Here is a 144,179-nt window from a genome sequence, read left to right as displayed (position 1 = left end):
GTGGAAAAGTGACTCAGCTTTTGGAAACAGTTTATGCAAAGTCTGTAGGAAAGCAAGGACACAGTGCGTTTATAAAGTAAGAATGGGACGAGGAAAGAGATGAGGGAAAAGGTAGGCAAAAAACAGACAAGGGAGCTTTGTAATCATGAATAAGGATTCAGGTCTTACCCTACAGGCAATGAGAACACAATAAAGGGTCTTAAGCAAGGAAATGACATCATCAGATTTACTTTTTTTTTTTTTTTTTTTGGCTACATCGCGCAGCTTGTGGGATCTTAGTTAAACCCAGGCCATGGCAGTGAAAGTGCCTAGGCCTAACCACTGGACAACCAGGGAACTCCCCAGATTTACATTTTAGAAAGTAAAAATCACTATGGCTTCTGAATTGAGAACACATTGGAGGGAATGACTAGAGCAGGGATTCTCGGTACTGTTGACATTCTGGTCTGGAGAATTCTTTGTTGGGGAGGGGGGCTGTGCATTGTAAGATTTTATCACCATCCCTGACCTGTACCCATTAGATATCAGTAGCATCCTCGTGATTATGACAAAAAAAAAAATCCCCTGGGAAGCAAAATCACCCCAGTTGAAAACCACTGGGGGGAAGGAGACCAGGTTGGGAAGCCATAAGCAGGAGAGAGGAAGGCAGTCTGGACTGTAGGAATGGGGAAAGGAGATGGATTTAAGAGAAATGTAGACACACGCTTTAAATTTCCCATCATCAGTTTATACATCCCTGAGAAGGGTCTGCTTCAGTGACCCACTCCTCCACTTGTGTAAGGAAGTGAATTTTACTACTTGCTTCTGCCTCTTATTCTAAGCAAAACCTACTGTTGTGTGTGTCTGTCTCATCCCTGCTAAGTTGTATACTTTCATACATATGTATGCATGTTAAGTTTTTGCAAGCATAATTTAGACTTTTCCAAACAGTGACACAGTAACAAAGAAAAATTGAGACATGCATGCATTTTGAATATTGATTCCAGTTTCTCACATACTACCCCTGACATTTTCCATGCTGCTTTGTTTTTATGCGTTTGTTTTCTCTGCTTTCCCACGTCTTGCCCAACTTTAAAGGAATCTGCAGCTAACAGGCAATTAGGCCCACCATTAACTATAGAATGTAAACACTATTCCAGGCCAACCCACCAGAAAAATCTGCTGGTTACTAAACAGGGTTTTCATAGGCTAAGGGACAACTTAAATAACAATATTTTCATAAAGTTTACTTTGGTAGAAATGGAAATTATGTTTACAGGAAGTGAACTGTGTGCTAGGAGCTTTGCAAATATTACCTCAAATGTTAAATCTTCACAAGTACTATAAGGGAGCAATTATTTATCCCATTTTATATTTACAAAATCTGAGATGAGACTCAGAGAAGTAAAGGAACTTACCTAAGGCCACCCAACTAATAAGCTACAAAGCTAGAATAGAAAGGCCATAGAGCAGGGCTGAGCAAACTTGTTGCATAAAGGTTTGTAAATATTTTTAGCTTTGCAAGCTATTCAGTCTCTGTCACAACTACTCAACTCTGCCCCTGTAGCTGGAAAGCATACGCAGGTGATATGTAAATGAATGAGCACGGCTGTGTGCCAATAAAACTTTATTTATAGACAGTGACATTTCAACTTCATATTTTCACATGTCAAAAAATGTAATTTTTCATTATTATTTTTTGACTATTATAAAAGATAAAAATAATCATAGCCCATGGCCAGACAGAAAAAGGCAGTGAGCCAGATTTGGCCCACAGGCCAGAGTTCACCAAGCTGTTGGCAGAGTGTGGGAAAGAACACAGACCCTAGAGGCTGGCTCCCTTGGTGTGAATTCCTACTCTCCCACATCATCTTAAATATAGAAACTTAATGAGTTACTTAACCAATATCTCTGTACAACAGTATCTCAGGTTGGGTTCCCCCAAAACAGACCCTGAGACAGGTTTTGAGGACTAGTAGTTTATTTGGGAGGTGATTCCCCAGAAGCACTGGTGGGGATGTAGGAAGCAAGACAGGGAAGGGAGGGAGCCCAATATGGAAAGTTACTGCTCATCAAGGAGCAGGTTACTGCTGGGGACAACTGGACACAATCCTGCCAGGCCCTCCAGGAGACAAGCCTCAGTACTGCCCCGCCTAGCAAGGAAGGGGGATGGGGGGATATTCATCCTCTGCCGGCAGTGGTGGAGGGCTGCTCTCAGGGGTAATGACAGGGCAGTACCTCTACACCCGTGTAGATAAGACCATTCACTGGGGACCAGAGAAGGCCCTGGGGCAGAGCCACAGAATGCCTAGGGAATGGGGCGGTGGGGGGGCGGGGGGCACTGAAAGGTCCCCTGCCACTCAGCTTCCTCATCTGCAAGTAGGCATAATAATAAGGCCTACCTTGTGGGTGTATTGAAAGATTAAATGAATAATATATAAAGTGCTTTAAGTCTGAGACTAGGAAAGGTGGATGAAGCACTTGCCTCAGGCATAGAACTTAAGGGGATGCCAAAAAACTCAGTAATCAAGATCAATCATATTTTGGGACTTCCCTGGAGGTCCAGTGGTTAAGACTCCGTGCTTCGACTTCTGGGGGCGCAGGTTCGATCCCTGGTCAGAGAACTAAGATCCTGCGTGCCACACGGTGCGGCCAAAAAACCAAAACAAAACCAAAAGAGTGTTAACTTTATTTTTTTTTTTAAAAAAGATCAATCGTATTTTGATGCAACATTTTTTTAAAAAAACAAAGTTATTGGAAAAAATCCATGATGAGCAAAATATCAAAATGTTACGTAAAAGTAGGATCAGTAACAACTCTGTGTGAATGCATACTGGATTCTTAGTCAAAACAAAAAAATATACATTACCATAAACATGCTTTTATATATTTTTAGTGGTTAATTTTTTTCTGAATTAGATTTTGAAAATGTTGATGATGGTTTTACTTCCATTCAAGGAGAAAAGTGAAATTATCATCAATTCTGTTTGGGGTACAAATAAAATGTTTAAACTTAATGTTATGCATTTTAATACAACTGCTTGTCAGTTTTCCAGTATTTTTTTCCAACTTCTTTAATGTTCTGGAAAAAAAACTAACAATTAAAAAAATACATATGAGCATCATACGGGAAATGCAAATTTTCCTTTTTTGCCTTAGGTTTCGATATGGCTCCACACAGCACTGTCTTTATTTAAATTTTTGATATTTTGTTCATTTTGGATTTTATTTTAATTTTGATTTTTTTAAATATTGCACAAAATATGAGTTATCTTGATAACTGAATTTTCTGATGTGCCCTCCCTCCTAAATTTTGTACCCACAGTGAGTGCCTCACTTTCCTTACCCTAGTCCTGGCCCTGGTTAGTATATACCTGGCAAATAAGTGCTTAATAAATATTACAGCTCATCTTCAAACCCGGTTTATGCAGCACTACTATCAGTGTTCCTTTTTACAGCCCCCATGCTGCTTCCTTGGTCTATCAGGATAACCACATATTCACATCATTATATCTTTTTTTTCTATCATGGCATGTGGGAAAAAAATGCAGCCTTTTATTGAATATTTCTGAAGCATATGTGTTGATAACTACTCACATAACCTGTTATGGAGGGGGGGGGGAAATTAGCAAAGCCAAGGCAATTATGGCTGGATAATTTGAAGGACCCACTTTTTCTTGACAGCAAATTAATTGATGTTATAATGGGTATGTCACCCTGTCATCCCTCAACATTTAGTGAGTTCTGACAATGTGCTAGGTTACACGTGAAACAGAACACACACACACACCAAAATCCCCAGCTTATTCCTTGCCAAGTGTGATCCATTGATGATATGGTTTGTAATGTATATTTTTTTAAGTAAAAGGGAAATAATATTGCCTGTACTCCCTGTTTCATCTTAGCCTGCCTCTCACCTCCTCCCTCTCTGTGCCCTCCCACCGCCTCTTTCTTTCCCTCTTCCTTCCACCCTCCCACGCCAAATTTATCTTAGCACAATGGTTCTGGTTCGTTTTGAACACGAGTTGTAATCAACTTCTGAAGTGGAATAAAGAGAATTCTTATTTGTAGGAGGAAGTAAATTTGTCTGATAGATGCATTTTAATGACTTCTGCTTATTAATGACCCAGGCTTTCCAGAAACACATTCAAGAATTGAAGCTGTAATCGGCTCTGCTGATTTGACCTCACAACGTATCACTGTAGAAGCAATGAAAAGAATCAGCAGCAGCTGCCTAACCGACTAACCCCCTGTGCCCTCTTCTCTGGGCCTGTTAACAGAGAGATGCTGGGGTCTGGAGAAGTAAATAAACAATAGCTTTGTTGAAAGTGCTCCTGGAAGAAAAAAAAAAGCCTATGACTCAAAAGAAACAAAAAAAACCACCAAGTAATTACAAAAGAAACTTCATTTCCAGTTGCTGAATAAGACATTAAAGAATTGTAGGAAGCAAAACCCAGTACAAAAACAGCTATTTAATTTTTAGAGTTGTGGTTAGAAATCAAAATGAAAGGATGCTCTGGAGTGGATTTATAACTTTGTCCATAATTCCACATTCCCATTTTTTTTATTTGCGTATGTACATTTGTTTTGGGCAACACATTCCAGTATCAGATTGAGACCTACAATAGTGAAATTTCATCCTTAACCCCACATTTCCTTTATTCCAGCAGCTCTAGTTACAACCTAATGTTATTTTAACAGTTTTTCTTTAATTTAACAATATTTAATTTGCATTCGCTCAAGTGACATACAATAGATCATGCTATTACCATGATTTATATCAGATGAACTGGCATAAATTCAACATTATAAATTGCGCCTGTAAATGAAACTATTATTTTACAGGAATTACTGAGCAGAAAGGGTAAGAACCCTCCAGTCAACCTTAGTCAAACCCACTCTTTAGAGTTTTATATTTTATGCCTGCAATAAATGCTTTCGTGAAAGCCCATAACCCACAAAAAAGTCATCCGAAGTACATTAATTACGATAATACTATCCAAAAAGCTGCAAGGGCCTATTTTTGTGACATCATTCTTTGATTTCTTGCTGCCTTAAATTATCCCTTTGATGGCTGTGGAGATTAACAGTCATACTTTTGTCATTAAATATAAGGCATTTTAAAGCTTAATCCACCTAAGTCCTAATTGATATTGCTTTCAGTTGGCAGATAGCAACCTGATTTATAATTTAAATATGCCGCATTATATGCATCTCTTCAGTATAATGAAAAAGCAAAGTTCCTCTCATCTTTCTCAGCAATGTTAAACATCAAGGAAAAGTCGCTTTCTTTTTTCCTTTTATATCCTGAGCCTAATTGAAAACTGTTCATTGAATTTCAACATGATAGAAAAGTCTTTTTATCTCTCAATTTGTCCATTAGCGATTATAATTGAAGTATCTGCTACACAGCTGAATTGATATTGTTCTTGTTTAAATTCTGCATTACTCTAAATCTTTCAGAAGACATCAAAAAATATATATGTATATGTATGCGCGCGCGCGCACGCGCGCGCACACACACACACACACACACACACACACTTGCATATGTATGTGGCTGAGGAGATATCAGCTAACGACTTTGCTTAAATGGAACATTAGACTAGCTCACTCTCCACGTGGATAAAGCCACACAAAGAAGGAAATCATCTAATTTTGCTGGAGAATGTGTTGCATAATAATCTTACCAGCATGACCATAAGGTTTGCTAATTGCCACATCTGTTTAACATCTGTCAGAGGCTTCCCACATGTTGCCAGCAATATTACAACACAGTACATTACCACGAATTTTATTGTTTTCAAATGTTATTTATTTGTCATAGACATTACTACAGCTAATGATGTCTATTTATGTTATACCACTAATTATTTTCTGTTTTTTTAGAAATCTCTATTTAATCTACTTTCTCAGTTTGGATTATGCCTTTCTTTCCTGCCCCCCGTCCCATGACCCCTGGCTTCCTGTAACCTCCCTGACAACCCCTTCATGTTAATGATAATAATTCTTCTTCATCCAGAGTCATAAATATCCTAATGGGTTTGTAGAATTGAAAAAAAAAAGTTTGCAAAATGTCTTCATTTCTTAATGGCACTGCTGAATTCTTTCACTAAATCTCTAGGCTGAGCCCATGTTAGTGATGATAAATGTACAAATATATCACTGTTTAGGCTGCCTTTACGGAGGCAGAGTGAGTCTTGCTGATTTTTTAAATTATTTTTGTATCTCACCTGGTTCCTCACTACAGTGCCTTTTTTTTTTTTTAAGCACAGCAAACCACGACGTCTATTAAGCAGAAAGTAGAGATTGACAAACTGCAGACTGAGCGAAGTACGCATGACCTGATTTAAAATGAATTGATAGGTGTCACTGATCTCTGTTACACATAGCATATGTGAATGCCACATGATGTATTATTTATCCATAGTAGATGCCTTTTCGTTTCATTAATAAACCTGTATATCAGAGATACACAGTACCAGTGATTAGTGTGAGGCAGTACAAAACGACATGGTGTTTGCCCGCCGTTGCTCAGTTATTTTCCTCATTTTTTCCCTGTGTCTTTGCATGAATTATTAAGACCTTGGCTGTTTATTTAAGAATCTAATTTTAGTGCATGTGTCCAACTGAATTCTGTTTTCTCCTCTAATGAAGGAAAATAGTGTGAGAATTTCCAGTCTTGGTCTCTGATTTTAGATATGCAATGCACAATGCAAGTCGTAAAGGTCACTCTGCTTTTGAACCATATAGTATAGACATTTGATGGGCCTAAAAATCCATTTTGGTTACGCATCACATCTTGCCAGCAAATTAAAGCAGAGCTGCTTGGTTAAGTCAAGCACAATTTGCATTCGCTTAGAGAGAAAGAAATTAAAGGAGCAAGGATCTGATTTGAGCAACCCTGCAGAAAAGCTCTTCTGTGAAAGGAAGGTAGGTGATTGGAGATAACTTCTTGAAGTTGCTGTGAGTGACCGTTGTTCATATTGTGATGTCTAACGTTGCCCATCCTAGTCACCACGTTTGGATGACTCTGGTTTTCACGTCTAGTAATGCACATTCATTTACAACCAAATCATGCCACAACCTGCATAGAGATCTTTGAGATTGTTTATTGAGAGAGTAGATAGAGATGACCTTACACATAAAATTTGCTTTGCTTTTCTAAATATGAACTGAAGGATAACATTTTGTTATGGATTAAAAGTGATTGAAGATTGTATATAGATGTATAGTTGGGGGGTTTTCTTAGATTTTTTTTTTCATTAAATGACTTTTTCAAAGATGAGTCTGAGACCAAGTTTCTTTAGCTTGTTTGTTCAAGATCTAGTGGAAGGAAAATGATAAGTTTTCAATGTCCACATTGCTTTGAGAGAGTCTGTTAAGAAATCTCACATGGTGTAAGTCAAGCAGTGTCTGGAAGCATACAGTCCTGCCACAGTCAAATTTAAATTAACTAGGGAAATGCAACGTGGCAAAATGAAAAAACTCACCATGCATATCGAAAACACCTTTTTCAGAACCAGGCACACTCCTTCATAGCTAGTGGGAGTTTAAATAAATTCAAACTTTTTTAGGGCAGTTTGGCAATAGCTTTCAAAATGTATAATGCAGTTCCATTTGACCCCAATGTTCTTCTGATAGGAACACATGCACTATAGATATTCTTGCACAGGAGTACAAAGTTAAATGTACAAAATCAATTTTGCAAAGTTGTTTGTAAAATTAAAGATTTTTAAATAGAAAACTGGAAACACTTCAAGGTTGATCAGTAGGGGAATATTTGCACAAATCATGCTTGATCCATTGTTTGTAACAGAAGAATATTGGAAGTAATCTAAATGATTATTATTAGGAGAGTAGACAAATGATGGGTTCATATAATGAGACACCGCACAACCATTAAAAATAATAAAGAAGATCTGTGGTACTAATATGGAAAGATGTACTAGATGATAAGTAAAAAACAAGCTATGCATAATATGGCCAGTGAGTGTGTGTATTTGTGGATGTAAGGTGTGTTGGATATTTAAAGCTTTTACACATTCACTAGAACGTACATCCCCAGAACGGAAGGGATTTGGCCTGTCTTGTTCACCAACATATTGCTTACATCGCTGTATCAGTGCCTGGCACAAAATAGAGACTCAATAATTGCTTGTTAAATGAATAAATGAACTCTCATATGCTAGTACAAGCATAAAGGTCTGCATTAAAGATATGGAAGGATACAAACCAAATGTATAAAAGATAAGGCACAGGATTAAAGGAGACAAGCTAGGGAAGCTTGTGTTGATTCTCTACACTGTTGGAGTATTTTTAGAATTGAGTGTTTTTCAAAAGGCTTTATCAGAAAAAGAAAATTAAAAGGCTTTCAAAATATAATAAAACCGAAAAATGGACAGCCATGTTGTGGCTCCCATTTGCATTTTTGTATGACTGTAGGATCTGTCACAAAGATCACAGTCTCTTCTGTCATGCCCCATTTCCCCCTTCCAGTTAGAAAAGAGGGCGGGTGAGGACATGATGGGCAGCATTTACAAGGAATAAGATGCTCTTCTAAAGTTCCTGTGATTGCACATTTGGGAGGCTGACCTCAGCTCTGTGGATGCTGACCTTGTGAAATACTCAACAGGAAAAGACTTGAACAAAGCCATCAAGGACAGCTCAATCAAGGTGTCCGACTGTCTGGAGCAGCAGTGAAGAGAGAGGGGGATGGATGGACATGTTAAAAATTAATAGAAAGTATATTAAAGGACCTCGGGTTTAAAATGGTGGGTTGAATTCACCGGTTTATCTTCTCTTCTTCTCAAAACCATGCTAAAATGATGGTAAAGGGATTAAAGAGTTACAAACTCCACAAGGACAAAGAGAGTGGGAGAACAGACAATGACAGGAGAGAAATATCAGCCACATTTTTAAAGATGGAAAATGAATGAACAAGTGGTAAGTGGCTAGGTCCCAGTACTTTCCCATTAGCCCAGGACTGGATGGTGGGAAGGCATCGTGAAGCCAGTTCAGCTCCAGCACCTGGAGAACTTTGAGACTGGGAGGCACCAGTTACTTCTGAAGGCAGAAGTGCAGGCTTGGAGTGAAATCAGGAAAACTCTAAGGATTTCCTCCCCCACCTTCCTCCTACAGAAATGAAAGTTACTAAGGGCATGAGTTTAAAGACTCTGGAGGGAAGGACACCCAGCACAAAGGAGGCTGAGAGTGACAGCCCTTTATGATACAAGCAGGCATACTGACAAAGACCCTCACCATCCTGTCTCTGCTCAGCTCCCAGTCTGGGCTATCAGGTCAGCACTCACCTCCCTCCCAAGTGAGAGGCTCACTGTTTCCTCTCTGAAAAAAACTCACCTAAGAGAAAGGAAAACTACAGATACTGACATCCTGGGGGATTTCCATGAAACAGGCAAGTCACAGCCCATTGCTCCCACTCAGAGGCCCACCTGTCAGCAGTCATCCCAGACGTAAAGCGTTGAGTGTGCTTTTAGTGCCTCACTTCAAAATACAGATGGACATCCAAGCATCACATGTATTTGAGAAAAACCTCTAAGATAAAATTCAGAGATGAAGGCATGGGGAAAAGGAGGAACGCTAAGGAAATAGAGCTGTGTAATGTGCAAGAAAAAAATGTCAGAAATACTGAAATATCTTCAGAGTGTTAAAGCATTCATAAATAAAATGCATACAACGATAAATAGCTTTTGGAAATTAAAAGATAGAGTGTAACATTTAAAAATTCAAACGATAGTTTGGAAGACGATGGTGAGAATTCTCCCAGAAAGTAGAACTAAGGAAAAAGAGGTAGACAATAGAGAGAAAATATTAAGAAGAAAATTAAAGATACAATATCCAAATAATAGAAGTTTTATAAAACAACAATACTAAAAATTAGGAGTGAAAAGGGGGAAATAACAAGAAAGTTTGGAACCCATTAGTTACTCAGCTCAGTAAGTGAGAAAAGTCCACACCAAGTTATATCATCATAAAATTTCAAATCCTGAAAACTTCCCAGAGAGACAGAGATTAGAAAAGCATCATCACACATCACAACAGCCATGCTGAAAACTGGAAGACAATACATTTCTTCAAAATGCTAATGCAAAAAAGTATTTCTTACCAAGAATTCCGTAACCAGCCAAATTGTTACTCAAGAATAAAAATATTTTCAAACTTGCAATCTCTCAAAAATTGAAATCTCAGATCCCCTTTCTTTAGAAAAAGGGGGACTTTTTTTCTTTTTCTCCAGATAAAGGGGGTACGTCTGTCTGAGAATGAAGGCAACCCAGAGGAAAAGAGAAAGGGCAGTGGGGAGGGAAGATGGAATCTCATCATCATCATTTGAGCCCTGAACCCAAAAATGACGAGGAGTGTGGGTGTGTCACCTGCACCGCAGTTTTTGGTTCATTCTGACTAATGCAATCCCTGCTAGTTAGAGCCCATCCCTTTCTACCTCATCCATGAGTTTTTCTGAATTGTGCCAACCAATATGGATCTCTCTTCTTCCTGATCATGAATCATTTTAGCTTATGATATTAAACCAGTAAGACACTTTATTTCTAAGGCATTACTTCCTTAGCATGTAGGTATTATGTTTCTCTCCTACATATAAGCCTGTCTTTCCAAATGGGTTAAAGCTACTCTTAGACTGAAATGGTGAGTTCCTGGTTCCACCTCCCCCTCACACCCAATGGGCCACCAAGTTGATTCCACTTCACCTCCTTGCTCCTCCCACCTTCTTTCACCTAAATTCCTACTGATCTCCTTGCTTTCAATTTCCCTCCTCTAGAATCAGTCCTCCACACAGCTGCCCAGCCATTCTAAAATGCCAGTTGGATCATGACCCTTCTTCCTTAATTGCTCTCAATGGCAGCAGAATAAAATCCAACATCCTTAACACATCATGCAAGATCTAGCCCCCAACTATCCGCCTCCCCCTCCCACGTGAGTCATCTGAAACCACTTAGAGCTACTTCATACCCTTATGACTTTGCAAACCCTGTACCCTCAGCCTGGCATGTCCACCCCTTTAGTCTGACAAGTTCTCTCACATCCTGCGAGAAACAGCACAGATAAGTCCTGCTCTCTGGAATGTCCCCTAGTCCTTCCCTCCCTGTTTAGATTGCCTGCTCCCTCCACTAACACCTGTCCTCTATTAGAGCACTTACCATATCTTTTACCTCTTGTGACATGTTGGCTTCCCACACTCGGTGATGAGTTCATTTCTGTGCCCCAAAATTGAGACAGGCTCTGTCCTTGGTAGATAATAAATACTTCGTGACGGATCAATGAACTCTCCTCTAGAACCCACTTCCTAGCACTTTTGTGGAAATACACCTCAATAGATATCTAGTAAAATAAATGGAAGTTTCTTTACTCTCTGTAGGGTGCTTTTGTTGGCTTTGTCTGGCCCACCGTATTCCCCATCATCCCGGTGCTGGTGCTAGAATGATGATTTTTTTTTTTTTAAGGAAACTATCTCTTGGCCTCTGCCACCTCTCCCTTGTCTTACCAGCTCATGAAAGCTGACTGTTAAATTTTTAGCAACCTTCTAAGCCATTTGAGACTGTGCAGGTAGTCTGAAATCAGGCATGGTGGGAGTATTTGCACATAGAAATGTCCCCTGCCCATCCCCAGAGCCGGTTACTAAATATTTACCAGATTTCAGCCCATGTGGTTTGACGGGAGTTGACCCCACCCACAGCCCACCCAAGGTGGATACTTGGCCAAAGCCTGGCCACTCAGTGTGGGCCAAGCCTCCCAGGGCCACAGTGATTGGTTCACAGAGGGACAGGTTATTTTTGCCTGACGGATGAGAATCTCTCCTGAGATGTTGCTCAGACTACTCAAGAGAGGTGGTCCAGGCACTGAGATGGGCATCTCTACAGAGGACAAATAATCCCCGAACTTCTGGGCTGCCAGGAAGGGAAAACCTGTCCGAGAATGAAGCCAACGTGGGGCCGGGGTTGGAGGTCGGGGAGAGTGAGGGAGGTGAAACTAAGTCCTGACATAACCATTTGAGACCTGGATCCAGCAATGACTCAGCCGGTTTTCGTTCCTACACATTCCAGTCTTCTGAGTCAGTAAAGCCCCTTTTTTCCTTTGGGGGGTTTGGGGGTTTTTGGTTTTTTTTGTCACTTGCCATTGAACATATCCTGCCTGACGTATAGTCTATCCCACCAGGTCGTGTGAATTCTCCTGTAATGTGGAAGGCACCTCTTCAGGCGGTTACCTTGCTCCAGTCAATGACCTTGCGCTGGGAACTGCCCCTAGACATGGACTAGGGCCCCCAGCAGCAGTCTACACACCATGGTCTGCCTCTCCTGGCCACAACTGAACCTCTTCCTCCCCTGTATTTGCAGGTTTCAGCGGGAGATGTCTTCGAGTTAAACCACATGATTGGGAGCACTTGAGAGAAAAGAGCCACAGCCTTCACTAAGTCCCAAGCTGCCCAGTGGCTGCCCTGCCCATGGCTGCTTCCTTGATTTTATGAGACAGCCCAATAAATTCCTTATTTCAGCTTAAGTTACTCAGACCTGCTTTCTATTAACTGCACTTAAAAGAATCTTAACGCAACCTTTCCCAAAAGTAGTTCATGAACAGCTGGGGTACAGGACAGTTTTAAGTAGCATAGAGATGTCTACTTCTAACATTGTGTATTTATTTTATGTATATTCAGAAAAATAAAACTAACACATCTAAAGTGATTCCATGGATACCATTACTTAGGATGAAGCTGAAACAGGTTTTTTTTTTAATTTGTCAATTTCAAGAAAACATTCAATAAATACACCCATCAGGGTTCTTGGCGACAAGTAACAGACCAAATCTGGTTAACTTAGCAGAAATTAATTTGTTGGCAGGAAATCAGGAAGTCCCCCAAAAGAGAAGAAGGCTGGAAAAATGAGCAGGAACCAAGCAAGGGAAGTTGTGTCGGAGGAACCACTTCAAGGTCACTCCAGAGGGACCTTAACTCTTGTTAATACCCAGTTACCCAAGTAGCATGGCCACTGCTGCTACTGGATATTTCTGCCATTGAGCTCACAACACTGTCCCAACGCCTTCGCTACAAATACTAAGTAAAGTACCTCTACGTCCCTCAAGGTTTAAGTGCAACGGGGTATGATGTGAGCCAAGCCAAGATGCCAGCCCTGTACCACAGTGGGGGGGAGAGGGAGTACTTGCCAGTGGGTCTCAAATGTGGCTGCTCAGTGGAACCATCTGGGGAGCTTTACAGAATGCTGTAACCTGGTCCCACCCCACAGGTTCAGACTGTATTGGTCTGGAGTACAGCCTGGGCATCAGAGCTTTTGAAGCTGTCCAGGAGGTTCTATTGGTCAGCCTAGGTTGAAAAGCACTAGGCTAGGTCGCCTAGCTTTCATAGTGGGCAGTTTTATTCACTGAAGGGAGCTCGGCCTTATCTGAACTTCTTTCCTACATTCCACAATTGATTTCCTTACTCTCCTTATATGCTCTAGTGCTAATGCTGTTTTCAGCTCTTTCAATTATGAGATTTCCTTATCTTTATACTACTGAGAATACCTTGCAAGATTTCTTAAACAGCAACTAAATTTATCTGCCTGTCATTTTGTTTTCATTATCCATGATAGCAATCTCTCGAATAGCTTATGAGATCATATCAAGTGATTGGTTTTAAACAAACAAACAAATCCGCAGAGTCAACATTTGTCCCAAGGTGTATAGGATGCTTGTTGCTTCGATGGCTTTGGAGTGATCCGCATCTGATGTGGGCATTCACCCTGGCCCACAGAGGCTTCTCTCCTGAGCCTGTGGATGTTTGTTCTTATCTACTGTTCCCCTTATCACAGACGCTGGCGTACTGTTGTCTGGAGTGTGTTGCTGTGGCCCAAGTTTTGCTCCATAATGAAAGCAATAATTCTGAAAGCATGCCGAAGGCATAAAGACACATGGTAATTGTCAGAAGTTCTTCATTTTGAACGTGAATTGCTCATCGTGGTTGACAGTTGATGGCTTTTAGCTGTAGAATGCCTGTAAAAATAAGAATTTTAACAACCTAACTTCTGGCTTGCTTTCAGGTGAGCTTATCAACAAAGGAGGTCTGGATCCATGGAACACATGAGGAGATCAAACTCAAAGCTGTGTTGAACCCCCATGATTACCCACTTGGCTACCTGGGTACAGTGTTCATGCGTTTCTACTTGCCACCATCTGCCCCAGAGTTAAACTCGTATGATGCAGCTAGCCAGGCTTCTCTGACTCCTCTAACCCAGGGTTTCTCCACCTCGGAATTCCTGATGTTTGGGGCCAGATAATTACTTGTCGTGGGGACTGCCCTGGGCGTTGCAGGTTGTTTAGCAGCATCCCTGGCCTCTCTTGGTCCACAAGATCCCAACAGCGCATACCTCTCCCCAAGCTGTGACAACCAAAAATGCCTCCCGCCATTGCCAAATGTGCCCTGGGCAGGGAGCAAAATCACTCTCATTTGAAAACCACTGTTCCAGTTCTTGCTGAATATTAGGTTTACCCTTGACGCCATCCCAATGGAATCAGAAGCTTTGGGCATGGACCCCAGGCGCCAGCACTGGAAAAGCTACCCAGGGGTTCTAAAGCACAGCCTGGGTTGAGAATGTCCATCCTAAAGCAGCTAGTCTAATATTGCTATGGAGCTTCTTAAAGTCCTGCTCAAATATTTTTATAATCGGACCCTCCACTTAGCGACACATGAGCAACTGCTACGTAGAAACAATATTAGCTATAATGTCAAGTACCGTCTCATGGAATTTGCAATTTAATGAGGTCATGAGAGTGCGAGGGAAATAAATTGTTTTTCATGTGTGAGTACATATGGAAAAATACCTAGAAAGGAAACCTAAAAGGAATGAGAGAAATGAGTGCTGATCTGTGAAAGGAGGGCAGGGGAAGTTAATAGACAGGTTGGACCCCGGGGAGCTCAGCAGGGGTGAATATGCCCAAGACCCCTGAGAGGGCAGGAGAGGCATAGGGCATTTTGATGTTTTGAAGATCCTGGTGTATTTTTAAATGTAGGGGGTTACAAAAACTATATATTCAGCATTTACCTTTTTTTAAATATCAGCTTTATTATAATTCACACACCATAAAATTCTACATTTCAGGGTACAATCCAGTGATTTTTAGTATATTCATAAAATTGTGCAGTCACCACCACCATCAAATTTCAAAATATCTTCATCACCCCAGAAAGAAACTTCATACCCATCAGTAGTCACCCTCCCTCATTCACTGCTACTCCCCAGACCCTGGCAACCAATAATCCACTTTCTGTCTCTGTAGATTTGCCTATTCTGGACATTTCATATCAACAGAATCATATAATATATGGCCACTTGTGTCTGGCTACCTAGACAACATCTAAAAACAAAACAAAGCAAAATGAAAGGGAAAACAAAACCTTCCTCCCAAGAGGCAATTTAACCTGGAGCCCAAGAGATAGATTTGGCACCAGACAAAACTCAGATTAAATCAAGTCCTAACCCTCTAGCTGTTTGATCTTGGGCAGACAGCTTTGGTCAACCACCTAAAAGCATTCCCAACACCCTTCTCAGCATGCAGAATCCTAGTTCCCCAACCAGGGATCGAACCTGGGCCCCCTGCAGTGGAAGCACGGAATCTTAACCACTGGACTGCCAGGGAAGTCCCTAAAAATCGAGTTGTTTGCTTTTTTTTTTTTTTTTCTAACACCCTTGTCAACGCCCAACTCTTACCATAGAGACTGGAAAGGCTAAATAGGCATTGTCCCAAGTCCTCCAGTTTTACCAAAAAGAGAAAATGGGAAGTCTCAGACAACTCCTAGTAAGGATATTTCCTTCTGTGATTAGAGAGAGATGTACCAGAAGAAAACACTGTGTCATTTGTCCTCCACCCCTTTCTTCCTTTGAAGGATGTGTGAAGGCAGGAAGCTTGGACAGTGGCTGCCATATTGTGACCATGAGGGAAAGACCAAGAAGATCACAGAAATGCCAGCCCAGATTCTGATGTGTTGCTACTGAACCAGTACCAGCAACTGCCTTCTCACTGATTTGTTATGCCCCAAAAATAAGCTCTTGTATGTCTAAGCTACTGTTAACTTGGGTTTTGGTTACTGGAAGCATCAACTATCCCAAACTGGAACAGAAAGTTATTTCATTTCTATGCGTAATTTCACATGTTGGTGGGCAGAGCTTCCTCACTTACGTCCCAAGAACCATTACCATTTGTTGAAAATAAGGAGTAGTTTCCTTTTGGGAGTGTCTCTTCCCTTTGGGGAAGCTCATGGGACTTCCATCCTGTTCTCCTTTTGGTAAGATATGAGCCTGTTAGCCAACATACACTCATCAGAAACCCCTCCCTGAAATTTGATTTTTGAAATGGAAAATTATTGGAGTTCATTCTTTCCAGTGGGAGCACAATGACTAATGAGTCTGTTTCCACCACAGGGCTGTTCCTGTATTTACCCATGCATGCATTCATCCATGCACTCTGAAAAAAATTTATTGAACACATAATATGTGCAGTGTGAGGACATGGAATTGAAGAAAACAGACAAATTCAAGTAGCTTATATCCTAAGAGGGAGTTAGACTATAAACACATCTGTGTCTTATATAACATCACGTGGTGATGAGGCTATGAAGAAAAATAAAGTAGGCTGAAGGGGATAGATTGTGAGAGAGATGGGGAAAACATGGCTTCTATTTTAGAGGGCAATCAGAGGAAACTATATTTGAACAGAGAAGCTCTGCAAAAGTGTTCCAGGCAGAAGGCAGAGCAAGTGCAAAGGCCCTGAGGCAGGAGCCTGCTTGGTATGTTTGAGGAACAGAGAGGAGGAAGTCAATGTGGCTGGAGCAGAGGGATGGAATGGAAGTATGGTGGATGAGAAGGCAGGAGAGGTGTCAGGAACTGGATCAAGTCAGATCAAGCCACTTACTAAGACATGAGGCAACTATTTCAACTTAATCCTTCTGGCTGCTGAGTGGAATGTAGACTGAGGGAGAAGACAGGGAGACCAGCGAGGAGGTGATGGTAGTACTTCAGGTGAGAAATGATACTGCCTAGAACCAGGGTTGTAACTGTGGGGTGAATGGGAAGTAATCACATTCCATATATATTTAGAAAGTAGAGCTAACCAGGTTTACCGAAAGACTGGATGTGAAGCGTGAGAGAAATAGGAGAGTCAAGTACAATTCCAACACGCTGGCCTGAGGAGCCATTTACTGAGATCCTTACGAGAAGGATCAGGTTTTTGGTCGACGGGGTGACGTCAGACGTTGTGATGGCCGTCATTACTGTGGGTCTGCCGCGTAGCTCTCTGGGGCTCCCTCTCGGAAAGTCTGGTCCCTCAACCTTCCCACTGATTCAGGGCTCCCGCTATCCTTCCAGTAATCTGGCTTAAATTAACCAGAGTTAGTTTCTATTATTTGCAACCAAAACCCTGTAATCGATAAAAGGGGCTCACTTGGCTCGTAAGTGTCGGCACAGGACCCTAAACACCATTCTTACTGTGGGAAAAGCGTGTTCTGAGCAACAACCAGCAAATTCACAACCGAACCTTCGGGCGCCGCCCATCTCTCCACGGGGGGCTGACCTCCCCTCTGGCGTCTCTCCTCGGAGAGACGGCTTCTGCCAGCACAAGGTGGGGAGGTGTCAAATACTATTAAAACCTGATTGCTAATTCAAATGCTATTGTGCTTGATATGCTTGTCATGTAAAAGTGCACAATGTAGCTTAATAAAATTGATAGAACTCCCTTTGAAGATATTTTTGTCACAGAGGCACTCAATAAAACTGTTTCCTTCAGGCTCTTCTGCCTCTTCGATATTTTGCTAGTGACACATTTTAGTGAACTAGTCCAGGGCCTAGCAAAGCATGTTTTGCAAAGAATGTTGGAGGGGAAGGAGTACTCAGATTTTTCTTTTTTTTTTTAATAAATTCATTTATTTATTTTTAGTTTTGGCTGTGTTGGGTCTTCGTTGCTGCACATGGGCTTTCTTTAGTTGCAGTGAGCGGGGGCTACTCTTCGTTGCAGTGCATGGCTTCTCGTTGCGGTGGGTTCTCTTGTTGTGGAGCATGGGCTCTAGGCGCGGGCTTCAGTAGTTGTGGCACGCGGGCTCAGTAGTTGTGGCACAGGGGCTTAGTTGCACCATGACATGTGAGATCTTCCCGGACCAGGGATCGAACTCGTGTCCCCTACACTGGCAGGCAGATTCTTAATCACTGCACCACCAAGGAAGCCCTCAGATTTTTCTTTTTATTTCTTGTAATTAGGAAGCCCTCTATCAACTGCCTAATAATGCAGTTCATCTGGTCACTGGGAAACCATATCAAAGCTGTTTTGCTTCAGAGTCGTGTGCAATCCAATAAATAACCCACAGAGGTTGCTGTCACTAACTCAAAAATAGCTAACTGTAAATACTAAGTCCATTAATCTGTTCAAGGAAATGTTACTTTTCTTCTTGCCTATGTCCAGCAAGTGTTTTCGGCCTGGGACCCAAGAGAATCACAGATTTGCGTTCACTAACAAGATGGTGGACCTTAACTCCCAGCTTTGGACACAGCCAGCATGGAACAGAAGTAGGTAAGTGATTTCTTAGTGGTAAACTGACCAGCCTTGGAGGGATACTGACCTGAGTTCAGAGCTGGGTGGTCTTGGACAAATTATACCATCCTGAAGCTCAAGCTTCACATCTGAAAAACGGGGACGGTATACTCTTGAGTGAGTGGCAGTACTCTTTTGAGTGTAATGGGAAATTCCATTCAAATGGGTTTAAGAAAGAAAAAGGAGATTAACTCACTTCAGTATTTGAAAATATTGAAGCTAGAGCTGGCTTCTAACCCAGCCACATTTGGAAGCTCAAAAATCTCATCAAGACCTGGTGACTCTGTTTCTTGTCTCCGTTTTCTCCTATGTCAGCTTCACACTCAGGCTGACCAGCTCCATATGGGAGCAGAATGGCGGCCAGGTGCTCCTGGCTTACATATTTTTCTAATGAAAAATAGAACACCCCTCTCCAGCCATTTGACTGTTGGCCCAGATTGTGTCATATGGCCATCCCTAAGCCTATGCCTAAATCAGCAATGCTCTGGTTATCCACATGCCCATGATGGAGCCATAATGGTGTCAACAGTACTCAAATGACATGGACAGACTGTGGGGAAGACATTGTTTCCCCAGAGGGAAATTGTGTGCTATTACCAGGACATGGAAGAAGGCATGCTGGATAGAAAATGTCTGGTACCAATACCCACTTTATTAGGACTGTTGAGCATTCAATAAGACAATATTGGTCTAACACCTGTGTCAATTAAGAATTCTTTTGGTTCGGGGGTGATAAAATGTTTTGGAACTAGATAGAGGTGGTAGTTGCACAACACTGTGAATGTGCTAAATGCCACTGCATTGAATTCACTTTAAAATGGTTAATTTTATGTTATGTGAATCCCTCAGTTTTTTAAAAGAATACTTTTGGCTGCAAATAAGAGAAAACCCTGAGCCACTGGCCTAAAAAGTAGAGATGTATTTGTCTTATACAACAGGAAGTCTGAAGGTTTATAGGCGAGGGCTGGTCAGTGAAGCCCTCAGACCTTTCCTTCTTTCTGCTCCATCACCCTCAGCATAAGGCATTTATCCCCATGGTCACAAGATGGCTGCTTCTCTTCCAGCCATCACATCTGTATTCCAGATGGGAAGAATAATAAAGGCAAAAGAACAACAGGGGGAAGGTAGGAAGGGACTGCACATGTATCAGGAAACTGAAGTTTGACAGAAAGACCAGCTCAGTCTTCCTGACTAGAACTGTGGTAGATGACTACCCCTGGTTGCCAGGGAGACGGTGGAAGAACACTTTTTTTATCTGGACACATTGCGTGCTTAAACAAAGTTGGGGTTCTGCTAACAAGGAGGAAAAGAGAACAGATATTAGATAGACAACTAGCATTGTCTTCCATGTGCCTGCAACAAAGTAGGACTTCAACAGAGGCCAGTGGAGGTAGAAGGAGCAGGTGTGGTATTGAAATTCTGAAAACAAAAGATACAGTCCTCCTTGTCATTACCTCCTAAATCTCACTGATTTTTCAGGTGTGAGTTTAAATAGGTTTATTTTTAGTCTTAAATACAAGCTGATTGAATGGGGGAAAATGAAAAGGTAAGTGAAAGAGACCAATAATCCTCTTATACCAATCACTTGCCTTTTTTCTTGTCTTTTCTTTTCTTTTTTTAGTTTTCATTTTAATGAACTGCATCTGAAACAGCGACCCTAACAAAATCTGGGACACAGGTTTACCAGATTCCAGATTTACTGCCTTCAAGTCCCCCCAAAGAATCATTATTTGTAAACACTTTATTTTTCAATGCTGATACCTCCCTGTGACTCGTGTGTTCCCACAGTAAATTAACGTACTGAGAATGACTTCTCACTCAAGGTACAATGGAAACATGAGAAATGGGTTTTAATAAAGAGGGTTTGAAGAGGGCGTCTGAGGGATAGCAGAGGAGGGACTTGGGTTACATCCAAACATTGAAAGGACAGCAGAGAACACATGAAGAATCCCAGCCGTTTCTCTCATTGTGGAACTTGTACCGCTTGATTGTCAATGTTTAGCTAACTATAAAAGACGGTTGCTGTATGACTAGATGTCATTTACATAAAGTAAGAATTACACTCAATATGAACAGAAACTTCATTTTCTAAGAGAAACATTTCAGCTTTTTCTCATGAAAAATAATTATTGTGTATTTTTGAAAGTCAAATAATAAAGAAAAACTAAAGATCCTCCTCATAGTCCCAACCCACAGGGAGAACTACTGATCGAACATCCATCTCAGGCTTATTTGTGTATCTATTTCCACAAACATACACACATTTTCAAAGCAAAAATGGAATCACACGATGATGCTGGGCAGGGAACATTTATTTTCTGTGTCTCACATTTCCCTAAAGAGGGACCACAATCACAGTGACACTCCTGCTCCCACCCCACAGAGGAGTGAGTTACTTGATAGATGGGTGATAGCCATTGGTCCGCATTGCTCAGGTGGACGGGCTAACATATTAAAAGGCTAATTGCAACTTGCTCCCTTTCCTCTCTGTCCCAGAACCATGCAATCTTTGAGGCAACAATCTTTGACAAACATAGCTTTTCCCTGGGTGGGCTGTGCCCAGGTGGACGCACTCCTAAAAACATCCTCCAAAAAAATTTTTATCAGAAATAAAGCTGACGTTTTTATCCCCATCTACCTGAATTTCCTCTGTACCCATCTAAGTATTTCCCTAGGTAAATTTCTAGAAGTGAAACTGCTGGATCAAGGCACATGGCCATATAAAGTTAGTGAATTACTTAGCTAGTTATTGCAGGTTTCCTTCCAAAACGTTTATATTGACGGAACCGCAAATGTCTATTTTTCCACATCTTTATCAGCACCGAGCATTTAAAAAATCTATTCCAGCTCTCTGAAATAAAAATAATGTTGGATTTTATTTGCAATTTTGTTATTACTGGGGCTGCACAATTTTTCATGTGCTTAATACATTCTTTTCTGAATTGTCTGAGAAATTAAATTTTATTATTATATAGCCAAGTCCTAATAGACATTTGTTCAGTGTCAAATTACGTCACAAATACCTCACGAAGCCTCGTCTCCCACCACTCTCAAACGCACTCATCCTAAAGTCAGGATTCAGAGTTGCAGTAGGAACCATCTCTGGCTGTTTTGAGTGGGAAATGGTATTTTGTGGTCAGAGAATCTTCATGAGAGACTGAGAACCAGGCTTGGAGGCAGCTCAGCCAGGAAGAATGCCCACAATGCCACTGCAGAACTGCTCCAGGGGGACACTGACGTCCCCTTGCAGACTCAGACCCTGCAGCTTGCACCACCTGCATCACCCTGTATGCTCTGGACAGCAGTCCTAACGTCCCTGCAGCTGCTGCCTCCAGAGCCTGGATGGGGCTCCCACTCCAATCACCAGAATGCATTCCACATGGTGCCTGCTTTGTCTCCCTGGCAGGACCTCAGGATCTGCAGTGGCTGTCTGACTGTGGCTGTACAAGAGGTGCCAGGGAGGCTGGGAAGGTGAGCCTTCTATGGTAGGTGACAGTTCTTACAACGTGGAGAATCTCCCGTGCCTAGGAAGGATGCAAAAAGGGTTTGAGCTGCCAGAAAAATGGAGAGTGTCTGCCACAGTTCTTGAGGACCTGATCCACATGTAACGGTACCTTTGGAACTTCAGAAGTTTCCATCTGTTCCATCTAAGTCAGGCAATTCAGAGTCACTCCCATCCCCCATTACACCTATTATCCCATTTTTATACATGCTGATACCTCTCCCTGGGATGCTGTCTCTTTTTTCTACCTGTCAAAACCCTGCTGGTCCAGGCTACACTCCATTAAAAATCACACTTAAAATGTATTGCAGGATCTGAAGTTTCAAACTGTCTCATGAGAAAAAAAATCAACTTGTCTTCTGCTTCTTTCTTGCTACATTTAGAGGAAGACATTTGGCCCGTTCTTCTGGGGAGGAAAACTTTCTCCAGGATGGAAGACAAACACCATAAAGAGAGGTACCTATCCTCCTGATGCTTATGTTATCTTTTTTAAGTTTGCTTAATGAGCAAACAGAAACTTCTTCCTTAACCTGGAAAGCCTGGAATCCTCCCAGCTATCCCTTACCACCATTCCTGCACAAGAATGATGGAGCCCTGTGGAGAAAAATCCCCTAACGGTGTGGATTGACATCTCGACAAGTGTAGAAGGATGTAACATGTTTTGATGGGTACATTCCACTTTTTGACTTTCTCTTCACTACAATGGATGGTGCCTTCTAGAATGGTGATCAGCCACTTGTATATCCCAGAGGCTGAGCCTGAGGAAGGAGTATCTAGTTTCATAGGTTCACAATTGGAGCTCCTTTTAACAGGCAATCAATCAGGCCCTTCCCAGATGCTCTCAGGGTAGCGGGGGGCGGGGGGGGGGGGCCTCTGCATCCGCTCTTGTCAGCTGAGTCAGTCTCACTAAGGACCCCGACAGCTGCGATGAGTGCCCCCCCCATTACAAAATATGCATTGGAAAAAAATACCCAAAAGAACTATGTCAAAATTATAGCAGTGTTTGCCTTTGGGAGGGCAAATGAATAGGATTTCTTAAAGTGTTTTCTGTTTTCTAAATTTTCTACTAGATGAATGCATGTCATTTTCAAACAATAGTTCATCCACTCCAACTACTCCCCACCCTGCCCTTCATCATCACGGGTGAAAGGTCTGCCCATCTCTCAAGACCCATCAGGGATGCCACCTCCTTCAGGGGCCTCCACAGCTGGGTGATTCTCTCTCTCTCTCTCTGGCCTGCTCCACTGTCTCCCACTCTTCTGGCTGGGATTAGATTTAGCTGGATTCTCAATTTACCCTGCCTGCTAGCTGCCCTCTGTGAGCACAGACTCTATTTAACTTTTTTTTTTTTTAATTTAAAGCCATGACTGGCACAGCAGCTTACACAGATCAGGTACTCAACAAGTACTCAGAGTTGAATTCTCATTTTTTCTTTAATGAAGGTTTACCTCATCAGATTAATGGTCGCAAATGCCACTTCTCTCTGAGAAACTGAATCAGCTTGGGCGCAGTCATATCCTTGAGGAACCAGAGGCTGAGATTTTTCACAAAATCCACACATGGAGGCTTAGGGCTTTCCCAAGTTCTCACAAGCTTCAGGTGATCCTGGAGGACCGCCCCCCACCAGAGATCCATTCAACAGACCCATCAACATGGGCACCAAAGATATATAAACAAAGGTGTCCCCTGCAGGGTTATGTGAAATATTTTAAAAATTAGATTCAACCTTAATCTTTGAATATAAATGAAAGAACATCCACAGAGACCATGGAATATTCTCCAGTGGTTGTAAAGACTATGTTAGGTCTACACATAGTAAAATTAAAAGGTCACCAAGACACATTGTTAACTAGAAAAAGCAATATATCAATACATAGGCTATAATTACATAAGGTAGAAGTAATAAAAACTAACAGTTTATTATTTTTTAACATCTTTATTGGAGTATAATAGCTTTACAATGGTGTGTTTCTGCTTTATAACAAAGTGAATCAGCTATACATATGCATATGTCCCCATATCCCCTCTCTCTTACGTCTCCCTCCCACCCTCCCTATCCCACCCCTCTAGGTGGACACAAAGCACCAGGCTAATCTCCCGGTGCTATGCGGCTGCTTCCCACTAGCTGTTTTACATTTGGTAATGTATATATGTCCATGCTTCCTCTCTCACTTCCTCCCAGCTTACCCTTCCCCCTCTCCGTGTCCTCAAGTCCATTCTCTACATCTGCATCTTTAAAACTGTCCTGCCCCTAGGTTCTTCAGAACCCTTTTTTTTTTAGCTTCTATATATATGTGTTAGCATACAGTATTTCTTTTTCTCTTTCTGACTTACTTCACTCTGTATGACAAATTGTAAGTCCATCTCCCTCACTACAAATAACTCAATTTCGTTTCTTTTTATGGCTGAGTAATATTCCATTGTATATATGTGCTGCATCTTCTTTATTCATTCCAACAGTTTATTTTTAAAGTACAGATACACATAGGAAATGTCTGCAGTCTGTACATGTACATGTGAACGGTGATTACTTCTGAGGAAGGATGAGGATTTTCAGGAGGGGATAAAGAGGGACTATAATGTTTACCTCTATGTTAAAAATTATGTCATGGGGCTTCCCTGGTGGCGCAGTGGTTGAGAGTCCGCCTGCCGATGCAGGGGACACGGGTTCGTGCCCCGGTCCGGGAAGATCCCACATGCCACGGAGCGGCTGGGCCCCTGAGCCATGGCCGCTGAGCTTGCGCGTCCGGAGCCTGTGCTCCGCAACGGGAGAGGCCACAACAGTGAGAGGCCCGCGTACCGCAAAAAAAAAAAAAAAAAAAAAAAAAAAAATTATGTCATGAAATGATTATTGTTTGAATTTTTATGAAAACATATGTTCCTACATTATATGTGTGATTACAAAAATTAAAAAAGAATTGTAATTTCAGGACAAAGTTAGAATTCTCAAGCATATGCAGATGAAGTCTTTTGTAGAACACCATGGAAATCAGTTTATAAAACTTTAACTAAATTTTGCATGTCTGCATTATGTCAATATCATATTAAACTATAGCCTTAAACTGTAGCAGTTTAAGAAAAATGTAAAGCACTGAAACAACTTAAATTGAGAAACTCCTATTGATTAATTTACTTTTCTGAAAATCAGGAGGGAAAGTCATAATTTTTTTTTTTTTTTTTTGGTGGTATGCGAGCCTCTCACTGTTGTGGCCTCTCCCTTTGCGGAGCACAGGCTCCGGAGGCGCAGGCTTAGCGGTCATGGGCTCACAGGCCCAGCCGCTCCGCGGCGTGTGGGGTCTTCCCGGACCGGGGCACGAGCCCGTGTCCCCTGCATCGGCAGGCGGACTCTCAACCACTGCGCCACCAGGGAAGCCCCATAATTTATTTTTAAAGGCAGCATACCTCAGTGTGGTTTCAAGAATACTAGCATCTCATACAGCATAGTCTGAGAAGCCCAAATCTAAAGAGAAAGGGAAAGAATTTAGAAGAATAGAAAAGTAAGCCATGATTATCAGAGAGGTAAGACAATACAAGCTAAACAGACTGAAATCCTGAAAAACAAATTAAAAGAATGTCCTGGAAAATTGGCTTAGATAACAAAAATCACTCTGGAAAAACCGGCAGAATCACCCACCTAGACCACACTGCCTCTCTTTGTCTTTTCACAAAGGATCTAAGCGGACGGTATTAATATTTACAATAAATTTTCTTTGTGCAGTAACATATATAGAGAAACAATAGTCAAAAGACCTATGGGATTACAGTAATTTAGACTTATGTCTTTGCTTCTATCGTACCATAATACCATGGGGATTTTTATACATATTGAAAGACTCAGGATCATGTTATACGTCTTAAAGTGGAATTTCACACATATAAGCTGAAAATAAAACAATGTCTGGGAGAAAATTTCATAACATGCTCAAGGAGAATTGTATCAGAATTCATAGCACTGTAGTCATTTTTTTTTATTATTTTTACAAAAAGGAAGAGAATGTTAAATATGCAACTAAAGAGCGCCCTCTAGTGGGAGATAATGTTTATACAAAATACTCAGAATTTGACCTATTTTCCAGAAAATGTTGCAACTCAGATTTGCTATGGATAAAACAGACTATGCTTAGAATATATTGCTTCAAATCACAGTATTCTTTGTTAAAATCATTACATTTCACAATGCTTTTTCTCTTCAACTATTAAATGCAATTGGTTAGTCTAAAATATCTTTCTTTTTCTCAAAGCACATCAAGATTGGAAACAATCACTTTTTCTTATTAAAATACCTTCTTTGTTCAGAAATCCTTGAATCTTGCAAACATGACTTCAGATGAATATAAGATGAGGACACAGTTGCCCCTCTTAAAAACTCTTCTTTGGCCTTCAGTACAAATCTGCTGATGCTGACTTGTGGCCTGATGCAGACAGTGATAACGACCAAATTAAAATCCCTCTTTAGGCAGAAATGAAAGGTGCTGAGGAAGCCTACCACAGCATATTTCAGAAAAGTAACCAAGACTGGCCATCTTTATACAACCGTTAATCGTAGTTTTTCCCTATTCGGTACACCAAAGAACTCATCACACAAGTAACGGGGAAAAGATATAAAACGCTTAAACACTGAGAAGGTTTAACATATGATCCAAAAGACCAACAATAAGAGTTTCACCAAAACAACAAGGTTCTCAAAGAACACAGAAACACTGAACTTTTGAATCAGGAGAGCATTTAGAGTTTATTTTACTCAGTATCTCACCCTCGTGATTTTTACCATATTAACATCCCATCTGTACAGTTATTAGCTTAATATTTGTCTTTAACCAGTTTGACTTTCATTTAAAGACCAAGATCACATACCATAAATAGAAACTAACCATAAAAATAAATTAAAAGAAAACAGTAGTATTACATTCTAGAAACTGGGTTTTGCATTGGGGCTTGCTCTTTTTTATGAAAAAGAAGAGGTTGCAAGAGAAAAGAAGTGTTTGGGACAAAATAGCAGCCAAGGTAGACTTTCTCATCCATATTTCTAGAAGGACTGAACGAATCAGGATTCAGCGCTATTTGAAGCTATGTCCATGTAGCACTAAAATCATCTCTCATTCTGGCAGTGGTCCATGTCCACAGTTTTAGGAAGCTTTCCTCAAACTCTAGCTTCTCACATGATTGGCGAAAATAAAACTCAAGAAGGGAAACTGCCTTGCCCAAGGCTGTTGGAGGGACCTGGCTGGTGTCTGCCCACAGCCCCTCAGGCATTTCCATTGCTGTGCTCTCTAGAGCAGCTTCCCACTGCCAGCATCCCATCTCTTTGCCTAGGGGCTCCTTCCAGTGGAGGGAGCCCACTCTGCATATGCACTCAGCGCAGGCCAGAAGTCCTGGAGAATTAACATCCCCAAGAGCAGTTCTCAACAAATGACCAACAGGAACGGGTGTATAAATACCCCAGCTCCCTCTCCATCCTGTCAGGGAGGCATGCCGTCCACTCTAGCTCCTGGGGTTCCCACAAGGGGTGTGGCCCCATTTACTCACAGAACTAACTTGCGTGATAGCACATCTTTTATTGGCTGTTCTCAATTCTAGTCTCACTGCCCCATTTCTTTATGTGTGTTTCCTGGGGTCACCTCTCAATCTACTAGCACTCGGATCTGTATCTCAGGGTCTGCTACTTAGGAAACCCAAATTAAGACAATTATGTAGTAAATGAGCAATAGAGTCTGTTTCTTAAGCCCAGTTTTCCTACCTCCACATCTAGGATGGTCTTTATTTGTCTCCTCCTTACCATTGCTTCCTTTCTCCAAGGACTTTGGACTAACTGAGCCAAATCTAAAAAGATGGTGGCTTTCAGTCATGAGTGTGCCAGTTATAAGGTGCCCAGGGCTCAGGGGCTTCCCAGGAGATGGAACTTGCAGTGAAAAGTCCTAGGCAAACCAGGACCCATTGGTCACCCTAGTCAGCTACCACCTTTGTGTGGAGGGGGCTGTGGAGACCCCAGCCTTCTATGTGTAACAAATAGATACAATCCATAAAACATGACTTCAGTAATGAAGCATCTGGAGTTCCCCAAGTTATGCTACATATTCAAGTGGCATCGTTGACGATTCTATACTCTACTAGGTATGAGTTTATTTTCCTGTGTATTAGAAAAGTATTAGGGAAAATTTAGCAGAGTAAATCTGTGGTTTTATAGACATTCATGTCAAAGAAGATGCTCAGATAGTTATTTACTTTCTTAAGTGAGTTCATTAAATAAAAATAAATGATAGTACACATTTTATGTACCCATGGCAAAAAGTCTTGTACAAGTTTGGGGAAACTGAGCTATCTAGATAATTCTAGAAATCATATATTTATAATTTTTTAGGTAAATTAAATTCAGTATTTTAATCTGTTAAGTAACTAATCAATTGTCCTTAAGTAACCATTCCTCTTAATCTATTAAAAATAAGGATTCCTAAAAAAGAAAAGAAAAAGGATCCCTATTTGTCAGAATCACAGACAAATGAATCCAACAATCTCTATCAGGCAGCATATATCAAAAAGCACATTTCAACTACCCTATTTGGGGGACCCTTACTATATGCGGACAGAAAGATTCAATTACTAAGTGAGTTTCAATTACTGAGTAACTGCTGGGTGCCAGTCATTGGACAATCAGAAAATACATACTGAGCACACACGCTTTATGGTCCTTTATGCAATAGGGAGGGAAGCAAACACAACTCCTGCCCTTGGGGAGTTAACAGTCAAGAAGGCAAGATAGACATTAATTGAATACTAGTTACACAGATAAATATGCAATTATTGTAACTGAGGTAAAAAAAATAACATTCAGCAAGCTGTGTTCAGATACGCAAGGGAAAATGTATCTTCATTTTCTATAACAGGCCCTGGTGGGCAGTGGGGTGGCCAGATGAGAGGGACATGCAGAAATAAAAATTAAAGCCTGCTCATTAAGGTATCTCTGTCTCTTCTGGTGTAAATGCAGCCTCTTTGAGTTCAAAATAGTATCTTTCAAGTAACCGTCTCTCACTTTTGGCTAAATGTTGCATTTTTCTGGGTTTCTCTCCCACCTGCTCTGTAAGATCAACTTTCCTCTATGCAAAAAAGTATAGTACTCTAAAACAATAACCCAAGAAGGGGCCGTGTCTTAGTCTCTTCAGGCTGCTACAACAAACCATAGGTTGGGTGGCTTTAACAACCAGCATTTATTGCTCATGGTTCTGGAAGCTAGAAATTCAAGATCAAGGTGCTGGCATATCTGCTGTCTGAGATCCTGCCTCCTGGCTTGCTGCCTTTTCCGTGTGCCCTCACATGGCTAAGAGAGAGGAAAACAAGCTTCCTCATGTCTCTTCTTATAAGGGCATTAATCCCTCCATGAGGAGTCCATCTTCATGACCTAATGACCTCCCAAAGACACCATCTCCAAACTTCATCACACTGGGGATTAGGGTTTCAGTATATGAATTTGACCCATAGCAGACTCTAATGATCATTTTCTATGGCTCTTCTTTCTTGCTACAGAGGGCCACCCTTCACCCTTCTCTACCCACCATTTCCATCCCAGCCTCATGGTCCATGGTCTGAATGTTTGCACTCCCCCCAGAATCTCAGAAATAAGGCCACGCCGCTTACGTCACAAGGTCACTAATTTACACTCTACCACTCAATGTAAATAGAGCATCGTTGTTTTCTATAACTGGCCTGTTCTTCCTCTAGAGCTTAGCTTTCCAATATAGTAGCCATGAGCCACATGCGACTATTTCAATTTAAATTGTACTTAATTAAATTTAAATAAAATTACAAATTCAGTTTCTCAGCCACACCAGCCACATTTGAAGCTCTCAATAGCCCATGTAGCTTGTGGCTACTAAAATTGGACATGAAGATACAGACCGTGTCCATTATCACGGTCTGTATTAAACAACCCAGGTCTGGCGCACACAAGAGGGAAAAGCAAACAAACTTGCCCATCACTGTATCTTAGCCTCTTTTAGTTTTAAGACAATCTCTTCCCATTTAAAGGAAGTTCTTGAGTAAACTTTGTTTTTCAAGGTTTCTCCTCTCTCATTTTCCAGCAGATGGTGTCTGGATCAAAGTCTCAGGGATTCAGCAAAGTATTGAAGGTAAAGCTGGACATCCGTAAACACTGGAACCTGAGGAACAGAGGTGAAAGTTTCTCCAGATGTGGGATAATGAAGCCCACAGATGACAGCTGAGTTATGCCCATTTTATAGGTAAGAAATTGTTGCTCAGAAGTGTAAGCTATTTGCCCAAGGTCACAAAACCAGTGAGAGGTAGAGTCAGAATTCAAACTCTGAGATCTCAGCTCTGTCCACTCCATCGCATTGCCTTTTATATTCTTTACAGTGCATTCAATCTCCTTGCTAAGGGCACGACCCAACAAAGTCTTGGTTGATCAATCCTCAAGAGAAAAAATCTGTGCCAGTTTTCCCGTGGTCCCCATAGTCCAGGACGGGGAGATGCATATACCTGGTGACTCCTGAAGAGCGCGGAGGACAGGCAGCTGGTGTAGGAGTAGCCCAGCCACCTGATCACGCAATCTGGTTAAACCCAGTTAGGCCTGTTGTTCTGAGGGTGCTTCTCCATCTCACCACCTCTTCTACTGCTAAGGAGCTTTAATTGTATTAGACCTGCCCATATAACATCTAGAGATCCTGAATCTTACGTTGTCAACTCCTCATTTTGGAATCGTATTAACTGAGCACAATTGCATGCCAAGCACTGTGATAAGTACTTTCCAAGATCATTATCTTATATGGTCCTCACAATAGTCCTTTGGAGTTTATATTGTTATTCTCATTTATAGTTGAGGGAATGAAGCTTAGTTTCAGCCACTGACCAAGATGCAAACACAAAGCTGTTTGGTATTTAAGCCATGCTTCGCCACAGAAGGAAATCAAAATTACCTTTGAAGACATACCTCTGAAGTAGAGATCAAAACTGTGGGAACAGATTATAGCTCTGTCAGGCTCTCACTGTGAGATTTGGTGCCAGTCATTTCGCCTCTCTGAACCCACAGTTCCCAATCTATAAAATGGGGGTGCGGATGCCTGCTCCCCACTCCAGTGTGGTTAATGAGAAATGTAGATGCTCTTTCCGTTAGAATTATTGGTGGCAAGCAACAGAAACTGTTGGACCACTGTTATTTGGCCAGCAAAAGCAAAAAGGGCATTCACTGGAAGGAGGTTTGGGAGCCTCCAGAATCTATGGGAAGGCTTCAGAATGGGGCGTGAACAAAGGTCAGGAACAAAGGCAGGAGCTAGTGCAGAACAAGAGTCAGGGGTCATTACTCTTGGACTATCTTTCCACCTCTGAGTCACTTCACTCACAATTCAAAGTCCTGGGTTAAGAGAATCTGATTTACTGACCTTAGGTCACTTGTCCACCCTTGGCTGCACTGGAATAATTAGAAGTTTCTGGAAGAGACCTCTTTGGCCTCCACAGTGGGAAGTGAGAACCCTTTGATTAACCATGCTCATGAGGGAAAGATAATATCTGAAAATGAAAACAGGATACTGTTGGAAGAGAGGGAAAATCCTGGGGTTGACTGTAAGATAAACGGTCACAGAAATGTAAAGTAGTGGTAATATTACCATTTTTCTTATCCTTACCTGGAAGCCCTGCTCTACACATTTGGGGTAGAGGGGTATTGGGGAGGGGCAGTATTTGCTCCCCTAAAGGACTTCTTCACACTCTTTTTGTTTCCAGCATTATTGCAAAAATTTATATACTTAATTGCAAACATAGGCTCTAAGTTTTGATTTATACAAATACAAATTCTTCTCCCAAAAGTATCAACCATAAATAGCAAAAAGATAAGTAAATAAGAGCATGTTAAGCATGAGGAAATCCATGGGCTTCATGACTCATGTATGAAATTCCTGATGATAAAAACATGATCATATGATCATGCATTTTTAAGGCAAAAGTAGTAGATCATGTGGCTAGAATAAACGTGAGGCATGACCATTCAGTTGGGAAAGAAATGTTCTTTTTTAGGTTCAAAAGAGAATGAATCATGGCCTGAAAGTCCAAGAACATAAATTTTACCATCATCGTTTACAAAATATTACTATTGAAACCTAGGCCATTATGCAAAAAATGCAGGTAGTTCCTCAAGGGGAAGTACTTCAAGCATTAATGTAAATAATAATGTTTTAAAGTTAAAAATGTTACCAAGAATGCAAGACTTATATACATAATACTTGACTTTCTTTTTTTTTAAATGCCATTCCAGGAAAAAATGTCTTCTCTTGGGCACATATATAAAGGTTAAGAAATATTAGCAGATCATATATATTACTAGTTTTGTTTTTCTACCATAAAACAAGAAAAAATGTAGAACAATTAAAAATTTTGTCATGCTTCATCCAAATGATATGTCGAAATATGCCCAAAAGAAAATTTTTCAAATAAACAATAAAGTTAATACAGAAGGCCTCCTACTTCTGTGAATTTGTTGAAGAAGGAAGAAGAGTGGTGGGGGAAAAGAAGAAAGAAAATGAAAAAGAATAAAAAGAACCCGAAGTTGTAATGCTAAAAGAACACCTTTACAACTCAAAAATTCATATTTGGTTACACTGTAAATATTAGAGCCAAACTGAAGTAAGTTACCTCTGAGAATTTTTTTTAATGTTTGATTGACGGTATTTGAATAATCCATTTAAACAAACGCCATTTGAATTTCAAAATGATTCAGCATTGTGTGAGGCAAAACTGTAAGAGGGACTTACTATTTTAAATTATATGATATGTTACTGTCAATAGAAGTATATCCAACACGTGTCTAAATTTTGCCTACACAGCTAGAAAATAATAGATAACAAAAGCTTTTAAGAAGTACATATTCGTATACATATATCCCCATATCCCCTCCCTCTTGCGTCTCGCTCCCACCCTCCCTATCCCACCCCTCTAGGTGGTCACAAAGCACTGAGCTGATCTCCCTGTGCTATGCAGCTGCTTCCCACTAGCTATCTATTTTACATTTGGTAGTATGTATACATAGAGCTGATTCACTTTGTTATACAGCAGAAACTAACACAACAATGTAAAGCAATTATACTCCAATAAAGTTGTTAAAAAAAAAAGTACACATTCGTATAAGTTCCATTTTCTATTATCTATTGATACTGTATCTCATGTTCTAATACAGTGGTTGTTCTGATGACACAAATTACACAGAAACTCACTATTTTCCCCCAATTTTACCCATCATTCAAATTCCAAGTCAAAGAAAAAGTTCCTCTAAATGAATTTTAGGACCTCCTTCCCCTTCTGTTAATTTTTTTTCAAGGCATTAGACACCTAACGAGAAAAATACATTCGATACATTTCACAGTTATTTGAAAATATTATGCTAGTGGAAAAAGCTGTAGAGTACTGTTTTTCAAGTCTATATCAATAAACATCACCCAGTGTAAAAACCACAGTGCTTTATCTATAATGCTTGGACTGGAGGAACTAGCAGAAGATTTGTAGAGTAAAATCTCCACCAAGAATATTACACTGGGTAAGATTTTGGTGTGTATGAGCTAATAAATTTCTTGTCAGTCTGGCCCTTAGGATTACTCTTCTGTCTGAATTTTGGTTTTGTTTTCTCTCTGTGCCTCCCTCATGGAGTTGAACCTGGAAATAGCATCACTCTTGAGCTCATTAGTTTGATAAACTGGCCTAAGTGTGCAGCGGTAGTGGGTACCTCCAGTACAGAAGCATTTATGGGTCTCCAGGGAATTCTGAAAAACACCAGGAAGTGTTTAGGTACTGAATCACAGCCAAGTGTTCTGAATCTTTAATTTTTTTTTCCTTTGAGGATGTCAGCACTAAAACATAGAACATGCTTTTCCCACTTGGTTTCTATTACTTGTAAAGCATTCAAGAGTTTATAGTCTAGAATTACCTCCTTCCCAGGCAAGAGAACGGGCAAAAATTCTAAGATGCATTAACAGTCCCTCTGCTGGTCTTCTTTTATATTTTTTACCCAACAATATAATAAAAATGACTAAATACTAAACCTGACCATTGTGCTTCTGAATCCATCATATTTTTTATCATATTTATCCATGCAGTGTTCTCATCGTTGGTGGTTTAGATAACGCATGTTGAAATAAATTTCACACGATAACTAGTTTGTTTTCAGATATGACACGTCCATCATCCAAATAACCAGGCAATTATGACATTGCAAACCTTTGGAATAAATGATTTGTTTGAAAGATGGTTTAGGTTACAGTTAAAAATTAAACTTCACAGCAAAGGCTGGAAAAAACAAGACAAAATTAATGTTTGTAAATAAGAATATAAAACAAATTTGGGTGGAAATGACTTGTTTTGTTTTGTTTTGTTTTAATTAAGCACATGTATTATTTATGTTGGAATACCTCAGACAACCGCTGGTGGGGGAAAGAGGGATTACAACTGTATTTTCTCAGATCTTAGCTTATCTATCTTTGCTTGCTGACTGCATTAGCATTTTTAAAAAATCACCGCAACAATTGAACATTGAGATATTTATCCGTAATCAAATAAGCAAAAATATAGGTACAAAGACGTTGAATGAACCAAAATATAATTTTTTTAACATCTTTATTGGGGTATAATTGCTTTACAATGGTGTGTTAGTTTCTGCTTTATAACAAAGTGAATCAGTTATACATATACATATGTTCCCATATCTCTTCCCTCTTGTGTCTCCCTCCCTCCCACCCTCCCTATCCCACCCCTCCAGGCGGTCATAAAGCACCGAGCCAATATCCCTGTGCCATGCAGCTGCTTCCCACTAGCTATCTACCTTACGTTTGTTAGTGTATATATGTCCATGCCTCTCTCTCGCCCTGTCACAGCTCACCAAAATATAATATTAACAAATTGGAGACAACTGTCCATCAATAGGGAATGACTAATAAATTTTAATTAGAGTCATATAATCGAGATATAGAATGCTTTGCAGACGCTTTGAAAAATTGAGCAGATCTGCTTATACCAGTGTGGAAGTTTATCCGTGACACAGAGTTGAAGACACAAAGCATTCTGCATTCAGTAAGAATAGTAAGATGTCATTCTAAAATAAGCATTCATAGATATATTTGAACATTGCTTGCATTATTATAACAAAAATATATTATTTGCTCACTATTATTTTTCAAATGATTATTTAAAGGGTCCAGAGGATACCAAAAAACCTGTTAAGAGTTATTGTAGTGAGCAGGATGTGAGGGAAACACATTCACTCTTTACATGTGTCCGTGTAACTCTTTTTAAACAAAAGACCCCAAATTGCTTTAAACAATACTAATTTTGTCTATACCCTGGTTCAGCAAAGAATGAAAAAAATGTCATTTATGTGAGGTATAAGGGGATAATATTAAAATAAGTGTGAGTAACAGGGACTAGGGAAGGAAAAAGCATGAATATCTAATGAAAGAAATGTAAACTAATATAATAACAATATCTAACTTGGCAAAAAGGGTATTTAAAGTATTTCAGTGGACGGTAGAAACAGAAGTTGGCACAAGGGCTTCCCTGGTGGCGCAGTGGTTGAGAGTCCGCCTGCCAATGCAGGGGACACGGGTTCGTGCCCCGGTCCGGGAAGATCCCACATGCCGCAGAGCGGCTGGGCCCGTGAGCCACGGCTGCTGAGCCTGCGCGTCCGGAGCCTGTGCTCCGCAATGGGGGAGGCCACAACAGTGAGAGGCTCATGTACCGCAAAAAAAAAAAAAAAAAAGTCACTCAGCTTGTAGTTATAAGAGAAATGCAAATCAGAACTACAATGAGGTACCACCTTGCACTGGTCAGAATGGCCATCATAAAAAAGTCTACAAATAACAAATGCTGGAGAGGGTGTAGAGAAAAGGGAACCCTCCTACACTGTTGGTGGGAATGTAAATTGGTGCAGCCACTATCGAGAACAGTATGGAGGTTCCTCAAAAAAAAAAAAGAAGTTGGCACAAATTTACAGAAGGCACCTCAGCATTATATAGCATGAACTTCACAAACATTTGTGCTCTTGAATCCAGTGTTTTAACGTCTAAAAATTTAGCCTAAGAAAAGGGTTGATGCTAACAGCACTACTTTAAAAAGCAAAGAGCAGGAAACAACCTATATATCTGGTCAGAGAGGATTAGATGATTTTATTATTATTAGTGTTATCATTGTTGTTATTATCTTACCTTTATTGATTATAATATACTAGGCATTGAAATATGCTAGGCATTGTTCCAAGGGTTTAATGGACCTTCTGCCATGTACTCTTGTAACAATCATATGAGATATACACTGTTTCTTTCTATTTTTATAGGGGAAAAAAAACAGACATGAGCTGTTCCATAACTTGCCCAAGATCCGCAGCTAGTGAGGAGTAGAGGAGGGATCAGAACAGATGGACAAGATGCCAAAACCTGTGTTCTTAACCAACACATTCATCTATATTCGTCTGATGGAATACAAGGTAGCCATTAAATATCATGGAATATTACTGACCTGGAAAAATATTCATGATTTCTTGTTCCATAAAAAGATATAATTCAGGCTTCCCTGGTGGCACGGTGGTTGAGAGTCCGCCTGCCGATGCAGGGGACACGAGTTCGTGTCCCGGTCTGGGAAAATCCCACATGCCGCGGAGCGGCTGGGCCCGTGAGCCATGGCCGCTGAGCCTGCGCGTCTGGAGCCTGTGCTCCGCAACGGGAGAGGCTACAACAGAGGCCAGCCTACCGCAAAAAAAAAAAAAATATATATATATATATATATATAATTCAACAATGTGTATAGTCTGATGATACTTTGGAAGTGCACATTCACATACAAACATAGAGTTTTCTAAAATTAACATATATCCCTTTTATGATCAGAATTAGACATAAAAGAAGTTATTTTTAGTCATTTTATGAATATTTAATGACATACTAAGCAAAAATAGAAAGTGCCAATTGCATATATTATAAAATATGATCCCAAATGTTGAAGCCCCAAATCCCCATGCCAATGGGCCTTTCTAATTGATGTCTTCATCTGCCTCTGGTTGATATCTTATACATATACACAAACACACCCACGCATGCATACACACACACACACACACACACACACAAAGGCAAAAGATAGGAGAGCAATACATAAAAACATTATCAGTGGTCCTCTGAGAGGTGGGATTTAATCTTTTTCATTATACTTGCAAAATATTTTCCAAATTTTACAATACAAGTGTAGAACTTTTAATTATAATTAATACTTATATTTATATATATAATATATATGTAAAGCAATACAACGAAGCTTTCTCTATTACACATCTATTTGTATTATATTCGTAAAGTTGTATTTTGTATTGAAAAAATTCAAACATACACAGTAGTATGACGCCCCATATACTCATTATCCAAATTCAAGGATTATCAAGAATTGTTAAGACTCTGCTGCCTTTACTTCAGTTTATCGGGGAAGAGCTCAGGAGCAGGGCCAAGCTTAGAGTGAGGCAAGTGAGGCACTCACCTCAGGTAAAAAATTTAAGGAGGCCCCAAAAAGCTCAGTAATCAAGATAAATAACATTTTAATGCAATATTTTTTTTAAATTAATCCAAAAAATCCATGATGAACAAATATTTAAAAATTAAATAAGGACAGAATGTATCCCTCCACTTGCAAGACTCACTGACCCTAGTCCCAGCCCCGGCTGTTAGAAAGGGGAATGGAGTGGAGGAGGGGGAAAAGGAGGATGGAGACAGTGAGGAAAAGAGAAAGGGCTCAGCACTCAGAGGCAGGTCCTGGTGTGGGAGAGAGAGGAGGGGCTTGCCCACAACACACCCAGAAGATTGGAGGTGAGCCGGCCCCCCAAAAAGGGAGGCAGGCTTCAAATCATCCAAGGATTAGGGAGGCGCCCTGAGAACAGGCCGAGGTCTCTGGGCTCTGGTAATTTCTAGTAAGAAATTTTGCAGTACTGTCGATACCGTATCACAGTAGAGAGGAGGGCGGGAGCTAAACCTCAGTCTGCCAGAGCCCCCATTTACATCCACGATGCTTTTCACCAAATCATCTCCAATTAAGGAGTACTATGTAAATACACACATGAAAAATTATAAACTAAGTATAATTACAAAAAGAGAAAGAGATTCAGTTCATCTCTTTGTATCATCTTAGATGACGGCAAAGAACACTACCAAAATTGTGAAGCCTAAATTAGGAAGGATTCTTTGAGGATATACATTTAAGGTAATATTTAAAGAATGAAAAGAAGCACATGTGCTTTCCATTTTTAGCTGCATAGATATCCTGGCAAACAAACAAAAGTAGAAGATGGTACAATCCTTATCGTGAGAGACAAAAACCCTGCCCCCTCTCCCACCAAAAAAATAAGTTTTCATGAACAGAAAGTTCTGGTGATGTGGCCATTGACACCTCCTAGCCACTGGTTTGCAATCTAAGACATAGTCTGGAATTTCCCTAAAACTTATTGACCACCAAGTAACAGATATGGACAAAAAGGAAACTTCCAAATAATACATTTCAGAAGACAAAGTAAACATCACTTCAGAGGTTGAACCTCAGCTCTGACAATATCCTTAATATTTTCCACACCCTTCCTCCAAATTAATAATTATACATATTAGGAAGGAAGCAGACAAATTACTGTTTTAACATAATTAATTTGACATTTATTCATTGTTGTAAAATTATTGTTGTCACATAATCATACTTTAATGTGCACATGTCAATAAGGCAGACCAAGGATGAGGATTTTAAATAGTTTTGAGAAGGAAGACAATTAACTTTTATGATAGTTGCATAAACATTGCATTAAGTGTCAAAGTAACACATTGGAGGAATTCAAATGGCTTCATAAAATCGAAAAGTAGGAAAGTCATAATTACACATATCAGAGAATGATTGACTATTCTTTCTACAGAATTCCTTTGCTGAAGATTAAAAAACTTGGTTTTTGCCAGAATGTTCCAAAATTTGCACCATCAGTGGGACAGGAGATAAATATGATTCTATTTTAATTGTTCTGTGTTTATTTTACTTTATCTTAGAAATATGACTAGTGTGTCAAGCCTGAGACGCCACAGTAGTATTGCTTATGATGAACTTTTGTTTTAAAAGAAGTTCTTATAAAAAAAAAGTTCTTATAAATGAAAATAAAACTAAGTCATTGTATAAGTACTACACAGACTATAACAGTTGATGTGAGTATATAGTGTCTCTGAGCACCCCTTTCCCACTTTCCTGCACACGGACTCTCAACTTGTACCTGCTTCCCATAGCCCTGCACTTGGGTTTTTTGTCCACTTCAAGCTGCCAAAGGCAGTTCTGCCTGGGATCAGGCAGAGCTAGAAATGCCTTAACCAAGCCTTTAACTGATGACCAATAGGTGCAAGGGTATAAACCAGCTTCATCCAATACATAATGCCATCCACCTGTGTCATTCAAAATTTTCTAGAAGCTACTTTTCACAAAAGCACAAATAAACAGGTAGAAATAATTTTTATCTACTTATTTGTTTGTTTGATTTTGGCTGCCTTGGGTCTTTGCTGCCGCGCACGGTCTTTCTCTAGTTGCGGCGAGCAGGAGCTATTCTTTGTTGCGGTGTGCGGGCTTCTCATTGCGGTGGCTTCTCTTGTTGTGGAGCACGGGCTCTAGGCACACAGGCTTCAGTAGTTGTGGCTCGCGGGCTCTAGAGCACAGGCTCAGTAGCTGTGGCACAAGAGCTGAATTGCTCTGCTGCATGTGGGATCTTCCCAGGCCAGGGCTCGAACTCGTGTCCCCTGCATTGGCAGGCGGATTCTTAACCACTGCGCCACCAGGGAAGTCCCAAGGTAGAAATAATTTTAATTATGCATTTCATTTAACCCATTACAGTAAAAATATATCATTTCAACATGTAATCAATATTAAAAATTACTAATAAGGTATTTCACATTCTTTTTTTGGTACTGAGTGTTCAAAATCTAGTGTGTATTTCACACTTACAGTACATTTCAGTTTGGACTAGCCATACTTCTAGGGCTCAGCGGCCGCATGTGGCTAGGGGTCTGCCATATTGAACAGAACAGATCTAGACAGGTGCTATGGACTGAATGTTTGTGTCTTCCCGTTCCTCTCTCTTTCTCTGCCTCTCTCTCTGCCATGTGAGAATACAGTAAGAAGGCAGCTATTCGCAAACCAGGAAGAGAGCTCCCACCAGAAACTGAATTGGCCGGCATCTTGATCTTGAACTTCCCAAACTCTAAAAGTGTAAGAGACAAATTTATGTTGCTGAAGCCCCCCAGTCTATGGCATTTTTGTTATAGCAGCCCAAGCTGACCAAGACAACAGCTGAGTATGTGCAACACTGCCCCCAGAGCTCCCTGGGGGATTCAACCAACATAAATTTTGGAGGGTACACAATTCAACCCACAACAGAAGCTGGGCCCTAAACTAAGTTATTTGTGTGTCTCTTTAAGCATTTCCCAGATGGGAAGCCTTGAAGGAAAAAAAAAAAAAGTGCAATTTGTGCCAGAAATGAGCTGTTATGAGACCTTATTGAAATCTTCTTGATCAATTCTGCTCACTTTTCTTTCTCATTTTTAGTCTAGGCCTGGTCAGGCAAGTGTACACACCAAAGTCATCCTTTTCTTTTTTTAACTTGAGCCAAATATGCTAGGACACAAGACTAAAGGGTAATGACACCTTGAAGTGCTGAATAAGTTTTTTGGAAAAAAATGTCACATCCCTGCCAACAAAAAAACAAAGCAGACAATGAAATCTCTGGTAAAAATCAAAAAGGAAGTCAGTTGTGATGTTTCAACCATTGAGTCCTCTTTGCAATGTGGTAAAAGAGATTAAAGTCGGTAACCATCACTGTATAACTTTCTTCTGTCTCTGACACCTCTTGGACATGGCCTTATTAACACCAGCGTTATTTCCTACAACTACAGGAGGTCTCAAGAACCTTTTATGTACTATGGTCAAACAGAAATGCTGACCCAACACTATCTTTGTTTCTCATACTTTTAGTTGAATTTCTGATACATTAATAGGAACTTGGGGATTTGAATGCATTTTGAAAACCACATAAGTGATCCTGATATAATAAAAGCTTACTTTAATTCAGGCTGCAGGCTTCATTTTGAGTTATTATGTTAGTGAGTTTTTCAAGCACTTCTCCACACCAACCTTTTCATCTGAGGCACAGGCACTAAAATTCCCTTTGTGTCCCAAAGCAGAGAGAAGTTTCCTCTTGCTGCTGTACCAAATTACCACAAACTTAGTGGCTTGAACCAACACAAATGTACTGTCTTACAGTCATGGAGGTCAGAAGTCCACACTCAGTCTCCCTGGGCTAGATTCAAGGTGTTAGCAGGTCTGGTTCCTTGTGGAGGTGTTAGAACCAGTTCAAAGGAGGGTCCAAAGAACAAACACATTCACAGACCAGGGATATTGAATGAACGTGTGAAAAGAGGTGTATTGGTTTCCTAATGCTGCTGTAACACATCACCACAATTAGTGACTTTAAAACACTAAGTGGCTTATCAGCTTACAGTTCTGGAAGTCAGAAGTCCTAGAACCAAGGTGTCGGCAGGGCTGCATTCCTTCTGAAGGCTCAATGGGAGAATCCGTTTCCTGGTCTTTTCCGGCTTCTAGAGGCTGCCTGCTTTCCTGGGCTCATGGCGCCTGTCTCCATCTTCAAATCCAGCAGTGTAGCATCTCCAAATCTCTCTCTTTCTCTGACCTCTTCTTCTATTACCACATCTCTTCCTGCCTCCTTTTTATACAGACCCTTGTGGTTACACTGGACCCACCCAGACAATCCAGGGTCATCTCCCCAACTCAAGATCCTTCATTGAATCATGTCTGCAAAGTCCTTTTTGCCAAGTAAGGTAACCAGTTCATGGTTTCCAGGAATAAGGACTTGAACATCTCGGGAAGGGGAGAGCATTACACTGACTACACAGGAGGAGAGACAGGAAATTTGAAACCAACTTGCCCCTAATATGGTGGAGGAGCGTGTAGAACTCCATCAACACACACACTCCCTCCCTGAACCTCAAATCTCACCTCCACAGAGCCCAGTTCTGGGGGTTCAGATTATGTACCTTTCCAAGGGTAAAGCCTTTCCTTAAATTTTTCATTAATTAATACATTTGAAATTTGTTTTAGCTTACAATACAGATAACTTGATCTTTTTCCTTTAAATGTACAGATCTATATATTTTAACCCATGTATAGATTTGTGTAAGCACCACCACAATCAGGATACAGAACAGTTCCATCACTGTCCAGAAAAGACCCTCATGCTGCCCCTTGGTAGTCGCACTTTCCCCCCACCCTTTAAAATCTTAAAATCTGTGTTCACTTTTCTACCAGTATGAGAGTCATGATTTTAGCTTTTCTGAGAATTCTCTTGCAACACTGAGAATGCAGCGAACAAGTGGTAACTGAATCAGCAGATCCAGGAAAGGCAAATCCTGAGCCGGCAGTGGGAGAGGCCAGAAAGGAGCCCTGGAGATGCTCAGGAATTAGCGGCACCAGATACCTCTGCAAGCTGGAGGTGAAAGTGTGACCCAAAATAGTAAGAGTGCGCGAAAATCTAAGACAGAGTCAGATCCCCATTCTCCCCTCCCCCATGCCACATGCTGGGCACCCGACGCCCTTCAAACCTGGTTAAATGACTGGGCTTTGTGCTTTTGAGAGGATGAAAGAGAAAGAAGGTCTGTGGACAGGGACTAAACTGAAGATAGAGGGGACGGGGGAAAGGTGACATTCTGATTGCTGAGACCCCGGCCTTCCTCCCCACCCTTTCCAAGACCAGGCAAGAAGGCTGAACTCCTCCAGGCAGGTGAGTGGACAAGAATTCTCTGGAAATTTTGCCCATAAAGAAGAAAACCTAAAGATACTGATATGTGAGTGTAGGGAGGTGGGTGATCGGCAATGACACAGCCCAGCCAGGTCACTCCACAGCGATGCTCAGGCTGCCTCTTTCTAGAAGACAATTGGACACCCAAGGAGTACGAGACCTTTGAGGAAAACTGAAAGACACAGGCTAAAAGAACCAAACCGCTGAAGGCAGCCCGCAGGGAGGAAACCAAAACTCTCTCTCCCTAAAACATTAACATCGTCGATAAGAGAAAATACTGCAGCCACATAATAAGAATCAGAGTTCATTTTTTTTTAATTCAGGTAACAAGGAAGAGTTCTGGGAAATTAAAAATATGAGCACAGAAATGAAAAACTAAGTTGAAAGCTTGGATGACACAGTTGAGGAAATATTCCAGAAAGTAGAGCAAAAAGAATAAATAAATAACAAGACGTGGAACTTGGAGAGAAATGATAATTAAGAAAAGGAGAGGACCAGTGCAGGAGTTCCAATGCCGAATACTGGGAGTTCTAGGAAGAGAACAGAGGAAACAGAGGGAATGAAAAGAAAAAAAAATCCAATAAAATTCCCAGAACCGGAGGACATGAGTTGTTAGACAGCAGGGATCCTTGCAATGGGTGGAAATAGACCCAACCAATAAATATCATCATTAAAATTCAGATTACAAAGGGACAAGGAAAGGTAGAAGCTAGTGGGAAAAAATACGAAGTTTGCATCTAAAAGTACAACAGTCAGAATGGCATGAGACATACCATCAACAACATGGTAAACTCAAGGACAGTGGAGCAAGGCCTTCACATTTCCGAGGGACAATTATATAGTTGGTCCTCATTATTAGCGGATTCAGTATTTGGAATTTATCAACTCGTTACAATTTATTTTTATCACCAAAATCAATACTCGAGAAGCTTTTGGGGTCATTCAAAGACGTGCAGAGCAGCAAAAAAAATTGAATCACATGAAGCGTGCATTTCCAGCTGAGGCCAACCAAGGCAATGCTCTGCCTTCTTGTTTCAGATCTCATACCTAAGCAAGTGGCCTCTTCACAGTCTATTTAGGGCCACATTTTGTGTGTGTGCTTTTTGTTAGTGATTTCAGACTGTTTAAAATAGCCCCCAAACCTAGTGCTGAATTGCTATCTAGTGCTCTAAGTACAAGAAGCCTGCCATGAGCCTTGTGGAGAACATCGGTGTGGTAGGTAAGCTTTGCTCAGGCATGACCATGAGCTCTGTTGGCAGAGAGTTCAACGCTAATGAATGAACAATATATATTAAATAAGCTGTCTTTCAACAGAAACACACATAAAATAAAGTTATGTATTGATGTGTTGATGAAAATGTCATGACCAGGGTCTCAAAGCAACCCAACTCTGTATCTCCTCTAGAAGCAGTCGTTTGGTTTTCGCTAATTTGGTAGTCATGGTGACTGCAGGACACAACTAACTCAAACACCAAGAATCAATTAGAATTATAACCTAGGATGTTTCTTTCGTTTTTGTTTTATAATACAGGTAATGACTTTTTTCTGTCAGTGTACAGTTCTATGAATTTTAACACATGTATAGATTTGGGGGACCACCACCACGATCGGGATGCTGAATATCTCCATCACCCCCAAAATTTCCCTGGTGTGGCCCATTTGTACTCAGAGCTTCCCCTCACCCTTAAACCCTGGCAATGATTGACCTGTTCTCCATCACTCTATCATTTTGTCTTTTACAGAGTGTCATATAAATGAAATACTACAGTAAGGAACCTTTTGAGACTGGCTTCCCTCATTCAACCTAATGTTTTGGGATTCACCCAAGGTTTTACAAGTAGCTACCATTTGCTCCTTTTCACTGCTGAGTAATAGTCTACATAGCCTAGAATTTTAAACTCAAATCCATAAAGTGTGAAGATACACAGATCTTAAACTGTACCTTCCTTATACTTTGTCACAGGAATCTACTACACACACACACACACATACACACACAAAGAACTTAGGGAATAAACCAAGAGGTGAAGACATAAGGGGATCTGCCATAAGGAAGAAACATAAGAAATCCCCAGGATGATGGTGAAGACAACATCTTAAGACAATAGCTCTTCAGCTGCTCCAATCCACATTGAAGAAACTTCTTCAGAAGATGACATCGATAGAAGTTGTAAAGTGTTTGATTACATTGAGAAGAAATTTACACAACTGGTGGTGACTAATTCAGATGAATTAATACACAGAAAAGTAAGCAGACAAGCAGAAAAGGAAAATTATTAACTCTAATGAAAACAAAAAGGTGTGCAGAACAGGAAAAGGAATCAGAATACCCTATGGTGCAACTATGACCACTGAATATTTGTCTAAACATAATTACACTGTAATTCCTTTGGGGCCTGGGAAATAGGGGTGGGGAGATCACTCTCGTTCATAACAAGCCTTGCAGAATTATTTAACTTTAAAATACGTGCCTTTATAACATAGATAAAAATTAAAACTAAACTTAAAAATTTAACTTGATGAAATATATTCTTTTTCTATGTAAGGTCCGAGAGAGAGAGAGAGAGAGAGAGAGAGAGAAAGCCATTCCTGGTAATACCATCCTTGAAGGGGAAGTCATTAATTCCCTTCTTTGTCTAAAGCCAGTTCAAATTTGGATTTCATTAACAAAAGAAAACTGACAAATACTAAAACTATGCACCCTCCACGCCAGGAAGCACCAGGTCTTCATTGTGGTCCTCCATTGAGCAGCTGGGACGGTGCAGGATGTGCTGAATGTGGTACAGAAGATGCTCCACCAGCTGGACGTCCACATCAGCTGCAGAGCTCGCTGCTACGAACAGTGGCCAAGGCGTCCTGGGCTGCTGGAGGAGCTTGTGTTCCAGATGCCCAAGGAACGTGGTGCCCAAGCTGACCAGCATGGGGTTGGTTGGGCGTCTGGCCAGGTCTCCTAGCTGGTCCATTTCCAGGTATGTAGTGGTCCCGATCTCTGCCTTTATATAAGTTGGTTACTTCACTGCGTCCTCAGTTGTGCCTGTTTACTGGATGCAGGCTACCAGCAAGTGATTGCTTGAACCACACCTCTGTGCTTTGCTGGTGTTAGTTCATCATTATTGTAAAATATACAGTATTTCACCTTTAAGTCTGATTGGACTTGAAAGCCATTTGCACTATCACAAGAAATTCCAACATTTACCAGTGACAGGAAAGGATATGCTTGCTGTTTAGAGCCTTTAAATAAAACGTTAGTATTGGAAATTTCTGAAAGTTTGTTGTAAAAATAGCGTATGTTTTGGGCTTCCCTGGTGGCGCAATAGCTAAGAATCCGCCTACCAATGTAGGGGTTACGGGTCTGAGCCCTGGTCCGGGTAGATACCACATGTGGCGGAGCAACTAAGCCCGTGCGCCACAACTACTGAGCCCATGTGTCACAAGTACTGAAGCCCACGTGCCTAGAGCCCATGCTTGACAACAAGAGAAGCCACCGCAATGAGAAGCCTGTTCACAGCAACGAAGAGTAGACCCCGCTCACTGCAACTAGAGAAAGCCTGCACACAGCAACAAAGATCCAGCGCAGCCAAAAATAAATAAATAAATTTATTTAAGAAAACAATAAAACCATAGTGTATGTTTTTATATAGCTTCCTTGTGCTAACAAAGCTTTGCATTGATGGTACCTATCATATATGTAACATGATCATCATTAAAAAGACCCAAACAGGAATTGCATGGAGCCACTTTAAGCATAAAACATGATACACAAACGTTATGGATGCAAATTCAAGTTTCTCATGTAAAAATCTGATATGTTATAACAAGAAGTTTTGTAAAATTGTAATATTTAATTACTAAATTTCTAAACTTTTCTATTTGAGTTTTTATATTTTAAGGAAATAACATAACGAAATATGATTAATTTTCTTTTCCAGCCTCCACATCAATGCCTCAAAAGTCCTGCCATTTTACCCCAGTGTGATAATAATTAAATTATTAGCATTTTAATCATGATTAAATCATGATTAATGTGAAAAAAAATCTTGGAGAGAACTGGCTGAAATCATAAGGACATCTATTATTATTACAATTAATGAAAAGTCAGGAGCTAGGCAGTCTCAGAGTAGGTTCGATGGCTCAGTAATATCAGCAAGAACCCAGGTTCTTTTCAGTTTTGCTCTCCACCTGACTCAGCATCCCGGCTCCCACCCCCAAGCCTGCCACCTGGTGTCCACAAGACGGCTGCTGCAGCTCTAAAACCCAGGTCCACTCGTGACAATCCCCAGAGCAAAGAGGATCAAGTTGGGAATGAGGGAGGAAAGGGCTTTCTTCTCACATGCCTCTTTCTTTTCAGGAGGAAAATTTTTTCTCAGAAGGTTCCAGGAGATTTCCCCTACATCTTATTGAGCAGAACTTGGTCACATGTTCCAACGTGTATGTGGGCAGGTGTGTGTGTGTGTGTGTGTGTGTGTGTGTGTGTTGTGTGTGTTTCGACACCAAGTAATTCTCCAACACTAGCTGGGTGTCCTACTCAATTCTACAGGTACATAGTGTCAGATCCCACAGGCTAAGGGCTCAGTCCTGCAAGATGGCCTCCCACTCTACTTCAGAAGCCAGTCACAAGTCCACGTTGTCACCTGTGCTTCTGACGATAGCTATAGATCAGAGGTTCCCAAGACCCCCCTCCTTGAGGTCAATTAATTTGCTAGAGTGACTCACAGAACTCAAAAGAAACATTTTACTTACTTGTTACCAGTTTATTATAAAAGGACACAACTCAGGGACAGCCAGATGGAAGAGAGGCATAGGGCAAGTATGTGGGAAGTGGCCCAGAGCTTCCTTGCTCTCCCTGAATGGCCAAGTGTTCACCAACCTGGACACTATCTGAAGCCTGTTCTTTGTTGTTTTCATGGAGGCTCTGTTACACAGGCAGTGTTGATTAAATCATTGGCCACTGGTGATTAAAGGGGGAGGTGAGACTGAAAGTTCCAACCCTCTAATCACAGGGTTGGTTCCCCTGGCAACCAGCCCCCATACTTAGGTTACTTAGAGACTTTCCAAAAGTCACCTCATTAACATAACAGAAGACACTTTTGGACTTCTCTGGTGGCGCAGTGGTTAAGAATCCACCTGACAATGCAGGGGACACGGGTTAGATCCCTGGTCCGGGAAGATCCCACGTGCCACAGAGCAAATAAGCCCGTGCACCACAACAACTAAGCCTGCACTCTAGAGCCCATGAGCCACAACTACTGAGCCCGCGTGCCACAACTAATGAAGCCCGTACACCTAGAGCCCGTGCTCCACAACAAGAGAAGCCACAACGAGAAGCCCGCGCACCGCATGGAAGAGGAGCCCCCGCTCACCGGAACTAGAGAAAGCCCGTGCGCAGCAACGAAGACCCAACGCAGCCAAAAATAAATAAATAAAATTTAAAAAAAAAAAAGACACTTTCATCCACTCTCGTCTCTTAGGAAATTCCAAGGGGTTTTAGGAGCTCCATGCCAAGAAAGGTGGAAAACCAAACACATATTTCTCATTATAAATCACAACATCATACATGTCCACTGGTAGACTAATCACTAGTGAAAGGAAATGAGTATTTTCATGTACAGCTTAGAAGGAGGCTGGACACAGCCCGAGACAAAAGCTAGTCCTGACCAATGTAACCAGTCCAGCAGCTCCAGTAAACCCACTCCTGTCCATCTACTGAGAGGATTGACGTTATCTATGCCTTGAGGCATAACTGAGAAAAACTCTATGTAAGAGGTTGACAGCCAAAGGCATCCTAACTGACACAGGCCAACAAGTCAACCAGTGGTTACAAAACACTGGTAAGTGCTAGAATATGGCCACACAGAAGGATCTAGGGAGAGGCCCCTAAATCCACCTAGGAGATCCTGCAAGAGGTTCCGTAGAAGGGGACCTTGAGCTCAGATTAAATAAGGAGACATGATCCCGGTAGATAAAGTGAGAAACAGAATTTCAGTTGGGAAACAGAATAGAACGCATATGGTACAGAAACTTGGGTGAGCTTCAGATAATTCAGTATGGTAGGAGTTGCTGGCTTGGTCTGTGTCCCATGACCACCTCTGTGGCCTTTGGGCTGGGGGCTGCGATTAACATTATGTGGAGTAAGGGGAACCTTTCTCAAAGGAAGTCATGGAAAGAAGCAATCCTGTTATCAGAAGTAAGAGAGGGATACTAGGAAGACCAAACAAAAAAGTCCAATAGAGTTAGCTAAATAATAATACATTGAATTAAAACCTAAGTCTACAGATCTCCTGGGTGATACATCATCTGAGAAAAAGTAGAGAACCTTTCCTGTGACAGCTATCCATCCATCAAAACTTGCCCCACTCCCACTCTAGAAGGTCCACATCTCCTTCAAGGAGACCTCCTTCCACTGACAGCAACACCCATCTTAGAATGGAGAATGAGAAATTAGTTTCCGTGACTTTGAGCCTTTGTATTTTGGGGACTATTGATTTTGTTAGCAAGTGTGGTCTAACTAAAATACTTACTGGGACACTGTAATGAAAATCTGGATTATCAATACAATTGTGACATGACTACCTTCTGAATTGGCTGTGATCTTGGATGGGTCAAAAGCATTTAAAAGTAACGAACATTTCAAGAGTTTTTTGGCAACACAAAAAGAATATGATGTTATCACTGTGGGGGGGAAGGTAATGTGAGAACTCTGTACTGTTTTTGCAACTTCTTGTGAGTCTTAAACTATTCCAAAATAAAAAGATACGAAAAAGTATTCAAAAAGGTAAAAAAAATAAATATTTTCAAATTTCCACCAGTAGCTTTGGATTCCCACAAGGGAAGGACCTCAGTTTCCCATTCTGTAAAATGAGAATTACAGCAGTGGTTTTCAAACCATAGGGTCACTGAGGGTGTTTCAAAAGCTCAGCAAATATCTGATTTGAATTTTGTCTTTAACATATTAAAACTATTTGAAAACACACAGGCCAAAGCATTACATGCTGACTTTTAACACATTGGGGACCCCCACAAGTTCACATGAACTGTCACATTAGCTCTTTGACATTCAGACTTTGGAACAAAGTGTCTTCTTTGCCATCTATGCATTATATTTGAACCTCTTCTGAATCAATAATTACACATTTTGTAACTACATTGTTCTGTTTTGTTGGAGATAGGTGTTAGGAGTTTGTTTTGTTTTGTTGCTTAAATTCAGAACTGTATCATAATTAGAGAAATGCAAGTTAAATTTACAACATAGCATTTTTTTTTTTTACCCACCAGATTGACAAAGATCAGAAACTTGATAACACTGTGTGAGTTAGGATGTAGGAAAGAGGTGTCCTAACAAGTTATTGATGGGAATTCTAAGTGCCATTGGAAAGCATCAAAACTTTAAATGCATATACCCATTGACCTAGCAATTCTATTTTAGGAATGTATCCTACAGATATACTCTTTTCTGTACAGGCATAGATACAGATATATATTCATTGCAGCTTTGTCTGTGGTAACCAAAAAACAAATTAAATGTTCATTAACAGGGCATTTTTAAGTAAATTTTAGTATATGTAGATACACAATGGAAACCTGAAATCTTCCTAAAGCAATGAGGCAAATCTAGATCCACTTGTAAGCAATATTTTCCAAAATACATTGTTATGCAAAAAAAATAAAGCAGGCCGTAGAGTGTTGTTTGCATTATGGTATTATTTGGAAGAAAAAGAAATGGCTGAGATATACATATACCTTTCTGAAGAACACCCCAGCATCTGGTAATAGTGACTATTTCCTGAAAGGAAACTGGGGTGGGGGGGGCTGTGAGAGGTTGAAGCGGTGCCCACTTCTCACTGTATACCTTTTTATACTGTTTGAGTGTTTTCATGTTACGATATTAACTATATAAAAGAGTGAAAAAGTCAAGCATGTGTATGCTTGCTCGTATGAAATTAAGTGAATATACTATTAAAACACAGGTGTGCCACCCTCCGTTAGATGCCAGGCAAGACTCAAAGCCAGCTGTCATCAAAATAATTGGTTGTGTAATCACCACTTAATGCCCGACAGGTTGAGTCTTGATTATATCCTATTACAGTAGGTTTTAGCACTTATTTAACTTTCAAGTGTTTCTTTATTGACCTTCCTGTTTATGTGAGGACTGCACGCAGTTGTTAAATATTGTTAGTGAATCCATTTTGGAATATAAAAAATTTTCCCCTGGTCTGCTCCAAGATTTCAGATCAGGTTTCAGTGCAAAGGTCAGGAGGGGCTTGCTAGTGTCATCCACGACGTGCCTCCATGCTACGTGCCTGGAGCCCACGCCCCAAGATTCTATTCCAATGCATCTGGGTGGTGCCTGAGCATGTGTGTTCTCAGCAAGTTCCCTTGGAGACTCTAAGGCACTCTCCAGTTAAGAATCACCTGCCGCGTCCAGAAAAGCAAGAAGAAAATTAGAAGCCCCACAAACCTTAATCCAAACCTTAAACCAGAGCCCAACCAGAAAGAGAAAGCAACTCTGAGGATTTAAGTAAAGTTGATGTCAGGAGTTGATTCACAGGTGATGCAAGAGCTGAAAGGCTAAATGGGAATGGTTAGGCAACCAGAGATTAGTAACGGCTGGAAGTCACTACCCCTGCTCCCCAGGGAGAAGGAGGGGGGCCAAAGGAGGAGGACATATTTTCAGACACCAGGAACCAGTCACCTGCCAGAAGCTGAGGCCACAGTGGGCCCTTCTGGGATCCGGGGCCATAGCAGAGACACAGCCACTGCCACCCAGATAGGGAGAGGAGTGGCGGAGAAATACTCTGGTTTCTCCCTTCCATCCATTAGGCAAAGCCAACAGGAAGCTAGAAGCCCCAGGAGCCTAGAAATTACAGACAGGGGTCAGCTCCCCTGACACGCAGAGCTGAGCAGGGTGGCAAGGAACGGATCAAAGGGCAACAGACTCAGGGTCAGCTCACCAGCCTCGGTTCAATGTATAGGTGAAACTTTAGGCCAGAATTTTCTGTAGTACTTTTGAGGGAACTGAGTGGAGAGGTTGCTGACACAAGTACTTCTGAAAAGTGCAAAGCTAGCCATTCTTGTTCGCCTTTGTCTAGGAAAATAAAGGAGACTAAAAAGGTATTTGCATACCAGTTACCACACAACTTAAATGGAATCTATAATTTTTCTGGATTCTGTCATTGTACCACACTTTTGTCTGTATGTTCACTGAAAAGGGAAAAATGCTTTTCTGTAATAGTCAAAGGTTTGCTTTAATAGTTATCTTCCAAAGTAACCGTGCTACTAATCACCCATCCCTCCATCCCTTTTTAGATACCAGGCGCTGTTATAGACGCTGGTGTCCAAGGAAGAAAATAAAAGTTTCTGCCTCGAGAACTTAAATTTTAGTCAATTGTGCATGGTTGCCATAGGAAACTAAACTTGTTAAAATGTCTACTGTCAAAAAAATTTTGATCACTTGAAATTATAAATGATTTTGTTAAGAGAAGGATATCTTTGCTCACAAAACCGATGACAATTAACCCAGTGACTATGGCCTCATTATTCTTGTTATGATATTACCAGAATTTTTTAAATATTGTGTATTTTCTTAATAATTGAAGAAAGTATCTGGAAATCTCCTGCCAGGAATCATTTAATGAAGGATATAATTCTAACTGACTGACTTTGAAGCCTATGCAAATCTCTATTCTTCTACAGTTTCTGATACTTGCCCTCAAGGATTCTTAACTGAGCTGGTCCTTCATTGGCCTTTTGACTGGAGGAAATGTATTTAACCTTTAAGAGGCTGTTTCTACATCTATGAACTAGTATGATAGTGTCTATCTCTGTGTTGTTCTGAGGATTACATGACATAGCACAGGTAATACAGGTAATTCCTTGGTAGAGATTTTTAGTCAAAAGGAATATTTAAACCATGGGGGGGGGGAGTAAATCCCTTTTTCTATCAGAAACATGTTGGAAATTTTGTATAAATACATTTTATTTGAATGTAAAAATTCAAATACATGCAGCACAAGGGCAATGATCTAGGAGAACTGATACTCAGTCTTGATATCAAGAAGTATAAAGGAGGAGTGGAGACTGGGGTAAACTGGAGAAGTCAGGCTTCATCCAAAGGAGCGGCTTCTCAGACCTAGCCAAGCGCTACCATGTGATATTCCAAGTCCAGATTGGAGTGCCCACTGAGGCAAAGAGATTGTTATTTTTAATCCCACATTCACTAGGATTTATTGAATGTAAGGGGCAAGGGAAAACAGGTAATAAACAAGTAAATTGTCATCTATCTCTATAGACAGATATACAGATAGACTGATGGATTGATAGATAGATACAGATAGAGATATTCCAGATATACAATGTTAGGTGTGATAAGTTCTAAGAAGATGAAGCAGACCGGAAGGAAACAGGGAGCCATTGGGTGGTGGAGGAGGGACTGCAGGATTAGAATGGGCTAGCCAAGGAGGGTCTCTCTAAGGATGGGAATTTGAAATCAGGACCTGAAGGGGTTATGGAAGGTGGCAGGTGGATAGAGGGAACAGTAAGCACAGAAGCCTTGAGGCTGGAGAGTGCCTGGGGCTGCCGCCTGAGGGAAGGAGAGAGTAGTAAAGAGAGGAAGTCAGGCAACAGGTCAGATCAGGGAAAGCAGCGTCCACCAATAGCAGGAGCTTCACCTTATAACTTAGAAATGCTCATCCTCGGCCCTCACCCTAGACGCACTGAGTCAGAAACTCTGGGGTGGGCCCAGCAGTCTCCGTCCTAACAAGCTCTCCAGGTGACTGTGATGCACAAAAAAGTTGGCAGACCCCCGAGCAGGGAGCTTACAGCGATTGATCCCAGTTGTTACTCAGGCACGTGATCACGGTCCTCTTTATTTCATTAGCTGGGCAGGGGACCCGCCCAGCGCTCTGCTGATTTGCCGGGCGCTGACGCTCAGCCGGGGTTCACCCCAAGCCCGCGGCGCCCCGCGCACCCACCCACCTGCAGCCCGATTCGGTCTTCTCTGCAAACCACCCGGGCGACCCGGGGGCGACACGGCTGCCCGGCCACGGTGGGGACCAGACGCCCAGGGCTGCAGGTGCAAAGGCGCCAGAGCCGGGGAGGCCAAACGCGCCGGCCCAGACCGCAGGGGTGTGAGCTGGGCGCCGGCTGCCGCAGCCCGGGGTGCGCATCCCTCGCCGCCCGTGGTCGCCCAACCCGCGGAGACGCGTGTGCGCCATCCGGCTCCCGGGGGATTCCGCGGGTGCAGGGCCTCGCGGCCCGGGCATCGGGATTGGACCGCTGCTTCCCCCGGGAGCCGGTGATGCAAAGGCAGGTTGGGGCGGCCGAGGCCGGCCAGCGCCCTCTAGGCAGCGGAAGTGGAGCTTGCTTTACATCCGTCCTCCCCGCCTCGCAGAGTTGGGAGAAGGAAGGCTGGGGGGTGTGGAAAAATAAAAGGAAAAGTCCTTGCACCATGTAGACCCGCGCCCCCCTACCCTGGCACCCCGGCCGGCCGGGGACCTCCCAGTCTGCGGCCATGAACGCGAGCAGCGAGGGCGAGAGCTTCCCGGGCTCGGTGCAAAGTAAGTGCTTTTCCGGGCGCAGCGCGCGCTCCGGGGCCCAGTGCGCGCTCCGGGGCCCGGGCCCAAGCACGTCTGCGACGCAGCTAGCAGGCCCGGGGCCCCGAAATCAGGGTGACGGCCTGGAACCGGCGTCTCGGGGACCGCGGCGGGCGCGCCGTGCGGGAGGCGCCGGAGAGGGCTGGCGGGGGGGCCCCAAGCCGGCGCGGGGGCGGGGGCGTTCTCCAGCCTCCGGAGATCTCTTGGAAGGGAATCGTGGGGGAGGGCGTGCCGTTCAGACAGTCGTCACCCCCTTGGGGCATTCCCCGCCCCCCGGCGGAGTTTGGAGCTAGATTCGGGGTAACCGCGGCAACGCTGATGGGAAAACTTCTGTCTCGGCGGCCCCAAATTCTGGAAGTCTGGGGTTCGGGGACTTTCACAAGGTCTGCCGGCTTACTGCGAAGCCTTTTCCACATTAAAGGTGGAGATCTGAATGGGGAACGGGGCCGTGGTCGTTTTGAGTTTGGGGTTCATTTTAATTTTCTTGTTGAAGACAGCCTTTTTCAAGTCCATGGTTTCGCCCGGAGCATTGTTTCCCAAAGTGTGGACCAGGGACTGAGTGCAAACCAGCCACCTGGGAGCTCGAGCGCTTACTTAAAAAAAGAAAAAAGGACCAAAAAAAAAAAAAGAAAAGAAAAGCTCTTTGCGCCCCACCCATCAGGTGGCGGGGTGGGCTTGAGGGGAGGAGGGTGGCCTTATCCTGGGCGATTCTGATGCACATAAAGTTTGAGAACCGCTGGCACCTAATAAGCGTTTAGCTTGTTTGCTGTTACTGTTTACAAGTTTGGAGACATTGGTTTCCAAACGTGGCTGTGTATTCCATGCATAACTTGTGAAAAGCGCAGATTTCCCGAAACCTCAGCCCGCATTCAGCCCACCACCATTATGACTCAGTATCTCCGAAGTGGGGCTCAGACGTGGCCATATTTAAACCACCCCCCACCCCCGGCCCGCTCCCTTATTCTGATGTGGAGACAGGTTTGGAGAACTTTGCAAAGATAAAGGAATTCTTTTTGTTGGTGATACGCACAAATTGTGCCCGTTGTTTGTTACTGGGTCTCAATTAATACAGATTTTCGGAGGGGATACTTTCAAATTCAAATAGGGCACCTCGGTAATAACCTCACCAGGTGACATGCTGGGGGAGGGGATCCCTGTGCTGGCCTTTTACAAGCACCATCTCATTTAATCCTCATAACCATCATATGAAGCAGAAACTTCTCCCCATTTCTTCCTGGGTATCAGTCCTATTTGATCATTAAGGAATCCTCAGCGATGCAATCACTACATCTCTTGATTCCTTGTCTTCCTCTTAGCTTGGGCACCTTAGTAGCTACAGGAAGGCAGTGTTCCAGAGGAGAAGAAAAGTGTCCATTCCTTCCATCCATTGATTTCGGTGTTTGCAAGATGGCTTATAAAACATTACCATGCTCAGCCCAGAGGATCTCTTCATAGCAAGTCAACCAAATTGTATTTCTGCACAGAGATGTCTTGTCTTGGTTGGAAGGGGGAAATTGGACGTAAAGCAAATATTTTATAAATTTTCCAAAAAAGATTATGATGCATGGATGCCAACCATATGTGTACAAAGGTAGTTCTCGTACTGTTTAGACTGGGGAAAATTGGGAATAATATACAAATCTTATAGCTACTGAGAAATTATGAGGCTTGGAAAACATGGAATAATGTGTTGTCATTAAATAATTATTTTATAGAGATTTTAGTGATATAGCACAATGCATGTGGGAAAAAGATTAATTTACAATGCACTAGGATCTTAAATAATTTTTAACTGAAAATGAATGGAAGAAAATATTTTGTAATGTTCATGGTATGCATGGGTGGAAAGATTGTGAGTGATAGCCCTCCTTGCTTCTTCTCTTCCAAATTTTCTGTTATAAACATGAGTTTCCTTGTAATAAGGCAAAGAAATTTTTAAAAATAAAAAGGTAGTCATATTGGTTAGAGACTTATTAATTGTATTTCTTTATTTAACAAACATTTATATAGCACTTTCTAATATAGTGCCAGGACTGTGGTAAGTGCTTTGCAAATGTTAATACAGTATTAACTCTTTGTATTATTACTATTGTGAAATAACGCCTCTGTCAGTTAGGAATGAATTTTGGTTACAAGTAACAAAACTGAACTATACTGGCCTAATGAGAAGTCTAGAATTGGTTGATTCCAAGGTTGATTCAGGGGATCAGTGAAGTAAGCTTTTGTAGAGATCTTAGCATTTATCTCATGGTTACAGTGTGGCTGCAGGAGGCCCTGGCATCACATCTGCATTCAAGGCCAGAAGAAGAGGTGGACAGTGTTAACCATGTCAGATCCCTTTTTATCATGAAAGCCACACTTTTCCCAGAAGCTCCTCCAGCATTGTGCTGGAGGGGTTCCCAAGTATGTAGTGGACCAAGATTATTTAGACTAGTGGTTCTCATAATGGGATAGGGGGTTGGAATAGTGGGGGCATTAGTTTTCATAATGACTGGGAAGTACGACTACCTTTTAGTTGGGGTAGGAGATGGCTGTTGGTCCTTTGACGTGTAGGGTAGCCCTGCACAGTGGAGAACCTTCTCACATAAAATACCACTAGTGCCCCTGTAGGCAATGACCAGGAGCATCACTTGGGTCTGGGTACGTTGCTGCTAGGGCAGAACTGGGATTCTGTTTGCAAGAAGAGGGGAATGGAATAGATATTGGGCCAGCAACTAGCTATGTCTGCCACCATGCCCTTTTTTTTTTTTTTTTACCATGAATCTGGTTTGTGTTGTAATTTCAAGCTGTTTGGAATTAATCTGTGACTTCCCCTATGTCCCATGGAGTTCCAGGTGGCACAACAGTGCTGGTTGAGCTGACTCCCGACATCCACATCTGCGGCATCTGCAAGCAGCAGTTTAACAACCTGGACGCCTTTGTAGCTCACAAGCAGAGTGGCTGCCAGCTGACCGGCACATCTGGGGCAGCGCCCAGCACAGTACAGTTTGTATCAGAGGAAACGGTGCCTGCCACCCAGACTCAGACCACCACACGAACCATCACCTCTGAGACCCAGACGATCACAGGTATGGCTGGGGGATGGGGGAGTCACTTAGAGTTGGCCTGGCTATGTCCCAAACGCCTCCACAGAACTTGTTAAAAATATAGATACTCAGGGCCAACCCCCTAGGGTTGCTGATTCATTATTTTTAACAAGCTCCACTGGGAAGCCAGCTGCCCAGCCAGGTTTGGGAACCGCTAGGTTAAAACATTAAGTGGTAGCAGTTATAAATTGTTGTCATGTGGTAAACAAAACAAACAGACAGAAAACAGGTTTCTAAAACAAAAACCTATATACTATGAAAAAAATACTCGCAGGAAATGGTAAAAAGGAAAAGGTGGTAATTTGGGGTGGTGGGAGTATGTGTGTGATTCCTGAATTTGCATTATTTGTCTAAAGGGACAAAAAAAATGTTTAAATTTTTTTTTTTTAGTTTTTAAATCTATAAACAGGCATTGATGCCTCCCCTCCCTTGTGCTACCAACCAGGAAAACAGAAAAGTTCATCCTAGTTCTTGGTTGTGTCCAAAATAAATTGCAAATGAATGTAAAATTTAAATGTGCAGCATGAAACTGCAAAAGTTCTAGAGTAAAAATTATACACACACAGAGACCCAAACACACACACACACACACACACCCCTATACTTATACCTATATAATCTGCCTTACGGGACCAGACACATTACTTTAAAAATAGGAAGTAAGCCATTTTTGAGATAGTTGGTAGACACACTGCTGGATCCAGTGGGGAAATGGAAAATGTATTTGTTAGCTAAAGCCATTCCAATTTTTAAGTTAAAAATTATATTTATTAATACTGTGCCTGCCAAGGAAGACAGGTTGTGGGATCCCTCCCCCAAAAGAAAAAGAATCATGTGATGAGGTTGTAAATAAAGCTACCATTTTTCCAAAGGAAAAACAATGTATAAAAATGTCTAAAGACAACTGGGGAAAAAATAGCAGCGCGTGTGTGACTAAGGCCTAATGTCCCTCATATATAAAGAACTCCTAAAATTCAATAAAAGAACCAAGCGGAAAAGTCAGCAAAGGGCAGCAGATGATATTCAAGAGCCACTAAACATAAAAGGATGCTCCATTGCCTTAGTAGTTAAAGAAATGCAAATCAAATACTGCTTTCCTTTACTTTCTGGAGATGTAAGTTCATATAAACTGGGCAATTTTGTGATATCTTTCAATCTTTAAATCTTACATTTAAAATCTTCTAAATTTTAAAATGTACAGAAACATGTTTACCCAGTAAGTGCACTTCTAGGTATTTATCCTATAAAACTTGATAAACAAATGTACATGGGTATTTGCTTAACTTATATACTGTAAAGAAAATGGAACCTTTGTATGTATATGTCAAGAGGAAATTAGATGAATAAATACCAGAGATGAATAGTGAATAGTAATCTAGTAATTTATTAGATGAATAAATTCAGACAGTGGAATGTGACTTAGCATTGAAAAGAGAAGCTAGATCTCTGTACAGACATAGATTCTCAAGGTAAGTGTAAAAAAGCATATATATGCATACATACATAGTATTGTATTCACGGAAAGCTGCTAGAACAGGAATGAAGCGAGTAATGTTAACGAGAGAAGTAAGCTGTGCATAAGGCATTAGGGAATGGTGAGGACTGTGGTAAAGTAGAGAAAGCTGCTCTTTGGATCCAGTCATATTTGGGTTTTTCTGAGAAACTGAAAAATGTAAAACTTCCGAAATTTTAAAACTTTGTTGGCCAAACAGGATACGTCTGTGAGCCTGATTGAGCACACCAACAGCTTCTGACTTGTTCTCAATGTTTTGCAAGCAGTTAATCTGGAGCCGAGGTGTGGAGAACATCTGAAGTGGGGGTACCAACTTTTGCCCTGTCAGTTGTACATTGGTGTGGTGTCTGAATTTTTCAGCAACAAGCAAAATTTTGTGGTTGTTTCCTTAATGCCTCCAAAATAATGTTTCTGCTGAATTCCTTAAGCATTGAAATATAATTGATCACCTCACAAACTTTAGTAGGATTACCTTGAGGTCTTCCCACTTTCTCCCGAATTTATTTTAATTCTCATTTTAAAGGAAGTCACCAAGAAAATGTTAAAACTGAAAACCACCTTAGAGATGAGCCTGGTACAACCTTCTCATTTTACAGCTGGACAAAGTAATGCTGCAAGTGGGTATGAGGCATGGCCAGGGTCCCACCACAGGTTCAAGACGGTCCTGGGACTTAAGTGCTTTGGCCCTTACCCTCGTGGTCTTCTCCCTGAAGACTCCGTGTTGGGTTCCCTATCCTCAAACACAAACTCCCAGTAACCCCACACACTGGGTGTGAAGCCTGGGACACAAGGCCCCAGCGTGAGGAGACCTCAAGGCCTACACTTTATTGGTGGCCATTGCATCCTTCTGGGTTCCGAGCCTTTGCTTATGCTGTTCCCTCTGCCTAAAATACCTTTCCTGCCTGCCTGACACCAGCTCAACCTCAAAACTTTAAGGTTCATGACAGACTGCACACAGAGGATCTGGCTTATCTCAGGACATTCCCCTCCCCTCTGAATTGCAATAGCCTTGATGATGTCCTTTCTGTTTTCCAAATGTGCCACATTTCCTGAAGCCTGGGAGCCTTTGTATGTGTTGTTCCCTCTTCCTGGAACTGACTCAATTCTTATGCGTGTGTCAGAGCTGGGCTTAAAGGCATTTCCTCAAAGAGCCCCTCTTTGACAACACACATGCATGCGCACGGTTCTCCCAGGCCAGCTCAAGTCCCAGTACTTAAATGATTATTTGCAGAACAAACTTCAAGGTCTGTCCCATCGCTGAACCTTAAGCACCATGAAGTCAGGAGCTGCACCCCTCGTGTTCACCTTGGATCCCCAGCACCATATTCTTGGTGGAGTGAGCACACAGTTGCCCAAATCTCACTCCTGTCAGTGAAGCTGGCCCCGCACCAAATAACTGCCCCTTCTTTTGTCCTAGTTCTCTGCTCAGAGATGTTCGCCCTCCTCTTAGCATCTCCACTACCCGCTGCCATCCACTCTGGCCATGCCTCAGTTTTGCCAACTGCCCTGTACGCTCAGGCCAGGCCTGGAGCCCTCTTTGTGCCCAGCTCATGGTGGTACCTACTGCAGAGAGTTGATAGGAGCTCCAAGCTCCAGAGACGGACTGCTGGACATTTATCCCAGTCTGCCATCCTGGCCTATGGACAAGTCGCTTACTCTGCTTAATTTTCCTCATCTGTAGAAAGGGGTTATAATGGTTCTTAATACTATTAGGTAGTAGAATTAGGTTCCTAATTCATACCTAATATCATTGGGTTATTGTGAGGACTCTGCAGTAATCCACGTAAAGGACCTGGGACAGTATCTCAATAAACGACCGCTTTTATTCATGCAGAGATTAACGCGTGGGGTGAGATTTGCAGGATACCGAGTCTCTGCCGGATCCAGCTGCTCTCCCTGACTGCGCCTGCATTTCTGCCACAAAACAAGCAGAATCTTGCTTTTTTTCCCTTTCTTTAACACTATTTAGTTTGGTTTTCTGGGCCCAACTTCCCCCAGGTTTGGGCTTCAACGTTGCATAGCCGCAGTTTCCAGACCTACCTATGGACCAGGATCCCAGGGGAGCTTGTTAAAGATACCGGTGCCTGGGCTGCACCTCTGAACCCGAATCGCTGAGGCTTAGGCATCTGCATTTTTAACAAGCACCTGGGGGATTCTGGGCCTCGACCCAGTTGGAGGGTCACTCACTGCCCTAAGTCACAGTCTGACCCCTCACCCTGGCAGATTCCTCCAGATACCCACACCCAGTTATTGTCCTGGGCAGTTTGTCCCTCTTCAGTCCTTGATTAAACGAAACCCTCCCTCACTCAGCTCCTATGTCTTGTCTCAGCCCAGTAATAGTTGGATGTAAAGTAAAGTTTATTCTCTGCTAGCTTTGAAAGCTGCCTACAGTTTGGCAGTTAATTTAAGAACTTTTCTATAAAAGCAGTAAAATTAGATATTGATGCTGGCAAAAAAAAAAAAAAAAATTAGTATTCTATATGCATTTTCTAAGTTCACGGCTTAAAATCCTGGGGCTTTGGAGTCCGGTCCCCAAGTTTGGTCTTGGGTGCACAGGGCCCTAGGAGCTGTGTGACCGATGCAAATTATAATAGCTTCTGGTGTCTCGTTTTTAAAGTGGGGACAAGAATAAATAGAAAGGCCACAGAATTTGGTAATGAAGAGTCTAAGGTCCTGAGCCAGACTGCCTGGGTTCAAATCCCAGCTGCATCACTTGCTAACCAGGTAACCTTGGGCAGGTGACTTAGGGTTTCAGTGTCTTCGTTTCCCCAGCTGTAAAATGGAAGTAATGGTGGTTCTCAACCTCAGAGGGTCTCAGCCGGGCTGCCATGGGCACCTACATGGAAGACACTTAGAGCTGTCAGGGTTAGCTCTCATTACTTACCCAATCAGGGGCTGTGACAATTAAATGAAACAGCACACAGAAAATTTTGCACAGGGCCTGGCTCATGGCAAGCCCCCAGCCAATATGAGTTGAATTATCACTGGACCTAGAATGATCTTTCCCACCTCTTCTGCTTAATTCCCACTTTTTTAGGTGCCAGGTTAAAAGTCACCTCCACCTAGAAGCTACCTATGATTTCTCCCTCCCCCCCACCCCTAAGGTTAGGTTCGTCACTGCTTCCTCGCCTAACACATATCACAGTTGCAATTAACTTGTTATTTCGTAACAAGCAGTCTTTAGCCAGAAAAGTAAATTCAGGTGCTCCTGGGGATCAGGCAGTGGCAGCAAATGCAACAGCGGATCCACTGTGATGGAGCGTGGGCGGGCCTTTGGACAATAAGCAGAGGAGGAGGAAAGCAGCCCCTGAGAGCCAGGAGGCAGCATCAGCTGGGCCTTGGTGTTGCTGGGAGCTGGGCTGACTCTCGCTGGTGGGTCGTGCTGTTCTTCTGGTGAACGCAAACAGGTTCACGGAATGTCTGCAGGAGACAGGGCCACTCTGATTGTGGTGGGACAGGATGAAGACAGAACCCCTCTGTCATCATACCTGAGCCACGGAATACCAGACATCCCCTCCTCCCCCACTGAGCTGAGTGACAGTGCTGGTTTACCTACTACGTCTTTACCTTCTGTGCTTCTCAGTAATAGTCGCTAAGATACCAAATCATAGACTTGTCCCCACCTCCTGACAGCCTCCAACGCAGGCTTCCGTGAACTGTCCCCCCAAAATCATCTAACATGAGCCCCAGACCTCTAATACTCTTTAGGTCCTTTCTAACACCCTCTTACTGAGACCCTCCACGGCTCGCGTGGTATGAGGTTTCCTTCGTTATAATGACTAAATCAACCTATCCAACTACAGGTGTGTCCCTGGTGGTCTTTGGCCAGAGGTCTTTGGCCAGAGGTCATTGACCTAGGGAAACCCACCTAGTTGATTTTGAAAGCCTTAAAAAAAAATTCTGAAGGGGGGGGGGTAGTTTAATATCTAGTTTACTAGACTGTAAATCTCCCTGGAGCAGGAACTAATCAGTCTTGTTTTCCTGCCACCCAGCACCAGGCCTGGCACATCCTAGGCACTCAGTAAAACGTTACCAAATGAATGCAGGAAAGGGCAGCTATAAGGATTAACTTCATTAAGTGTGCATGAAGTTCATGGCGTGGCACCTGCCCCATCATCAGGGCCCCGTGAGGGCAGCTCTGGGGCTGTCGTGTGCCAGATGCTGGAGCCGAGATAATGGAGATGCTTCCCGTGGAGAATTCCAAGCTCATCAGGGAGGGGAGGAGAATTTAGTTGTAAGACATACAAACCCAGCCATCTGTGACAAGTACAGCCTTGTGCAGAGAGTTCATGGAGTAGATTGGTCCCAGCGGGGAAAGCCAAGGGAAGAAATGATGAGTGAGATCGAATGTATAATAGGCCTTGAAAACCTCACCTGCCTTGGGGAGGAAGATGGGGGGGGCACTTCCTCCTGGTGGTCTGGAGGTGGAGAAGCTGATCCTGCTTCTGAAGGCGAGATCTGATAACAGTGGCAGGAGATGGCACGGGGAGTATGGGGTAGCAGCCCTGCTTTGATCTGGCCTTTATTGTGAAGAAGCTGGGGAGCCGTTGAAGGTTGCCGAGCGTGTGAGTAATTCGTAAGGCAAACGATGTAATGATTTGCCGGGAGAATCTGGCAATAATAATAATAGCTAATTCTCATGTACTGCTCATTATGTGCCGTGTACTTTTTTTTTTAATACTTAGCCGCATTGGGTCTTCATTGCTGCACGTGGGCTTTTTCTAGTTGCAACGAACGGGGGTACCCTTCGTTGTGGTGCACGGGCTTCTCATCGTGGTGGCTTCTCTTGTTGCCGAGCACGGGCTCTAGGCACGTGGGCTTCAGTAGTTGTGGCACGGGGGCTCAGTAGTTGTGGCTCGCAGGCTCTAGAGCACAGGCTCAGTAGTTGTGGTGCACGGGCTTCGTTGCTTCGCGGCATGTGGGAACTTCCCGGACCAGGGCTTGAACCCGTGTCCCCTGCATTGGCAGGCGGATTCTTAACCACTGCACCACCAGGGAAGCCTGCCATGTACTTTTTAAGTACTCTATATAGGAAGTAGTTTTTCACGACTTAAATTGTTATGAATTTAAATTTTACATTTCATTTTAAAAATTAACTTTTCACAACATAAATTAGGTACTAAGAATTATTATCCCCATTTTACCCATAATGAACTAAAGCACAGAGGAATTAAATATCTTGACCAAGGTGACAGAGCCAGAAAGGGGCAGAACGGGGCCTGGAAGCCAGGCTACCTGGCCGAGGAGTCTGCACTTGCCTGCACCACATCACCCCTTAGGAAAGTCCTCATTGCAGTGTTTCTCAAAAGAACCACATGGAGCTTTGGTGAAAAATGCAGACACCCAGCCCCCTCCCTTAAGCGTACCATCTGGGTGGGTCTGAGCAGGGTCCTGGGAATCTGGGCCAGCCAGTGAGGGCTTGGGTCAGTTCAGATGCTTTCGGTTGCTCTTAACAGCACTAAACTACAAGAGGGCTGGATTGTAAAACATTCCTTACCTCAGGACAAGAACGGCAGGGCAGACCCGGGATCTTTGCATCTTCTTGCTGTCCTCGGCAGTAGTCCTCCTCATGGCCACAAGGGGGCTGCTGCTGCTGCTTTCAGCCTCAAGTCTTCACTCAGCCCTGCCCATGGATGGGGAAAGGGGCGGCTTCGCTTTACCAGAGAGGAAATGCTTCTCCAGAAATTCTAGATCCCATTGGCTAAGATGCCCCGTTCCACTGTCTTGGAAGAAGCCAGGCCAGCAAGGGACAAGGAGGAGGGGCTTAGCAGTGGAATCCAATCCCAAGGCCCCTCTGGACAGCCACACTCCTGCCACTACCCTGTTAGAATAGTCTAGAGCAGGAGTTCTCAAAGCTGGCATGCAGAAGAATTACATGGAAAACTTGTTAAAAATCAGCTATAAATATACCCAGACTATACCTAGATCTCGGCATCAGAATCTTTGGTACATGATCAATTTTGAGAACCACTGGACCAGGAGGAGGAAGACAAGAAAGGATGGAAATCTTTCAGTGGCAGTGTCAGGCACGTAGGTGCTTCTTTTCTCAGAATGAAAGTCCATGTCAAGCCGCGTATCTTCGCCCCAATTCCTAATTCCAGGGCAAGGGGGTCTGATTGGTCCAGCGTTTGTGCAGGTGTCTGCTTCCAAACCAATCAGCTGCGGCAGAGAGAGGGGGTGAGGGTCACCCTTGGGACGGGGGACAGATGGGCTGATGTGCTGGGGCAGGTGTGGACCACATTCAGGAAAACCCTTTGGAAGAACATGAGAAGACTTTTCCTTACAGAGAGAGGTGGATTTTTCTCCCAGCAGGTGAATTCTGAGTTTGCATTTGAATCAAGACCCCTAAGTGTGAGTCCTAATAAGCATGGCCTATACTGGAAGAAACAGGAACAAACAAACGATAGATTTGACGATATGACAATGAAGCAATTTCCTTAATCTGTAAAGATCGGCTCTTACCCGGTGACTTAGTGGATAAGAATCGACCTGCCAATGCAGGGGACACGGGTTTGATCCCTGGTCCAGGAAGATCCCACGTGCCGCAGAGCGACTAAGCCCGGGTGCCACAACTACTGAGCCTGTGCTCTAGAGCCCGCAAGCCACAACTACTGAGCCTGCACACCACAACTACTGAGCCTGCCCTCCAGAGCCCACGTATTGCAACTACTGAGCCCACGAGCTACAACTACTGAAGCCTGCATACCTAGAGCCCGTGCTCCGCAACAAGAGAAGCCACCAAAATAAGAAGCCCATGCACCACAACGAAGAGTAGCCCCCACTCACCGCAACGAGAGGAAGCCCGCGCGCAACAGTGAAGACCCAACGCAGCCATAAATAAATAAATCTGTAAAGATCATTTACAAGTCAATGAGAAAAACGTAAAAATTCAATAGAAAAAAAAAGAGCTAATAGCATGAATAGGCAGTTCATAAAGAAGGTATATGAATGAATAAAATATGGTGGAAAAGAGATTCATCTTCACCAATTATTAATGAAACGCAAATTAAACTAAAATGATCTCATTTTGTCCTGTCAAATAGTCTGTGTGATAGCCAAGGTGAAGGGGAGAATGTACATTGATTTAGATTTTCTGGAAGGATCTCATAATTATGAATCACCAAGCAATAAAATGACCATTCCATTTTGACCTGGTTCTTTAGCTTACAGGAAGGTATCGAGAGAAACTAGAGATAAGTTAAAATTTTTGGATAGGTATTATTTATAAAGGTAAACACCTAAAAACCAACTCATTGTCCAAAACGGGGGAATGGTCAATTTAACTGTGACAACCAACATGATGGCGTATTATGTATGTAGCCATAAGAAATTGTGTTTTGGGTGGATGATAACGTGGCAGAATGCTTTCACATAGCAAAATTGTTTAATAAAATTGCTTAATTGTTTAATAAAAAAGAAAAGAATACAAAACAATTTAAGCCATGACTCCAGTTTTATACTTTTAAAATCTGTATACAAAGGCTACGTTCGCCATTTGGTCCATCATTAATTCAACCAGTGTTCTCTGAGCCCCTGCACTGCCAGCGTCTGTGTGAGGTTCTGGGAAACAGTGATGGAGAGAAACAGGTGTTGTCCTCACCTGGCTCATCCAACCAAAGGAGGAGAGGATGGTCATTAAATACTTTCCCAAATAACTATTTAATTACAGTAGAGATAAGTACTTTGGGGAAAAAGTACAGTATTTAATGAGCATATCATGCAAGGGGGTATACTGCCATATGGGGACAGCACTGGGCAGGTTTTCTCCTCTACACTTTTCTGTACTCCCTAGATTTTCTACCATTGGTGTTTACTTTTGTTTTGAAAAAATAATACATTTTTAATTTTAAAAAAGAGAAAAGGTTTTTAAAAATGGAGTTTTTAAGTCAAAGAAGAGAAGCGAGAAGCAAAGTGGCTTGGGAGACGTGGAATCTTCAGCTATTTGAAGAACAGTTTTGCGGGAGGAGCTACAGTTGGCCCATGTGCGCCCAGCGGGTCTAGGACACCAGTGGGTCCCAACCACAGAGAGAGATTTTGGTTCCCTGTGAAATTCATGTGACATTCTTACTTTTTAAGCAACAACATGAGTGAATAACTGAACACCCAAGGTGCTCCTGCTACAGACCAAGACTGCATAGAACAAACCGCGTGTTTCAGATACGCACCTGGGCACACGGGCAAGCCAGGGAGAGCCCCGGGGGCAAAAACAAAACCAAAGGCCGGGGCTTCCCTGGTGGCGCAGTGGTTGAGAGTCTGCCTGCCGACGCAGGGGATGTGGGTTCGTGCCCCGGTCCGGGAGGATCCTACATGCCGCGGAGCGGCTGGGCCCGTGAGCCATGGCCGCTAAGCCTGCGCGTCCGGAGCCTGTGCTCTGCAACGGGAGAGGCCGCAGCAGTGAGAGGCCCGCGTACCGCAAAAAAAAAAAAAAAAAACCAAAGGCCGGCATGAGGCTGTGAGCTGCTGGGGGTTGTTGGGGGAGGGCTGGGGGAGCTGATCTCACTAAGCACTGGACTTGATTATAAGAGCCATTGAGAACATTCTCCCCTGGGGATAGGTCATGCCTCTGCTGGAAGCAGTTCCCTCCTCAGCAGATCTGGGTGCTTGGGGTTGACCCTGCTGCCTTCACTTCTGCTGGACACTCAGATTCCCCAAGGCCACTGCCACTATTTATGCCAAATCTGAAGACAGACAAGGGACCCCCCCCCCCACCAATTGATCCCTGCATTTGGGTGCCTGACTCCCTATGCTTCCTGCCGCCTCCCTCAAGACACCAAAAACACAGGCAACAAAGGCAGAAATGGGCACGTGGGACTGCATCGAACTTCTGTGCATCTAAGGAAACAACCAGCAGAACGTAAAGGCAACCTACTGGATGGGAGAAAATATTTGCAAACCATATATCTGAGAAGGGGTTACTATCCAGAATACTCTCGTGTTTCCACTTTGCCGTGACTCACCACGAAAGGGATGCTGAGGCTTACGGTGGAGGGGCAGGTGGACAGTTAGGGGACGAAGCCCCATCGATCTCCCTGGAGGGTGGGAATCCCAGGCTCAGGATCATTCAGGACCCAGCACTTACCTCTCCAGGAGGGTTACGGACTCCACAGCTGAGCTGAGCCGTAGGGAGGGCCTGGCCACTGTCACAACCCCTCCCCACCCCAGCGTCTTCCAGCCTTTTTTGTTCAAAAAGTGGTAGAGCAGAAAGTTGGGAAGTCATGGTAGCGTGAACAGCCATCCTAGTTTTAGCACTGAAGGTCCTGTATCCCGGGGAACCCTCAGTCCCAGGCAAACGAAGGCAGTTGGTCTCCCTGAGTCTTGATCATATTCCTGTTGAAAGTTTGATGCCCAGTTCTGCTCAAGGGTAGTAACTCACATTTATTAAGACTCAGCTGTGGACATATCCTGTGCTACTGATGCTCTCATGAAACTTTGCAATAACCTTATGAAGTGGGCACAGTGATTATCCCCACTTACAGGCAAGAAAACGGAGGCTCAAAGAAGTCACGTGACTGGCCTGAAGTCCCACACCTAGGAAGTAGCTGAACCTAGACTTTTATCAGTTCAGAGATACATTATAACATCTGAAATGGGGGTGCACCTTGGAATCAAGGAGATAGCTGCCAGCCAAGAGGCAGTCACCAAAAAATTGTCTTCACGCGCTGGTAAACCTTGATTGCATTGTCATTGATCACTTTTTTGGTCACTTTGGCAGAGTTGTGTGCATTTTTTGGCGCTACATTTGTTGGGTTTCATTGCTGTTTGAAATGTCTTCTGTGATACTGCAGGATGATTCAGATAGAAGATGAAAAGTAACTGTGCCCAGAAAGATCTGGAAACAGTAGCAGCGGGTCAGTTTGATATCAATGAAGCAAATATTTGTTGCTGGAGGAACAACTGTAGTTTTTGCAAAGCAACAACCAAGAAAGATGGAGTCCCTCAATTAGACAAAGCTGGGTTAAGGTTTGCTGCTGAGATGCCTGGAAAAGGATCCCTTACACCAGTGGTTCTCAAACTTGAGCATGTATCAGAATCACGTGGGCAGCTTGTTAGATTGCTGGGTCCACCTGAGAGTTTCTCATTCAGTAGGTGGGGGCGGGGCCCGAGAATTGCCTTTGTAGCAAGTTCCTAGGTAAGTCCAGCGCTGCTGGCTGGGGACCATGCTTTGAGAACCAAGCAGAGCAGAGGAAGCAGGAGCAATAGCTAATCCCGCAGAGCAGATGAAACATCTCAACAAGAGGCAGGTGTGGTTGGTTAATGCATCAAAGAGACTTGGTGTGAAGATGGAACATGAGTTTGTCAGACTCTTTCGGCCAGCTGTAAACAAAAGCCACTTCCCCCGACATATTTCAATTGAGGAAAATGGAAACCATGATTTTGCTCAAATACCAAATACTGATAGAACCCAGCTATTCTTTGACATGCATTGGAATGAAGTTGTCATTGCCAAAGGTACCCAAGGAGTACAGGTCAGGAACCTGAGTTTCCTATCAAGTATCCGAAGAAATCTAAAAGAATTCATTCAACGAATACTATAAAATGTCTAAGGAATATCTATACATATATAAATACCTAAGGAATATGAAAACATTGCATTATAATGTGTTGAATAGGCAACCTTTAAAAATTTATTGTGTGTAAAATAATGCTGCATCTTACAGTCTATAACATCTTAGATTCAAAGAAAGATGATGTTTGTTTCAAGAGAAACTGTAATTAACACCTCAAACCTGTGGAGGGAGTATTACTGCTTCAGGCAAAGCCAAAATAGGGAGTAATGTCAGGCCCAGGTTGATTTAAAGAAGTGTACTCTGTAAGTACAATGGCAGAAATGTCAAAGGTGGTGCCTCAGTGACTGAGGTTTGGAAACAGAAGATGACGTTGGCTCTCAAAGCCATCATTAGGGCCGCTCAGCCTGACAAGTTCATCTAATGAACAGGCCCCGTGGTTGTATTTACTCCTATTTGAAGCCACATCTCCATGTGACGATTACATGTAATAAAGGAAGAAAGAAAATACATATTCCCAAACCATAAATTTAATTAACAAAGTAGTCAAAAGAACTATGATTGAAAAAAAGAAAAAAGAAATTTGAGACTGCCTGTTTTACCTGTTATAATGACAAGGTTAAAGACAAAGATGATAAAGATGTTTGGTCTCCTTTTTATTCTTTTTTCCTCAAAATTTCAGTAAGAATACAAGGTTGGTTTGTTTGTTTTAGGAGTACTTGTGTTAAAAAGTATTTATGTTTAGAGAGTATTTGTAGTTTTGCCCAGAATTCCTTCAATCAGTTCCTTTCCAGTTGTTTGTTAGGATTTTGTGATAAAGCTTATGAAAGTAATGCTTTTGGCTGAAGTTAACAGAAAACCTACCTGGTAAATGGTAGGGGCATTTCTTTTTTATTTAGTAAGTCTAGATTTGAATGGTTTTCAGGGCTCTGGCTCAACATCTGGTTTTCTTGCTCTCCCTTTATGGTTACAGAATGGCTGCCACAGATCCAGACATCACGTCCTCACTCCAGCATGTCCAAAGACAGAAAGTGGGGCAACCAGGGCAGCAAGAATGAGCTTTCCTCAACTACCTCTCTTTCTGCCCCCACCTTTTCTTCAAGTCAGGGAGAAAATCTTTTCCAAAAGCCCTGCAGCAGATGTTCTCTAGTGTCTCATGGGCTAGAACGGGGTCACATGATCACTCCTACGCAGCAAGGGAGACTGGGAAAGCAATATTAACATGTTCATTCTCTACAAAGGAAGGTGGGCAAAGGGAATATCTATTGGGTATTCATATTATGAAAATTAATAATCATCATATCTTTTAGTTTCAGCTCCAGAATTTGTTTTTGAACATGGCTATCAAACATATCTGCCCACAGAAAGCAACGAAAACCAGACAGCCACTGTCATCTCTCTCCCTGCCAAGTCACGAGCCAAAAAGCCCACAGCCCCAACTGCTCAGAAGAGGCTTAACTGTTGCTATCCAGGTAAAGGCAGCATATTGTCCTACTTTTGTAGAGAATGTGACATTTAACAGGTCCAGGACTCGAACTCGTGAATTCCTGACAACTGGACATAGATGTGCTCCAAACTGCTTGGCTTAAAAAAATCAACCCACAGCATTTGCATCATCACATACGACCTGTCTCTCACTATCTCTGGTCACCATGCACTGGGCTCTAAGACTTTTATAGCCATGGGCCTTTCTTTGAATGGGACTAGTGAAGATTTAAGATAACTGTGAACTTTTCTTTCTGTGCTGTAACTTAGGAAGACATCCAGAAAAATTATTCCTTCCTTACTTTAAAAAAAAGAAAAAAGAAACCTTTAGGGGGCTTCCCTGGTGGCGCAGTGGTTGAGAGTCCGCCTGCCGATGCAGGGAACATGGGTTCGTGCCCCGGTCCGGGAGGATCCCACATGCCGCGGAGCGGCTGGGCCCGTGAGCCATGGCCGCTGAGCCTGCGCGTCCGGAGCCTGTGCTCCGCAATGGGAGAGGCCACAGCAGTGAGAGGCCCGCGTACCGCAAAAAAAAAAAAAAAAAAAACTTTAGGGAAGGCAAGGAAAATTTCAGACTTAAGGAAAAGTTGCAAAAATAGCACAAAAAATTTCTGTGTACCTTTCGTCTGGATTTCCCAAATATTAACATACTATGTTTGCTTTGTTATTCTTTCTATATATACATATATTTCCCCCAAAGTTGCAGACATGATGTCCCTTTACCCCTAAGTACCTCAATGTACATTTCCTAGAAACAAGAATATTCTTTTCTATAACCACAGTACAATCATCAATATCAGGAAATTAACATTTATACATACTATTATCAAACTGCTCACCTTATTAAGATTTTACCAGTTGTCTCACTAATGTCCTCTGTATCAAAAGGAAAACTGGTCCAGGATCCAGTTCATAATACACATTGCATTCAGTTTTCATGTGTCTTTAGTTTCCTTTAATCCTAAGCTTTTGTCTTTTCTGACCTTTGACAGTTTTGCAAAGCACAGGCCAGTTATTTCATATTGAATAAAATGTTCGTCACTTTGGGTTTGTCTGATGTTTCCTCATGATCAGATGTAGGTGAAGCAATTTGAGCAGGAAGTACAGACGAGATATTATGTACTTGGTACCTGGTATCAGGAGCACACTGATACCTGTTGGTCCCATTACTGTGGGATTAACTTTCATCACTTGGTTAAGGAAGTTTCTGCCAGGCTTCTCCATTCTAAAGTGACTGTGTTTCCCTCTGTCATTGATTTTTCCTTGCCTTTTCTTAAGGTTGCCAGTTCAAGACTGCCTATGGCATGAAGGACATGGAGCGTCATTTAAAAATCCACACGGGTAAGTGGTTCACACACATCCCTTCTCTGTGCTGGGAGCTGGGGATCTGGACAAGTCAGACACATGATATGATGCAGAACCTCACTGGTCATCATGGGAATACAAACACAAATGAAATAAAAACAAGATGCTGTTTCTACACGTGATTTTGGCAGAAAATGTTTAGAGCAATAAAATCCAGTGCTGGAACAGATATGAGAAAACTTAGAAGTGGAAATGTGAACTGGTACAGACACTTTGGAAATTGATCTGCCAGAATTAATTTAAATGCACATATTCTTCTCATTTGGAGGAGATGATCCTGTAAATGTGTGTGTGTGTGTGTGTGTGTGTTTGTGGTGTGTGTAATGACTGGTAAACAGAAGACGGAGGGGGAGAATAGTGACTTTTCATTTATGTATCTTTACACTGCATCATTGGATACCTGAGTGTGTTTTGCAATTTTGAAAGGGGAATTTAATAAATACTTTTTTTAAAGGAGAGAAAAAAAGGATTGCATGGAAAAAGAAAAGTGTGATTATTTCTGGTGATTTTAATTTTCTCTAATGTATTATTTTTATGTCTCCCAGACCTTCTGCATGGAGAAGGAATTGCTTTTAGACTATTTTTCCTGAAGTATTAGATGCTCATAATTCAGATGATACAGTCATATATAAATTGAGTGTCAACGTGTATAAGGGAGGGACACTGAAATTTGGCGTGGGCATCCCTAATTGCCCAAATTCTGCTACTTAGCCTCAGATAAAATATCTGGAAGATAAAATAAAGAAGATAAAATATCTAGCAGTTATCTCTGATACTCCTTGGCCACGGCCAACGATTGCCTTGTTGCACTGGGATCACCATCATATCTAATCCGCCTCACGGCGTCATGTCATTTGGATTTCTTCTAGTTATCACAATCTGAAGTTATTAAGTTTTAGGTATTGGTAAGCATTCTCAATGTAACAAGCAATGAATCTCTCCTGGTGGGTGCCCTGTGTTGAAGTTCCATCAGTCACACGTAGCATATTCATCATTGTAAGAGTAAAGTGCTGTCAATATGCATGATAACTGGGGAAGCATTATAAAAATGTAAGTGAGGACAGCACCCTGGAGTCCATCGCTGCAAATCTTCAGGAAGCATCCTCTACTCACAGTTAGCCACGCTTGGGTTTGTAGGATGATTTCTGCATAACTGCAGCATCTCCGTCAACATCTTCAAGTCAGAGAGTTGACAAGGTGTACTTATCTTAGTTACTTTCGGAGAAGAGCTCATGGCCAGGAACAGCAAGAGTGGGGCTCTTCACCAGCAGAGCTGGCCGTAAACCATCCAGCTCCACCGACATCCGGCATCTGCTCGGTGTTGCACATACACAGGATGGTGCCCACAGAAGCTGTTTAGCAGCTGTCAGTAATGAGAAATTATTGTTCCTGGATTTTTTAATTTGACTGTGAACATTTTTAATAATAAAATTACAATCTTGGGCTTCCCTGGTGGCGCGGTGGTTGGGAGTCCGCCTGCCGATGCGGGGGACAAGGGTTCGTGCCCCAGTCCGGGAAGATCCCACACGCCGCGGAGCGGCTGGGCCCGTGAGCCATGGCCGCTGAGCCTGCGTGTCCGGAGCCTGTGCTCCGCAACGGGAGAGGCCACAACAGTGAGAGGCCCGCGTACGGCAAAAAAAAAAAAAAAAAATTACAATCTTTAATATACTTCTAGATGTATTCTTAAATCCCAGATGTTTGTTCTATGAGGATAGTGACCAACTTTGGCTGACAATTGATTTTAGCACTTAGCTATTTAGGATTTGGCCAAAATACATGTTTGATATGTAAAGTAAAGAGTGAAAATCCTGACTCACAACCCACATCCTTCTTATCTGACACATGCCCAAAAGTCACCAGTCTTAATAGTCCCGTGTGTCTCATTCTTAAATTTTGGCATGTGTATACCAGGCTTAAAAACGCACAATTTACTTTTTCCATCTCTTATTAAGTTAATAATATATACACTCTCTGCAGCTTTCTGTTTCTCCTTTAATGCTGGATGTCTTTCCATGTCCGTATGCATGTATCTGCTTCATTCTTTTCGATGGCCAAGTAGGAAATTGGTTCAATAATTTATAGTACATTTACAGCATTGTACATATAATACTTCAGCCTTAAAAATCATGTTGTAGAAAGTTAATGTTGTGAAAATGATTGAAATTATTTTAAGTGCAAGAAAGTAGTCAGTGGAGAGGCAGTGTTGCATTTGGCTAAGAAAGCAAGACTGTCCTGGGTTCTAATCCCAGTTGTTGAGAGAATGAAGTAAAATCATTCAGAGGCACAGTACCTTCCAAAAAATAGGGGTTTAAATTGATGTTGGCCAAGAAGGTTTTTGCACCCCAAAATGTGCACACACACATACAAGATAATTGGAAAAGTAGATATCAAAAAATTAGCAGTGGTTCACGGGTGGCAAGTTGACAATGTGCGTTAGTGGGTACAGTTTAAGCTGCTGTAGCAAAACGGCCCAGCACCAGCTCACACAAGGTGGGGGTTTATGTCTGTCTCACGTAGCTGTCCAGAGGTAAGCAGGTGGTCTAGGCAAGTAGGCAGCTCTGTCCCCATCATCCAGGGACTTAAGTTCTCCCTCTGTATTACAGTACGTTAGGTTACGTATCCACCATCTGCAGGTATGCTGTCCTCACCTGCTTGTTCACCCTCATGTCTTGGTAACAGCTGGCAAGACAGGTGGAAAGAGAAAAAGTAAAAGGCAAGCCATTTCCTTTTACGAAAGGGACACATTTACCTTCTCTGCCATTTGGTTAATGAGGACTTCATCGCAGAATCACCCCTGGCTGCGAGTGAGGCCGAGAAATGTATTCTTTGGCTGGTCAGACGTGAGCTGTACTAAAACTTAGAGACTCTGAGTTTTAGGGTGTGTCTGTTATGAAAAAGAAAAAAGAGCTAATGGGTATGAGACAATGTTTCTTACTTTACTTAGCTGTACTTTAAAATTTTTGAGTTGCCTTCTATTTTAAATTGATAAAGAAAGAATTCATCTTCAATGTAGGAAAAATTAGAAAATACTAATAAGCAACATAGAAGAAGCAATTCCTCCTCTCCCAAGACGTTAGCTCTTTGCCCGTCATCCGTGTAGTTTTGGGGGGGAGGGGTTCTAAATATCCTTGGGTGACTGTGTCTTAAGCTTTTCATAAGGCAGTGGGAAATAAGCCTTTTTCCCTTTTCATCTTGTTTCCTGATGCCGTGTGTGCACGTTTGAAGGAGACAAACCCCACAAGTGTGAAGTCTGCAGCAAGTGCTTCAGCCGGAAGGATAAGCTGAAGACCCACATGCGGTGCCACACGGGCGTGAAGCCCTATAAGTGCAAGACGTGTGACTACGCTGCTGCGGACAGCAGCAGCCTCAACAAGCACCTGCGGATACATTCCGACGAGCGGCCCTTCAAATGCCAGATCTGCCCCTACGCCAGCCGCAACTCCAGCCAGCTCACCGTACACCTCCGGTCCCACACAGGTACGTCCTTCATGTGGTCCTTACGCTGCGCTCCCAACTGCCTGTTGCCTAAATCACCGGCACCTTCAAGCACTGAGTCACAACCTAAATAAAGGACCTGGGCACGTTAGTTCATCCCGTGGTTTGCAGTTTTGCTTTTCATCTGCTCAGAAGTCGCTTTCTCTGTAAAATAGGGGAAAACATCAAGGTTATAACTTTATACACATCTTTATGTAGCTTTAGACCCTATTCACTAGTATTTACTTGAGGAGGTGCGCTAAATGAAATATAGATATAAGCAATGCATTTTTAATCAGTGCCTGCATAACGTAGGGTTAGTCATTTCAGTCGTCTTTTGAAGATGCTCTGATCAGTTCAGCATGGGACAGCTTGATGAAAAAACTCAGCTGAGTAGGTAACTTAACAAATGATGTATGTTTTCCTTTTAGCAAGTGTGTCTCTTAGCTTTCGATACAGTGGTACTGTGTAACCACCACAAAATCTCAGCAGCATATTATAAAAGCATTTGTTGCTCACGTACTTCAGGTCAGCAGGGAGTTGGCTAGACATTCCATTGATCTTGGCTGGGCTTAATCACATGTATGGGAAAGGCTGGGTGTCCACTGACCCTGGCTGGGGATCTGCTGGCTGTCTCCTTGCCTTGGCTGGGGCAGTCTGACTCTGCCCACATGTCTCATAGCCTCCCTCTGGGACCAGTGGGCTACTCCAGGCTTGTCCTTCTCATGTCAAGGGCAGACCTCTGCGTGGAAGACAAAACAAGTATGCCCCAATGTGTAAGCTCATTTCAAGCCTCTGCTTGCATCCCATTGGCTAAAGTAAGTCAAATGGTTGGGCCTGGTGTCAACGGGTGGGGCTGAGCTCACCCACAGTGGAAGGTCATCCCAGGGTTACATGGCAAAGGCCATTTTTGCACCAACCGTCATTCACCAGTTCACCCCACCATCATTCACATCTCTCTGACATGCAGATGCATTCATGGCCTCCCAAGACCCACACAAGTCTAGCCAATCATAGGATCAGGAACTTGCAGTCTCCATCAGGTATAGATATGGCTGCTCTTGACCTAGAGCCTTCTGCAGTAAAAAGACAAAGCTGTCTGTCCCCACGCTCCCAGCGTGCAGCGGTGAAACGCAGCCAGGATACTTAGAATATCCCTCCTGTTCCAAAGGGGAAGAACAGGAGGCGCTTGGCAGTCACTGGTGCACAGATTTCTGAAATCCCTCTGGGCAGGTGTTTCCAGGTCCCCCCACTCTGGGAACAGGGAATGTTTCTTGATTAGGCGTTGACTCGACCGCGTGCTTTTTGACTCTGCTCCCTGGAGCAGCCTTTCATCACCTACCTTAACCACTTCTGAAAAGGAGTGGAAAATGTGCCTTTGAGAACCTTTCTCAGCCTGCTTCCTGCCTACCGGAAGTTGGGATCTTTTTAGGTTTTATTTTAGTCTAGACTGACAGCTTTGCTGATAGAGCTATCTTAAAAACGTTGTGAGTTTCCTGTGTATCTGTGTGCCAAAAGCCACCCCCATAATTCTTCTGGAGACTTGCCTTTCCTCTAAACTCAATTATAGGCACTTTCGGCAAATAATGTTCTGTAGGTCGAAGCCGGTGCGACTTTTAGGAAGCTGTGTCCAGCTGAGAGGACTTACTTGGCACCAACTTTATTCTTTCGGAGATTTTGACAAAGAACCTTGTGCTTACACCCTTCATTTCTCATTCGTTCTTCCCTCTGCGATCAGTTCCCTGGATATGATCTTTGTTCCCAGGCTTTTGTCGTACTTTGAAAATCTCTTGCTGGTTGAAGATGGGAAACTTCATCTAACCCAGCACATCTTTGATTTTCTGTATTCTCGCTAAATGCCATTTTGAAAATGGCCAGTTCTTTTTGGAATTTGTCTCTTTCTTGTGGGACCTTATCATATGCAGCTTGTAAGACGCTTTCACTGTTCTGCTTAGAACTAATGAAGAAGCTCTTTGCTCAAGTTCAGAATTCAGTGGGTACATTTTCTATCTTCTAAGTTACGACAGGCGACAGTTTTCCCAAATGCTTGCCGTGAAATGTGTGCACTGCCACTTCTCCAGCCTTTACCTGCCCCCCAAACCCAAAGCTACGTATTTTAGTTTTCTGTTACGGCAGCGCTCTGTTTCTTGATGCCAATATGTATATCAGTTATCTGTTGTCACAATAATGCAGTGTAACAAAAAAACCCACAGAACCTCAGTGGATACAGCAACATGCCTTCTCTGTTCATGTTTGGGGATCAGCTGGGTGTCATCTGGGCAACTCTGCTGGTCTTTGCTGGGCTCACTTACAAATCTCAGAATCTGCCGGCTGTGGGCTGGCTGTCCACTGGCCTTGGCTGCAACAATCCAGCTGTGCTCCGCGTCTGTCGTCCTCCTCCTGGGATCAGCGGGTAGGACAGGATTGACCTTCTCCTGGCGATGGATGACAGAGGTACAAGTGAGCAAACCCCGATTCACAAACCCATTCAAGCCATTACTTGTATCAAGTCTAGTTAACATACCAGCAGGCAAATCCAATGACGTGATAGAGCCTATTTTATTAGGGGTCGTGGCAAGTCATCCTGTCCCTGTCGGGAGAGCATGCCTAATCACATACATGGCAGAGGCCATGGCTACAGGGAGCGATAGGAAGTGGGGAGGTCTGGGGACATTAATCTGCTACAGCAAGTTAAGACGTTGGCATAACTGGCGCCCATCTGATTTTCTTCAGAAATCTCCTCAGCCTCAGTTAGAGGCACTGAAGGATTCATTTAGGGAAGTTGTTCAGAATCATCTTAACTTAGGAGGGTAAACTTAACCATTTCATTTATAATAGCATCTTTAAGTTGGTCTAGAAAAAGTATATTTTCTAAAAATTTAAATGTATGCCATTTATGCAGTATCTCCATGGAATGTTCATTTCCCTTTTATAAATCTGTGGCACTTGTAAAATTTTACAAATTGTAAAATTAATAGGATTTTGTCTTTACCCTTCCATCGCTTTGATCGACTATATTGTCTCGGTGGCAACCTAAACTCAAGAGATCTGTCAGCTTAAATATATCAGTTGCTTGTTCACAGAGCAACATTCATTAAGTCCTCACCAGGTACCAGACACTGCGAGGGTCAGGTAGTGGGCAGGAATGAACGTAGTCATTAGCTTTGGGGAGCTTATGGTCCAGTGGCACTGGTACTGACCAGTCTGCCTCATTTAAGAAATAAATCTGTGGTGAAAAGGAAAAAGAAGAAGATAATGATGATGAAAAGATTTAAACCCTTTGCCTTCATGTCAAAAAGTGTTGTTAAGCTCTGCGACTCAGCTGTGAGATCTGGTTATCTGGTTTTTCTGGGTTTGACCTCTGCTAAATTGCTTTTAAAAAAAAAAAAAGGCAAACAGATCGTCACTAATTTGGGCAGTGATGTAACTGAAGACCTAGCAGAACATTCTAGAGCAGTGATTCTTCCTCTGAGTCCACAGACACCTCCACCCAGGGATCCATGAGTAGAATATAGGAGGGCGCTGAACTTGGAGGAGGAAAAAAATTACATCTCCATTCTCACTCATCTTACTGAAATGTGATGTGTCCTTCAGTTATGAAAATAGGCATCCAGTCTGATTACAGTGCATGTGAACCTGTCGCCAGTAGAAATCACAGATCTTTTTATAATGTGTTTTTGATAGATCAAAACATCGTTTACACTCTTCTCTATTTAGAAATTGGTGTCGTCCCTAGACCCACCGCTAGAGCTTGTTACTTAGTGCACACACATTGCCAAATCACAATTTAATTATTTAATAATTTTCAACATAATTAGTGTGTTTTGTATTCCTTTTGATTTTTATTTTAGTTTCCTTTGTGCATTTAAACATTACCCCGAGAAAGCGTGCACGGGTTTCACTAAACCGCCAGAAAGGGGTCCGTGGCATAAAAAAGGTTGAGAGCAACATTCTAAGACAGAAGTCAGCCAACTTTTTCTCTAAAGAGCCAGACAGTAAATATGCTTTAGGCTTAGCGGGCCATACAGTGTCTACCACAGTTTACTCACCTCTGCCAGTTGTAGCATGAAAGCAACCAGAAACAACACACAACAAATGGACATGGCTGTGTTACAATAAAACTTTATTTACAAAAACAGGCTGTGGGCTGGATTTGGCTCACTGTGTGTGTAGCTTACCACTCCTTGTTCTAGGGTTTCACGTGAATGATCTCAGTGGCATTTAGTCATGCAAAGCATTGTTTAGTTTGGGGCTTCTTCCTTTTCTCGAAGCTTGTTTAATTTGCTCCATCATTAATTGCATTTATTAAACAGCTCATTGTGATGTTATAGGTCTTATACCAAAAAGCCAGAACACAATCCCACTCTTTTGAGCTTATGGTAAGAAAGCAAACATTGGTCATATGTACAGATAATCACCTGGCATCCAAGAGTACCAGCTTTGGCTACATACTCTAAGATGTTAACCAATATATGACATTCTGGAAAGGGTAGAACTATAGAGACAATTAAAAATGTCAGAGATTTCAGGGGTTCCGGGAGTGGGGTTAGCGGTGAATAGGTGTAGCACAGGGCATCTTTAGAGAAGTGACACTATCCTGTATGCTACTGTAATGGTAGATATGTAATAGTATACATTTGTTGAAACCCATAGAAATATACAAAACAGAGTAAATCCACATGTCAACTGGAGTTTAGTTAATAATAATCTATTAATATTGGTTCATCAGTTGTAACAAATGTACTGCATTAATGCAAAATGTTAATAATAGGGAAACGACGTGCAGGGGAGAGAAGGAGCGAGCATATGGGAACTCTTTACTTTCTGTATAATCTCCCCAAACCTAAAACTGCTCTAAAAAAGTAAAGTCTTTTAATTACAAGAAAAAAAAAAAAAGAATACCCGCTTTGGAATCAGCCTGGGTTGGAATCCAAGCTCTGCCATGTACTACCGAGTGACTGGAAACAAGTGATAGAGTCGCTCCAGGCCTCAGCCTCCTCATTTGTACAGTAGTGTTGGGAATAATATTGATAATAGTACCCACCTCATGGGAATGTCGGGATCATCAAGTGAGACCATTCTTGTGGAATGCTCAGCAGGGCGCCTGCCGTCCGGGAAGCCACCGAAGAACCTTAGCTGCTGTTGTTTCGCTTGCTTAAACAATATTGCCATGGGCGGGGTCACCAATTTGCTTGAATTATCAGATGATTGGGACTTAGCGTTCACTGAGGAAATAAACTTGGAATATCATGTCCTTTCAGATGTTGCAATTTCGCTTTTCCTGTTCATCTTTCACCGAACATGAATTAAAAAAAAAAAAATCAAGCAGCTGGATTTTGTAACTTCACAAGTAAAGAACGCAGCTGGCAATGTGGGATAAATAAATTGTGCGCAATAAACACGTCTTTATTAATAAAAATCTGCATGAAGTGTAAGCTGGGCGTTTCAATCATTGTAAAAAGAATATTCTGATGAGTGAGCATGGAGCTGACTGATTTGAAAATGTGCCCTTGAATCTGTTACAACATGTAACTCAACCAAAATCAACGGATTATGCAAAATTATGCAACTGTGAATGGTTCCCTAGCAGAGTGAACACAATAACCGTAGGAACGATAGCTTGATTGTTTTCAAGGATATACTAAGTGTATTCGCAAATCTTTTTTTTTTTTACTGGGGACAGTTAAATAGCTTGATTTTCAATCTCCGTTTTTCTTCTGGGTGTTATAATGGTGGTGGTGGTTTAAGTTTGGGAAAAGGAGAGAAGCCCCCGACCCCTCTTTTTTTTTCTCCCAGGGGCTGCTAGGAGCTGCAGTTAGAAGGTCTCCACCCGCCTGCCTTGGTATAAGCGATTTTCTGGTGTGTGCTTCGGGGGGATCCGCTATGGTTGTTGCCTGCCTGTTCTTATCGAAACTCACCTTGTGTTGACAGGGGACGCCCCCTTCCAGTGCTGGCTCTGTAGCGCCAAGTTCAAAATCAGCTCGGACTTGAAAAGGCACATGCGCGTGCACTCGGGGGAGAAGCCTTTCAAGTGCGAGTTCTGCAATGTCCGCTGCACCATGAAGGGGAACCTCAAGTCGCACATCCGCATCAAGCACAGCGGGAACAACTTCAAGTGTCCGCATTGCGACTTCCTGGGGGACAGCAAGGCCACGCTCCGCAAGCACAGCCGGGTGCACCAGTCCGAGCACCCCGAGAAATGTTCCGAGTGCAGCTACTCCTGTTCCAGCAAGGCCGCCCTGCGCATCCACGAGCGCATCCACTGCACCGACCGGCCCTTCAAGTGCAGCTACTGCAGCTTCGACACCAAGCAGCCCAGCAACCTGAGCAAGCACGTGAAGAAGTTCCACGGCGACGTGGTCAAGACCGAGGCCTCGGAGAGGAAAGACACGGGCCGGCAGAGCAGCCGCCAGGTGGCCAAGCTGGACGCCAAGAAGACTTTCCACTGTGATCGGTGCGATGCCTCTTTCATGCGCGAGGACTCGCTCCGCAGCCACAAGCGGCAGCACAGTGAGTACAATGAGAATAAGAGCTCGGATGTGACCGTCCTGCAGTTTCAGATCGACCCCAGCAAGCAGCCCGCCGCGCCCCTCACTGTGGGGCACCTCCAGGTGCCCCTCCAGCCCAGCCAAGTGCCCCCGTTCAGCGAGGGCAGAGTCAAAATCATCGTTGGCCATCAGGTGCCCCAGGCAAACACCATCGTCCAGGCTGCGGCGGCCGCCGTGAACATCGTACAGCCCGCCTTGGTGGCGCAGAACCCAGAGGAACTGCCCGGGAACAGCCGGCTGCAGATCTTACGCCAGGTCAATCTGATCGCCCCTCCTCACTCCTCGGGGTGTCCGAGCGAGGCGGCCGCGATGCCCCAGCCGGCTGTCCTGCTGACCGCTCACGACCAGACGGACGGAGGCACTTTGCACCAGACCCTCATCCCCACGGCCCCGGGCGGCCCCCAGGAAGGCTCTGGCAACCAGACTTTCATCACCAGTTCGGGCATTACTTGCACTGACTTCGAAGGCCTGAACGCCCTGATTCAGGAGGGGACCGCTGAAGTGACTGTGGTCAGCGACGGAGGCCAGAACATCGCCGTGGCCACCACGGCTCCGCCCATATTCTCCACCACCTCTCAGCAAGAATTACCCAAGCAGACTTACTCCATCATCCAAGGAGGCGCCCACCCAGCTTTGCTCTGTCCGGCGGATTCCATACCAGACTAGTGCTTGTAAAACAAAAGAAAGGGGGAAAAAGGAGTGACCAAAAAAGAAGTCAGAAATGGAATTCTGTGAGAGGTTTGCCCTTAATGTTTTTAAGGACTGTTGTGAAAACACCCCACCCCCATAATAAATGGTAATTTTATACTGCTTACTGAAATTTTTTTATGCTGCGATAGTTGTGAGACCTCTGGATCGCGGTGTTCTAAGTGCTGTAGAATCTTAAGTACTACCAAGATGATCCCGATTAGGGCTTGGAATGAAATGAATTGAGTAGTGAATACATTTGTTTGCTTCCAACTTGATTTGCAAACTCTAATAAAGGTTTTTTCCACGTCATTACATTTGTGTAGTAGATGGTGCTTCTAAGCCTCTCTTAAGACCCCATTCTGAAATACCCCCGATGTTTGGGGGAATAGTGTTTTAATACATGGATACAAATCTATCGGCATGAAGGACCATTTTCTACATAATGGTACATGGATTTTTGATCAAAAAGAAAAAAGTGTAGCGTAAATGAGGGGAAAAAAGGAATGGTTTCCTCATAAATTGATACATCATTAAAACATAACAAATGTTAGTGATTCTTCAGAGTCACAGTATGATTTGGGTTATTGGGGTTTGAATTATATAATTAAAGAGAACTTGAAGCAAAGCGTCTTAGTCCGCTCTCATAAATAGTATATAAATGCCTTACCTTCTTCACAGTCAAATATGTGTGGTGCCTAAAGTGACCCAACTACCATTTTTATTTTGAAACTTCAGAGTGACAAACCTGACGTTTCTGTTTAGATGCTGATATAATTAACCTTTAGGTTAGGTTAATTATAATATTAACCTTTAGGACAGTTTTCTAGGATGGCATTGTTTTAGATAGTAATATACGTGCAGTCCCAGGGATCAGATGAGAGGGACTGGAAAAGCACCTAGGTCCAAAGCATGGGCTGTACTGACGAGAGGGAAATTTCAAATTTGTCTGTTTTGAATTGAAATGCTGTGTAATCAGTAGATGGCGCCAGAGAGCGATCTCAAATTACCCGTGCTTGGATCCAAAGACCTGAATTTGGGTCTTCATCTCTGATTTCCAGCTTCTAGCATTATCTTCAACTCAGGGTGGGCTCTTAATAAACACTGCATAAATGAAACATGCTGTCACAGAGCATGAGCAAGGATTGGTGAGGAGGGGAGGTTACTCTTGTGAGAGAAGCATATTTAAAATGTGAGAACACTTTAGATACATTTTCACCAGAGTAATCAACATTTTAATTTTATTCCCTAACACACAAACTTATTAAAATTCTCATGCATCTCAATTCACTTTTACATAAAGATATTATTCCCTCCCCCCCCCCCTTTTTTTTGTAATAACAAACTAAGGAAATATGGAAAATGGTGATGCTGAAAACCTTGAGAATTGCCTGTTGGAAATAGAAAGTCAGCATCCCTTAGGATACACATACAGGGACTTCCCCAGTGATCCAGTGGTTAAGACACGGTGCTTCCAATGCAGGGGACGCGGGTTCCATCCCTGGTCGGGGAACTAAGATCCCACATGCTGCGCAGCGTGGCCAAGAAAAAAAAGAAAACACATACACACATATATATATCCTCAAGCTGGGCTTTGTCTTCTTTCTTTTTATTTTTGATCCTCCTTCGTCGCCAGAAATTATTTTTGTATCAGCAGTGATGATAATGCATCATAACTATGGTTTGGTAAGAAATCAAAAAAGCTTGCAGCTTACTCTGTTAGTATTTTATCACTTTAGAATTACTGCTTGCAGTGCTTTAGGAAACTATTCAGCCATTGGATTTTACCTGGGAAACTTCTATTGTCATGAACCTGTGTTCTACATCTTTTTTCCCAGTGTGCCCCTAGTTTCAACTTTTAAATGATTTTTTTCCTGATTATAAATGTAATGTGTATTCAAGATAAAAAATATGGGACACACGTTATAGATCTTCCTCGACGTACGAACGGGTTATGTCCTGATAAACCCATTGTAAGCTGAAAATATCATTAAGTTGAAAATGCATTTAATACAGCTAACCTACCAAGCATCATAGCTTAGCCTCACCTACCTTAAATGTGCTCAGAATATTTACATTAGCCAACAGTTGGGCAAAATCTGCCTATTTTAGAAGAGAATATTGAATAGGTCATGTAATTTAATGAATACAGAAAGTGAAAAACACAGATTGGAGGGGTACAGAATGATTGTAAGTGTATCAGTCGTTCACCTTCGTGATCCCATGGCCGACTCACTGCCACTGCCCAGCATCGGGAGAAAGAATCAGACCACATAGTGCTAGCCCAGGAAAAGATCAAAATTCGAAGTATGATTCTATTGAATGTGTATTGCTTTTGTACCATCGTAAAGTCAAAAAATTGTTGAGCCATCGTAAGTTGGGGACTATCTGTATGTATATTAAGAAAAATTTAAAAGTCACTAATAATTTTACTATCCAGGTGTAAAAATTGTGACCATTTTAATGGACTTCCTTCTAATCTTTTTTTTCTATGCTTGTGTATGTTTTCTATTTTTTAAATTTATTTTATTTATTTATGGCTGCATCAGGTCTTAGTTGCGGCATGTGGGATCTTTCATTGTGCTGCGGGCTCTTTGTTGTGGCGCGTGGGCTTCCTTCTAGTTGTGACATGCAGGCTTCTCTCTAGTTGTGGCATGCAGGTTTTCTCTCTCTAGTTGTGGCACATGGGCTCTCTCATTGAGGCGTGCGAGCTCAGTAGTCGTGGCACACAGGCTCAGTTGCCCCACGGCATGTAGGATCTTAGTTCTCCCACCAGGGATTGAACCCGCGTCCCCTGCATTGGAAGGTGAATTCTTTACCACTGGACCACCAGGGGAGTCCCGTATGTATGTTTTCTACTCCAGTTACAGAGTTGGGGTTGAATCGAGCATACTATTTTCTTTTTATATACTATATTTCTCCTTGTATCATTATATCTCCACGGAACTGCTGCCCTCCATAGATACGTATAATGCCTATACACACACATGCGTAGTTGGATTTTTTTAACAAACTACAACAGCAAAACTGGTTCCTTGTGATAACCTATATAGAGAATTGTACAAAAACCAAGCCAATAATCTCCAGCCTATTCTCATTCCACCCAAGGTAAGTAAGGTCTCTGTTCATACCAACTTAAAAATAACCTAGAAAAGGCTTTCCCTTATTTTTATAGTAATTGTATCACACTAGGTACATTTCTCTCTACCTTGCCCTTATTATTCCATTTATTAACAGTACTGTGTGTCAGTACAGCTATGCCTTTTTTTTAAGCAAACGGTAGACTATGACTTACCATGTTATAAGCACCGTGCTTTATTCACCCATCTCCATCTTCATGGGTATTTTGGTTGTTTGGGGGTGTGTTTGCCATTACAAACTGCCACAGTAAACATCCTACATAGTTCCTCTTATTCAGTTGTGCTTTCTTTTCTTTCTGTAGCTTACAGTCCCCAAAGTGCGTTTCAATGAGTTTCTGTAGTTTGTACTTGCATAGATTCAGATGAGTTTTTCAAAACGATAGTCTCATTGGTGGTGCTGGTAGTGCGGGCTCCAGCTATCACGAATCTCGTTATCCATCTTTTGAAGTTTTGTAGGTCTGATGTGTGAAAACGGTAATCTGGTCTTTGTGCGTTTCCTGAGCTGGTGTTTTGATCTGCATCTCTGTGACACCTCTGCATAGACTTGTTGATTATTTGCATTTTTCTTATCTATGAACTTTAAACTCATACTCTTATTTTTTTCCTTGGGTTGCTGGGCACCTGGGGATGTGAACCCCATGTCTGTCAAATGGTGCTGAGTTTTCTCCCCTCCTATCCTTTGTCTTTTGACTTTCCTCATGGTGCTATTTCCATATAAAAATAATCATTTTGTGTGCAGTCAGGTTCTTCTAGTGCTTTATTTGTGGCTCCTGTATTTTCTAAGAAAGTCCTCCCTTCCCCTGAGGTTTTTTTCTTTAATATTTTCATTATTTGTTTTCAGTTTCTGCAGCCAGAATTCATATTTATGTGTGTATGGTATAGGAGTTTAGCTGCCCAGTTATAACCAGGACCATGTGTTAAACAAAATATTATTTTCCTTGGAACTGAAATCTTAATTTCACCTTTAGATGAAGTTCCCAAATATACTTGGCTCTATCTCTAGAATCTCTGTTTTGTCTCACTGATCCTTATACTTCTCTGGGTTGCCAACATTACACATTTGATTATATTAGCATCAAGGTAATCCTTAGTATCTTTTAGACTTGCAAAGCCTCCCCGTAGCTATTATTTTCCAAAATTTTCTTAGCAATTCTTACATATTCATATTTCTAAACGAACTGCATTTTGTCCATTACCCCTCCCCCCATAAAAAGTAAACCTTTTGAGGATTTGTATTAGCATTGTATCTGTATGGTTACATGAACTCATGAAAAGAATGACTTTAAAAGCTGTTAAATCTGGGACTTCCCTGGCAGTCCAGTGGTTAAGACTGCACACTTCCACTGCAGCGGGCACGGGGTTGATCCCTGGCTGGGGAACTAAGATCCCACGTGCCACACAGCGCAGCCAAAAAAATAAAAAATAAATGTTCAATCTTCCACCCAAAAACTTTTATTTAAACCCTGTTGTAATATATAGTTTTCTTCATATACAGTCTATTCTTATTAAATAGGGCCTGTATTTTCTTGTTGTTTTGAATTCTATTGTAACTGTAAATAGGATATTTTATGTTAAAATAATTATTTGTTGCAAGCATAGGGAATAGCCATATTTGGTATATTTGTCTATATTGTACTACCTGAGAAAAAAATTTTTATTCATTGACAGTATTTATTAGAAACTCTTGGTCGCTGATAAATATGACATGATGGTTGTGGTATAGTCACCTCATTCCCAGGTGTTTTTTTCTCGTCCCTTGCAATACTTATACTACTTATTTTGCAGTCTTGTCCTATTGTATTAGTCAGAACCTCCAAACAATGTTGAAACAGCTGGCATCCCTGTTGCATCTCTGATTTTAACTTGAATGGCTTTAGAATTTCCCAATTTAATATAATATATGCTATTCCTTGGGTGGCAGTTTTTATAGTACTTAGTCATTTTCTTCTCCCATCTTCAGAGTTTTTATCAAGGTGGGTTGCTGATTATTGTCAAATATCTCTTAACTATCTCTTGACATAAATATTTGGGTTTTGTACTTACATATGTTGATATGTGAATTAGTGTAGGACATAGCCTGGTACTGAAGCCTTTTGCATTCCTGAAACAAACCGTCTAGGTCATGTTGGATGATTCTTCTAATACATTCCTAGATTTCATTTACTAATATTTTCCTTGAAATTTTTATAACCGTATGTGTAAGTGCAGTTGAATGCTGGTTTTCTTCTTTGTTCTCTGACTTTGCTTGTTTGTTTGTTTTAGGTTATGTTTCTCTGAAAATAAATTGAGGCTCTTTCCTCCTTTTTCAGTGACCAGCAATAGTTTGTTATTTCAGGAATTATCTGTTTATTTTCTGGGCTGATACCCTTTTTCATTGTACATTCTTAACAAACTTTCCATTTTTTTCTGTAATTAATGGTCTATTTGGACTTTATGTCTCAACCTGATAAATTTTGGTAATACATACTTTGCAAAAGAAAAAACCATTCATTTTGCTCTGTAATTCCACTTAACATTCTCCTAAAATTATTTTAGAATCTTTGGCTTTTTTTTTTTCCTTTTGATCTAAGAGTGCTCTTGTTACTTTTTTTGGGGGGTGGTGGTTTTAGGGGAGTTTGGGGTGGCTTGTGTTTTATTTGTATTTTCAGTCTTCTCCTTAGGTAGTTTGCCAGGAGTTTATCTGTTTTGTCATTTATGTAAAAGTAAAGCTTTTGCTTTTATTTATTCTCTCTCTACTCCTCCATTTTATTCGTTTCAGCATGTATCTTTATTTCAGCATTATCTTTATTAATTCTTTCCCCTGCTTTTCTTTCAGTTTATTTTGTTAGTCTAATCTCCTGTGTTAAGTTCACTTATTTTCAGCCTTTAATAATGGGGAAGCATTTAAAGCTGTGTATTTTCCAGTATGACTTCACCTATGTTAAAAGATCATTTTTTTCAAAGTTAAATCATGACTGCCATACAAATATAAAATGAGCATGTGTTAGCAATTTTATCTAATTCATTAATTAATGAGGAAATCAGTAAGTTGTTACAACAGGTTTGAAGGGGAATTCAATGAATGCTTACACAGGCAATCAGGAATGCTGAAAGCAACTTACAGACAGATGCAAAACTGGTTGGGGTCTACAGGGCAACCATCAGTTGCATTCCACCCACAAGGTGTGTTTACATTCTTATATGTTTTTTGCATTATTATATGTTTCTGTAACTCACAAAGTTGTAAAATAGCTCAAAAACGCTAAAAGGCATTGACTGCTATAGGATTAGATAACGCAGAGCTGGGATATGACAGAACAACCAGTAATCTTTTTTGCCTATTTCCAAGTCTTTCAGAAATTTTCATGACATCCAGATCCCTATAGATTTTTATATGAAGTGTTCTTCTTTCGTAAATTTCTAGATACTTCGTTATTTCAGTTTTAGGGTTGGTTGGTTTGTTCCGGAAGTCAGGGGGATAAAACCCAAGAGTTATATAAAGGTTTATGTCTTATTTTTCAAGTAGTTACAGTTTGTGAAACTATATTTTCATTTTTGGTTTCTGATATTAATGAGTTTTGATCTGAGAATATGACCTGTAAAATACGCGCTTTTTGTAATTTATTAGTTTTCTTTATAGCCATGTACATGACCAAGTTTTGTAAACGTTTGAGGAGATCTATGAATCAAGTATGTTGACCTTGTTATTCAGATTCTCTTAGTTTTCGTCTGCTTGATAAACTTTGAAAGAAGTATTTTTAAGCCTCTTACTGTGGCTGTGTTTTTTTATCGTGCTTTTCTTGTATTACTGTGTTTCATTTTATTATACTTTGTCATATGTTGTTTGATGCATGTGAGTTTGTGGCTATTATGTGTGTGTTCTTTGTCAATTTTACATTTTACCCTTTAGTTTATGCCTGATCTTTCTATTTAATAGCTTTGGGCCTTAAATTACACTTTATTTAATAACAGTATTCTAAGTCTTATTTTATATTTTATTACATTTGCTTGGTTTATCTTTCCCACTCAGTGGTTTAATATCTTCCTTTAATAGCATGTCTTTGTCTTTGGTTGGAGAAGTCAAACTGTTTGCATTTCTCGTAGTAACGTATACTTGGTATTATTCATTTCTGTCTTATTTAATATTTACTATTTATTAAACTTTGTAATTTTCTCCTTTTTCTTTTCTAACTTTTCACTATGTTCTTGAAAGTTCTTATATGTCTCCATTCTGCTAATAGTTACTTTCTAAACTCTAGCGATTATTTTTAAATCGATTCCTCTGTTGCTATATCAGATGTAAATATCAACTAGGCCCAAACCTTTCATTAAGAAGTCTCCTCCTCACAAGAGGAGGCCGCTGGGCCACATCTCTTTCTACAACCCCTCTCTCCAAATCCTGGGTGTTGCTGAGGTCGCTTGTGAGTTTACTTCCAGGCTTTTGTTAAGTTTTGCCCTACAGTATGTCTCTTATGTTCCAATTCCCAAATGACCACATCAACTGAGATTTAACCAAAGATTACAACTTTCGTTGTTCACCATAATTTCTTACACTCTTCTTCCCGTATTTCACATCTTTACTCTGAGTTTATCCTTATTCCATTAATTTCTTGAGTATATTCCTTAGAAAGGGCACATAAGCTGGTATTTCTTTTGCCCCAGCAGATGAATGATACCTTTGCACAGCGGATTCTTTTCTCTTCAGTAATCTTTAAATTCTGTTCTCGTGGAGATGAGAAGTTTGATACTGATCTGATCCATTTCTTGAATGCCCTAGATCCAGCGACCAGCAAAGTTGAGACAAAATGGTAGTGTTGCCAGGAAAAGAAGTTGGGAGGTCTCTCACCTCAGCCAAGTCAGGTTGAGAGAACCAATCTCTGAAATTGCCAGAACAGAGGGAGGGGACTGAAAATGGGAAATATTACTAATCTTGAAAAATTTTTGTTGTTCATTTCATCCCACTACTCAGCAACAAAATTATAGTTCTATAAATTGAAACACATTTTTTATTCCCTTTGACTGTAGGGCTCCAAGCTTTAAACATTTCTTTTACATCAAATTATCATTCAAAACAACTTTTTGTTGTTGTTATGTTGTAAACTACATAAATATATTACACATTTTTGATAAATAATTAAAATAAGCAAGAATATATCTTAATGAGTTTGATAGGCCTAGTTTTTAATCAGTTTATATATCTGTGATGATATTACTTAAAAAAAAATATTTTTACCAACTGCTAGAATAAGATACAGATCTCTTTCAGTTATAGTCCCAATTTTCTTTTTTTATTGAGGTAAATGCTGAGAAGTCTCATTCGCATAAATAAGGATAGAGACATAGAAAGTGTATTGTTACAGCAATGCTTCTCAATTATTTTAATTCCTTCTGAGTTAAACGCCAGAAAATCATACAATGATCAATCATAATTATTTGGGTCAATTTCGTTAAAAGCAAAGAAATGAAAACCACCTGGGATTTCTTTCCCAGTCATGGACCAATTACTTTCTCAACCTCGGCACCATGAGTCACCTTCTGGGTGTACTCTTAGATGATCAGTTTTAGGGAAAAGTACACACAAAGTTGAGGATCTGAGAATTGATTTCCTCAATCATGCCCATACACCTCTTGAGAAATCTTTGTATATTCCCCAAATACAAGAACCCCAATTGAAGGCCCTTGCCCTGGAGCAGGGTTCAGCAAACTTCTTCGGTAAAGGACCAGGTAGATGCCGCGCAGCAACTAAGCCCGTGTGCCACAACTACTGAGCCTGTGCTCTAGAGCCCACGTGCCACAATTACTGAGCCCACGTGCCACAACTACTGAAGCCCATGCACCTAGAGCCTGTGCTCCGCCACAAAAGAAGCCACTGCAATGAGAAGCCCACGCACCGCAACGAAGAGTAGCCTCCACCCGCCGCAACTAGAGAAGGCCCGTGCACAGCAATGAAGACCCAACACAGCCAAAAATAAAGAAAAAATAAATAAATAAATAATTTTATTTATTTATTTACTTTTTAAAAAAGGACCAGGTAGAAAATATTCAATATTTTTCAGCTCTGTGGGCCACATGGTCTTTATTGCAGCTCTTCACCTCTGCTATTACAGCATGAAAGTAGCCAGAGACAATAGTAAAGGAGTGGGTGTAGCTGTGTTCTGATAAAACTTTATTTATGGGGCTTCCCTGGTGGCGCAGTGGTTGAGAGTCTGCCTGCCGATGCAGGGGACACGAGTTTGTGCCCCGGTCTGGGAAGATCCCACATGCCGCGGAGCGGCTGGGCCCGTGAGCCATGGCCGCTGAGCCTGCGCGTCCGGAGCCTGTGCTCCGCAATGGGAGAGGCCACTACAGTGAGAGGCCCGTGTACTGCTTAAAAAAAAAAAAAAAAAAAAAAAAAAACTTTATTTATGGATATTGACATCTGAACTTCACAAAATTTCCAAGTGGCACAAACTATTATTTTTCTTTTGTTTTTTTCCAACCATTTTAAAAAAAAATGTGAAAACCATTCTTGGCTCGCAGACCACATAAGAACAAGTGCGTTGGACCGTAGTTTGCCAGCCCTTGCCCTGGACCCTGCACATAATAGGTACATAACAAATATTTATTAAATAAATGGTACTAATGATTTTCAGTGATAAAAAGCTAACATTTATTGACTCAGGATATGCCAACACAATGCTAAATGCTCTACCTGATAACGTAATCCTCCCAACATCCCATGAGGGAGGATTACTATTATTACCCACATTGTGCAGAAAAGATATTTCCCAACTTTCCTGGTTTAAGAATCACCTGAAAAACTTGTTAAAAATGCCCACAGCTACAGCCCAGCTTTGGAGATCCCAGTACAGCACATCTGGGTGGGACACCTGAGAATCTGTATTTTAAATCTAGGACTCTGGCTATTTTTCTGATTCAGACAATAAGGGAAATACCACAGTAAAAACCAGAGGCTCAGAAAAGGTAAGAGATCCACCCAGGGTCACACAGCGATTAGGTGATATTTAAACCAAGAGCCAACACTCAAATCACCTGCCCTCGTTCTAATCAGCATGTTTTCTCTAGTCATGACCTTCACCCAACTTGCTAAATCTGGGCTTCTTTGCCGGAATTCATTTCCCCTCTACTCCCACCCACCCCTGGATCTCCCTGGAATGTTAAGTGGGACTGGGCAGGCCTTGCTGGGGTGCCTGCCACGCCCACCCCCAGATATGAGTTACAGGCCTGTTTTGTTGCACGTCAGTTTACCACTGTAATTTGGGGAGTTCAGAGTTACTGTCTGTGCTCTGAGCTTTTTTTTTTTTTTTTTTTTTTTTTTTTTTTTTTGCGGTACGCGGGCCTCTCACTGTTGTGGCCTCTCCCGTTGCGGAGCACAGGCTCTGGACGCGCAGGCTCAGCGGCCATGGCTCACGGGCCCAGCCGCTCCGCGGCATGTGGGATCTTCCCGGACCAGGGCACGAACCCGTGTCCCCTGCGTCGGCAGGCGGACACTCAACCACTGCACCACCAGGGAAGCCCTGCTCTGAGCTTCTTATACACACCAAAATATTTCAGTTTTGTGTCCCACATTATTCTGCAGTGCTTGATCTAAGAGGTCAAAACATAAGCCTGCTAGCATCTAGTTTTACATGGGTTTTCTTGGGGAAACCAAGAGTTCAAGGGTTGTGTCCTGGAACAGGGTTTCTATATTGATACTTCTTGGGTGGGTCTTGTTTGTTTGTTTTCTTGGCTTCAGAAGGATTCTCTGAGCAATAAAAACTGAATGCTTACAACTGAAATTGATCTTCGGTTCATCAGCCAGAATTGGATCTTCTGGAAAGATTTCAGTTGACGATCTGGAATAAAAACGATGATAGCTTCTCTCCCCTGCCCTTCTGTTTCCTTTACTGCTGTGACACTGTCCTGTCTTTAAGAGGCTGTGTGAGGAACTAGATTTGACCCAGGAGACTGTCCACAGCGAGACTGCCTAATCTCAGGCAGGAACTGCAAGGCCCATGACTACAGCCTGCAGAGACGGTGAAGTCTTGCTTAAACCAACCCTTCGCGCTTTAAAATGCTCTTCCGCACTTTCAGTGACACGGGGAAACAGAGCAAGAAACAGGTCACGTGACTTGCCCAAGCTCACTCTGCTGGTCACTGGTCTTTGCTTTTGAGCCCAGGTCCCTACCTCCTTCCTTCCCTCACCCCTCCTTCCCCCAGCGCTGAGTGTCCGGCTAGTGGGTAATGAACAGAGGCAAGAGTACCCATTCCATTTCCTTTGGTTTAGTTTTCTCATTTAGCTTGGTGCTTCCGACTTCATCCTGGCATCATGAGAGCAACAGAGGGTGCCCACGAGTCCCCAAGCCAGAGAACAAACTCTGAGAAAAGGCTGTGGTTTAGTATTGAATTGTGGGGAGCCAGCAGGGTCCCACTGCCACTGTCCTGGACTAGGGGCATTCTTGCCCATTCCTAAACACACACACACACAGAAAAAAATTATATATATATATATATATATATATATATATAGAGAGAGAGAGAGAGAGAGAGAGAGAGAGAGAGAGAGAAACTTACATTTTACAACTGTGTGGGCACAAGGATTAATATAATCTAAACTGGATTATATTAAAATTTTTTTCTTCTGATTTTAAAACAAATTAAAGCTCTTCCATGGGCCCCTAATTGGAGATGTCAGCCCCTGGGGATGGGGAGATTATAACCAAGACATGAGGAATGTTAAGAGAAGTTTTCATTCTACACGGAGAAGAGACAGGTTGGGCGAAAGTTAATTACTTATCTTGGTTTTGCCTAGTTTGTTTTTTTATAACAGCTTTATATTGAATTATACTGAGATATAATTCAAATGCCATAAAAAGACTTATATTCTTCTAAAGAATATAATTTAGTAATTTTTAGTATATTCATAAAGTTGTGCAACCATTACCAGCATCTATTTTTTTTTTACCGGTACACGGGCCTCTCACCGCTGTGGCCTCTCCCGTTGCGGAGCACAGGCTCCGGACGCGCAGGCTCAGCGGCCATGGCTCACGGGCCCAGCTGCTCCGCGGCATGTGGGACCCTCCCAGACCGGGGCACGAACCCGTATACCCTGCATCGGCAGGCGAACTCCCAACCACTGCACCACCAGGGAAGCCCCATTACCAGCATCTAATTGCAGAACATTCTTATCACTCCAGAAGGAAACCCTGTACCCGTTAGCAGTCACTTTCCATCCCTGCTCTTCCCAGCCCCTGGCAACCACTAATCTACTTTCTGACTCCGTGAGTTTGCCTATTCTGGGCATTTTATCAATACATAATTGGAATCATACCATATGGGATCTTTTGTATCTGACTTCTTTTACTTAGCATAATGTTATCCAGGTACGTCCAGGTTGTAACGTGTATCACTACTGCATTCCTTTTTATGGCCAAATAATATTCCATTGTGTGGATAGACCACATTTCATTTATCGATTCATCGATTGATGGAAATTTGGGTTGGTGCCATTGTTTGTCCTAGTTTTAAAGATCCTCGTGTATTCAGGTTTTTGGAATTATTTGTGAATTTCTGTCATGATACCCACTACCTACTGAACAGTTACTTTGTGTCACTCACATTAACTCTTTGAACATCCCCATCAGCGCTATTCAGGACCTCTTATTAGCGTCATCATTTTAGGGTTGGTTAGGCTGAGCAACAGAATGGGTGAGCAGCTGGCCCTGGGTCACACAGCTAGTCTAGTTGATTTGGTTGGACTCACCCAGTGATTAAGATCCTGTTCTAGATTCTGATCCTACCAGAATCCCATACTGCAATCTAGTAATGGGCGGGGCACATTCATCCATCTTTGCACGAAGACAAAGACAAAAAGGTTGATTCTAGCCCAGGGATCAGTATGAAAATAGTCAGGCACGGCAGGGAAATGACACACTCTCCTCTCAGATAAGTAGCAAAGGTGGAGCCTGGCCAAGGAGCTACTCTGTTCTCTTAGCAAACTAACGTTTATTGAGCACTTACTACACACCAGGTATTTGCTAAGCATTTAACTGCTGTGCCTCCTATAACCAGCTCTCAAGAAACCAAGAGTGGACCAGAGGAGAACTCCGAAATTTCTTCTGACCCAGTATTGGCATCCCTTAGTTCTCAGGAAACACATCCATCCATACATATATCACATTTACCTTTTTTTTAAACACATATATATAGATATGTACTTGTATTTTTAAAACACGATTTCTTAGGATAGTCAAAATGTTTTGCAAATTATAAGTAAAATAGTACTTTTGAATATTCTTCCTTGAACCAATCTCTTTATTTTTTTCCAAAAGTGCTAGCTATAAAATTGTAAAAGAATTCCTGTAGTTAGTTGTTCAGTTTTTTTTTGTTTTGTTTTTTTTATTATTATTTATTTATTTTTGCTGTGTTGGGTCTTCGTTTCTGTGCGCGGGCTTTCTCTAGTTGCAGGGGCCACTCTTCATCACAGTGCGCGGGCCTCTCACTGTCTCGGCCTCTCTTGTTGCGGAGCACAGGCTCCAGGCGCGCAGGCTCAGTAGTTGTGGCTCACGGGCCTAGTTGCTCCGCAGCATGTGGGATCTTCCCAGACCAGGGCTCGAACCCGTGTCCCCTGCATTAGCAGGCAGATTCTCAACCACTGCGCCACCAGGGAAGCCCAGTTGTTCAGTTTTTAATGCTGATTTTGTGGTTCTTAAGCAGTGATGAGAGTCACTTATCTTGGGCTATATTCTTCTGGCATTATCTTTCCCTGAGCATTACTTCGCTGAATTTTGAGGGTGGAATTAGGTGATATTTAGTTATTAGGGAAAGGGAAACAATAGGGCGAATGTTCTGAATGCCATCAGCTGCTTTGGTTGTGTGAGTTGATTGGTAGGTTCACTCCAGGTAGGTGTAGAGAACGTTCAACAGGGCCCACGGAGCTGTGAGGACACTAGATGCTATGACTGAGCCACTGCCTTGAAGCAGCTTATGTCTAGATGCCACTGTTTCTTGTCTTGTCGTTGCCTCTACCAAAACTGTGGATCTTAAGGGCTCTGACTGGTTCTAACCATGCTAACCCCTGGAAGGAAGTGTTCAGCAAATGTTCACTGAACTCATTCATTCATTCAGTGTTTCTCGAGCACCTACTCTGTGCCAGGTGTGGTTCTATAAACTTGGGAGGTATCAAGAGCAAACAAAGAGTGATCTTTGCCCTTGTCGTCTACCTTCTAGTGTGGGGAAAGAGGCAGTACATAGAGAACAAAACACATATGTACATTTTACAGTGTCTTAGAAGGATAAGTGCTGTGGCATGGGGGGCAGGGTTTGATAGGGGAGAGGGGTTGCAGTTGTATAGAGGATGGTCAGGGAAGGCCTCCCTGAGAAGTTAAGACTGGAATGAAGGAGGGAGGGAGCCATGTGGATATCAAGAGGGAGAGAGTTCCAGGCAGAGGGAACAGCCAATGCAAAAACCCTAAAACAGAAATGTGCCTGGGGTGTTTGAGGTTAACGTGACCAGAGAAAAATGAGCAACAGAAAGAGAAACTGGTAGAAAGCGGGGTTGGGAACAGTATGATTCTGTTTTTAGTATTCTGCCATATTTTAAAATAAGTAAAACAATTAACAACAGTTGCATTCATTCAGCATATACTAATTGCATATGATGGTAGGGACACAAGGCAGGCAGGGTCCTTGCCCTCTGGGATCTCACAGACTAGTAAGGCAGATGGGCAAATAAACATTTGTCACAGTATATGAATGCTCTATCAGGGGGACATAGCAGGACGACAGGGAACCCATATAACCCAGGTTTGGAGGGCCCAGGGGAGGCTGCTCATGGAAAGTCAAAATGATCATTGAAACTGGGAACAGAGAAATGGGGGGTGAGCATTCTAAGGTGGGCTGGAACACATGAAGCCCTGGAGGAGAGAGGTCATTTGTAATCGGAGCATTTTTCTAGAAAGGAAAAGGCAAAAAAAAAAAAGGTGCTCCTTGGAGAACGTTAGCTCCTGGGAAGGTTGTTTATTTCTAGAGAAGCAACACCACATTTATACCATTTATATAAAGTGATCATATAGTCCATCATCCAGACTGGGACATCAGACTGGGACACCTTTGAGAGTGGGGTGGCAAGCACTATGGGTAATTATGCTGGGAGAGCAGGTATAAGTAGCCTCCAGTATGCCCTTACCACCCTCACCGATGGAAGGCCCAGCGCAGAAGCTGTAAAATAATGCCTAATGCTTCTCCCTAGTGGTGGAATGCAGCAACACAGCACAAGTCAAAGATCAGAGTTTCCTATCCCATGAGTCAGTTTTCCAAGAAAAATAACGAGTCACATGCCACAGAGCTGATCAGAGTTTGGGTTTTGACCTAATGCTTTAGAGATAAATTTGTTACTATAAATGTATCAAGTGTTTATCCATCTGTTTATTCTTCACTGTGTGATTGTATTCCTATTTTCAGTGTTAGTGGCTGTGGTAGATTAGATTTCTGTTTCCAGCCCAACACTCCCTCCCTGGTACAGAATCATACTTATCAACCCTTGCACATTGGTATCATGGTGGGTAGAGTGGCTTCCTGGCCCCATTGACTTTGGGTGAAGCTGTGTGATTTGCTTTGCCCAATGGAATATAGTAGACCCAATGGGAAGAGGGGTTTTAACTGTGTCTATACAGTTTGGCTCATCCTCTTGCTCTCACGTGACCTGTCATGAGAAGAACATGCTGTGTGTAGCAAAACACCCAAGGAGACACAAGCAAACACATGGAGTTGACCTCAACCCAATCCAGTAGAGCCACAATGACTCACAGACACATAAAAAATAACATAAATATTTGTTGTCGAAAGCCACTGAGATTTTGAAGTTGTTTGTCAGGCAGCAAAAACTGACTAATACAGGAGACTATTAGTAAACGTACTCAACTTACCATTGTCTACTGAATTGCCATTTCCAGTGTTTAGCATTTACTTGAATGCGTGAAATAATGTTTTCCCTGCGGTACCACTTTAAAATCACTTTCAACACAAGTATGATGAAAAAGTATTTGTCCTTGTAAAATCTGGATGCAAATCCAGCAGGTCTCTTCTTCCCATCTTGTCTTGCATCCTTTTTCTTCCTTTTTTTTTTTTAATTTTTGGTCAGTTCCCTTTCATAGGAGAGAGAAAGAAAACCTGCCCAGAGGACTCCCCACCCAATCTACCCAATACCTGTTAGTCTCCATAAGGGCATCTTTTGTTAGAAGCAACATTTTCCTCACTGGCTCTGAGACTCAGTGTCTTCCAAGAGAACATACATGGGAGGAATAAAGTGCTGGAGATGCCTCAGCTTTTAAGAGACTTTACACCTTTTCTTAAAGAGGATTCCATTCATTTTGAGCTAACTCTAAGTTACCATGTGTCTTCAGAAAGATTTGCAGAGTTCAGATTAATTTGAAAGACTGGTATGCTGAAGGCTCAATAAGAACTTAAATTTTTTTTCAGTATTAAAGTTCTTGCAAGTTAGCAAATCGGCAGTCATCTTTACAGAGCTTCTTTCCACCTAATCCAGTGTAGACAGCATAGATACACCCAGATTACCTGTAAGCAGGTGAGTAAGTACTGTCATTCGAAGACCTTGCAAGCCTGGGTTGTACAGCAGGCCCATGGAGAAGTGGAACAGTGGATGGTAGTGGTTAAGAACAAGGGCTCTGGAGTCAGAAGAAGGTGGGTTCAAATCCCAGCTCCATATTTTCCCAGAGATATGACCCAGACAAGTGACCCAACCTCTCTGAACCTCAGTTTCTTCTTCTGCATAATGGGGATAATAACAGTTCCTACCTTATAGTGTTGTAAAGAAGGATTAAATAACACATATTATATAAAATAATGCATGTTAAGATATAGAAAACAAACTTGTCATACGAAAGGGGAAAAGAAAGGGAGGAGGGACAAATTAAGGGTGTAGGATTAACAGATACAAAATAAAATAGAGAAGCAACACAGATATTCTGTATAGCACAGGGAACTGCACCCATTATATTGTAATAACCTATAATGGAATATATCTGCAAAAACACTGAATCACTATACTGTACACCTGAAACTAACACAATATTGTAAATCAACCATCCTTCAATTTAAAAAGAAAAACAAAAATAATACTACAGGTTAAGTACACAGCACGTAGTAGGCAGTCAATTAACGTAGCCATATAGGTAGCAGCGCTCATGACCTGCTTTCTCAGTTTTTCTGTATCTTTGGTTAAGCCGTCAATAGCTCACCTTTGTCATCATCAGGGCTGCTCAGGATCCACCGGCTTCCTGTGTAGAAGACATCTGTCACTGTGCTCATCCAGGTGGAAGGCAGTGTCCTACCCACCACTGTACAAGCTGGTGAGCATCAGCTACTCCCACCACTTCCTTGCAGCTTGAGGACACGCACAAGCCCTGGGCTTGGCCAGTCAGGTATTCCTGCCTGAGACCAAGCAAGCAGCACAAACCACAGGGAGGTATTAAAATTCATCCACAATAGCAGCGTTTCAGCAGAGGTTTAAACAGTGTGATGACAGCAGCGGCGGTTTCTGGGAGCAGTGGGGCCCAGCTTCGGGGTTTCCAGCATCAGCATCAGAGATGTTCCCCTGCAGCATCCCAAACAGATGTCCTTGCAGGGCACCTCGTTCTGGCCTGCCTCACTTTCTGCCCATCACCTGAGCTGGGCTCTCAGGTCCCTCACATGCTCCAATCAATCAATTCCTGTTCTGGTTCAACTGGCCAGCAGTTTCTGTTGCTTGTAATCAATGAACTCTAATTGATACACTCCCAAAGAGGGAAGCTCTGATGGGCTCTGTTGTCATTGACCAATAGTGAGGACTCCAGTTGGGCAGAATTGGGAGCCATATCAGCATAGAAGTCATTGCTTTAGACTCAGCCTTTGCACTTAGCTAAAAAGCCAGCTCAGGGGCTTCCCTGGTGGCGCAGTGGTTGAGAGTCCGCCTGCCGATGCAGGGGACACGGGTTCGTGCCCCGGTCCGGGAGGATCCCACATGCCGCGGAGCGGCTAGGTCCGTGAGCCATGGCCCGTGAGCCATGGCCACTGAGCCTGCGCGTCCGGAGCCTGTGCTCCACAACGGGAGAGGCCACAACAGTGAGAGGCCTGCATACCGCAAAAAAAAAAAAAAAAAGCCAGCTCAGATGTTTTCAGTCTAACAGTGCAACGCTTGGCACCTTTAAGCAGAAAGATGCCCCTACCACCACCATGGGAATTCTCCTTCCTTCTGAGAGCCTGATGGGTACCAATGCTTCAGGGCTGGCCTTTGACTTCATTATAGAATGGGAACTTCTTAAAGGAAAAATGTCCAACAATTTTTTTTTCCATAAAACATTACAAACATACAGCAAAGTTGAAAAAAAAAGTTTGGTGATCACCCACATTCTTTCCACAAAGATTCTGTCATTAACACGTTACTCTTTTGGCTTTATCATATATCTCATTACGATATTTTTAATTGAAAAACTAATACATGCAAAGAGTGGAAAAATTCAAACATTCCAACATGGTATATGATGAAAACTTATTCTCCTTTCCACATCAGATCCCCAACTAACTTCCCAAAAGCAATCACGTGTTTACATATGCTTATATGTATAGTTTTTGTTTCTTCTTTTTCCTGATTTCCTTTTAACAGCCCCTTACTCAACTTACCATCTTGTCGTTTGCCTTTCTTTTTTCTTGCATTTAACAATATATCTTTCATTCAGGATTCATTCATAAAAGCTTATTAAGCACCTGCTCTGCTGTACCAGGCACTTTTTCCATAAACCAGGCACCCTGAATGGGTGGAGTAGTTCTGCTCTCCTCCCTCAGGGCCAAAAATTCAGAAATCATCCCGTGTCACCTCATGTGAAACTAGTTCATTCTTTTTTTTTTTTTTTTTTTTTTTTTGGCTGCATTGGGTCTTCGTTGCTGCACAAGGGCTTTCTCTAGTTGTGGCAGGGGCTCTAGCAGGGGCTACACTTCGTTGCCGTATGCAGGCTTCTCACTGCAGCGGCTTCTCTTGTTGTGGAGCACAGGCTCTATGTGCATGGGCTTCAGTAGTTGTGGCACACAGGCTCAGTAGTTGTGGCTCGTGGGCTGTAGAGCTCAGGCTCAGTAGTTGTGGTGCACGGGCTTAGTTGCTTCACGGCATGTGGGATCTTCCCAGACCAGAGCTCGAACCTGTGTCCCTTGCATTGCCAGGCGGATTCTTAACCACTGTGCCGCACCACCAAGGAAGTCCGAAACGAGTTCTTTTTTTTTTCTTAATAAATTTATTTATTTAATTTTGGCTGCGTTGGGTCTTCGTTCCTGCACGCGGACTTTCTCTAGTTGTGGTGAGCCGGGGGCTACTCTTCCTTGCGGTGCACAGGCTTCTCATTGCGGTGGCTTCTCTTGCTGCAGAGCACAGGCTCTAGGTGCGCAGGCTTCAGTAGTTGTGGCTCACGGGCTCTAGAGTGCAGGCTCAGTAGTTGTGGCACACAGGCTTAGTTGCTCCACGGCATGTGGGATCTTCCCAGACCAGGGCTTGAACCCATATCCCTTGCATTGGCAGGTGGACTCTTAACCACTGCGCCACCAGGAAAGTCCAAAACTAGTTTATTCTTAAAGGGACTTTTAAACCAGGGCTTAAATGCCTATAAGACCCAGGTGACAACAGAAATGTACGAAGGTATCTGCAACACAAAACAATAAACATTTGGAATCCCTGGCGGTCCAGTGGTTAGGACTCTGTGCTTCTACTGCAGGGGGCATGGGTTCAATCCCTGGTCAGGGAATTAAGATCCCGCATGCTGCATGGCAAGGCCAAAAAAAAAAAAAAATTATGATGTAACAATAAACGTTTGACCACCAGGTGTGCAGGAGATCAGAAGTTGAAACTAAAATGTATTAGTTCTGGGAATTCTTGGGTATTTTCTCTGCTATAAATGAAACTTAGCTATTCCACATTTGGTTGGTTGGTTGGTTTCTTCCTTTTGCTTGGCCCCTTGCCCTCTATTCTGTATCTTTTACACACCTCATGGTTTCTACTTCCGTAGGGTTTTCGCTTCCTCCTGACTTCAGGTGAGGGGAGGTCCTCTCTGGCCTTTCTCTATAGCTTGCCCACATTTTTCCAGCACTCTGTTGGTTACAAGGAACAGAAAACACACTAAAACTAGCAGAAGTAAGAAGACTTCCTGGACAGATACTAGGTAGTTTCCAAAATCGAAGAAAGAAACACAGGGTTCAGGGCTGCTCCCCGGACCTTGAGACCTAAACCAGGGAGATGGTCGTGTGTAGCATCTTTTTTCATGATCGTGCTCTTCACTACTGGCCTTTGCTTGTTCTTATTCTTTCCTCCTAAGGTGGGTTTTGTAAACTTGCTAGAAAGTTATGGGCACAGTTGGCAACCCCAACTTAACATCAGCCCAATGCAGCAAATCCAGAGGGTAGTCCTTCTGTCTCTGCTTTTGGACATAAACACGCCAGGAATGGTGCGCCCAGCGCCAGAGCACATCTGTGGTCAGGCAGACACAGTGGGTTAGGCTGAGCCCATCCTGGTCAGTGGCCCACTCAGCTGGCTATCAGTGGCTTTCCATAAGTGGCACCCCTACCAGAACTAGTTCCCCAAAGGAAGGAGGGTAGCATGGTTACACAAAACCATGAATATTCATTGCCAAGGCCCTGAGCCTCGGACCCCTCTGCTAACTACCTCCTTCTCTGCGCATTTTCCAGACTTTCCTTGGGGATCCACTCCACCCCCTCTTTCAGCCTATATGCTTCAAATGGGGCTAACACACCCCCTTCATGAGGGGAGGGCACGTATCCCATGCTTGGCCAATCACAGTACCCTGTGACCTTGGTCAAAGTTATAAGTCCAAAAGCAAGGGTTAGCAAGTTTATTCTATAAAGCAACAGAAAGAGTTGCTGGTTTCAACAGAAATAATTGATAGTAAATATTTATCATCTCTGTTGTAGCTACTCAGTTCTGTAGTTCTAGCACAAAAGTAGCCATGGATAACATATAAATGCATGATGCTCTGTTCCAATAAAGCCTTATTTACAGAAATAGGCAAGTGGGCCAGATTTGGTCCACAGGCCATAGTTTGCCAAATCCTGGTCCAAAGGATGGGTATATCTATCACCCAAACCAGTCAGGCACAATGTAGGTATTCAATAAAATATAGAATAATGGTTATTACATTTTAATTAGTTTTTAAAGTTATTATAGTGTAAGGGTAGTAGGTAGATGGCAGCCAATAATAAATAATAATAACTAATAAACTTGATTCTTTACTATTTGTCAATCCCTTTACATATATTTCCATTTTAATACTCAGAAAAACCATTTGGGGTAGGTAGAATTATTATCCTCATCTTACAGATGAGGAAACTGAGGCTCGAGGAGGTTAAGAGACTTGTTCAAAATCACACATGTCTGAAGAGCTGGACTCTGGTGAGATAATACATGTAAAATATGTTCTAAAATGCTACTCAGCACACGGTGAGCCTCCGTGAATACTCACTCTTCTCATTGTCATCGTCATAGTCATCACTACCACCACTGTTGCTGCGTCTCAGGTTAGGAGAGGTTGAGTAACCTTCCCAAGCCAGGCCTAGGATCTGCCTCTGGATGTGTCCAAGTTTAAAAGGGAGAGAGGGGAAAGGAGAAATAGGAAATGGTTTAATTATACCCTACTTGCTATTCAAAGCCTTTGCATCTACTCCCTACCCATGTCCTGTCTCCAGCACTCTGCCCACCTCCAGCCAGACCGAGGTTCCTCAAAAGTGCCACAGCTGGTCTTTGCACAAGCTACTCCCTCTGCCTGGGACCCTTCTCACCTCATTTCTCTGTCTGCCCCAGACCTGCTCTTCCTACACCTCTGGGGTTATGAATCTGCCTCTTGCAGGAAGCTTTCCCTGACCACTGTGTGAGTCTTTTTTTTCTTTTCTTTTCTTTTTTAATACAGCATGTGTGTGTCTTTATCACACTGTATTGTAACTGTTTACTTATTTTTCCTCTTGACTACTCTGTGACTTCCTTGAAGGCTTACTGTTGCATTCCTAGAGGTTAGTATCATACCTCACACCCAGATAGAACCCAGTTAATGTTTGTAAACAACTGAATGGTTCTGGAACAAGCCCTGGTAGAATATGTCAGTCAGGGAGACTGTATGCCGTAGATATGGAACACGAAAAGAACCTGAAAATGACAGTTGGTCTGGGAGATTTCAGTGTCACCAGAAAAGGACTGGAAACTCATTTTTCTCAAGAGTAGGTAAGAAAACTGACCAGCTCAGGCCTGCCACACCCAGCCGCACGTCTAGAAGCTTAGAATTCCTATTCTTGGATAACATTCCTCTACAGTTCAGGAACTTCCAAATCTGTAGGTGTTAGCAGGTGAATTGGAGGCTGTTTTCACTATAAAGGTCCTGATCCACATTGTTGCTTATACAGTATCCTCTTCCAGTATTTCATCTCATCATTTCAAATTCTAATCCATGAAGGGAAGGGGCTGCAGTGGGGGAGGAGAAGGGAAAGAAGAGGAAGAGCTGAGGGTCTGTATCGTGGTTATTTCCATTTTCAATTAAGACTGTGCCCTAGTGACTTTTTAACTAGCTATTTTTTTTTAATTTTAAAAGTTAATATGCTGATGGGAATATAAATTAATATGGCCAAATTGGGATAGAGTTTGGCATTTCCTAGGAAATTTGAACGTAAGCATATGCTCCGATCCAGGCATTCCTCCCACACTGCATTTCTCAAACTTACCATGCGTGAGAATCACTAAGGGATCTTGTTAAAATGCAGATCCTAGGCTTAGAGAAACGTACACATGTGAATCAGGAAAGCTGTGCAAGAATGTTCATAGCTACGTTGCTCATAATTACAAATTGGAGACCACCCACTGGCAATGAAGGTGTAGATGAAGTGTGATACAGTCACAGGGTAACGATGAATGAACCACAGCTGCCTGCAGCAACGTGTTGACTCTTAGGCTTAAAGGAGCAAGTGAAGGAAAATTAGTCATACTGTTCAACAAGTGGCAACACTAAGCAACATATTTAGGTGACAAAACTATTTTTAAATAATTGTTACACAAAATTAGCAATCCTGGAAGAAGGTGGCAGAAAGAAGAAGCTGATGGATAGGAATATGTGAAGGGCTTCTTTAGTACTAAGAACGTTCTGTATCTTATGGTGCTGATGGTTACTCAGGTGTTGTTCCTTAAATTGCACGTTTATGTTTTATACATTCTTGTATGTGTGCCAAATTTTCAAACTTAAAAGACTGTAAAAAGGTATATAGCAAGATGTCCGTCACTCAGACAACTGCATCACAAATACTGCTGTCCTGTCCCCAGAGCTAACTCATGTTACCAGCAACCTGGTCTCCTCTGCATTCACAAGTTTGTGTGTGTATGTGTGTAGATGTATATAAGTTAAATTTGATATAGAGAGATACTGTTACATATATGTATTTACATACATATATACACATACACACAACAGCATTACTTGTGTTCTTTTCTGTCCTTTGAATATTTCACCCAATACATCCTGAAAATATTCCATCAGTGCACAGAGAAATACATTATTCTTTTTATAGTCATAAAGAATTTATCCTATTTTATGATAGAACCATAATTTAGTAATTTTAATTTTTAATTTTTAACCATAAAGTAGTATGTGAACACACTCCCTATTTTTAAAAAATGTTACTAAGGATAATGTTCTCTTACGCATACCTGTGGAAATTTTAGGTTCTCCAATCCTTCCCCTCTGAATCTACTCCCTGCCGCCACCTTGCTTAACTCATAGCCAGTGTGCATCCTGCCAGGACTTTTGTCCTCTGGATTTTCATTTTCACCACTGAAAACATATGTGGACTTGAATATGTGTTTATGTCTATGTAGAACTTACTTTTCCTCTTCAATGCAGTATAGCTGGAGCTCTAGCCATCCCTATAAACATAAAACTGGCTGATTACTTTTATTTGCTGCCTGGTATGGCTAAACCACAGTTGAATCTAACCATTCCCCTATTGTTGTACACTTAGGTTGTTTCTCAAATTGTTTGCAATGACAGTAGTGTTGCAACAAACATCCCTGGACTCGTCCCCTTGTGCACATGTGCAAGCATTTCTCTATAGGAGATGGAAGGCAGAACTGATAAACCATTAGGAGGGCATATCTAAAGATTGATTGCCAGATTGCCCTCCAAAGTGGCCAGAACCGTTCATACTCCCACTAGCAATGCATTAGAAGACTAATCTCCCTTCACTCTTAGTAAAAGTAGATGTTATCAGCAGTCTTAATTTTTATTGAGCTGATAGGCGAAAGAAAGGAGGACTTATGGTGAATATTCATTCACCATAGTTAGTGATGCTGAACGCCTCTTATACGTTTGTTGCCCAGAATCTGCATTTAACACGATCCCCAGGTCATTCTTCTGCACATTAAAGTTTGAGAAGCACTGGAGTCAGAATCTTAACAAGGTCCCCAGTGATGCCCATGCACAGTGTGAGGAGTGCAGTGGGGGAGGAATAGCTGGATCATAGCATACGCTCACTTTTACTAATATGTGTGGGGTTGTGTTTATCTTTTCTATTCAGACAGGATATAAAACAGTGCTTCAATGTATTTTTAACTTGCACTTCTTTAATCGTAAGTGAGCTTGGACTTTTTTTTTCAAATTCTTACAGGCATATTTTTCTTCTCTGGAAACCAGGTAGTCACTGAATCTTCTTACTTTGCTTCAAACACACGAAAGCTGATCTCCTGGGGGCTTTTGCGGTTATGGTTTTCTCTCCCTTGGAACGTTCTCTCCCTGATTCTTCCCAGGGCTGCCTATTATATTCAGGTTTTAGCTCAAAGGTCACTTCTAGCGAAACTCAGGTACCGCCCCTACTACCACTCTTCATCTCGCCACCCCGTTTCACCTTGACCGTGGCCCCCACCCCTATCTGAAATGACCTGCACACTCGTTCTTTCCTTCCTTCTCTGACTGCCCTGCTGGATCTTGTGTGTCTTGCCTATCTCTCCATACCCAGCACCTGGAACAGAGCCAGGCAACAGTCTAGACTCAAATTATCGTCAGATGAACAAATAAATGAACTCTCGGCAGATGAAGAAATGAGATTTGCTCCTGTCTAGCTTTACGCCCCACTGGGGCATCACTTTCACCTGGATAAACATTTCTTGATTCATTCCTTTATCCACAGCGGAAAATACTAGGTGGTAATGACAGAAGTCGAGTGAGGTAGCTTTAGGAGAACACGACCCAAGCAAGGTGCTCAGCCCCACGGGAAGCCCAGGACAATCAGAGAGACAATTATGTTTTTATCTATTTCTCTTAAAAAAGAAAGCAATTACTTGACCAATATTAAATAATATTATAGTGCTCATTTAGTATATATAGAGAGAAACTGGTATAAAGGCATGGAAGTCTGCAACTCAGGAGGGTTGGGTAATGTCAGTACAGGCTTGTGTGCTTCCAATTTATTCCCACATAAAACAGAATATCTGTCCCAAGTTCATTGGAACCACCAATTCTTCTGTTTTCTTTTCTTTTTTTTTTTTTTTTTGGCGGTGCCGCACAGCTTGTGGGATCTTAGTTCCCCAACCAGGGATCGAACCTGGGCCCTCAGCAGTGAAAGCGCCAAATCCTAACCACTGGCCCACCAGGGAATTCCCAGAACCACCAATTCTAGATGAGCATCAGCTGTTTTTACAGATAACTGTAACTCTTACCCTACTCTTATACATAACATTTACAGAGTGCTGCCTCTGTAGTAGACATTGTTCCATGTACTTTATATATATGTATTCATTCATCCTCACAACCACCCTGGCTGTATTAGCATCGCCATTTTATTGAAGAGAAAACTGGGGCACAAGGCAGCTTTCTCAAGGTCACATGGTAAAAGAGCCAGGATTCTCACCCAGGCTGGCCCCAGTCCATGTGCTTCGTAATGACATGATACTGCCTCTGGAATCTTTGTAATGCTTTGTAAGATGTCGAATGACCGGGAGAATCTTCTGTATAATTCAGAGGTACACTTCACCTCTTGGCAAAATACTTAAGTTATGAAAGTTACAAATATACGCCGTTTTTCTTTTACAAAGGGACAAGCGTTGAAAATTTATTGACTTTCTTTTTGAAGAAAGGGAACTACCTAACAACCATTAAAAAAAAAAAATCAGGATACAGGTGATATACATATAAAGAATGAGAAAACGCTTTCCAAGAGAAACATGCCATGGAGTGAGTATTTGAAATGCATGTTTGGCCATGATTCCCTTGTTAGGTGATTTTGTTGCTGAAAATAATGAAAAGTTGTCACCTGTAAAGACCTCTATCTGCGTGTTTAAATTTGGCAACAGAATTTCCTAATCTGTTTAAACATCTTCCAAATAAAGAGCTTCAGTGGGTTTGAAATCCAGTTGTTAAAGATATAGTTTAGGGTTTCCCTAGGGCTTCCCTGGTGGCACAGTGGTTGAGAGTCCGCTTGCCGATGCAGGGGAGACGGGTTCGTGCCCCGGTCTGGGAGGATCCCACGTGCTGCGGAGCGGCTGGGCCCGTGAGCCATGGCCTCTGAGCCTGTGCGTCCGGAGCCTGTGCTCTGCAACAGGAGAGACCACAACAGTGAGAGGCCCGCGTACCGCAAAAAAAAAAAAAAAAATAGTATAGGTTAACCTCTTCAGGTTAATTTGTAGAAGCCCCAGGTTGATTATCAGGGGAAATGAAAATTTACCAGCTGGATTTCAAAGAAAATAGTCAGTTTGTGTAACTGGCGAATGGGATTAAAAAGGGAGAACCATGATTTAAGCATAGCCAATGATACTTTGTTTTTTTCTATATATCCTGTGAGGTTTTTTTTTTTCTCTTCAGTTTTTCAGTGATAACCCTTGAAATCAAGCCATTAAAACCAAACATGGTAATAAACTTAATTTAGGACCATAACATTGAATGGATGTATTGTAAAATACTAAAACAGTGCCTTCAAAAAAGGAAGCAAGTTTTAATCTGTTGCTGTCATTATATTTGTAGAAAATATTGATAATTTACTTTGCCTTTTGTTGAAATATATTCAAGGAAAATGCAAATCAAAACCGTAGTGAAATATCATTGTATGTCAATTTGATTGGCAAAAATTAAGACATCTGACAATACGGAGTGTGGTAAAGGATTTGACTCCACGGTACCTCTTACCTTGCTGGGGGAAATGTAGACTGGTGCTTCCACTGTGGCATCATTTCTTACATAGTCATTTACAATCCAACCAATGTATACATTCATTTAAGAAACTGACACTTTTTAGAAAGATCATAGCTGCATTATTCACTTGGCAAAGACAGGGAAACAACCCAAGTGCCCATCAACAGGATGGCAGATGAACCAACTGTGATATTTTCACACCATGGAATATTACACATCAGTCAAACTGGTTGAACAACAGTGATAATTTGGATGATCTTAGCAATATAATAAATGCGGGGGAGGAGTAATTACTGGAAGATTACATACCCTTTTCATGAAGTTCTTTAAAAATTAAAAATTAAGGAATACATGTAGGTGCAAAAAAGACTTGCTAAGAAAAAAAAACAAAGGAATGAAGAATGAAGGGTTTAGGTGGATGGCTATTAAATTCGAGGAGGGGATGAAGGGGGATAGATGAGAAATGCAGGTTATGGTTAAGGTCCTAGCTTGGGTCAGTGAGTTCCCTGGTATTAATTATATCTTAATAAGCCAAGCAACAACCAACCAACCAGACAAATACAGCTCAGCGACAGATCAGGGATGACAACGGGTCTTGTACCAAAGATTGGTTAATCCAGTTGTGTGCACCTGAGCTGAAGAAATTATTTCTATCCATAGCAAATACAAACACAGGTACGCACCTCAAGTAGTAAAAAGCGGGTATCAGATGCCTCCCAACCTCCCGGCTGGGTGCTTTTCCTTCATCAACTTCCCCAGAGGCAACCATTGGCCCCTAGAGATCCTTCTGAGACATTCCAAAAGGTCACACGATAAACAGAAGCACACACGTATGTTTTGAAATGGCTTTACATATATGTGTACCTAGACACATATACACACAGACCAAAGAAAACTTCAAACGCTGCTTTTTAAAAATTTATCTCGAAAATTTAACCTTGAGTGACTTCACCTGGCTTTACACACACACTCCCTACAATCAATTCACAACTTGAAAATCAACGGGAAGTTTGAGGAAAACAGCTCCTTTTTAAAGAAATATAAAAATGCTCTTCTTGCAGACAGTCCCCTAGGGTTTGTCAAGGGTAACCTCACAGAAGGTGAATTACAGGACGCTGCGAAACCCCACAGGGCCGGAGCAAGCCACGGCAGAAAAGCTCACCGCGGCGATGTTAGAAATACGGATTCCCAGGCCCCGCCCCACGGATTCAGAGCTGAACACGGGTCTTTTTTAACCAAGGCCCCCACGTGACTCTCAGGTTCGGGCAAGCTTGGGGCACAGCCCCGCCTTAAGTAACTCCCCAATGGAAGAAAGTAAACATCTGGGGCTTGTAGGTGGCTTTCTTGCTCCCTGTTGGATGTCGTTTACCTGGTGCAAGGAGGGGTCCCCTCGGGTCTCATCAAGGGCCCAGCCAGTCTGAGCACGAACGCCAATTAGCTCAACCCCCCGAGGACCACGCCTCAGTCGCCTGCTGGGCGGGGCCCGCGCCCCTGTCGGCCCCAGGCCTCTTTCCTCCGTGTGGTCTCAGACCCCGGGCGCCAGAGTCCGGGGGCCGGGGGAGAGATGCTGCATGGAAATAGAGATGCCTGGGCTCCGCCGCCTGAAGCCAAAACTTCCGGAATCTGCATTTTTAACCAACTCTTCCAGGACCAGTAAGTTCACCCTGCCGTTGGAGACGCACTAGCCTCATTTAAATTTTAAATTCGAATATGCAGCCACGAGTGGAGGTCGTGCTTCTCAACCTTGGCTGCCCTTCAGAATAACCTGGGGAAGCTTTTTAAAATATATATACACCAATGCCCAGGTTTCAGTCCAGACCAATTAAGCCGGAATCTAAAAGCGCAGCCTCTGCGGCAGCAGCCGCAAAGGCATCACCTGGGAGCTCGTTAGAAATACAGACGCTCAGGCCCCACCCCAGACCCACTGAGTCAGAATCTGCATTTTAACGAGATCCCCAGTGATTCGCGCGCACATTAAATTGGAGGGGAGCCGTGCTTATAAAATTTTAATGGGCAAACGAATCACCTGGGGATCTCGTTAAAATGCAGATACGGTTTCTCAAACTTAAATGTGCATGCGAATCACCTGGGGAGCTTGTTAAAATGCAGATTCTGATTCAGCGAGTCTGGGGTGGAGCCCGAGAGTCTGCATTTCTAACGAGCTTCCCAGGTGGTGCGGGCTTCCCGGGTGTGGACCGCGCTTCCCCTGGAGTCCCGAGGTCTTGGCTCCGGGCCAATCAGCCGTCAGGGCTCTTGATAAATCGCTCTGTTCGGCTGAGGAGCAGAATTGCCGGGACATGCGCGCTCCGGCCCAGGGAGGGGGTGATTTCCGAACTCCGGGAATTGGTTGTGTGAGGCTGGCCGCTCGTAGGGACTCGCCAGAGCCCTGGTCCTCACGCCATGTCGCGGCGCAAGCAGGCCAGGCCCCAGCATCTCGGCTCCGAGGAGCCGCAGCCTGAGCGCCAGGAGTTCGCCGAGGCGGCCCCGGAGGTGCTGGGGGAGCCGGGTGAGTAGTGCTGCGACGTCCGGCCCGGGGGGCTGGAGGCAGTTTCTCGGACGTTCCCCAGAGCCGCGCGGGTGCGAGGTCCCGGCTACCGGGCGTGGAAGGGTGGGTGAAGCTTTCAACCCGAGTTCTGGGTCGCGGGCCTTGCTGACCCCGCCTTGGTAAGTTACACCCCCCCCACACACACACCTCGTAAATTCACTCTCCTCGGGTAAATTACGTCGCTCCCCGAGGGCATTCCTGCATCCACTCCCCCTCCCCCCAAGCGCTGTGAAATGACGGTTCATCTCCCGAACGCGTTGGAAGGATGCTCTGAGACCCCTTTGGAGGCAGTCTTCGGGGTGCGCCGGCACCCGGGTGCCCCACCTCCTTGGCGCTGGGCTGAAGCTGAGCGCCTGGAAGGTGGGCGCTCCGAGACCCGCGCCCCAGGCGTTTTCTTGAGGGATGGGGGGAGATGTCTGTAAAATGTCTGAGCTTCTGCCGGGACCTGGGGCTAGGTGCTGGAGAGACACAGCAACGAACAAGGAGGATAGAATTCCGACCCTCCTGGAGCTCATGGCCCAGTGGAGGCGAGAAAGATGGCACGTGAGATAAAGCGGCGGAGCGTGAGGTGTGTTAGCGCGGAGCGCCGGGGAAAACCTCAAGCTGGGAGGGGGTTGTCCCGGGAAGGCCTTTCTGTGGAGGGCAGCCTCGAGTAACACTCTGGAGGTTGTGAGGGAGCGAGCGGTGGAGATGGCCGAGGGAAGAGCACTCAGGCAGAGGGAACAGCAAGTGCAGAGGCCTCGGGCGTCAGCGAGGCTGGGGCTTGGAGGCGCGTCCGATTGAGGTTTTGAGAAGTGACGGGAGCCCCGGGCTCCGATAAGGACTTTGACTTCTACTGTGAGCGAAGTGGAGCCACGTTGGGGGCGGGGAGTGAGCAGGGTGCCGCGGCGGGGTTTAACAGGCTCACCCCGGCTGCCACCGGGCTAGAGGGGGTCCGGGAGAAGCCCAGGGACCCCGGACTACCCTGGGCCCCCGGGGCAGTATTTCTCACCCGGTGGGCCTTGGAGACTCTGCTTCTGAAGAGCCTGCAAGTAGGGAGCTTCGAGAACTCGCTGAATTCTCAGGCTCCCACCACCCCCTGCGCTGCTGTAATCTCAGGGGTGGGGTGGAGTCGGGGACTCTGCATTTCTGAGGCGCTTCCCCTTCTGATTATCTTGCACTCAGGTAAGACAATGTAGGTTCTTACTTGACGGTCCCTCTGCCCGCCACCTTCCCTCCCGCCCGGGGGTCGCTGCTGCCTTCTGCTTAGCAAGGGGGTAGTGAGAGGAGTTTTAGCAGAACTTTCTTCTCTTCTCTCCCTTCCGAGCATTTTCCTGGCTCGGAAAGGGAGAGGGGGATCTAGTCTCTTCTGCCAGAAGGATCAGACTTCCAGCAGCAGGTCTGTCTGGTGGGCTTTGCTACGCTCCCAAGGAGGTGGTGGAGGAAAGCAGAAGCTTAAAGTCACTCCTAAGCTAATAGTTTAGCATCACGCTTTAGTTTTAAATACAGTCCTAAAAATAAAACCAAAGAAAACCAACCCTTTAGATAAACAGCTAATTAAACAAAATGTTTCAAGAAACTCTTAACATTGCCTTTGGAGGGAACTGGGGAGCTGGGGAGCGGGGTTGGAGACTTTTCACAGTAACTTTTGGATTATACCTATTAAGGCTCTCTTACCTATTCCAATAAACAAAGTTTCTTTAAAGGAAAAAAAAACCCTAAAGCTTGGCTGGATGGAACTACTATAACCAAAATATCCTGTCTTTGTGCGCAAGGTCTAGAGTGGCGATAGGTGGGTGGAACCGGAGTGGGGTTCCACCCTAACCCTAGGGTGGGGTTCCTGCGGTGGGAGCAAGCCTTCTCCTGATCCCCTGTAAAAGAATTGGGGAGGTATTGGGGATGTTGAGTCTTTGGGGGAAGCGATTATAAAAAGACAATTCCTGAGTAAACCCGGGCTGTTCAAAGTGAGTGCCATGGGCTGCTTTTTCTTCCTGCAGACAGCGCTTGGAGGGCACCTCCTGGAGCCTTGCCCTGTGTTTGGAGGGGTTGGGGAGGGTGCTGTGTGTTGTGCAGCACTGTGGGTGCCAGGGCCCCTCAACACCAGCCGCCGCTGGGGGGAAAAGCAGCCTTGCAACTGATGTTCCCCCTCCATGCGTTTTAGGTCTGTTATGATGCTGAGTTAGAAGCCCGCCTTTTTAATTTTTTTTAAGGTTGGGCCACTCTTAATTTGCAGATGGCTTTGCAACTCACCTAGCTTTTGGAGGAGACAGAACAGAGCAGGTCAGTTGGTAGACTTCAATCATAAGAGGGGCAGGATAACAGCCTTACCAAAGGAACATCAACAAAGGGTTAAAATGGCCGCTGTGCTCAACTGAGTTCTGTCAGATGTGGCCCCAACCCCATCTTTCAGACTAGAAGGGCCTCTGCCCCAGCTGTACCTTTCTCAGTAGGCTTCTTCTGACCTTCCTTGCTTTCCTGGATGCTTAAAATTGAAGGAGGAAGGCGCCTTTAGAAGCTCTGCGTGCCTCTGCCTTAGTCTGCCATAGTGACCCTTTATAGCCTTGGGCACAGTTTCCTGATAGCTTTAACCCATCCATCTCCCTTCTACCTTCAAGCCCTCAAACTTGCATTGCTCAGTGTGTTTTCCACTCCCTGAGAATCCGGTGGCTCGTGTGTGTACACATCAGTGAGTAAAACCAGTAACATTTATATAGTGCTGCCTTATGTATAAGGTTCTTTTACGTATATACATTAAAGAACTTAATCTTCATCTAAACCTGTGAGATGGGGGCCATAATCCTCATTTTACATATGTGGAAACTGAGGAACAGGGAAGTTGAGTAACTTACTCGGTCACACAGCTAGTAAAGGATAGAATTGGAATTTGGAACTTATCACCTGGCTTCCCAGTCAGTTTGCTAAATCATTGTGCTTTACAGCCTCTCACTTGGATTTCAGCTTTTCAGTCTTCCTTGGTTTCTGAGGGATTAAAAACCCTCAATAGTTTAATGGCTTTCTTTAACATGTGAATTGCTAAACAATGCTAGGTTTTGTGTCTTCCTCTGAGGGGCAGAGCGATGGACTTCACATCTGGCGAGTGTGGGTTCTAATTGGCTGAAACCATCTAGCCCTGCGGCCTTGAGCAGCATCTCTTCCGAGCCAGTATCTCTTCTGGAAGAGCAGAAATTCTCAAAATGTGGTCCCCAGACCAACAGCATCAGCTGGGAGCTTGTTAGAAATGAAGAATTGCCAGCCCCACTCCGGACCTACTGAGTCAGGAACTGCAGAGGCGGAGCCCAAGCCACCTGTACCTTAACAAGCCCTCCAGGTGATTGTGATGCACAGGTTTTTTGAGTAGTGCTGGCTTGGAGTTACACTTCTGCCACTTTAATGAGCATAGGTATCACCTGGGGATCTCATTAAAGTGCAGATTCTGTAGGTCTGGGACCTGAGGTTCTGCATTTCTAACAAGCTCTCAGGTCACGCTGATGTTAGTGCTCTGAGGACCACCGTTTGAGTAGCAAAGGCTTAAAGAGTAGTATGAGGATATCACTTGGAGTGCTTTAAAAATGCAGGTTCCTGGGCCCACCCCCAGTTAAGTCTGGATGAGGCTTTGGAACCTTACATTTAAGTCGCAATTCAGGTGATTCTGATGTAGGTGTGGAGGCCGTCCTGTGCATCATAGGATGTTTAGCAACGTCCCTGGCCTCTGCCCACTAGGTGCCACTATCGCAAACGTGTGCACATGATCACGACAATCAAAAACGTCCCCAGGTATTGCAAAATGGCCCCCAGTTGAAAGCTATGGGACTAGGTCAGTTGTTCAGACCCTGTTAAGGGGCTTCAAGCACCACAGCTACTTGGATGTGATAGCTGCAGTCCTTTACCTGAAGCCCTGTAATAGCATTGACTCAGTGGAGGCCGGGCGCTGTACCAAGAATTTACATTGTTCATCTCTTAACTCTGAGGCAGGTCAGTGATACCTTTTTACAGATAACCTTTCTGAGCCTCAGTTTACTTAAGTTGCCCACAGTCACACAGCTAGCACGTGGCTAAGCAAACCCAATGCTTGGAACTGAAGCCCTTATCAGCGTGTTCTACAGCTTCTCACGGTAAGAAGGTTTACCTTAACAAACCTAGCAAGAAAGATGGAATCCACCTTCTATAACTGGGGCCAAAAGTCCCTGACCTTGGCCTGTAATTCATAAACTAGTTAATAGACTTTTTAAGACTTAAGATTGTGCTCCGCAACGGGAGAGGCCACAACAGTGAGAGGCCTGCGTACCGCAAAAAAAAAAAAAAACTTAAGATATTGACAGCACCTCTTTTTACCTTCGTCTTAAATCTATTTGGAGAGAAATCACTTTACAATCTTCTAGGAGGACTTAGGCTTTGTTACAGAAGTTTTTAAACCTGCATGTTAGATTGAACCCTATGAAATTATCCGATCATTTTCGCCACAGAAACAGCAGTTTCACCTAGCTTAGCCTTACTAACAGAGAGAATGATACAGTGAACTTCGTGGACCAGATGCTCAGTTTCAACAACTAGTTACAGTGGCCAGTCTTGTTTCTTCTGTGCAGCCATTCCCCTCCCTGGATTATTTTGAAGCACATCACAGTTTATAAACAGCCATTTGTAAACTATTAGAATGCTTTTTAAAACTTTAATTTCATCTTCACACCTTTATAAAAAAAAATTCCCTTATCAAACTTTCAGTTAGTGTTTGCACTTCCCATGGTCTTAAATGGCTTTTACAGTATGTTTAAATCGGGATCCAGAAAGGTCCTGATACTACAGACCATCTCAAATCTTTTAGTCTCGGATTTTCCTTTCTCCTCCTCCATCTTTCAAGTTGAAACAGTGGCATTTTGTCCTGGAAAGCAGTGGCACTTGAAGTGTGGTCTGTGACCTGTTACTGAGTTAGGTCAAAATAAATTCGGAAGTGGAGAGTAAGCACTTAAAGACAGCTCGACATCCACCTTTCTGTCATATCTAATAATGTTTGGGCTTTTATTGTCTTATTCCACTTTTCTCATAATTTGTCTTTATTTTATAAAAAAATACTGGTCTGGGCTTCCCTGGTGGCGCAGTGGTTGAGAGTCCGCCTGCCAATGCAGGGGACACGGGTTCATGCCCCGGTCCGGGAAGATCCCACGTGCCGCGGGGCGGCTGGGCCCGTGACCCATGGCCGCTGAGCCTGCGCGTCCGGAGCCTGTGCTCCGCAACGGGAGAGGCCACAGCAGTGAGGGGCCCGTGTACAGCAACAACAAAAAAAAATACTGGTCTGACGGATTGGAAATTATTCTATGTACCAGGTCTTCCCCACGTTGTTCGAGAAGCACTGCTGCAAAGTTTTGCAGTCTGGATCTTGGCAGTTGGGTCCCTGTCACGATACCGTGTTCCTTTGTCCCCGGTACTTCCTGGAAATTGGTAAAGAGGAAGAGGATTGTTAAGACCAGAGTGTGCATGGCTTCTAACTTGTGATGTTTGGGGTTTTGTTTCTGTTTTTTTTGTGGGGTGCGGGGGGTGGTAGGTGAAATAAGCCCAAACCTGCTATAACACTTACCGTGGTGCTCATATTTGAGAAATTAAGTAACACTTCTTATTGTCTCAATTTCAGCTTCAGAACTAGATAATGATGTTCCAAAACCAACTTGTCCCTCCGCTGATAGCAGTGATACCCAGAAAGCCCCTGTCACAGCTCTTCCCTCTGAGTCAAAGGAACAAACAGCAACCCTTGGGGAGAGGACCTTCAACTGCTGCTATCCAGGTAAGAGTAAACTCGAGGCGCTGAACCCTTCTCTGTACGGGGCTCAGTCACAGGAGCTTAGCATCCGTTCGCTCACTGACTCAGCACGTGACTTGCCAGAATTTCAGATTCCTGGTAGCTTTCCTCTTTGAGGTTATTTATATTAAGGGAACCTGTTTTTCTTTTCTAGGTTGCCACTTCAAAACTGTTCATGGCATGAAAGATTTGGACCGCCATCTAAGAATCCACACTGGTAGGTATCCATTCATTTGTTCAAAACTTGAGTGTTAAAAAAACCCAAGGATGTGGATATGAACGAAGTGCTGGGCGTATAGTGGCAAGCAGGACAGAAACAGTCTCTCTGCCTCATGAAACTTAGTCTAGTGGGAGGGTCTGGGACCTAAAAAGTCACGAAGGCAATAATGGTAACTAACGGGCAAGGGGAAAAGTACCAGGACTGTAGTAGGGGATTTGATCCAGGCTGGTCATGACAGGCTTTTTGGAGGAAGAGACTCTCAAGTTAAACTATGAGAGATGGCTAAGGGACTTGCCAGGCGGTCCAGTGGTTAAGACTCTGTGCTTCCACTGCAGGGGGTGCAGGTTCGATCCCTGGTCCAGGAATTAGATCCTGCGTGCTGCATGGTGAAAAGAAAAAAGAGAAAAACAAAGATGGCTGAGTAACCAGATGAGGAGAAGGAAGGGTTCCAGGCAGAGGGAACCGCGGTGCAAAGGCTTGGAGGGAACAGAAGCAGGATGGGTGTGAGGTGAAGTTGGGGAGGCGGGTAGAGGCAGGGGAGGGGGACACAGAGGCCCTGTGGCCATAGGAACCTTAGATAAGAGCAGTGAAGTTGCTTCTCGAAGGTGCCTTCAGAGCAACCAGCTGCTAAGAATACAGAGAAACCATACATGCTGGAGCAAAGGAACGCGTGATCACGAACCAGGTTCTGCACACTGCGTACGGCCTGTGATCGTGTCCATTTGTCTAACTGTTATCTATGGCTGCTTTGTTACCGATAATGTAACAGTAAGCCCATTACATATTAACAATTTTATGAAAAATAACTTTTCTGGCCCTACAGTGGGGTTATTGAGTAGTTGCTGGGGATTGCATGTTGCACAAAGCCTAAGATGTATTAGACTCTCTGGTTCTTTCCATAAACTTTGCCAACCTCTGGTCTCTAGTGTAGACTCTATAGTAGCCTGTATGAGTTGGGATACTGATGTCTTTGCTCTCAGAGAAACCAAACTAAGTGACTGAAACACAATCAGATTTATTTCTCTCAAGTACAATTTAAGAAGTAAATAGTCCACAGCTGGTGGAATAGCTGGCAGCCTAAACATACAGCTTCGTCTCCTGGTCCAAGGCAGCTGCTCTAGAACTGAGTCTCTCAACCAGTGGAAAAAAGAAGCAGGAGGAAGGGCTCACAGCATGCCTCCCCTCAGGTCATGCCCCAGAAGCAGCATCCCCTGTGACTTAGCGGTATAATGAGCAGACTCAGTCGTGGCCACATCAGGCACGAAGCGGGGCTGGAAAAGGGCTTCAAGAAGGGCAGCCATACGCCCAGCTAAAACCCTGAAGCTCCATCATTAAGAAGACAGCTTTCTGGACAACCAGTCTATACTGGAAATGGGCATCGTGCTATGGAAACTAGAGAACAAAGGGTCAGCTTTGCCTGGGAAGGGTGGATCGTGAAAGGCCTCCTAGTGAAGCCTTGAAAGGCAAGGCTGCCAGGATGATGCCGGTGAGAGCATGCAGACTGTGGGAGCCATTTGAACAAAGATGACCCCCCCTTCCTCCCCAGCAGGGTGGCCTGGCTAGGCAACTTCAAAGTGGGTGACTCTGCCCTGAGGATAACTGAGCAATCCTCCATTGGGGCGGTGCTACTGCCATCTAGTGGGTGGGGGCCAGAGGTGCTGCCGAAATCCTGCAATGCACAGGACAGGCCCTACAAAGAACTGTCAGGCCCCAATGTCAACAGCACCAGGTGGACCTAGAGAGCTAGGCAGGGGCTGGATTGATGTTTTATCGAGGTGATACAGAGCATGATGGGGATACAGAAAGCATAAGGCAAGGCCCTGTCCTTGGTGGGGTTCACTGAGTCAGGGATGCATATGTAGGGCAGACCCGTGCTTCTCTGGTAGGTATACACTTGAGCTGCTTCTCTGGATCCAAGGCAATTGCTCTACTTCTCTGAATCTCTTACCCAGTGGAAGATAGGAGTGGGGCCTGGGGGGCTCACAGCATCTTTCCCTCTGGGCATGACCCAGAAGTAGTATCCCTTGTGACTCATGGAATAGTGAGTAAGCAACTATAGGTTGCATAAAAGCAAAGTATTTCAGTCCTGTGACAGTCCAGGCATGGTAGCCGGGCCCCATGGCTTCAGGGACTCGGTCTCTTCTTTTGTTGCTTTGATATCCCAGTGATGTAGCTCTCATTGGTGTGGTCTGAGATGGCTTACTGCACCTTAAAGGCACATCCTACAAGTTACACACATCATTTGAATTGATGCCCATTTGGCCAGAACTTAGTCACATGGCCACTCTTAGCTGTGGAAGTGAGGGCCGGGAGCTTGAAATCTTCAATCTGTGTGGCAAGTGCCCAGCTACAAAGAGAAGGTTCTATTACCAAGAAAAAGAACTTATATAGACCCAATGCCATCTCTGACCCAGCTGTTAGTGGGAGGCAAGGATGGCAGTGTATGTGTGGCTGATCACTTAGGGACCTTGGCCAAATGGGTAGAACATTGATTTCCCAGCCACTGCTTGAGATCTTTTACGCTTCAAAACTGAAGATCCCCAAAGAGGTTTTTTTTAATCGACAGTTACTGCATTAAAAGTTAGAACGAAAACTTTAAAACATTATTCATTTAAAAATAACAGTAGACGACTTCCCTGATGGTCCAGTGGTTAAGACTCCATGCTTCCAGTGCAGGGAGTGCGGGTTCAATCCCTGGTCAGGGAACTAAGGTCCCACATGCTGTACCACGTGGCCAAAAAAAAGTGAATTTTTTTAAAAAACAGTAAGCTCATTATATATAAACACTTCTGTGAAAAGTAACTATTTTCCAAAACTGTGATAAGTAACATTGTATACACATTTGCACACCTGTCTTAATAGCTGGATTCTCATCCCTCTATTTGAGTATACTATTGCCATGTGTTCCTTTGGAGGATATGAAGAAAATCTGGCCTCTCATGTAATGTAATTGGAAATGGAGGAGGTTTTTTTTGTTTTGTTTTGTTTTGCGGTACGCGGGCCTCTCACTGTTGTGGCCTCTCCCGTTGCGGAGCACAGGCTCCGGGCGCGCAGGCTCAGCGGCCATGGCTCACGGGCCCAGCTGCTCCGCGGCATGTGGGATCTTCCCGGACCGGGGCACGAACCCGTGTCCCCTGCATCAGCAGGCAGACTCTCAACCACTGCGCCACCAGGGAAGCCCTGGAGGAGTATTTTGATAACCTTTTCAGATAATACTACACCAAAATACAACAAATGATAGTTCGTTAAAGACTAGTTGCTGTATAGAATTTGCAGTCATATCCATAAATTTTTCAAACTGTTAAGTTAAAATCCATTCATTACTTTGTTTTCCACTTTGAATGGCTCCTACCCAGGCTTGATTTGACAGTCATACACTGGACATCTGGGAAAATGTAGGTTTTACTAACTTTTATAATTGTTCCAAACGTTGACCCATTTCATTGTAACATAGGAGAAAATCACATTTAATATTACCAATCTCATCAGAAGTATCTAAGAACTAGGATGCTGCGGGCCCAGGGTAATGGGGATATATGTTCTGAAATCCGAACTTTTCTTTTAGAATCCAAAAGTTAACCTCACAGTATCATCAGTAACGTTCCTTGACACGACAGTCTCAGTTAGTTCATATTTTAGAAAACATCGGCCAAATACCAAATCTGAAAATAATCATGGTTCTTCAGTTCTTTCAAGTCAAAATGGTGCAGCATAAGAAAAGCACCCAGTTTTCAGTGCAGTCGTCCCACAAGCGCTTGTTCTCAAGCCAACTAGCATAGTTTGGTTTACAGCAGACTTTTTAAAAAATATAATTGACATTTTTAATAGGGAAATTTACCATTCAGATTTCAAATGTACTAAATAAGTTAAATATTAAAGTATATGACTTACTGGCAAATGTAGGAGGACAAATTTATGGGGGGAGATAGACAGGCAAAAACAATTAGCAAAGACCACAAAGAAGGCAGATTAAATATGACTAAAGTTAAAGCTTACAATAAGATACGATTAAGGAGTTATGACAAGTGTCCTACAAGAAATGTGCAACGTGGGGCAGAGTTCATCTTCAGAACACACAGGATGCCTACAAATCAAAGATCACTCCAACGGAAAAGGATTTGAACAAGCAGTCACTTAAGACGTAGAAGTGCCAATATTCACATGAAAAGCCCACAAGGAGTGGGCTTTTCGTTCGTTCCAAACGAAACGAGTGCTGTATTTTCCTCAGTCGGCTAGCTGGAAAGTTCTCAATTAAGACCGTGAGAGGGAAGAGATATGGGAACATATGTATATGTATTTAAACATAATAAAAGCACATTAAACTATATTTAAGTACAATTGCTGTCAGAGTGTTCATCGTGTGGTATTTTAATACACTAAACCCTCGCTTTTCTGAAGTGTGGTACAGACCAGAAAGGTCACCACCACCTGGGAGCTCGTTAGAAACACAGAATCTTAGTCCCCACCCAGGCCCGCTGAATCTGAAACTGCATTTTACTTTGTTTCTATGAGCTCAGCTTGAGAAGTGGGGAGATGTTGGTCAAAGGGTACAAACTTGTAGTTATTAGAGGAATGAGTCCTAGGGATCAAATGTACAGCATAGTGACTGTAGTTAACAATTCTGTATTATATACTTGCAAGTTGCTACAAATAGATCTGAAATGTTCTTACCACAAAATGGTAACTGAGGTGATGGAGGTGTTAACCTTATTGTGGTAATCATTTCTCATGATATACATGTATGAAACCATCACATCATATACCTTAAACCTACACAATTTCATATATCAATTATATCTCAAAGCTGTGAAAAAAATCTGCATTTTAATGAGACCTCCTCACCCCCAGATGATTCGTTGGCACAGGAGCACTGAAGCTCTGCAGTTAATTTTCAGATCCAGTGGCTGGTCTACTATCTTAATTGTGAAGTAGTGATGAGGATAAAAGATACTGAGAACTACAGCAAGTAGAATGTGGTCTGAACATGGCTCATGTCTATTAATGGAGGTCTCGGGTACCATTATTATGGTTTATTGACTACATCCATAATTGGAGGAAATGCTAAATTCCAGTTAGAGGTAATGGAGGTAAAAATTTAATCCTTTCTCATGCAAGGTCTTGGATCCCCTAAATTGTATCCATGAGGCCAAAATAAGAACCCCTGCTCTGGTTGAGAATCCGCCTGCCAATGGAGGGAACACAGGTTTGATCCCTGCTCCAGGAAGATCCCACATGCCGTGGAGCAACTAAGCCCATACGCCACAACTACTGAGCCTGTGCTCTAGAGCCTGTGAGCCACAACTCCTGAGCCCACATGCTGCAACTACTGAAGCCCGCACACCTAGAGCCCGTGCTCCACAACGAGAGAAGCCACCGCAATGAGAAGCCCGCACACTGCAATAAAGAGTAGCCCCCGCTCGCCGCAACTAGAGAAAGCCCGCACGCAGCAACAAAGACCCAACACAGCCAAAAATAAATAAAGTAAATTCATTAAAAAAAAAAAAAAGAAACCCTGCTCTTCACAGGGAATAAAGCAAGCCAATATTTTATAATAACTGTAAGTGGAATATAACCTTTAAAATTGTTAATCACTATGTTGTACACCTGAAATGTATAATATTGTACATCAACTATACTTAAAAAAGAAAAAACCCTGATCTGGAATGTTATAGGTCATCTTGGGCAAGAGAAGCGAGTATAGCCAACCAGACACTGGCTGTTTTTTGTTGTTTGTTTTTGTTTTGTTTTGGCCACACCGAGTGGCTTGCAGGATCTTAGTTCCTGTACCAGGGATCGAACAGGAGTCCTAACCATTGGACCACCAGGGAATTCCCAAGGCACTGGCTCTTAAAAGCATTTGCCTAACAGTGACTCATCAGTTTTGCTCCTCTTCCATTGGGCAGAGCCAGTCACATGTCCAAGCCTGCAGTGGTGGGACCATGCAGCATAATTCTCCTGGGAACGACAGTGACTATTTGAACAATAAACAATTTACCTTGGGGTACATCTCTGACATAGCAGTTTTTCTAAATATTATCGCTCCATTTTCTTTCTTGATTCAGACTGTAATTTTATATCTTCCTGGACGGTCACCATTTTATTGAGTCTTCTAAACTGATTGGGGTAAAGGCCTGCTTAATAATCATGATTGAGTTTGTCTATTTCTTGTCCACTTCTCCTTTCCAATGTCTATTAAAATGGTTCTCAGACAGGTACAATTTTGTCCCCCTCCCCCCAGGACAGTTGGTAATATCTGAAGACATTTTTGACTCTCAGAACTGGGGAGGAAGGTGCTACTGGCATCTAGTGGAAAGGGTCAGGGATGCTGCTAAACATCTTACGTGCACGGGACAGGGCACAGCAAAGAATCACCTGGCCCCAAATGGTTGTAGTGGCAGGATTGAAAACCCTGGCCTATTGGTACCTTTTCTTTGAGCAAACCTTCCCCTTTTAACAGCCATCTTTTGTTTTTATTGATCAAGTGCTGTTCATTTCTTCTAGTTTCTTGAGTTGCAGATGGTTCGCTTGCTTTCAGCCTTTTGTTTAAAATGACCTGAAGTTCACAGACATTCTTCTGAAAAGGGACTAGGCTATGGGCTTTGATACATGGACCTCCCCCTGTTCATCTCTTGGGAGTTTGTAATTGGATTTTGATTCTTGAGCAAAAGTTGTTTTAAAACATGTCCTACAATTTGCAAGCTTTTCTTTGAAAAACCTTTTGTGAAACCGTGTTAGATTCATAAGTTTGATTCACATATACTTAGTGAGTTCTACCTCCTCAGTATAAAATTTTTAGTGGCTTTAACCATGATTTGTTTTGCCTAATACTGATATTTCTGATGTCTTTTAGCATTTTCCTAGAGTATTTTTCTATCGTTTTCTACTTCTCTGCCATTTTTATTTGGGTATCTTAAGAGCATTAAGCTGATTTGTTTTAAATGTAATTGACATTTTTAATAGGAAATTTAATCCATTTGTTTCTTGTACTAAGTGATGTTTAGTTTGATTTTTACCTCATTTTGTGTTCTGTTGTATCCCTTTTTTTTTTTTTTTTCGGTACGCGGGCCTCTCACTGTTGTGGCCTCTCCCATTGCGGAGCACGGGCTCCAGACGCGCAGGCTCAGCGGCCATGGCTCACGGGCCCAGCCGCTCCGCGGCATGTGGGATCTTCCCGGACCGGGGCACGAACCCATGTCCCCTGCATCGGCAGGCAGACTCTCAACCACTGCGCCACCAGGGAAGCCCTGTATCCCATTTTTTTTTATGATTGGCTGTCTTCGGTGGTTTGGAAGCAGTACTTTCCATTTCATTACTTAAAGCCCACATCTTATCCACTTACCTTTTTGTTGTTCTGACGTACACGGTTCAAGTGTGATGGCCTGCGTCATCTGTCAACTGGCTTTATTTTTTCTTCCCATGGAATGCTAGTTCAAGTACAGGATATAATTTCTGTGGAACTTTGCAGATACTGTTCCCATCTTGCTACCATCCGGTGTTGTCTGAGGAGTTGTGTGCTCATCTGGGCATTTTTTTTTTTTTTCCTGAAAGCTTTAAGATCTCGTCATTCCTAGGCTTCTGACACTGTACCACCATGGCTCTAGGTAAGCCATCTTAAGACACATGTCTGGGGAATTCCCTGGAGGTACAGTGGTTAGGATGTGACACTTTCACTGCTGAGGGCCCAGGTTCGATCCCTGGTTGGGGAGCTAAGATCCCGCAAGCTGGGTGGTGCGGCCAAAAAAATTTTTTTAATTAAAAAAAAAAATCCATGTCTGTTTTTAGCATTGAAATAATTATTTTCTCTAACTTCAGGTTCTTGAATTAGGCATGTCTTTCTGTTCTGGCTTTCCCCAAGCATTTGGTTATTGGGTAGACTTTTATTTGGATATGATCAGTCTGGAGTGGTTATGTGGTGGCAATGTTCTGGGCTTGGGGTTCTCTGCTCTCCAGGGTACCTCTAGGTACTTGGGGCCTTTAACATTGTTTCTCCAGCCTAAGCACGCTCACTTCCTAACAGCCTGGGAGGTAGGTACCATTGCTGCTTGTGGTTTAGTACAAGTAAGGGAAGGGTCAACCTGACCACTCTCCGTGTGTTTTATCAACTAGTGAGCCAGAAAGCTGTTCTAATACCCTTCCACCTGCCCCCTCTGATCTTGACTACTTCTATGACCACTCTCGTTTTCCCAAACAAGGTTTGGCCTATGATTTTCTCTCAGTCTGATATTATCTCTGTTCCTTAGGAGCCTTCAAACGTTCTGAGCCATGAGTGAATAGCACACCTACTTGTTGCCCAATGTGCTAATCTAGACCTCAGCGTCTTCCTATCTCTGGGCATTTGGTGAGAAGGAAGAAGCAGACCCCTATGCTCAGGCTACCACCTTGGTCACATCTCTTTAAAGTCATCTTGGTAGAGAAAACCCTTAAAACCCTGACTCTTCTTATGTGTTTGAAGGAGACAAACCCCACAAGTGTGAGTTCTGTGACAAGTGCTTCAGCCGGAAGGACAACCTGACTATGCACATGCGGTGTCACACCAGCGTGAAGCCCCACAAGTGTCACCTGTGTGACTACGCCGCCGTGGACAGCAGCAGCCTCAAGAAGCACCTGCGGATACATTCCGACGAGCGGCCGTACAAGTGCCAGCTCTGCCCCTACGCCAGCCGCAACTCCAGCCAGCTCACCGTACACCTCCGGTCCCACACAGGTACGTCCCACACCTCGAAACCTCGGTGCCTCCCTTGTTCTCTAATTCCTTAGCGTTCATTTAGTTAAAGCACAAGCAACTTAAATGACTTCAGGGTGTAAGTAAAGAAGTTTGGAGCTTCTCTGTTGATGGTGAAGTTTGTGGTTTCTTCTACCGGGGCAGCAGCTTTCAGTAAAACATGAAAGTCTGACAGCTGGGTTCTCTAACTTGACTACATAGAATACCACTGGGGATGCTAATCCAATTCAGCAGTCAGGAAGCAAAGGACGTATCTCAATAAAAGTCTGATGTGTAAACTAGGTGTTTCTGTCATTTAACTGAAACTCTGATTGCGTGGCTTAATTCAGAAACGTGCAGCAAAATCACCTGAATGTAACTGCAAGTCACAAACTTCTAGATCTAGAAGTTAGACTTTGCAGAAAAGCTTTTCCTTCCCTTCTTTGTGAGACCCTGTGGAAATAACAAGATAGAACCAACCAACCCCACATGGCCCAGAAAAATGGACATTGGGAGGCTCATAAGGAGAGTCGTAAAATGAGAATTTCCAGTGAATTCATGGAAAATGGCAAGCAGACAGGCATATACTGACATCTAAAATTGAGTAAAGAACACTGTGTCCCAGCAGACAAATGGGAGGTAGCTATAGTGTTGGGAGCCAGTCTTTCCAGCCAATTTCTGTCTGCGTTGAGCGTTCTGGACTTGGAACTGGTGTGTAGGCTGCAAAGGTCAGAGTTCAGAGGAGAAGCTGAAGCCTATTAGCAAAATGGTCTAAACTATCCAGTAACAGGTAAAACCCATGACACCTATGTCTAATCCTTAAACCAGTCTACTCTTCCTAACTGTAAAAGGTCAACTGTGGATTATCTCATCATCTGCAGAAAATGAGTGGTATGAAATGTGCCAAATCTAACAAATAACAAATTCTGGCGATAACAGAGTACTTGGGTAACTTACAAGAATTTTTCAGTTTTCTTTGGTATCTACCCACCGGCAGAAATGTTGCATCCAAGAAGAGTTTTATGAGCAAAGGTAGTCAGAAAAAAGAGGTATGAATTGAAACTAGGGTTGCTGGCTATAAAGTTAAACTTCCCAGAGACCAGGAAAAGAGTTGGAGAACTAATGATAAGAAGATAGAAGTCTGGTTTCTGACTAGGTCTAGGAAGAAAAGGGAAGTGAGAAAATCAAATGGGAAAAATTTTTCAATTCTCGGGGGCCGTGAGAGATGAAAGGGCTTACAAGATGCCACACAGGACAAAGGGAATGGCTGGAGAGATCCATACCTAGAAAGACTTTTCAGTAATATTGGCTTCTCGGAGGTAGTGCAACAGCGCCCACAAAATTAAGAAATGATTTGGTATGTAGACTTCTATACCCAGCCAGGCTATCTCAAGTGTGAACGTAGACTAGACAACAATGCACAAGGACTTGAGACTTCACTCACAGCCACCAGGCTAGTGGAAGTTACTGGAAGATAAACTCTAGCAAAACAAGGGAGGAAACAAAATTTGGCATGAGATATTTGATATGTGAAGATCTGAATGAAGCTGACTGGGGTTGTAATAAAGGGAAATATCAGGATGATACTTATATGGAAAGTTAAGAGGAAATTCAGCAAATCAGAAACTCAAAATCCATAAGAGATTACATGTAAAATGTTACATAATTAAGAGACTGGATGGCTTTTGAGATGATGGTGAGATTCTTTTTTCCCTCAATGCACAAGCCAAGAAGCAGGATAAAATATGACCCCCAAGTGAACATGTAAGAAAAGAGAATCAAGGGAAGGGCAAGATAGGGGTATGGGATTAAGAGATACAGACTACTATGTATAAAATAAGCAACAAGGATGTACTGTCCAGCATGAGGAAATATAGCCATTATTTTGTAATAACTTTAAATGGAGTATAATCTATAAAAATATTGAATCACTATGCTGTATACTTGAACCTAAGATAATATTGTAAATCAGAATACTTCAATGTAAAAAGAGAATCGAGGTGAACTTGATACTAGCCACATGATCAACTGGCCCAGGTGGAAGTGGACGTTTATCCACTATAAGGAAGTGGACGTAATCCCAGTGCAGAATTTGGCTCAGATGAACGTCACATACCCAGTCATAATATACATTACTTGCGGTTTGTGTCTAAAGTTTAAAGCAACTAGTTAAAGCATGGGAATTAAGTCAGAATGCAGACCGAACTTAAATGTAAAAATAAAGCTATTTCTCAAGCAGGGAGAAGGTAGTGTGACAAAGAGAAAGGAATCCTTAAACCTCTCAAGCTGATGGACTAAAAGTTGAAGCTATTACTCATTTTAGAAAGTAAGGCTAGAAGAGTCAAAATCACAACCAGCAATGCAGGAGAAGTTTGGGGAAAGGATGGTTATGTAGGAGAAGTAAGAATCTCATCTTTTCACACAGTCAACTGACAATGATATTTAAAGTAACAACCTCCAAAAGAACTAAACCCTTAGCAGTGCCTCCAGGGAGTACCAAGGAGGCTATGGCATTTCATGCTTTGTCTTCTCCTGCTGCCATATTCATGAGTTAATTTTATAAATAAAATTCATTCTGCCATCGTGAAACTACAAAACTTTAATAGTACAAGCCAGTTAACTGATGTAAAAATACAGGTTAAACACTAAAGTGAGCACATTTGTAAGTCTTAACTTGATTTGGAACAGTTGTGTGTAACATAAGTCACACCTCTTCCTTCCATGTCCAAATTTGGGATGTCAAGTTAAGTGAGTTTAGATCTGAAACGGAAGTGTCCTGAAGAGTGTGGACTTGGATGCCATGATGCCTGGATTCAAATCCCTGCTGTTTGGCCATGGTCGAATAACTTGACCTCTCTGAGCCTCCGTTACCCCATCTATTAAAATGGGGGTAGTAGTACCCACACGTAGGATTGTCGTGAGAATTAAGCGAGTTAATATACGTGGTAAGTGGTGGTGTTACGAGGTGACAAGTCATTGGAGTTCAAAGACCCAGCTACCTCTCTGCGGCCAGGTGTTCTGAGGTGTGTTTGGGGGGAGTTCTGTGTTGCCTGCCTGCTCTAATGGAAACACACCTTCCGTTGCTAGGGGACACCCCCTTCCAGTGCTGGCTCTGTAGCGCCAAGTTCAAAATCAGCTCGGACTTGAAAAGGCACATGATCGTGCACTCGGGGGAGAAGCCTTTCAAGTGCGAGTTCTGTGACGTCCGCTGCACCATGAAGGCGAACCTCAAGTCGCACATCCGCATCAAGCACACCTTCAAGTGCCTGCACTGCGCCTTCCAGGGCCGGGACCGGGCCGACCTCCTGGAGCACAGCCGGCTCCACCAGGCCGACCACCCCGAGAAGTGCCCCGAGTGCAGCTACTCCTGTTCCAGCGCCGCCGCCCTGCGCGTGCACAGCCGGGTCCACTGCAAGGACCGCCCCTTCAAGTGCGACTTCTGCAGCTTCGACACCAAGCGGCCCAGCAGCCTGGCCAAGCACATCGACAAGGTGCACAGGGACGAGGCCAAAACAGAGAACCGGGCCCCGCCGGGCAGGGAGGGGCCCCGAGAGAGCGGTGGGCAGCACGTGGCCCAGATAGTGACCCAGCGGGCCTTCCGCTGCGAGACCTGCGGCGCCTCCTTTGTCAGGGGCGACTCTCTGCGGTGCCACAAGAAGCAGCACAGTGACCACAGTGAGAACAAGAGCTCGGGCTTGGTCACCTTCCCGCCCGAGAGCAGTGCCTCGGGGCAGCTGGGCACCCTGGTCTCCGTGGGGCAGCTCGAGACGTCCCTGGAGCCCAGCCAGTGCCTCTAGTTCCGCCGGAGAGGGTGGGCAGCCGTCCGGAATGCCAGACGCGCGCCCCTGCCCGGCCCTCTGCACTCAGGCCTTCGAGCCAGACTTGAGTCACCAGCTGAGGGGACACCTGCTCCAGCGAGGCCGTGGCCCCAGTCACCGTGGCCTGAGGGCAGGCAGGCGCCAAGGCAACGCTGTGGAGACCCTCCCCCATCCGTGTCCCTGTCTTCCCTCCAAGAATCGTCTAAGCAGGTTGTCTCGGTTCCAAGGTGGGGGGCGTCCAGCGAGCACTGCTCCCTCCAATAGGGATCGTTTCTTCGCGATGGATTCCAGTTCTAAAACCAGTCCATCTCCGATGGCATTATGAAACTAACTAGACCACATGGAAAAACTAATACTACGCTCATCTGTAGAGCGGGAAAGGTGAAGGTGATGGCGGGGTACCTGGAGGGTCTGGGGTGGCCGGAAAAGTTCTATTTCTTAACCTGGGTGGTGGTTTTATGAGTATTCGCCTTCTCCGTTTTTTGTGTGGTTCCTTTTATCTGTTGTCTTATAATAAAAAGGCAAGCTCATCTGTAGAATGGTGTAAGAGGGGCACTCCATGTTTATGGTCTTCCACAGACAGGTTATGGTGTGGGGTTCTGCGGTGCTGCCCCGGCCCCGTAGTAATTTCTCTGTAAATGCACGTAGGAGAGCTGTGTCTTAGTGCTGTAGTGACGCGAAATGCAGTTTGATCTGTAGGTGGCGCCAAAGATCAAGCTGACGCTAGCTCAGCCTGTGATTGTGTGTGTTGTGAAATTCAACCTTGGCCTACTTGGGTTCATAAAAAGAGATGAGGGGCCCAGTGGGTCCTGGGCTTGGTTCTGGGACATATGATGCGTGGGAAAGCCTGAGACTAGCGTCTTCATCACGGTAAGCCCTTGGTGTTTGCTGAACCAACAAACGAGAAACCCCAAACCTCTTGTAAATGGACATTTCACTTGACGGAAACTTAGGAGGCCATGGAATGCCACTGGATATATAATTTATCCAAAGTTGCTTTGTTCTTTTCTTCAAATACAGTCTTTGTTTAATACAAATTCTTGTGTGCTCTCATCAAGCTAAACATCTGTGCTTTTAAAACATTGAATAGATCCATTGTTTTTGATACACTAGAAACAAGGATGTGAAAACATTTTTTTATAGATTGTGTGCAGGGGACTATGTCACTTATGAAATAGAGGTACAGAACTTATTTTAGAAATTTTGTTTGAACAAATCTGATTCCGTTTAAGTCTGACTTCAGGCGACTTATAACGCACTTTTGGATCTTTTTGTGAGAAGAAAAGATGGAAATGATAGCAGAGAGAATTAATCATTTCTTTGCTCTAGAGCTATTTTTGGTTGTTCAGAAGTGTTTTGTTACTGAATGCTGGTGCATTGTACAGATTCTTTAGTCACCTTTCTGCCGTTTGTCAAAGAGTCTTATCTGTGTTTCTGTTCTAGTAACAGAAGGGCTGTTGACCTTTCAAGTGGGAACCGATAGATCGAAATCGTATAGACGTTGCTTGTACTTCTGGTGTTATAGCTCTTCAGATAAACAGGAAAAATATCAGCCTCTTTAGAAGACATTTTTTCACCGCTGTATGGGCATCAAGGGTCTTGGATCCACGCTGGTATCACCTAGCAAATTTGCTTGCCCAGTAGAGCGGAGGTCAGCAGAAAGTTTGGGATCAGATAATATTTAATATAAATAGTAAATATTTGAGGCATTATGGAGCCATTAGGTCTCCTTTGTGACTAAACTCTCTGCACAAAAGCAGACAGACTATAAGAAAAAGAACATGTCTGTGTTCCAACAAAACTTTATAAAATGAGGATGAGACTTAAAATATACAGCTAATCACCAAATAAAGCTGGGAAGCAGCCATGGTAGGTAAGAGGCCGCTGACATGGTTTCTGCACCCAGCTCTGTTTCGCAAGGTCAATATGGATCTGAAAGGGGAAATTGATTAATGAATATGTTTGCAGTTTGACATCACCTGGACCAGGGGTTGGCGAACTTTTTCAGTAAAAAATTTGGGGGGCTTTGCTGGCCTTAGTCTCTGTTGAAACTACTCAGCTCTGTTCACCTCTGTGGCACAATCACTCAACTCTGCCGTTGTCACCGAAGCAGCCGTAGATAACAGGTAAGTGAATGGGTATAGCTGTGTGCCAATAAAACTTTATTTACAAAAAGCAGGCCATGATTTGGAGGGCCATCTTTTGCTGACCCCCGAGCTGGGCTATTGAGTGCAAGCAACGGGGTAATTGATGATGGGTGAAAACACAGGAGAAATACTGAGAATGCCAAGTTTTCCTGGGATCCCTTTAAGCAAGCTACAGCTTCATGCAAGAGGTAGGCAAGTTCCCGCTTAGGCACTGGGAAGAGCTGCGTCCTTTTGATCCTGAGTCAGTGTAGCTATAAAATCTCCAGTGAAGAGTACAGAAGTCAAGATGTTACCCTCATGCTCTCCTCTGACTAAGGTTTCTTGCTGCCTTCTAAACATTGTAGAACATGAATTTTTTGTTTGTCCCTGGGTTTAATTTCTTAAAAAGTATGCGCCTCAGTTCCTCTTGCTATGTTGTTGTGAGTCCTTACTCTGAGCCAGACACTGTGCTGAGACCGTGACCCGTGTTAACTCATCTCCTCCTCCCGGGTACCATCCAGGGCTGGAACTAGGGTGAGACAAGGGAGGCGTGTGCCTGGGGCACTCAGAACTCAGTAATCACTCGTTTTAAAGCAGTATTTTTTTAATTGGCAAACTGTGGCCCACAGGTCAGCTGCTTTGTTTTTGTAAATGAAGTTTTATTAGAAGTTGGCCTGGGAATGAAGGCAGGACCATGCAGGGGCAGACTTGGACCTGTCTTTAAGAGTGTGGTGTTTTTGTTCGTTGTGGATTCTTCTGCGTTCCGTTTGGTTTTTAGGAAAATTGCGTTAAAATAGTCACCTTGATCAGTGAGATGTTGGGTGCCACTTTCTATCTGCACCAGAGGGGACTGCCTCATCCACCTCACCCTGGTCTCTGCCTCTTGTTCAGATACGAAGGTGAAGAAACTTCTGTTACTTTGTTAGAGTAGTAAGTTGATCTGAGTAAGATGATGACACAGCCATCCAAAAGCAGCCTTCTTTTGTTAAAAGGTAACAGGGTTGAGGAGGAAGGAGGTAAGAACAACCCTGCCTCTGGCACTACTGTCTGGCTGACGTCGGCTAGAGATTTTACCTCAGATTCTCAGTTTGCTCGTCTGTAAAATGGGCCATTTCAGGCACTTGGCTGAATGATAAAGTCGACTGGTTTAAAACACCAAAACAGAAATTGGCTCACGTGTGTGTCTTTTTCTCGTTTATTTTGTTTGGGGCCAGGGGATGGGGACAACCAAGGACTAGTACTGTGACCTTATGACACTGGGCATCGTGGTTTCTATCTTACTTCTCAGCCCCGCCCCGCATCTTCAACACATGGTCCAAGGTGGTGGCAACTTAAGCTCCAGCCAGGATAGGAGGGGGAGGCCATCTTCCCTCTTCTTGGCACTGCTAGAAGGTTGCACATAAACTTACGCTCGCCTCTCCTGGCTACATGGCTGGTCGTACGCCATGGCTGTGGCAAAGGGTGCTGGGAAATCGTGGCTCTGGAGTAGCCTTGCGGAGTTAAAACGCCACAAGGAGATGCTGAGTCATGAGTATTCTCTGCCCCTGAGCAATAATGCAGGCTCTTGAAGGCTGGAGATGACTTTGCTATGAAACACCTGGCACGGGTCCTGAACACCCAGAGTATTCTGTACATGAGCGTTTCTGTTTTATCAGGGCTTGTTGGGGCACCCTCTGTCTGTTCTTTGTGCATACTGGCCCATGGCATTCTTCCAAGGCTTTCTGTCCCTCTAGTCCGGTGGGTCTCAACTGTGGCTCTGGGCTGCAGTACCTGGAAAGCTCTGAGGTCTTTGGAATCCGTCTCTGTGGGGAAGGGCCTGGGCATCAGTACTTTCTAAAATTCTGCAGGTGATTCTAATGTGCAGCCAGGTGGGAAGAGCGGCTCCAGTGAAGGAGGGCTGTCTTCATGGGTGCTTGCCGTCTGTGCAGTCACGAAGGGCCTCACACTCGGGCGCGTGCTCTGCTTTTGCTGTCTTGGAATTCTTAATTTTTGAACAAGGGGTCCTGCATTTGCATTTTGCATCAAGCCCTGCAAATTACGCAGCCAGTCCTGTGAGGAAAGAAAAACATGCCTAAGAAGGGAGCCTGTGTGCATCACTGGTACAGAAAAGGTCTCAACTTTTGCAAACAAGACTCCTGGCTGGGGCTGGCCAGCCAGGGCTCTGGGTGGGAGGAAGAAGCGCCGTGAACCATGAAGTTCAAGCATTTCCCTGCCGGATTCCACTCAGACCTTACAATGAATGACATTGGTATTTGCTGTTACAAGAGAAAGCTAATCTTCAGAAAAGTTAACCTGCTCGGGGCAGCTAACACAGGAAAGTCAGACCCACGTGTGCTGGACTCCGTGCCGGTGTGTTATTTGCAGCCTGACTCTCCACTTAGACTAGGGTGTCTTCCACTGGCAGAAGTAGGGGAATCGGGGACGGAGCGATTTGAGTTCTAAGTGTCGAGGCAGGAAAAGGAGAAGATCTTTTGCACGAATGGTGAGGTCGATGTTGGATTGGAAAAAATTTTGAATATGGGTGTTGTTGGATGATCGGAAAGTGTCCCTAGGCTGTCTGCCCACATGCTGGGGGCAAGTATTGCTGGAATGACCCATGTTACATTCCCCCAACAGGCAGATTACAAAATGGTTGAGCAAATTTTGCTTCGATACTGATCGTTGGTGATAACCGCACTTGAACTCCCAAGAGTATGAGTGGCCAGCTGAGCCTGTGCTCAGCCACTCTCAGGGGCCACGTGGATAGGGTCTCGTTCATGCCCCACCTTGAGACGTTTCTGTTTTAATAGAGAAGGAAATGAAGGTAAAGAACCCAAGTCCAGCAGTTGGTCAGGATTAGAACCAGTGTCTGCGTCCTCCAAGTGGAGCTCCTTCTAATACCCAGCACCACCTGCTTGGGAGACCTGCCTTAAGGCCAGTTTTCTTCATTGCTTTTTGAGTCATGGACCCCTTTGTCAGTCCAGTGGAATCTCTGAATCCCTTCTCTGAGTGATGTTTAAAAGAATAAAACAAAATGTATAGGTTTGCCAAGGAAAACAGTTATATTGAAATAGTTATCAAAATATTTCTGGATTATGGGCATTTTTATTAGCATTATAGTAAATGAAGGCTGTAGCAGCAGACCTAGTTAGTAACCATAGTTGACCCTTGAACAATGCAAGGCTTAATCTTAGTCTAATTTATAGTCGGCCTTTGGCCTTCCATGTCCGCAGTTCCTCCATGTTTGTGGATTCAACCAGCCACGACGTGTAGTACTGTAGTATTTACTTTTGAAAAAAAAAAAAATACCTGAGTGTAAGTGGACCAGTGCAGTTCAAACCTGTGTTGTTCAAGGGTCAGCCATACTCTTAATTTTGAAGGAGAGATGCACATAAATGTTATTTCAAGATAGCTACAGCAACCAGAATGTTATATGAAAATAACTGATTTCTTTTGCTGACTGAATCACTGGTCCTGTTAATGCTTCTGTGGTTTGGTACCTGCATCCCAAACTGACAAATGCTCAATTTCAGTTAGAGGCGAGTGAAATAAGATTCATCTTCTTTCCCATCCAAATCCCTGGACCCTCTAAATTCTATCCATGGTCCCTTTGCTGCTAGGTTAAGACCTCTGATGCTAATGGAATTTCTGGGGTCTGATTTTCTTGGTAAAATTTGAACTTGCAGTTCTTTCCATCACAACTAGATCTAGTAGCACCAGGACTTAAATATTTACCCCTGCCTCCCCTCACCCACCCCCCAAAAGACCTTGCATTAGGAGGGATTCACCGAACAAGGCTCTTTGTAATGCCTGCGTGCAGCCCTTTTCTGATAAACTGTTCTTAGGATGGCTCAATTCTCACCTGTTAGTTTGAGGGACTTTGGCCTATAGAAAATAGACAGTGTATGTTTGTCAAACAATTCTGAAATTCTCGAGGCATTACACATACTCACGTGCTCTCACACTGCACCACCTATTTCTGGAAAGGTCACGACGGACTGGCTTCAGCCTAAAGCTAAGGGTAGGGTTTTTACCCAAGGCTGAGAGAGTAACACAGGAATAACAGCAGATAATTCTAGTATTCAGTGCAGGGTTATCTGCACTTGTTCATTTTAATCATCCTGGGAGGGAAATGGTTATTTCAGTTGTATTGGTGGTTACTTGTGGACTTGAAACAATCTACCTTCATTACTTTTAGTTTTGATAAATGATCCCTTTATATTTAAGAGAAATTCACGTCCTGTGTGTAATTCTTTCAAAACACATAGACATCTCTAGATTTTGAGGAAAAACTGGACATATTTGCCTCTTATTTAATTGTCCATTTGTCCCTCATTGCAACAAATTTCTAACATCGATATCTGAGGGAATCAATGGTACAGACATCGTTTAGAAATTGTCTTTAAAAGAAAAATCTTCATTCCAGATACTCATCTCTCTCCTGACCCTAGCCCAGTCTCCGGCCCAAAGGCCAGCAAACTTTTCTGTAAAGCTGGTAGGAAATATTTTAGGCTTTGCAGGTCGTACGGTCACTTGCAACTGATCAGCTCTGGCCTCACAGCACAAAAGCAGCTGGAAGTGGTACGTAAAGGAATGTGCGTGTGTTCCCGCAAATCTTTACGGACACCGAAATTGGAATCTCATGTACTTTCACATCACAAAATATTTTTAATTTTCTCAACCGTTTAAAAAATCCAAAAATCCGTAGCTCATGGATTATACAAAAACAGGTGATAGGTTAAATGAGAAACACAGGGCAAAGCATGCAAGGAATCTCTGTTACTTTTATAACTACATGTGGATCTGCAATTATCTCAGTAAACATTTCACTTAGAAAAATAAACTAACAGGTAGTTGGCTAGATTTAGCCCCCAGGCTGTAGTTCACGACCCCTGCCAGTCAGAACAGCTTATTAAAGTATGATACATAATTTTAAATTGCTCTCCTATTTCTTGATTGTTTTTGACGTGAATGGAATGTTTGAATAGGATTTTTTTCTGACGCGTGCTGTCTCCAAATATTGGTTTTATATTACAGTTCAAATACAAAAGCCTTAGCCATGTAGCTGTTGTAATTAAAGATTCTAGTGTGGCTTAAGTATCTAAGTGATACTAAGCAAATTTACATTTGTCAAATGTTCACTTAACTAAAAAGCTCAGCACATCCTCTCTCTGAAATATGAAAGTCATTTATAAGAAGTCCTCAGTCCTAAAATGTTTTCTTTTAAAATAATAATCTTGACTTTTTTTTAAAAAAAATCAAGCAATACCAGGGGATGTGCAGTGAAAAGTCTCTCTCCTTTCACAGCCCCTCATTTTCCCTTTCAACAGGCAGTCACCATTAGCGGTCGGTGTCTATATCTATAAACGTTTTGGTTTAAAATTGGTCATCATGGCTGTCTTTTGGGGTTGGCTCCCCAAAATCATAACGGTAGTAGCTGCCAGTGCCAAAGGGTGCGTGAACCTCACAAACGTCTTGGCTCCACACAGCAACTCGCCAGCGTAGGTGACGCTGGCCCCATTTTACAGATTGAGCTCTTGAAGGGCAGAGTCGTCGGACACAAGTGGGTCATGGTGTTTGCATGGTTTTGTGGTTTGATGAAACAAAACCCTCCTGATGCTGAGTGGCTGTTGGTATGGAGGTTGGATGAGGCATTGGAAAGATAAGCTACCTTCCGGTATTGAAAGCGTTCAGTTCTTAAGAACTGTCACTATTGTAAAGTGACTTTGTCTTCTATTACAAAAGCAACATGTGGTCACTGGAGGAAATGTAGAAAAGCAAAATAAAAATTAACCTGTAGGGGCTTTCCTGGTGGCGCAGTGGTTAAGAATCCACCTGCCAATGCAGGGAACACGGGTTCAAGCCTTGGTCCGGAAAGATCCCACATGCCATGGAGCAACTAAGCTTGTGCTCCACAACTACTGAGCCTGTGCTCTAGAGCCCGCGAGCCACAACTACTGAGCCCGCGTGCCACAACTACTGAAGCCCATGCACCTAGAGCCCATGCTCCACAACGAGAGAAGCCACTGCAGTGAGAAGCCGGCGCACTGAAAATGAAGAGTAGCCCCTGCTCTCCGCAACTAGAGGAAGCCTGCACACAGCAACGAAGACCCAACACAGACAAAAATAAATAAATAAATAATTTATTTTAAAAAACAATTAACCTGTACTTTAGCCATCACAGCATCTTGCCGTTGGGGACACCTCCAACCCAAGGCAGGTAAGGAAGTTTTCCATCGTCAGTGCTATGATGAAAAGCTTTGTGGAGAACTGTTGAATGCATCCTTATTTCCTGAAGATGAGCTTTGAATGTAGCATGGTAGTTAAGAGCCCAGAGGCTGCATTCGGAGTACCTGGCTGGAATTCTGGCTCTGTCATTAAGTTAGTTGCATGACCTTGGTCATATTAAGACCCTCTGTGCCTCATTTTTTTAAATCTATAAAATAATCGTAGTACCTACCTCATAGAGTTGTCATGAAGGTTAAATAAGTTAATCTATGTAAAGAGCTAGAACAGAGCCTGGCACATGCTAAGCACCAGATTGGACTAGCTAATCATAATTTGTATTTTTTAATGAGTAGTTAATACTGCCAACAATTCTCAGTTACCCAGGAGTTTCCTTAATCCTCAAATTGGTCTGTGTGACTTTGGAATTAATTACATATTTTATGAATTGGATTTACTTTCTTAGTAATTTCTGATGCACCTGCTTGAATTAGGACAAACCTACACAGACCTTGCCGTTTATCCTCTTCTCTTTGGTCAAGTAAAAAATGCCTGTACTTTGAAAATAAATGGACATATTAAGTGAACACAATGGAATAGAAATCGCCTATTCGTTGTAAACAAAATTTAATTCTGCAGCCAGATAGCGGGAAAGAGTATTCTTATGCCTTGCTAGAGGGAGATTTTGAGGGGGACCAATTTGGTGATATCTACCAAAATATTAAAATGTGAGTTCCCTTTGACCCAGCAGTTATTCTTATAGGAATTTCTCCTGTGGAATTAATTCAAGTATGCAATTGAGTATGTTCAGGGATGTTCAGAGCAGCGTTGTCCACAAGAACAGTTAGCAGGATACAACCAGATGTCCATGAGAACAGGGCTGGTCAAATAATGATGCAGCCATGCAGTCCTGACCACGCATCACTAAAAAAAAAAAAAAAAAAAAATGTGGTTGACCCAAGTGTGTTGAGATACAAGTGGCTGAAGGTCAATTATTAAGTAAAATTAAGTTGCAGAGTACTCTGTACAGTTTAATCTCCATTGGTGTTTTTTTAAAGTTATATACATGAATATTGTCTTAAAGGATATGAAATAACTTTAATGGTGGCTGTCTCTGGTAAGTGAAGCAGGCGTGGGAAAGAGTGGAGAGCTTTTATTGCTTTACTAAAATCTATTCTGTTAGGCTTTTTACAACAAGCAAGTATTACAAATAAAAATAACTTTTAAATTTATCTTAGAGGTTCTCATCCACTTTGCCAGTTTATTCACTTTGATGCCCAGTTCTAAATATAAATGATACATTAAATGTGTAAAGTCCTTTGGAATTTAAACATTCTATGAACATCTCATCTCTTGTGTTTTGCTGCTTCTACACTCTTCCTCCACACCTATAGCCTCCTACCCACCTTTGGACACTTTTTAACCTCATTTTCTGGAAAATACTGAAAAGAGTTCTTTAAATGCAGTTTATGAATTGCACAGAACGTCTTTCAAAATGTGAGCATGGAAGAATTGATCACCTTCATGGGTTTCTTTGTTATTTTCTGGCATTCTAACTTGAGGATAAAATAGGAATTTACCCAATTAGAGCAGTAGTCATTTCAGCAGCTGACCTTGTTTCTGCCAAAAAAATTCAGTCACAGAGTAGATCTTTTCCCTGATTTCATCTGTAACTCACCTTGCACTCCTGTGCTTTCCTTTAACAAAATATTCTCAGAGAATGTGACCACACCTCTGGAGAACAGGGAATATTGTGCTGGGGGCAATACAATACACTACTGATATTTCACTCCAAAAGAATATATTGATCTTAATGTTTTAATTTAAAACTATTGCAATACAGTCAATCATTTTTATCATATTAAATTCATGCTTAGGGCTTCCCTGGTGGCGCAGTGGTTGAGGGTCCGCCTGCCGATGCAGGGGACACGGGTTCGTGCCCCGGTCCAGGAGGATCCCACATGCCGCAGAGCGGCTGGGCCCGTGAGCCATGGCCGCTGAGCCTGCGTGTCCGGAGCCTCTGCTCCGCAGCGGGAGAGGCCACAATGGTGAGAGGCCTGAGTACCAAAAAAAAAAAAAAAAAATTCATGCTTATAGAAAATTTGGAAAATACAGAAAACTACCTGTAATCTAGTCCCAAATCCATAGGCAACAGTTGCTAACATTGTACTCTATTTTCTTAGTCTTTTGTTCTGCTTAGTATGTTTTTACATCATTGTGTAATACATGCTAATGTCTGCACAATTCGAAATTTTTATTTTCCCCTCTTTGTAACCTAATATGGTATTTCTCCATGTTGTCAAAACTACGTATAAATGTTACTTACCATTACTCCCTTGGTGGACATTTGGGTTTCTTTTCATTTTTTTATTCTTAAAAACAATGCTGCTTTTATCATAATGCATAAAGCTCTTTCCATATATAGCATTATTCAGCTAGATTCCCAGAAATTGAATTACTAGGTCAAAAGTCATGAACAGTTTAAAGGCTCTTGCTAAATGTTACCAAATTGCTTTCCACAAAGGTTGTACCAGTTTACCCTCATCAGCAGTGCTGAAAGGCCAAGTTGACTTTCTCCTTCTCCAAAACTGTGTGTTATTTTGTTAAGTACAATGCTAATTTAGATAAGCTGATTATCATTATCGCATTAGTGGAGGACTTTTTAAAACTCCATCCATGATCGTATTTTTGCATTAGTTAAGTGACGTGTATTAAATTTTAAAATGGCAAAAAATATCACAAGTGTCCTGATGACCAGGTATCAATTTGCAAGTATAAAATCCACTGACCCCTTAATCCAACATCAGGGTAGGCACTGTATAGGCATAAAATCGCTTGAAATTTCACCACTAATAATAATATATATAATATATATAATAATATAATGTCATTATTTAGCACATAATTAGTGCAGTAACCAGCAAAAAGGAGAATTATTAAAAATCTGGACTGTTTGCCCAGGGATGTTAGGAATTTATACCATGTGCCTTGATTAGTGTAATCAATATGAAATACCAGTTGTATATAAATCGTAGGACTCAGCAAATGCTGTAACTTCTCATTGGACGATGACGTTCATGATGACCAAAGCTCCCAGCATAATTAGTTTTTGGTGATGAGTCTGCTTGACAACTGCCAGGCAGGGAACCATTTCCAATGAATTATCTTTCACTGCTAATAGCCTCACAGACTGTTTCTGTTCCTGTATTTAAATGTAACTCTTGAAAGCTGAACACAGCCGTGATCGAGGAAGGGGATGGGGCGGGCACCACAAAAAAATAAATGCAGAGCTTTGCCGGATTTTCAGTAACTGAGGGCAACCTAAAAATTGGAAAGGCTGCAGTTGAAAAGCCCATGTCAGAAAATGAATGGGAGCCTTGGGATGGGGTGGGGAGATGGAGGGAAGCAGTTCCTTAAAATTGGACATATTTAAAAGGAAGGAAAAAGAAATGCTTATCTAGTGTCTCCTAAGGGCTACTCCTCGTGCCCTCATTGCTGTATCATTTAGTTATTTGGGAAAAGATTCAGGATTGCTGCAAAGTAGCTTAGTTTAAGAATAGCCAAAAATGGGTGATGTGAATAATCCTTCAGTGATTAAGGGCTTAAGAGGGCATGAAGATTATATACCATTTGTTGATTTCATTTTTTTAACATCTTTATTGGAGTATAATTGCTTTACAATGGTGTGTTAGTTTCTGCTGTATAACGAAGTGAATCAGCTATACATATACGTATGTCCCCATATCTCCTCCCTCTTGCGTCTGCCTCCCACCCCTCTAGGTGGTCACAAAGCACGGAGCTGATCTCCCTGTGCTATGTGGCCGCTTCCCACTCGCTATGTTGATTTCATTTTTAAAGCAGAAAATCCTGGTACCTCACATTCCTGTTTTTATATCTGTAGAATGGGATTCTGTAAAATCTAACTGAAAAACTGGCACTAAAAGAACAAAATCTTTAATAATATGATCTTACCCCTAAATGCCTGTAATGATGCCAAGCTAACGTGAAGATTATATCACAGATTATATACCATAATACTGTCAGGAGAAAACAGAAAAGTTGACACCTTCAGTTCAGAAATATTTACTGAACACGTACTATGTTCCTGGCATTGTGTGAGCCATGGGGAGACACAAGAGAAGGACATCAGTATATGATTTTATTCCTTTCAAGTAATTGTATTTCAGCTATTGCTATTATAAAAGTAACACATGATCATCTGAAATAGATTTAAATCTTACATGTAATTTAAAAAGAAAGACGGAGGACAATCCAATAAACGTGGCTGGAAAAAATAAAGTTAGATTCCCTGCTGTA

At 42.9% G+C, this 144,179-nt stretch overlaps 1 protein-coding gene across 4 annotated transcripts; it reads left to right on the top strand.

Moving 5' to 3' along the window:
- Positions 1-54,337: 54,337 nt before the first annotated feature.
- On the top strand, positions 54,338-131,511 carry ZFP64 (ZFP64 zinc finger protein; the record flags this gene model as incomplete). 4 transcript variants are annotated; one of them, XM_082857652.1, is made up of 9 exons in its annotated part: positions 54,338-54,478; positions 57,343-57,582; positions 70,929-71,090; positions 72,379-72,441; positions 75,691-75,942; positions 118,629-118,778; positions 118,948-119,010; positions 127,466-127,717; positions 130,802-131,511. In XM_082857652.1, 9 exons carry the CDS (start codon positions 54,433-54,435, stop codon positions 131,509-131,511), a joined length of 1,938 nt encoding a protein of 645 aa, XP_082713778.1. The 4 variants fall into 4 exon arrangements, with proteins under 4 accessions (XP_082713778.1, XP_082713777.1, XP_082713776.1 ...); XM_082857651.1 differs by lacking the exons at positions 118,629-118,778; positions 118,948-119,010; positions 127,466-127,717; positions 130,802-131,511 and adding an exon at positions 81,871-83,302 and having other exon boundaries at positions 57,349-57,582; XM_082857650.1 differs by lacking the exons at positions 118,629-118,778; positions 118,948-119,010; positions 127,466-127,717; positions 130,802-131,511 and adding an exon at positions 81,871-83,302.
- Positions 131,512-144,179: the final 12,668 nt, after the last annotated feature.

Source organism: Leucopleurus acutus (assembly GCF_964270905.1).
Source record: "Leucopleurus acutus genome assembly, chromosome: 16".
NCBI lineage: Eukaryota > Metazoa > Chordata > Mammalia > Artiodactyla > Delphinidae > Leucopleurus > Leucopleurus acutus.
The sequence above is the reverse complement of the archived record's forward strand: the minus strand, read 5'-3'. Positions and strand labels throughout refer to the sequence as shown.